The sequence below is a fragment of the Pogoniulus pusillus genome, chromosome 24 (genome assembly GCF_015220805.1).
Source record: "Pogoniulus pusillus isolate bPogPus1 chromosome 24, bPogPus1.pri, whole genome shotgun sequence".
NCBI classification, from domain to species: Eukaryota; Metazoa; Chordata; class Aves; order Piciformes; family Lybiidae; genus Pogoniulus; species Pogoniulus pusillus.
The window spans coordinates 16,854,501-16,976,396 of NC_087287.1; the positions used below are offsets into that span (position 1 = coordinate 16,854,501).

Below are 121,896 nucleotides of genomic sequence, written 5' to 3' on the forward strand. Positions count from 1 at the left end.
CTGCACTTTAGCAGTTAGAGAATTTGGTAGCCTTCCCAAATATTTAAAGCAACAGCAGTCATTAGTATTCTTGTCACTATTAGGTCATTAAATGAAATGTGCTGGAAAATAGGACTCTTTCATTAAATAAGCTAATCACATTCAGTGTGAGCTTTAATAAAATTATGATAAATAGCAACTATTTAACTACCAGCAACTGCTAGGAACAATACCTTGCTCCTAGCTAAAATATTCTACAAATGTAAGTAAAATAATTAGAACACTAAGTTCTTCAAAATGCTATGAAGAATTAAGTCTTACCTGACAACTACTTTCCTCTGTGTCTGATCTATTTTGCAGTATACCATCTTTGTCTTTACAGCTGCAAAAAAGAGCAATGCTATTTTGAGCAATGTTTTCATGATAATGCAAAGGTCTTAGACTGCACAAAACCTGATCAACAATAGATCAATAGAAATAAACACTTAATATTGTTTTGTTGTTGGTTTCAACAGTCTAACAGACAGGAAAGCAAAATGGTGTAACAAGATAGAGGTTGTGCACAAATCCCACTGTTTAATGTCCATCTAGTAAAGTAATATCCTGTACAGCTTTTATGAACTTCTCTCCCCTACAGACACATCCTGCTTTAATGACAGCAAACAAAATCAGATGACAAATGAAACCTACAAACAATCTATTAGTTCTACAACAAACAACATGAAATGTAGTTGCTATCGATGAAAAGAAAGGCCCTGTTCAAAGGACAAGCTAGGTATGTCTTCATAGAATGGCTTAGGTTGGAAGGGACCCCTTAGAGACCATCTACTCCAACCCACCTGCCATGGGCTGGGGCACCTCTCCACTAGACTGGGCTGCTCTAGGCCTCATCCTGGGCAGCCTATTCCAGAGTCTCGTCACCCTTATACTGAAGAACTTCTTCCTAAAATCCAGTCCAAACCTACTCTCCCTCAGCTTCAAACCATTCCTCTTTGTCCTATTAAAAGATGCCCTTATAAAAAGTCCCTCTTCAGCCTTCCTGTAGGATCCCTTCAGGTACAGGAAGACAGCTCTAAGATCCTTCCAGTTTTCTGTTCTCTAGGCTGAACAAATGCAGTTCCTTCAGCTTATATCAGTGGATTGGCTAGGGCTGGGTGATAGGTTGGACTGGATGATCTTGGAGGTCTCTTCCAACCTGGGTCATTCTATGTTTCTAAGTAGGGTACTACAGTTCTTACCATCAATAACAAATGCTTCTACATCATCTACTACAGTTCTTACCATCAATAACAAATGCTTCTACATCATCTACTACAGTTCTTACCATCAATAACAAATGCTTCTACATCATCAGCTCCAATCTGAAGTTCCTGCTGCATCGTGTCAAATGATATTTCTTTATTCTCTACAGCCATTCCCATGAAAGTAAGTAACCTCATTTTTGCCATATTGTGTTCGTGCAACAAGCCTGTGTAAAAGTCATGATAGTTTTACAGATGTTAATAATTCAATAATTGATTTGGTTTTCATGTTATTTTTACTAGATAAATTTTAACCCACTGGAAATCTATTTCACATCAAGGAAATCATTCACCTATCATCAGCATTTTTGAAGTACAACATTAATTTCCACATCATCCTTATGTTTTGCTATATTAGCTAGTTCAGTAGCTCAGTGCTGTCAGTAAAAGGTACTAACTACCTGCAAAACTGAAGCAGAAATCTTTTCAAACAGTGAAAACATCACTGTAACAGAATTTTAGGTGGTGAGAGTGCATGTGAATTTTTCAGTTGCATCATCTTTAGACCAGTAATGCAACTACAAATGGAAAATACACAACTGGTACTTGTACCTTGGTACAACTCACTGCTCATTCTCATGGGTTTGCCTGAAATTAAATCTCTCAGTAGTGGTTTGTCAACAATTTTTGTGCCAGAATAATGTGTTTTGGCACTGAATCAACTGCTTATGCCACAGCAAAAAAGTGTCATTAGTCACATGGATGATTATGGCACCCAGAGTGGCAAAAGAGAAGTGCTCTTTAAGAACAGAGAAAGAGATACTAGAAGTTGGATTTGTTCATGATAGTATGAATGACAGCACAAAGAACTGAGCCAAGGACTTGCTCACCTAAATCAGAGACCATTTTCCTGAACAAAGGTCTAGGTCCAAGTTAAGACATTCAGCTGAACCAAAGCATTTCTTAGTCCAGGTTTTGGGAGGTACCAACTGAGATTTAGTGGATGTTTCTTTAAAACAAATGCCACTCATTTTGGTTTGGAGTGACATTATAAACATTTGCTTGCTCCAGTAAATATTTAAGTTTGGGATTTATAACATCCACACACTAATAGGGAAGCACATTACTGCAGGACATCATGTTGTGTTAATTAGCTGTAATTATGATGCAGGTTCCCTGTTTGGCACCGATTCAACAAAAATGTGATCACCATAATTCATACGAATGAGGAGCACCAGCAACTATACCTAACTGGGTTTAATGGAACTCTACAAGCATCAAAAAATCAATTAGTGCACATTAACCCTAATTAACAAATGCAAATGAGATGCTGATTAACTTTCTGAAAAAGACTGCTGATAATACCAGATTAAATGTGGACATGTTAGGGCGACTCAGTTGACACAGATAATGCTGCTGCTGGCCTAAGTTGTCAGCATTAATAAACCAACAAATTGTAACAAACTGATGCCACCTGTAGGAGCCTTCAGTGCACAGCTTCCATGGACTGCTGTAATTGGTCCTGATCAGGAAAGGGGAGAACTGAAGCTGATGTTGTGCTGACCCTCAAACACTATTATTAGGAACCTTTATTTTAATGCCCACTATCTTAGCAAGTTCTTTGGGTTTTGTTTGTTTAAGTAAAGTATAGTTACAAACATATCTATTTCTGGGACCAGACCATACATATTCTGAAAAACATTTTAATGCTTCTTCTAACAGTTGTCCTGTTTCCTATAGCAACTGCCCTTGTTTTTCAAAGGCATGGCTTGAAATGCTCAGAGCAAGCTCCCAGCATTCCAGTCTGCACTGCCTCAGAATCTCTACCTTGTCCACTGCTCAAAGACATTCCAAATTGTCTGAGTGCAACATAAAGCAGGTGAGAAATTAGCTAAGTAAGGCTCCTTCAAAACAGCTGCAATGATGTTTAAGGATTTTGCTATGATTATGTGAATCCTATAATATATATACTGGGATCCAGCACAGACTGGATATTCAGACAGATACAGGGAGGCAAAGCAAGAGAAATCATGACTGTTGAATATTAAAGAACTAATACTACACATATGTGTGATTCATCTTCCACAGACTTATTCAAATGTTAGTAGATACCACTTTCAGCAAATAATTCTGTGGGCAAATCACTAACAGACAAACCATTTCAATCCACAAACAGAAGTACAATATAGATCTCACTTTCCCCTAACAAAGAAGAGCTAAGATGTTCACGTAACTAATGCTCAAAGAGATGTGACAGAAGCTGTGCTTATCCCACATATACACTTACAAACTATGAAAAACTTGCTGCTAATTTTATTCACATTGATATTTCCATCATTTTCATACCCAAAGTAGCAGCATTTTAAGGCACTGAGGGTAATGATTCTCCAAACTATACCACACTCCATTAAACAAAATAATGCAGGTGTTAAAAGGCTGCACTAAACTCTGGTTTAGCAAACCTCTGGTTTTGTGTTTCCTCAAATGCATCCAGCCAGTGTTCAAGTGTCATTTCAAAATCAAAGTTATAAAAAAAGATAAATCTGACTTTTATGGAAACATTTATTCATTACCAATATGTCAAAACCTTAATGCAGTAATAAAAAAATCTGCATCATTGAACAATTTCTGCATTGTCACTGACCCCTGTCCTAAAAAGCTGGGATATAAAAAACGTAATTTTAATGCATGCAATAGCTTATGAACCACTGCTCCTTTGAAACAGTCAATTACACATCAATGGGGGAGTGTCAAAGTGTTAATTACTACTCCTTTTTTCCACAGTGTGTAAATAAAGAGGGTGCTGACATTAACATTCCATCACACTGCTTCATGTGATGAAACAAATTAACTGGGACAGACTGAGGCTTGCTAGGTCTAATGCATCAGCACAGGCAGGTACACACACAAGGCTATCTGCATGTTTTTTCTTACTGTTTAGAAGTATTTGCTGTTATGAAGTTATTTAACCATAAAAACAGTTGTAGACTTAGACAATAAAGTTGTGTTCTCTGGCCTAGCCTAGAGTATCCATGCATTAAAAAGTCCCTCCTTATGTTTAAGGGAAAGGAAGAGAGCTGTTTTCCCCCATTTCTAAGTCCATAAACCAGGACAGACCACAGCTCAGTGGTCTATTTACAGTCTAGTAGAGGTTAGAGTCTACAATCTCTAGCCCATTCTTAAAATGCCTATTAAATTCCTTTAGCTTCAATATATGCAATCCAATAGAAGCACGTTGCAGCTTCCCTATCTTGAGACACACAGTCAGAAGTGTAATGATCTGAAAACTTACCAAGGGAGTCAATGAAGTCTTTGTTGTTTTGATAAAACTTGACATAGGATGCTAGTTTAGCACTTACAAAAATTGTCAACAGCTGGAAGATGGAAAAGACACATAAGAAATCAAGTTTTAATATTATCTATGTCTCCCTCCCTACATACTGGACAGATATGTGTGTGTATAACTAATGGGACTGAACAGAAAAAGAAACAATTAAGAGCTAAAATTGTTTTCTGCCAATAGCTGAGGACAGTCCATGCTGAGCTTTCTTGTCTTAGACTTGAAAGACAGGTTTGCTGCAGAACTCATGTGATGGCTGCTTTTCTAACTCAGTTTCTGAAGCTTCTAAAGGAAAACATGCTACAGGTAATACTGTAACTTTCTAATATTGTCATTTTTTAATTCTAAAAGCATTTAATTCTAAAAGCATTAAAAGAAATAGCACACTGCAGCCTGAAGTTACTCACCCTTCTCATGAATTTCTAAGGACACTAATGAAACTCTCCAGTAATAAACAATAAAAAGGCATTCTACAGCTATCAACTCATCATGCTAAAAAGAAAGGTACTTACATCATGAATAAGTTCTCCTTCCAAAAATTTGACTGGTTTTAAGGCAAGAAGATGGTCAAAGAGAAAGGTATTTGGATCCTTCAATGCTCGTACAATGCATCTAATCAGAAAAGGAAAAAGCTTGTTTTTACAGCAGTCCAGATGAGTAACTGCTTCTCAGTTTGCTGTTCCTTGCTTTCTAGAAAACACCCAAGAGTTTTCAACTGCTCTTAAAGGCAAGCCATGGCACATTTGAATTTTAATCTGCATTTACCAATGGAAAAAAGCCAAGAACAGAACACATTCATTACTTTTCCCAGAATCACAAACGGTATGTGCCAGGTGGTAAGACTACAGATCATCCTACTATATTCACCTATGCATTTATTTCCAGCCCAACCTTCATTCCTACAGATACTTCTACTGTCCTCCTCAAGTTGCACTGGGTACATTACACTGTGAGGGTGGCAGAGCCCTGAAATAGGCTGCCCAGAGAGGTTGTGAGTGTCCTCCAGAGAATTTCCAAACCTATCTGGATGCATTCCTGCGTGATCTGCTCTAGGTGGCCCTGCTCTGGCAAGGGGTTGCTCTAGGTGATCTTTTGATGACCGTTCCTGCACCTGACATGCTATGATTCTGTGTGCATATGCGTCCCAAACCAGAGAAATCCAAATACCAAGCACTGCAAGGCCTAGGATTCATCAGTTGCAGCTCCAGACTGTAAACGGACCTACAGGGTTTCTAAAACCCTAGATGAACTGGCCCTTGACCAAATTCCCCATGCTGTAGAAAAGAGGCAGGGCAGGGGCACTGCCTGTCAGGCCATGCCGTACCCTTAGCAGCAAGGCCATCAAAGTAATTAGCAATTGACAAGAAGCTATTTTTACCTGTGAGCATCGACTCTAGCCTGGGAAGCATTGTCCTCTGTGTAACTTCCCAGTAGTTCCACCATGACTTTTGCTGCAGTGTCACTACAGAAGGAAAAACAAAGTTACCTCAAGATTGCTGAAAAAAAATAGTTCCAATAGGACGTGCAAATATTTAAATAATTCCATTATGATGTTACAGGTCAAATTAAATTACACTTGAAAAAGATGTAGATGATCCATTTTCACTCTAGTGGAGGGAACAAATTAACTAGATGTATTTTTTCAGTTCTTGTTCTACAAAATGTTTATCTTCACCCTTCATTTCATTCTCTTAAATTGATAAATTACCTGCTGGTTATGGAAAAAGCTTTCTGAGCTAGGAACAGCTTTATATGGTTCACTAGAATGCTCCTCTTCTGCACATCTGGATTTAATCATTGCAGAATAAGTAGCCCTGCAAAGTTTATTTCAGATGTACAATGGCATATCTTAAAGAATATTTATGGTCAGAAAAATGACTATAAAAGCTGCTTTTTCTTCTTTCACTGATTTTCTCTGCATGTATTCAGAGTGAGAGCTGCTGCTTTTACTGAGGAGGTTAAGCAGCCAGCAATTAGATGAGCTTAGGCTGCTGTGAAGCAAACAGCTTCCAACACTGCCTTGAAAGACAGCTTATAAAAAAAACAGTTTAAGAAAAGCAAGTAACCTTACAGCCTGGCCTGCACACATTATGCTGCAAACAGCTCAACTGTGTTACTGTAAACCAGCTCTGAAACCACTACTGTGCCATTTTAACAGAGTTTGATCTATTTTCATCTCATAGTTTTTTACCACTCATGAGGCCAGATACTGCTGATGCATTTCGCAGCATTTTCAGCCCAAGAAGAGGCACGCTGAATGTGTGGTGTGTATACACACAAAGCTGTTTGCTGCTTCTCATGGAATACTTGTTAACTACTACAAGGCTGTGACAGCTCTTGCATACAGAGATGCTGATGCCATCTTACTGCTTCCTGTGAACACGGGAATGGGTGGCTGTAGATGACATCATACTCAGTAGTAAGAACACAACCAAAACTCATCAGTGTGAGTGTGTAGTTTGCAAATGTCTCCTATGCACATACACAGACAGGCTGACTCCTATACCAGAAGGTGCCTTCTCAGTGGACAGGAGGAAGGTTGGATACTACTCTCCAGAGTACAGTGAGTTGTAGTGTAAAGCTAAACTCTTCCCTCAGTGTAGCTCAATTCCAGACACAAATTTCCCTGTGTGGTCTAACAGGCCTACAAAATTTTCCTTAAAGGACAAAACTGTGCAAGAATAAAGTTTTGGTTCACTTTAATTACTTGTTAATGGCATAAACTGCACAGGGAAGTAACAAATCAACACAAGAGTGCCCCCCAGTACATACTGTGCTGTGACACAGGTTTAACCCTTACAGCAGTACAGGTCTGACCAGGTTTTACAGTACAATGACATTATCCTATCTTAAATCTCACAACACCACTATTAGACACCTTCTCTAAAGAGAGAGGTTTTGTGCTCCCCGACTTTGCCAAATCTCAGATGTGCAGTACAGATATCAAGACACCATGGAAAACAAGCAATTGAGTGAAGACACTTTGTGCCCAAGGCAGGGCAGTTTTCTGTAGGTCCCAGCCATTATTGCAGAGCCATGTCCAGAAACATAAATTTGAACGAAACATTTAAGAGTCCAGCATTAAAGAGGTCAGCTTATATTTTGTCCAGCATTAAAGAGGTCAGCTTATGTTTTATCATGGCAACCCATACTGCTGCAGAGAGGAACCAATAGCTCAGTATCAGTGAAACCATATTAGACAGCTTTATGTATAAGAGAACCATTTGCATGTGAATCAGTCTGCACTGGACTGATTTTTGCACAGGTCAAATCAGCACTAGATGTTCTAGTGAGGAAAAGGAACCTGTTTAATACAGAACTGATACTATATAGGCATCCAAAGCTCAGACTCCTTATTTAACAGAAGCTTTCATCAGTTGTTCTTACACATTTCAGAACCATGTTACATACTTATGGAACTTTTCCTCTCCTTCTCTTAGGAGCAAAAATCAAAAGTCATGCATTTAAATGATTTCAAATAGCATTTGCAATCCCCCTCACCTTTTTTTCATAGATTTTATTTTGAAGTAGAGAAGGAGTGGAATTTTTCACTTGTATTTCTAGGAGACAATCAGAGTGCTACAAGACAATTGCTCCCAAACCTTCTGTGCTAAGTTCTTGAGAGCCTCAGCTAATATTGCAGCCCATTTAATCTCACTCAGTGTCAATTTACTATTGTAAATCAGGCTGTAATACAGATCACTATTCTACCAAAGCTCATTACTCAATGTGTATCTCACCTAAGATGCAAGTGTGACCATTTTTTCTAGCAAGGCAGCTTGCACAAGTACTCTTGGCTCCGTTTGCCAGTCTAGATGCATAACTTGACAAAAAAACAGTGAGAATCGAAGAGTGAAGGAAGGAAAAGAAATACAGAGTATTCAGAGACTTATTATGATGGTGGAATCTACAATACATGATATTAAATAGAATTAAAATTAAATGAAACATTTTTTCAGGTGCCTGACCTGCCAAGCTTTTTGCCACAGCTGTTAATGACCAGACTCGGCAGACCTGTTTGAATGTAAACTTGGGCAGGACTAATCCCAGTGTGAATCCTACCAGGTCAGTGGCAGAGACCAGCTGTAAGCTGCATCAGGCTGGAGCCTAGTAGTGCCTCACGGCAGAACTCAACCCTCTGGCTGTGTGCAAGCCGTGGCTGCCTGTAAAAAAACATCTACAACTGCAGAAGAAAGCAGGTTGTGTTACCTTGCAATTTTATACCAAGGCAGCTAGGAAAACACTGAAGAGTAAAGCAGCTGAGACACAAAACGCTACAGAATAACTTTTAGGGCAAGGTGCATATGCAGTAGAGAAAACTTTATCTTAGAAAGCTCAGCTACCAAATGCACAACTCAGAAGCAAGCCACTCCAGCCATCTGTTTTCCAGCTGCCACCACCACCACCGCCACCAATTTTAATTCAGCTGATCATGGGAAAGATAAAAAACCCTCTTTGAAGAAATCAAGATGATTTTGATCATCAGAAAGAAGAAACTTCAACCATCAAGCAACTGGAAAAGATCTGATAAAACAAGCTTATCACTGCAGGAAAAGGAACACCACATAACATATGCATGACTGACTTTTCGTGAGCTACCAAACTGTTCACCACAAACTTATCAGCTGGGGAAAAGTCTGCTAGCTGAGAAAAACCATCTCTTCTTGTGCACTGAGAGAACTCAAACCAAACTGAACCAAAAATTACTAAAACTGATTTTCAACAATGTATTCTTTTCCTTTTAATGAACACAATAACTAAATTATGGTTTAGTAGTTATTTTTCAGTTCCCACTTAATCTTCCCATACTGCTAGATAGAGCAACATTCCTGAGTGCCAAAGCTGGAATGCTGCTGTGAGTTTCCCATAGTACTGCAAATACTGCCCACTGATCCAGGAGAGTGAACCAGGTCAAAGGTGCTAGGGTCACTTGTTGTTGTTTTTTCTGGAGAGAAGTGTAAGTGCTCTGAAATATTGCTCCCTTTTGCTGCAAAGCTTGCTGCAAAAGATGGTAAGGACACCACGTGTGGGCACAATGTACAACAGGGCTTGTGTAATTTTCAGTGTCTCATTTCAGAACATCACCTATTATTGCTAAACAAAAATCATTTGGTAGCAAGGTAACTGGCAGCACTGGAAACAAAAGTTAAGAAGTTCAGTCCAGAGATTTGGTAACAAAACTAGCTAAATGTAGTTAGTTATTAAAAATGGGAACTAAACTCATTAAAACCTTTCAATAAATCAATAGGATGAGAAATGTTGAGAAGAGTAGGAGCATCGCAGGCTATCACTGGCATGTTTCTGAAACAATGCAAGCACTAAACCACAAACAAAGTCTCCAATTACCAGTTCTGAAATTATTCTGAGCACCTGAAATCTGTCATATAGCATTGCCAAGGCAAAAGTATTTGACTGTTACTAACAAGAACAGGAATTCCCAATTACGTTGTAGCTCACAGTAACTACTCCACGAGGATTAATCATCTCTAAATTGAGGTGTTAAAAATGATCCTGCTATGCTGACACAGTATTTCCTGCCTACAATTTCACCAAGCCAGAACAAGCTAACTTCATGTGCCAAAAGAAACTCTCCACCTCTTATGACAGCTCCACATTTACCTTTTTTAAATCCCTGTCAAGGTCACCTCGCCAGTACTCTCCACTGTGCAGCTGCACAAATGCCTGCACCAGCACTAACACAGTTAGAGGCAGCTGGAGAGGATAGGATGGGAATGTAGGTGGGAGACAGGACAGAATTGCTTCCTTCTGCAGCAGTATGCAAATGTAGGAAAGGCAAGTGCAGTTCTGCAAGTCATCAGTATAGAGGTCCTGGTGCTGCCTCACTCTCACTAAGAAAACTAAAAACACAAATTAGAAAACTATCTCAGAAAACAAAGTGAAAGTCAAGGGAGAGTGGAAGCAACACTCTCTCCTCCTACAAAAAGCTACAACAGTGACAGTTAGGTTGAAACTGCCGTGGAATCACATGCAGAGACTACTTTTGGATACCAGCCCACCTCTATAGCTCTGGCCAGCACAGTCAATACACTGCATCACATCCAGAAGATAAATTGATGACAGCTCTCAGTTAAGACTTACATTAATTTACAAGCATGATACACACGGGATTACTTTAAATGCCAGAAGACGCTGGTCTGCCAAGTTTGTTAGATCAAAGATGCTTCCTATGATCCAGGATAATAATTTAAAATGGCCAAGCAGGTATTCTGTGGACATTAATTTCCATGACTAGTAGAAAGCTCTGTCCTAAAGGTAATGTTTACATAAAAAGACGGATCCTGTTAACTGTGATTGATAAGCCTGCTAAGATCATTAAGTCAGAGATAGCACTACCATGCACTAAAATGTCAAAAGTGCAATTAAATATTAAACTTGGCATAATGCTACAGTGCTCAAAGATTAATATTTAGAGAAAGGAACTGCTTTATTTTGGAAGTAACTGCTTTATTTTGGAAGTCTGTGGTTTGCAGTTAATTCACTATTAACTTTAATGCTCTTGGAAACACTGGTTTCATCTAAGACTGCTTAGAAACAGAAGATGAAAAAAACCCTCAAGTGTATTCGAATTACCAGCATAGATTAAGCTCAAAAGTGCTGTGAGAAACTTTCTGTACACACTGGTTACAATACCTCAACTTAAAATACAGTTGTCTACTATCCACTATCTTTCATACCTTTTTTTGCAGTCTACCAGGACATCATACAGCAGTCTCAGAAGCGTGTGCTTCTTCTCTGTGCTGAGATTCCAGTCAGAAATCCACTTTCGGACCTATGTAGAACACAAGTGAGAAAGAAACATCAGGGAAAAGACTAAAATAAACCAGAAACATTTCTGATTTCCCCTCAAGCAGGAAAACATAGAAGCAATCTGGTGCAGTAACGTTTTTGGCTTCCAACGCAGAACCTGGAGGCTTTTGCACGGAAAGCCAAAAGCCTGTGCTCACCACATTACCTCCTAAATAGGGATAAGTGATTCCAATACGTGCTGATCTCTGAGCAAAGGACAAGAACTTGATGCCTCACTTCTGATCCAAGCTTCTCACTTATTACCACAGGAATCAGACACATCTACCTACGGTCAGCATCACGAATGGAAAATAAATGGCGACGTGATTTAGATTCTGTAGGCAGACCTTTAGAAGATAAGAACTCTAGTATTCTGGGCTCATTTCATGAGGCTCTGGCAGTTGCTAACAGACACTCTGTATCAACTCTAATTCTCAGTGAGACACAACATGGTTAACACAAAGGCTGTAACCTGAAGCACCACATTCATTACCTGATCTAGTTCAGTTGGAATGTACTGGATGGCACCACACGACGAGGCCACTTTAAGAAGGCTGCAGTACACTGTGTACCTCACAGGAGTGTTCTTGTCCATGCCATGGAAGAGATTGCTCAGGCTAAAGCACAAACAACAAACAACCAAGTTACAGAGGTTCCAAAACCCATTACTGAAGTGCACATTCATGTTTTCATTTGTGTGCTAGTGCATGCAGTGCACCTTATGTCCCCGATGGACTGAAACAGCTTCTAGCTTTTGAACTGTTTTCACATCAAAGAATCTGAAGACTATGCATTTTAATTTTGTAATACCCAAGCAAACAAAGTCTACTGGCATTCTATTTTACAATACAGAAAAAGAAGGTAGAGTGCTTCCTGCAACAGAGACATATCTTGACATCTTGAAGTGATGGCCAGCTCAGTATGAGTCAGCTCAGGTGGCCGATGACAACGGCATCCCCACTTGCATCAGGAATAGTGTAGCAAGCAGGTCTAGGGATGTCATTGTCCCTCTCTATTCATCACTGGTGAGGCCACGCCTTGAATACTGTGTTCAGGTTTGGGCCCATCACTACAAGAGTGACATCAAGGTGCTGGAGTGTGTCCAAAGAAGAGCAATTAAGCTGGTGAAGGGCCTGGAACACAAGTCTTGTGAGGAGTGGCTGAGGGAACTGGGATTGTTTAGTCTTCAGAAGAGGAGCCTGAAGGGAGACCTCATCACCCTCTACAACTACCTCAAAGTAAGCTGAGAGTGAGGTAGGGGTCAGCCTCTTTTCACACGAAACAAGTGACAGGACAAGAGGGAACGTCCTCAAGTTGTGCCAGGAGAGGTTCAGGTTGGACATGAGGAAAAATTTCTTCACAAAAAAGGGGCACTGGAACAGGCTGCCCAGGGTAGGGGCCATTTGAAATGTATATGGATGCAGTGCTGGGGGACACGGTTTAGTTCTATGATTCTACAATTCCCTATGTCGCACACTTTGATTTAAAGACATACAACATGATCCTTGTTTAGAGCAAGGATTACTTTGTAAGATCCCATTGTCTCACTTCTGTCCACACAACACTTACAGCTGCAGTCTCAGAGATGGGCGCTCTCCTTCCCGAAACTTTACTAACTTCTCACACAGGTTTTCAATCAGACCTTCTTGTTTGTCAGGTTCCAGGATAAGAAGCAAAGAGACGACACTGTTCATCACGCTCTCAACATCTGCACAAAACAAAACATGCAGCTGTTTAAAACTGCAAGCAGTCACCACCAGCAGCTGTTTAGTGCTGGAGAGTTACTTCTGCTGTGAATTATTTTGCATTGGCTAAAACTGTAAAAGACAGAAAATGCCCAGATAACCAATCCAGACATTCATTAGAATGTACCACAATTTTGGCTCATGTGGTCTCCATGTAAAGCAAAAATTAGTTTGTATCACTCTTGTTCCAGATTCCAAGTTCACACATAACAGAAGGCAGAGCAACTTCACATTTTAGTCTTTAAAATCAGTGGCTTCCTCCTGCATGTCCTGAAAACTGCTTATAGTTCTGCAATGAGAATACTAACACCTAGTGCTCAAGGACAGTAAAACACTCCACAAGGAACGTAAGAGATACCCATACCACAGGGAAAATGTCTGCAAGAACAGAGGATATACAAAAGCAAAAGCCTCCCCAATGTCTGTTTTAAACATGTTTTAAACAGGAAAGTCAGGTTTTGTTTCTTTTGATAGTCTGCCCAAGTATCAGTTACACAAAGGATAAAAGCAAAATCCATTATATATGGAAAACATTATTTATTTCCTGAAATGACATCTGAACACCAAGCAGCAGAGCAATATTTCATGCTCATCTGCCTACAGTGAAGGGCAACATGGCAAATCACCTTATCTATTCCATCTTAGATGAATCACAAAGAGAGTGTTCTTCGTAGCTATTTGGCATTGGAATGGGCTGCCCAGGGAGGTGGTGAAGTCACCACTCCTGGAGATGTTCAAGAAAAGACTGGATGAGGCAGTGCCATGGTCTAGTTGATTGGCTAGGGCTGGGTGCTAGGTTGGACTGGATGAGCTTGGAGGTGTCTTCCAACCTGGTTGATTCTGTGGTCATGCATCCTTTCAAACACCACATTAGTAAATGATTTTCTACACATAACAGTTCTGAATGGAGTCTGTATATTGGTACAGAGCACAGCAGGCACAGCAAGACCATCTCAGGCTACTGCAGCACTATCAGTGCCATTAAAACACATCAGTGCATTCCCTAAGGAGCTACAGCCCTAACTCAAAGAGAGTTCCTGACTACCAAAAAATCTTAGTGTTCTCCAAGGATAACGATCAATTAATGTTTAGGCTTTAAAGCTTCTACTTACAAAAGTCCTAATTTTTGTTGTTACTTTATTTCTTTCTCCATCTGCAGCATCACAGCAATTAGCTCACACTTTTTTTTTTGCATTTGAGAGAAAACCCTTATTTTACATACAACTTGCTATGCCTTTGCAACAAGCAGTCTAGCTCTATTTCTTACTTCTTCAAAGGGCACTAGATGTTTGGAGGAGGGATGGGTGGAGTACATGCAAATCCTACATGGCAGTGATGGAAATAAGCACTTCCAGTGGTATCAAGATGCATATGTCAATGTGTAAGCCATATCTCTGAAGCCTGCCAACTGTTACTGCTTGAGAGCACTAATGGCAATATATTTAGCACACCCAACAAGACTTAGAGATGCAAACCTTTGTCATCCTCTTTCAGGCAGACATCACAAGCCTCAATAATCTGTGCCAAGTCCACATGAAGTCCACCCTCAGCGTTTTCTTCAGAGATTTCTGCTCCTTTGGATTTCAGGTAAGCTCGAAGTTCTGCAGCCTTAAAAGAAGAGACAACACACAGAGAACAAAACAGCTGTTTTGTGCACAGCACAAAGTAATTAAATTTCTTACAGATTCTGTTCTGCAACCACTCCTTTGCCCCCACTGCTCACCTGCACTTCCTCTCACCTCTAGCACCCTGCAACTACAACGCTCCCTCTCCTCCACTTTAACACACCAAACAGATACAGACTGAATGTGCTATGGCTGGTTCACCAGTAACTGCACAGATCACAGCACTGGTCAAAGGGCTGGAGCACCTCTGCTATGAGCACAGGCTACAAAAGTGGGGCTCTTCAACACAGAATCATAGAATCAACCAGGTTGGAAGAGACCTCCAAGATCATCCAGTCCAACCTAGCACCCAGCCCTATCCAGTCAACATGGAGAAGAGAAGGCTTCAAGGAGACCTTGGAGTGGCCTTCCAGTATCTGAAGGGGGCCTACAGGAGGGCTAGGCAGGGACTATTTACAAGGTCTTGTAATGACAGGACAAGGAGTAATGAGTTTAAACTGGCAAAGGGGAGATTTAAACTAGATGTTAGGAAGAATTTCTTTACAGTGAAGGTGGTGAGACACTGGCACAGATTGCCCAGGGAGGTTGTGGCTGCTCCCTCCTTGGAGGTGTTCAAGGCCAGGCTGGATGAGGTCTTGAGCAACCTGTTCTAGTGGGAAGTGTCCCTGCCTATGGCAGAGGGTTGGAACTAGATGATCTTTGAAGTCCCTTCCAACCTAAACCATTCTATAACTCTACAATTCTAATATGAATGTGTTACACCTGGTTAGTGGACAGCAGGCCTAGGAAATTTCTGTGACAAAGACTCTTTCTCATGTTTTTCGTATTATCTTTTCCTCACTTTGAACACTGCAGGCAAAAGAATAAAATCATTTAGTAGTTTATTCATCTGAGAACAAAAAGGGTATGAAAAAAAAAAACACACTTTAGGGAAGGCAGAACATACAGGCTTCACACAATATTGTTCCCAATACAATGCTACAACCTGGTTTACCTTGTTAAATGTACACTAAGAAAACACCTTTCCCACAGTAACAGGCCTATGCATGAACCTCACAACCCACCATGTCATCAGCAGAAAGAATCTGTATGAGCCTGTAAAACTTCTGTCAAACTCTGGCCAGGACGCCACTGTGACACCTGGTGTAACTGACCTCAAACTCAGGGTGAAATCCTTGTGCTACCATAAAACACAGATCAAGGCTCCGGGACCCTTCAGTGTATTGAAGATGTTTCAAGCTGACTCCTTGGTGGGGATTCAGCAGGCATTATGGGAGCCGAACGCTGGACTGAGGGCTAACGCTTCTGTACGCACTCTATATATATCCACTACTTACGAGACATCGAGGACAAAAAAGGCTACAATTCAAAATCGAAACAAAGAAGTAGCTCAAAGACAAAAGTCACAGCTCCTATGCCTGCAGTACGGAGAATCCCATACGCAGTAATGCTCCTGGCCGTATCTGAACTAGTCTTCCTCCCCTAAACCAAAGCGTACTGCTGGTGAGAGGTGAAACACAGCACCAGGGAGGTAAGGAATCTGCCCATCCAGAGTTATCTGTCACTTTACAGCCTCGTTGATTCGCCTGTTGCATCTCTCCAGCGAACCCCAGGCTTACGACGACCGACGCGGGACCAGCAGCGTGCCCGACAGCTGCTGTCAGGACAGGCACAGTGCCCCCGCCACGGAGGCAGGCCTGACAGGGATAGACCCAGACCCGGGCCCGGGCTCCGCTCCGCCGGCCCGGCCTCTTCGCCAGGGGTCCATCCCCGCCGTGGGCGCCAGGCCCCCGACCCTCTCGCCCTGCCGACGACACCCGCACAACCATCTCCCTGCCGAGCCCCAGCAGCTGACCTGATCCTCTTCCGTGATGTCGATAAAAGCCGGGACGCTCATGGCGGCAGCGGCTCCCGCGGCTGGGCCGAGCACGCCGCCCGCGCCGGAAAGAGAGAGAGAGGCTTCCGCTGCCGCGCGCCGCCCGCTTCCGCTGCGCCGCCGCCGAGGGCGGGCCGGGGCGCTGAGGGGCCGGGGCGCGGCGCTGACGAGGCGGGGCGCTGAGGGGCGCTGAGGGCGGGCCGGGGCGCTGACGAGGCGGGGCGCTGAGGGGCGCTGAGGGCGGGCCGGGGCGCTGACGAGGCGGGGCGCTGAGGGGCGCTGAGGGCGGGCCGGGGCGCTGACGAGGCGGGGCGCTGAGGGGCGCTGAGGGCGGGCCGGGGCGCTGACGAGGCGGGGCGCTGAGGGGCGCTGAGGGCGGGCCGGGGCGCTGACGAGGCGGGGCGCTGAGGGGCGCTGAGGGCGGGCCGGGGCGCTGACGAGGCGGGGCGCTGAGGGGCGCTGAGGGCGGGCCGGGGCGCGGCGCTGACGAGGCGGGGCGCTGAGGGGCGCTGAGGGCGGGCTGGGGCGCGGCGCGGCGCTGAGGGCCCGGGGCGCTGAGGGCCCGGGGACGCTGAGGGGCCGGGGACGCTGCGGCGTTCGGGCGAGCTGAGCGGCTCCGCCCGGGGGGCTGTCTCGGAGCGGTGTGGGCTCTGCCCGAGCTCTTCTCCTCTGGCCCTGGCCGCTGGAGTCCTGCTGCAGGGCAGGGCAGAGGTTCCCCCTCCGTGGGCGGGCGATGTAGAAGTGCCTGTCCCGGGTTCCGTGTGCGGTGCCTCCCGCGCTCCTCTGTGCGGGCGCTGGTAGCCCTTCTGCCTGCGTGCCGTTGGTGCCTGAAATGCCACAAACCATCCCCTGAGGAAAGAGTTTTGGTTTTTGCCTCTCCCTCCAAAAGAAGTATTTGCTACACAGCCCTCACCCCTTAAAAGTGTAAGTTCTTATCTAGTCACTTCTCCTGCGTGTCAGGAGAGAAAGGACTGACATTCCTAACCGAGTGCTACTAACCTGCAACTAAGTTTATCTTAACACTTTCGCTCGTTTTTCCATTCAAAGCAGCAAACGAAGGCGCTGGTTTGATCCGAGGCTGGATCACCTGCGCTGCCCTGACAGGCTCAGTGCTGGGGTCGTTCAGCCTAGAGAATTGAACGCTCTGGGGACAGCCTTCCAAGTACTCTAACGAGGGCTACTAGGAAAGATAAGGAGGGACTTTTTATCAGAGTGTACTGACAGGGTGGGCATTAATGGCTTTAATCGGAAAAGGGTAGATTTAGATTAGCGGAAGGAAGAAATTCCTGATGATGAGGGTGATGAGACACTGGAAGTTTGCCCAGAGAAGTTGTGGGTGCTCTGGAGGTGTTCTAGGGCAGGTTGGGCTTCAGACAGCCTGATCTAGTGCAAGACATCCCTGCCCGTGGCAAGGGATTTGGAACTGGATGATCTTTACAGTCCCTTTTAATCCAAACCAGTCTATGATCCTACAAAACTTGGTGGTACTAACATATAGCATATTTTGCAGGCAAAGAGCAAGAAATTCCTCATTCAGCAGTCCAACAGGAACACAGCTTGAATTTCTTGATGTTTCAGAGGCTAAAATTAAGTTAAAAAAAAAAAAAAGAGAGAGGAAACCAACAGCACATTTTTATTTCTCTGCAGCTTATGCTAAGTATTCACTGGATATGGAAGTTTAGAAAACACTTAGGTTCATAGCTACTTGAGTTTAATATTTTCTACATCTGTGAGGTCTCTTCCAACCCTGATGATACTGTGATACTGTTTTCAAATAAGGCTCTTTCAAAGATAGCCTCTTGTTCCTACATAACAGTACTGGCTAGAAAGTAATTAAGAGCTTTTTATGCCCTAAAAGTCATTGAGTAATTCAGGATAAATATTTCTGTGGAGAAATGCAACCTGACAACCAGTAATGAGGTTTTCAAGTGCTGGGGAAAGAGCTAACATGATTACTCTGCTGCTGAGATAGTTGAGGATGGTATTACAGAGGTGGGTTTTGTGTTGTTTGCATTGGAATGTGTGAATCACAGGATGTCAGGGGTTGGAAGGCACCAAAGAAGATCATTGAGACTAACTCCCTTACCAGAGCAGGACATACAATCTAGCTCAGGTCACAGACAGGCCTTGAAAGGCTCCAGGGAAGGAGACTCCTCAGCCTCTCTGGGGAACCTGTTCCAGTGCTCTGTGACCCTTGCAGTAAAGAAGTTCTCCCTTGTGATGTGGTGGAACCTCTTGTGCTGCATCTTATATCCATTGCTCCATGTCCTGTCACAGGAAGCAAGTGAACAGAGTCTGTCCCCCACCTCCTGACCCCCAGCCCTCAGATAGTTATAAACATTTATTAAATCCCCTCTCAGTCTTCTCTTCTCCAGACAAAAAAGCTCCAGGTCCCTTAGGCTCTCCTCATCAGGCAGTGCTCCAGTTCCCTAATCATCCTTGTAGCCCTCTGCTGGGCCTTCTCCAACAGATCCCTGTCCCCCTAAAAATGGAGAGCCCAAAACTGAACAGAGTACTTAAGATGAGGTCTCACCAGGGCAGAGTAGAGAGTTAGGAGAACCTCCCTTAATCAAGAATCATCTTGATGGTTCAGTGTTTTGTAAAGTCTTGTCCCTGATGTAAAATAACTAAATGAGATAGACTTCACTGGGACTGGAAGTAGTGTTTGGTGCTTCAAGAGTGTCTTCTTTTTTGTTTAGGCAGTGCACCCAGGTGGAGGCTTCTCACTTATGATTCTAAATATGCAAAATTAAAATAACCAGTGAGCACACTGGGTAGGCAGGACATGGCTCTAAAGAGCTCTGCTGAAATATCCACATATGGTATGTTGCATGATACTTTATTGGTCCCAGAAGAATTAAGATGATAGATGAGAGCTGGGATTTGAACTTGTGCATCAGGAAGTCCACTTGGAATATAAAGGGGATAGCATGTGTTTTGTGAAACTACCAGTGTAAAGAGGCTGCAGTGGAAGAATGAGTTTCAGTTTTATTGGAATAAGGGCATTTCTGTGGAAGCCAGGCAGTTGTTTATAGTCCTGTCTGCAGATTGTGCAGCCAGTTCAGAAATGAGATGTGGATGGAGTTAAAGTGCTGAAGGAGCCAAAGGTCCCGTTGGAAGTTGCCAGGACTGGTGCACCAGGACTGAGGTGGTTCAGCCATCTGGAGCTCTGGAGCTGGCAGGTCTGCTGGGAGCAGCACCCCAGGGATGGGCCAGAGCAGGGACCTAGAAGAGGGCATTACAACTGGCTAAAGTGTGTAATGTCTGTATATGTGTGTATATATATGTACAAACGTGAAGAAAGAAATATCCAAGTCTTGGCTGCTGAGGGGGGAAAATGAATTTTGGCTGGCACCCACTACAAACTGTTTTGGTTTGTACCTACAGGCAAACCTGAGAGAAAGAGATGGAATCTAAAGAAGTGTTACTCTGCATGCTTTGGACATTGTGACTGAAGAAAACGCAGCTCTTCAGGTGAAGTGTCTTAAAAGGTAGTCGTTATGGGAGTGATAGTTTCTTTGAATTAACAGCAAATTTGGAAAATGAAGAGGTTAGGGCTGACTACAGAAACTGATCCTCTTGTTAAAACAGATCTTCCCCAGTACAGAAGTACAAACTTTGTCTGGCTTAATTTTTTCCTCTTCAGAATTTCTTCCCCCCTCCCTCTCCCCTTCCCCAGTTCCATCTCTGCGGTGATTCCATCTCAGCCGAAAGCTGAGTTTTCTCTCTGGAAAACTGGGTAAGGATCACTGCCTCCTGTGAAAGCTGACCATGGATTGCTCCTAGCCCCGTGTCGTTCCTGCAAGGCGGTACGTTTTGTGCTGAGTGCCCTCTTGAGGTCTTCGGCACACAGTGACCTGGACGAGTCCCGGGTAGTGTGACTGTACCTGAGTCCTTCCTTTAAGGATTTGCCTCCTCTTATTTTTCCCCTTTGGGAGAAGTTTTAACCAACCTAGAGCGGGGCAACGCGATTAGGTCAGTTGTTATTCTAAGTCAGGATTAGGGACAGTGGGTTATTCCAAAAAGGATAAAACATAATTCAGAACTTCATCCCAAATCCCAAACAGCCAAATTAAATCTGTTTCAAATTTGTGAGCTTTGATAGTTTTATCAGTGTATGGAGATGTACTTCCTAGTTATATTTCTGGCTATTCCCTGGTTCTGACTCAAACTGAAGAGAAACTGCTAAAATACCCTTTGAGCCTCTTGTAAGAGATACCAGAGATCTCAGGGGAAGCCTGCTGCCCTTGTTCTTCCAGCCAAGTTCTGTAGTCAGACAAACTCTAGGTAACTGCAGTTAGCAGGTTTTGTGTGCTTATCTGGTTGTCTTATAAACTCTGCCTGCTCCACGTTTACCTGCTTATAGCTGTGTTGATGTAAAAATACCTGCAGTCATCCTGCCCAGCATGCTGTCTTCAGTCAAAGTGTTTATTAGCTGTTGTGAGTTTAAGAAGCAAAACTCCTTGCTGCATTGCTATTAATGAAATTGAGTTTTGAAGTGGTACATTTTGCCTTTGGAAAGCCTTTAGAAGTATATTTTGTTTGGAATCTAGGTACACTTATTTTGCTGCTAATGTAGCAGGTGTTTCTCTTAACCATTTTTTTTAAGGAGAAAACCTAAGTTTAGAGGAAATGAGCACTCGATTATTTAAATTTCCTGAGATTAGAGGAAGAACACTTTGCCAAACAATGCCTCTTCACTTCAAAACCTCTCCCCATAAATTATGTGAGGAGATCTTATTAAAAGTCTGTAAAAATTTCCTATTAAAAATGGTTGATTGCAGCCCAGACCATCACAGCTTTTGTGCTTTCAGTGAAATACCACAGCTGTCGCAAAGAAATATATTGTGAGACAAAAGGTTTTGTTTCCTTAGTCATAAATTATTTTTGTGATATCTGAAGTAAGATAAAACTTTCACTTATGTTTGAGTGAAGGAAGATTCCTGTGATAACTTGTTCAAAAATCTATAAAAAGAATATAAGAATGTAGATCTAGATAGCAAATTAGAATCAGACTTCCTTTTTGCTTAAGGAAAGCAATTATTTCTGAAGTCAGTGAAGATCATGAGCAGGGATAATAGCATAACTTTGCAAAGCACAGTGCCTTTATCTCAGTAGAACCTGAAGTTTAAGCTCTCCAGCCTGACCTTCAAGAATATGCAATAGTGTTGGCTAGTTTTTAAACCAGCATTAAACAATGGTAAGTAGTCTGTTTACTAATTACACTTGCAAACAAAACCAGATCTTTTTTTTAAAGTTTAAGGAAGTATTAAACAAATTAACTCTGACCTTATTTGTTTTTGTATTGGCAACTGAGTTTTCTTCTTGAGTTATGCAGGGACAGCAACCTTTAGAGGAAGAAGGGCTTTATGTACACTGAATAGACTGTCAGGACTGGATTCTAACCATGTTCACCCAATCAAAGAGTAGAAATATATCCCACAGATGACCTGTGTATGTAATGAAAACACAGAAGTACAGCTTATATACTGAAGATTCTTTTCCTAGATCAGTTGCCAAATAGTTCTGAATGAAAGATAAATTGGGATAGTCACCATTTGCTCATACATCATCGCTTTATGTATAAAGGTCAAATTTCTCAGCCTCCTCCCCTGCTCGTTATAGAGATTACTGAATAAAGAAAGATAGTGCAGATGCTAGAACTGAGTCTGAGAGACTTTGGGGTTGTGTACTGTAAAATCAAAATGCTTTTCTAACTACTAGTAGTAGAATTTATAACTATGCCAGTTCTCTTTGCCTGGTACCTAAGCTCCCAAGAGTTTGCTGGAATTTGTTTATATGGGTATTTAAATCAGGAGTGTACATAACAAAAGCACAAGATGGTCTTCTCTTCTACTGTGTAATTTAGCACAAAAGGTTATGCAGCCTTGATCCTTAAATAATATTTATTACTATGGCCTCCTATTTTGTTTTCTTTCTGGGTGATTTTTCTTATAAAGCAGAATCCATCTCCATAGTGCTCTTTTTGTGGCCATGTGAGCTATTTGTTCTTCAGGTCAAACTCACTCAACCTGAAAACTGTGAAAAAAAATCTTTAGCATAAAGTCTAAAGCAAAATAATCAACCTTTGGGAATTATTTCCTTTGTGAGGTTGAAGGCATATATTTCATGTCCCATATACCTGGGGCAGGGGCAAGGTGAGTCTCATATTTGTCTTGGTGAGATCCAAAAGTTGGTGTGTAGGTGAGGTGCCTTGAGCATGCAAGTAGGTGCTGCTCCAGCCACTGTTCAAGGGCATGTGGGGTGCTTACAGGGCCAGGGAGGGCTACATAAAACCTCTGCACTCCTCTGTACCCTGTTAGGACCTAGCTCTGTGTTCTCACTCATGCTGAGTGGTCTTCTACAAGTAATCCCACTGATGTCATTGAGACTTTTCTGTAATAAAATGCTGTCTGACAAGAATATGGATATCAGAATCTGGCCCTGCTTGTCCTAATTCCATTTTAATGAACACTTAAATGGAGTTGTTATTAAAAAAGTCTATTTCCTAATATTCAATAAATCAAAACTATAAAATCAGTTTACCACTTGTTGCCACACTAGTCAAAGCCAGTTTCTCTTGTATTGAAAAGAATAGCACATAGTGGCCCCATTCAGGAGGGATTAATTGTAATACTTTTATCTGCTTCGTAAGATTTATTTCTAATAATGAAGAGTAGAGAAAAGTAAGGGAGCTTTAAACATTTATTACTTTTATTACAGCACCATATATTCATGAGATGTTTCACAAAGACAGAATTTGCTTAACCTAAGCAGCTTGTTTTGTGAATGAACAACTCTAAAAGAGAATCAAAAAAGCATTCTTCATTTCCCCGATCATGTCCATTTAACGTTGTAAGTCTTTGGGCACTGTGTGGTAATGCAGAGATACATGTGAGAGCCTGCTAAGATTTTTTAGGCCAGTTGTCCAAGGAAGCATTAGAGCAGTAGTGTGGTGTGCTGCTGAGCAAACTACCTGTTAAGAGTCCCCTCTGTTGCAAAACAAAGATGGATTCTGTGTCTGGAAAATGTTTTGAATTTCTCCCTATGCATGGAATAGGATTCATGTGCTTAACTTCCATGGAGTAGGAAGTATGCTTATGATGCTATTTGACTTGATTGCACACTACAAAAAATATAAATAAAAAGCAGTGAAGAAAGAGCAAAAAAAGAAATTGGATTAATGTAAGTCAGAGATAAAACTGCCACCTTATTGAAAACCAGGCAGAATTTTTTTAGTGGAGTGTTATTTCCCTGGAATTTGCTACCTCTTTCAAGTCCAAGTCTTTCACAAAGGTGAGGAGTGCTCAGTTCCCTCAAGATATTCTTCTAGACAGACAAGTTTTCTGATTGCATCCCTTCACATATGCCTGGCTTCCAGAGTCCCCAGCTTTGGTGTAGTCCACTAGACTCCCTGTTGTGGGGCCAAGGATGCCAACTCCTCCATTTCTCTTCAGCAACCTACCAGGCTGGTTTTATAAACTATTTTCTCCAACCATAAATACTGCTCCTAAAAGGGATACTGAGATGAAGATAATATGACTTTTCAGTAATAGGTCTTCCAATGTCAGCCATTCTGTTTAAACTGTTCCATTTTCAACAGAATGAAAGACCTAGACAGTATATTCTACCTCCTGCAGACTGCAGTTGTTAAAAGGAAATAAATCACTTAAACAGGGTCATGAGCAACAAAGGCCAGTGTGGGTTCAGAGTTTACAGATCTCTGCATTTATCAGGTAGAAATATGCTACATTTCACTATTTCATAAAATATCCTTTTATGAAAAAGCCATCAATCTTGGTATGGCCTACTAAAACTGATTTCTCCAATGAAAGCCATGAATGATGACACCAGATCGAGAAATCCTTTACGAGTTGATGTTTTTGCGAGACCACCGTGACTTTCACATACGTTTCCAATTTTGGTAAGGATGTGATTATCATGTGGATATGTTTTACTCCCACCATCTGTACTAAGGGATCTGTCAGAACTGTGTACCCTTTCTTGAGCAGTTCAGGATTTGTTCAGATTCTTTCATTAATCTATAGTGGGTTTCGTCCGGTGATAGTTATCATTTCTGTGCGTTGTCTACAGATTTTCTAGGTTAGATTTGTATCTATATATATAAATTCACATATATCATGCAAGTTCACATTTAAATTAAAACTGCATCTAAGTGGCTTAGTTACATCTCACAGGTTTTTAACATTCCTGTGGAATGATTTCTCTCATGCACTCCACAAAACATCACCTTACTTGGAGGTATTTTGTTTTTCTTCTGGTCTTTCCTTACCATTGCCACACTTCCTCCAGGAATCACCAAGCTCCTTGACCAAATGGACAATTTGGATATTTCAGTAATGCCTCTTCAGACTTCAGGTATTGTAGAATCATAGAATAGAATCATAGAATCAACCAGGTTGGAAGAGACCTCCAAGATCATCCAGTCCAACCTAGTACCCAGCCCTAGCCAGTCAACTAGACCATGGCACCAAGTGCCTCATCCAGGCTTTTCTTGAACACCTCCAGGGATGGTGACTCCACCACCTCCCTGGGCAGCCCATTCCAATGCCAATCACTCTCTCTGAAGAAGTACAATACAGTGCTTTGAGGCAGGAATAATATAGGAAATTACTTTATTTCTCATCTAGTAATGGCAACTAATACAGCAACCAACTTGCTGCTCTGTAATAAGGAAAAGACATTTCTCTTCTGGTAAATGGCATAGTCTCCTTTTGTGTCTACACAAAGCAAATGAGCTTGGCCTTTCTAGGACTCCAGTGAAAACAAATACAAATTAATGTGCTTTATTAAGGATCAGTATCAGAGGAAGAGGAATGTATGGGGAAGATAATCTGAACTGAGGAAGAGCTTGATGCTCAGGGTATTAACAGGAGCATTTTGCTTCTTTTGCTATGGAGCTCATTCTTGCACTGTTTTTAGGAGAAAAAAAAACCACACTTTTCCCCAGTTTATTTGGGAATTCTCTTTTTTAATTCTCACAATTCTGTGATGCAAATAAAAGTTAAAAGATGTCCTGTGCTTCCTTTTTAACTGAGATGTTAAACTTTTAGTCAGAGAACTTGTTCTCTCTAAACATGTATGTATTCCTATCAACATTCTCTTTCCCCTCCTACAGAAGAAACAAAAAGGAGAAAAAAAGAAAGAAGAAAGCATGAAAAGAATGGAGTTTAGTTGTAATATTGGGGAAGCTAAGTCACAGACGGACTAAGTGTTTAATGTGTAGTTAGCATTATCAGAACAAGATGCACTGTGGCTGATGTTGCTTTCTTGCAGCTTTATGGTAGTTACAGGGTCTTGCATAGTAATTTGAAAAGCCTACTCTTGTATGAGCATGCTATGAAATACTTCTTGTGACACAACCAAAGACTCTGGAAAACCTTACATACAGAGGAAACATAAATGTCTTTCAATGGGCACTTTATATTGCAAACTGAAGGTCTTCCCAAAACAAAATCTATCTTCTCTGAGTAGTCTAAAAAGCAAACAAAACTTTCTATTCATCTGGTGATGACCTTAGAGGAAATGTTGCTGTTAGAGCAGGCAAGTTAGGAAGTTCTGGGTTTTAGGGGGTTTAAAATGAATCTCAGATCAGTGGTACTTACATGAAATCTGAGGGCTTTTGTTCCATGTGCTCCCCAAAGCATCCTGAAAAAAAATTCACAGAATTCTGTAACAGCTCTCTCAGGTGCCAGAATAATGCCCCCCAAATCCATAAACTGAGTCATGAGAGTTCAGTGTGCCTGGAAGAGTCGGAGGCCATGTCCATGAAGTGCAAAGAGTACATAACCCGGTTTGAAAAGTAGTTCATCACTTAATGTGATTCTCTGCCTGAAGGAAAGCAGATCAAGAACCCAGCAGCTTTAGGTGTCAAGAAGGCAGTTTCCATTCTAAGCGGAATGGAAGTAGTATCTTTAAAGTATCTTAGAAGGACTTTCCCTCCCTTTGACCCATATAAAATCTGTGCAAATCTTGTTAAATGTCCAAGATATGGCAGTATTTTTCAAATGGCTAAGGCAGTTAAATTCCATTCTGGTGACCATCTACACTGTAAACAGTGTGTGTAAGCTTAAATTTGGAGGGGAAGTCTCTGAAGGAAACTTTATTAATGTGTTCTGTAAATGCATGCAGTTTTGCAAGTGGATTAGACTGCTCACATAGGAGTGTGTCATAATGTGTCATGTAGTTTGGTATGCTGCATCTGATCGTGGCTCTTGGGGGATGATTGGGAGGGTGATGGATAGAACTCCAGACTGTTACAACAAGTTGTCCAGAGAAAGCAGAGCAAAAGAAGTGGAAAGACTCTTCCTTGACTCTACTCAGCCACTGTTTGACATGCCATGAAATGTATGCATAATTTCCTTCTCTAATGAAACATTGAATGCTTTTATAATCTGTCATTTAATACCAGATTGTAATGGCAAGAGATCTGTAACTGTTCATGGAATCATACTGGTTTTCTCGTGTTTTCAACTATAGAGTGAAAAGTACTGAGAAATCTCTAGTCCAAAGCAAGTAGGAAGCTTGTTTTTACAAGGTGTTAAATTTCTCTTCAACCCTAGTAAAGCCAGGGGTTTTCAGCAGTTAATTATGTGCTGGTACACCTTAGTTTCGTTAGAGGTCAGTTACAATACAGACTAAATACAGAGAAGTATCTTTCATTATTTAATATGCATTTGCTGAATACTCTCTTGCTCAAGAATTCTCCTAACTCTTTGTGATTGTCCTCAAAAGAAATCTTTTCAACTTTCTAATCAGTTGTCTGTGGCTCTGACCCTTCTTGTGAGAAATGGTCCCATAAGTTGTTCTGAAGGAAAGCTTTTGAAGGATATATCCCTCTCTAAGGTACTAGAAGTGCAGCATGCTGCTATTGTGTAGAACTGCCTCATCAGGGCAGAGGTATCTGTAGAACAAGGCAGCCTGCTGTTTCGGAGGGATCCCTCTCACTAGGAGTTTCACTGACGTTGTTAGTCTCACTTGCCATTTAATTCTAAGAGCACAGTGATATGTGATATGCATTTGTCTTGCTCCGTCCTCAAGGACATACTAATGTGCTGCTGGGTTAGAAATACTTTCTTTAAAAGTACTCAAATGCTGGAAAGCTTTTTTTTTTTTTTAGGGTAGCTGCAACCTGAGAACATCTTTTCTTAGGGAAGAGAACAGTTTAGAAACTTCTTAACCATTTAAATGCACTGCTAGCTTTTGTAATGTAACTTTTGTTTTGAAGTTACAGTGTATAATGATATAAAAACTTGCTGTTTCAAATAGATTTCTTTTCTGTAGAGTCAGCTTTTATGAGAGATCTCTTTTCTAAGAGGCATAGGTAGTGCACTTCATTTTATTCTTTTGTTAGTTTTAAGTTTCCTATACCCTGTTGTCCTTCTTGGCTGAGAAATATCTTCAGGGAACTGTGTGAACGTGACACTGTCAAAAAATTTGTGCCTTCACATTTCCAGCTGAGTGCAAGCTTCTGCCTACTGCCACGTTATCACAGTTGTCATGTTGCTGAAAAAGCAAGAGGTTTAGGTAACTATTTGAACGTGGTAACTCTAATCAGAGGGTAGTTTATGGTGTTAATTCTTTTTAACTTCTCCATAATCCCTCTTCAGTCCCCCTTTCTGATGCAGATTTGCAAGAGCAGGCACTGATCAGAACTTGCAGCCTTGTAGTTTTTTGTTTACTGGATTTTACAGTGTTTCATTTCTTGAATCACTTGTGAAGAGTTCAAAATGACAAAGCTCAGCCTCAAAATAGAGAATCTGACTTTACTTTTCTAAAACATATTTAAAAAGCACATCCTACAATTAATGTAATTACGGACTGCAGTAGACTTGTGGCTAAGCTTTAATAAGGCTGTGCCAGGAATCTCTATGAATAGAAGTAGAGGCTTGGATCCAAGAGAAAGAAATACTTTATGTTCATATACTAAGGACAAAGTTCATGTTGTCTTGTGTAGATATCTGCATGTGTGGTAGTTGTTGAAACATCACTGATGAAGAGAAATGAATGCTAGAGTCAACTCATTTGACTTGTATTAATTGTCCACCTAAGCATGTGTGCCTAGCCTGCAGCTCAGTGAAGGGGCAGGTTTCCTAACATGTAGTGAGGAGCAGGCAGGTTAGTTATTACTGCTGAAAATATAACACTGATGCTCTAAAATCATGTCTGATGCTATTTGTGGCTTTTTGGTTACTCTGATTTAAACAGATGTGCTTGCTGATTGCTGTAGGCAGTACTGAAAATTAACATACTATAAAACCACTTTTAAACTGAAAAGTTACGATGGGACAGAACAGTGCAGAAACTGCTCTTGGGAAGAAGCAGCATTGGCACTTTTGTAAGTGTGTTGCTAAACACCCGGCTCAGATCTGGCATTTGTTGGAGCTCTGTATTTAACAAAGAGCCCAAGCAGGCATTTATAAAGATCTGACACCTTTAATGAGCATAAATAGTATAGAAGCCTCTTCAGTCAGTTGTCCAATGTACAGCAAATGCAAAGTGAGTAAACAGGAATTTCTCACTCCACTGAGGAGTAAGCAATAACTCTGCATAGCCTTGGACTGTTCATCCTCAAGGAGAACTTTGCTTACTCACTTTTGCTGCTAAACCTGCTATTGTTGGTAGTAAGGCTAGATACTGAGGAGTGCTATTGGACAGTCTGGGAATTCAAATTGATGTTTTCCTTTCAAATCTCATATTTATTATATTAACCTAGCATTCTGGAAAGTGACCATTTTTCACTGGAACACCACTGGTCAGAGGTCATTTGCATTGATAGAAGCTTTGAATGTAAACACGTCCTTACCAACTAAGGGTTCTGCACTCAAAGAGAGCTTTAATGGAAATAGCTAGTTTTAGTGTTTTAATTCTGTTAGCATTTGCCTGGACTTTGTGTCAGTTACCTAATGTGTACTGGAAGAGTTTGATATGTGGTCTCCTGCTTTTCCAAGTTATCAAGAAGACTATCTGCTTAAAAAGCAACTACATGGCTGTACATATTTAATCATTGGATGGCTTTGAACACGAGTAGTCAAGTACCTTGCAGCATGTGTTAGTTTTGTAGGTGTAACGTGAAGGCTGACAGAGATCACATTTCTGTGTTTTGCTGTTTGGTCCAGACCATAGCCTCTAGAGGTAATGGATCTCTGCAGAACTTCACTGGAGCTGATCACCAATCAGTGCAGGATTTCAAGAGCTAATGCACTTTTATTGCTACAGTATTCTTGTCATGAAGGTGATGGGGTTTGTATTGTGGTTTTGTATATCAGTGTGGTTTTGTGTCTACAAACTCAGCCCTGTTGTTAAGCTGGATGCCTTTTTTTTTTGTAAGAAGAGGCTTTTCTTTAGTTCTTGGAGGTGATTTTTTTTCTGATAGGTTTTTGGTGTCTAGATCCATATATGCTGTAATGAAAAGACTGACTGTATATGCAAACTACTACAGTCCAACTCTGACTGCTGGAGAAGGAAGCTCTGCTGTTACTGAGGACTCCAGAGCTGAGCAACTACTGTGGGAAACATCGTGAGATTTATCAGAGCTTTGCTCACTACTAAATTAGAGGGATTTGTCCAAGAAAGTGACACCTTCAGCCTTTGGCTGACAGCAGATAGGTCTTACTGCTGGCAGTGATGTTTTGGTGTTAGGGTAGGTTCCAAGCACCATGTTTGCTATTACATCTCTACTCTTGGAACTGCCAGGCAAGCTGCAAGTGCTTGCTAGATGGGCTGTGCCTCAGAACACTGCAGCCCAAATACAGCCTTATAAAAAAGAGAATAATCCAGCCAACTGGATCAAATCACCTGGGATGTCTGTTTATTGCTCTAATATATTACATAGTTCTATTTCCCCATTTTCTTTAAAGGAACATCATGGAATGCTGGGATTTTATATTCAGCCTGCATTGAAGCAGATGTTTACAGGCACCTTCTAAAGGCCTGAGATGTGATTTTTATTAGATAGGCATATGCTACAGTAATTTATGTATGCATTTGTATGGTCACTCTTTAGTGAAGCAGAGGACATCTCCAGCCCTCCTGGGGGTCAGTTCCATAATCACCAGTGATGATCCAGGTTTCCTCACATCAGCTTTCTGCCACCTGTGGGATTTACATTTGCGTCAATGTCCTGGCATGACTTGAGAGTGACCACGGGTCACAGAATGGCACTGCACTAAGTAATCACAGTCTCCCATGGCCAGGGAGGAGCTAGGTATTTTGGAATTCCAACATTGCCCTGAAAGTCACTGTGCTGGAAAGTCAAGCCACAAGTGCAAGATTTTGAATGTCACAGAGCAGGCAAAGGGAGTCAGACAACATGAGAGAGGCATCTGTTGAGGCTATTGCTTTCCAGTCCCCTGGTCCGAGCTTTGTTGCCATTACCAGTAGTCCTGGATATGTGTTCAGGAGAAATGTATCTGACCACCTGATTGGCAGCATCTTGCCTTTTAAGCAGGAGCATCTTGTGGGCTCTGTGATATTCCAGCCAGGAGAATAAACCTTGAATTAAATTAGACATCTCAACAATGACTTCTGATTTTGAAGGCTTCCTCTTTGATGTCTGTAGCATGGATTTCCAGATGCACTAGGCAGTCATGCCTCCACATTATCCTGACAGGTGGTGCCCTTTTCATTGTCATGTCTGTTCTTTATTTATTGGAAAGTGGAGGAGTAGAGCCTTTGAGGGTGGCATTCTGGATGTATCAGTTCTGGGCCCCCCAGTTTAGGAGGGACATTGAGATGCTTGAGCGTGTCCAGAGAAGGGTGACGAGGCTGGGGAGAGGCCTTGAGCACAGCCCTACGAGGAGAGGCTGAGGGAGCTGGGATTGGTTAGCCTGGAGAAGAGGAGGCTCAGGGGAGACCTCATTGCTGTCTACAACTACCTGAGGGGTGGTTGTGGCCAGGAGGAGGTTGCTCTCTTCTCTCAGGTGGCCAGCACCAGAACAAGAGGACACAGCCTCAGGCTGTGCCACGGGAAATTTAGGCTTGAGGTGAGGAGAAAGTTCTTCCCTGAGAGAGTCATTGGACACTGGAATGGGCTGCCCGGGGAGGTGGTGGAGTCACCATCCCTGGAGCTGTTCAAGGCAGGATTGGACGTGGCACTTGGTGCCATGGTCCAGCCTTGAGCTCTGTGGTAAAGGGTTGGACTTGATGATCTATGAGGTCTCTTCCAACCTTGGTGATACTGTGATACTGTGTGATCAGTCTCCAGGCTCTTCAGCAGGAAGGTGGGAAGGATGCATGGTCCATTCACAGCATGTAGGCATGATAAAACTTGAAGGGACAGAAGACTTGGAAATACTTGAAGATTAATTTCACTTTCAGATTTAGTTTTAATAATTGTTGGTGATTTTCTTTTTTTTATCTGTGCCATATAGTAAAGTGAGGCCTATAAAACTTGCCCCCCTATTTTCTGTGTTAAATGCATATGCGCCTGTTAAAGGTTTTTAGTGGCACTGAGCCTATTTTGTATTGTACTCTTCAGAAAATAAGACCTGAGGACTCTTAAGAGCTGTTGTTTCTCTTGACTTCACCTTCATTAATCTTATCTAGATACTGTAAGGGGCTTTTTTTTGTGAGCTTCACCGATGGGTAATGTTTTCTTTTCCAAAGTTCATGATTCTTCTATTCAAATCACTAATTTTCACTGTTACACTCCAGTGGTTTAGTGCTTCCCAGGCCTCAAGGAATGAGTTTAATTAGCAATGCTGAATAAATTCTGAGACATGATTCATCTTTCTTGTCACTTGGATCTAAGTAACAAAAATGCAATTTTAAGATGTACTTAAAAGCCTCGTGAGAATTGCTGCTTGCAGAAGACTGGGAAAAGACTCAGATGCAAATCTGAGGGGGAAAAAAGGATTTTACCTGTCTGTCTGTTTTCAATTTAGCCAAAAAGGTACAGGATTCAGTCATATGTCCTTGAATTCACTGGTATGTTTTCAAAATACTGAGCTATGGACATTACTTGGCCCATACATTCCAGATTAAAACAGTCTGTTGGAGCTCTTTTTAGATTAAGTAATTGACTTGGAAATTTTCAAAACTATCCCAGATTTAATGTGATTCAATTTCTTTCTTTCTGTCTTTTGATATTTTGAACAGAGCATACAGAAATCCACTGAAGGGAAATTATAATTCTCCACTGATCCTAATTGATGAAGCACAGGGGTCCAAATTTTTGGTGTGTCCTTTCCTCTGAACCAAGAGAAGGTGATTTTCTAAGACATAGTATGATGAGGAGAAAATAGGGAATGCAGAAAGGGAAGAAAGGAAGGAATTCAGGGAAGTGGAGTTTAAATTTAAAACTTGTTTTTAGCATGCCCTGGTAGGCTCTGCTAGTGGTAAGGACAACAATAGCGTTTTGCCATGGTGAAGGTTCCATGCAAAAGGTTCAGAGCATTTCACACCACCAGCTGATGACAACTCTGCTTCAAGAGCTGCAGGAATAACTAAATGTAGATTTTCCAGAATGTACAGAAGGGATCAAAATGGTTAGTAACTTGCCCAATGAGAGCCGTAAGCTAAACAAAGCTGAACTGCCTGGCTGAGAATCCTGAGTTCAGTTCTGAAATCACTTCCTCTGCTCCAGCACTGTGAGTAAAAAATATGGATTGTTTAGCACCATTTTTGTCATCTAGACACAGAGAAATTAAGGACAAATTGTAGCTGTAGTCAGTTCTCTGGATTGTATCATATTCAGAGAGATTCCAAATGTTAGTTTAATGTAACCTTAAGTGAAATCCCTTGCTATTAATTTTGTATCTATTACAGTTACATTGACCCTAATGAATTTTTTGAATGATTTTGACAGATGTCACAAATATTTTCAATGCAGTTTAACATCATTAAGTATAACCTTACCTGGAAAAAAAAAAGTTTAAAAGTGTTCTATGAAGTGAATGTAGAATAGGTGCAAATATTAGATTTGGAAAGCCAGGGATGTTGCATGTTAAGCAGCACATAATATAGATGTGAGGGAATAATGTTTATAGAGCAACAGTGAAAGGTTCTTCCTCCCATTCTCATCAATCCATCTCATCTAGGACAAACTTCTTTAGAAGGTAATCTGTTTATTAATTCAGCTTTTAGTTGTTATGTGGAGTTACCTCTGCCTTCAGAACCAAATCCAGTGACCTTAGGAACTTTCTCTGCAGATTAATTTTTTATTCCTGTGCTCTCATGTGATAACCAAGAGGGCTAATTGAAGCTTCTGAAAAGGAAGGGTTATTCCACTTGGTGATCTCGGTTTATGTTAAGATTGCAGAGGTTTGTGCACCCAGTGGCCTTAGTTCTGCTTGGAAGAAGGGCAAAGAATGTATCATAGTTCTTTACGGTGCATGTGAACTTGTGAAGCAGTGCAAATAAATAGCTATAATGCAGGCCATCAGAAATATAAACTGATTTGAAGGATGGATTCTACTGAATTCCAATACTTTATAAACTTTAGAGCACTGGTAGGGTCCCCACCAGGAATATAAATAAAGCAAACTCTTTCAAAGGTTTATGGGATTATACTTGGTTCTCTCTTACTGCCTTAATTTATGGTTGTTGCAAATTCACAAGCTGTGAAATGTGTTGGTCATGGAGCTGATGGTAATAACTTCAGAATATGAATGAGAGCATCTGGGTTGCTATTTACCTTTGTTTCATGAAGTCAGCTTTTTATCTTTGCATCATTTAACCTCAGAAATACGGCTGGGTTAGACAGGCATATGGAGCCTTCTATGGAACAGAACATTAGCTCTCTTTAACTTCATGGGTTTCTTCCATGAAGAAACGACACCATTTGCTTTCCCACCACTGTGCCATTCCTCTACAAAAATACAAATCAAATTAATGTAAATAAAAATGACCAGCTTTCCTCTGTAAAAGCAATAAAGGTGCTTGGACTCAGAAATTCTTTATTTTGTGTTAACTCTACAGTGACTGGGGTAAAATGAAGACCCAGGCAGCAAGGCTTCATAGCACTCAAATCTCATTTAAACCCTATTTTGCAGACTTTCATTAATGCATGTGATATTGTTTGCTTTTAGAATCATAGAATCAACCAGGTTGGAAGAGACCTCCAAGATCATCCAGTCCAACCTAGCACCCAGCCCTAGCCAGTCAACCAGACCATAGCACTAAGTGCCTCATCCAGGCTTTTCTTGAACAACTCCAGGAATGGCGACTTCACCACCTCATTGGGCAGCCCATTCCAATGCCAATCACTCTCTCTGGGAAGAACTTCCTCCTAACATCCAGCCTAGACCTACCCCGGCACAACTTGAGACTGTGTCCCCTTGTTCTATTTCTGGTTGTCTGGGAGAAGAGACCAACCCCTGCCTGGCTACAACCTCCCTTCAGGTAGTTGTAGACAGCAATGAGGTCATCCCTGAACCTCCTCTTCTCCAGGCTAAACAACCCCAGCTCCCTCAGCCTCTCCTCATAGGGTTTAGTTACAGTTGTGTTTCTTTGTGCCTGGCTTTGATGCCTTTGAGTTTCATTTTCTGTATCTCTAAAATGGTAGAGAGATGATAAAGCTTTCTCCAGCATTTCTCAATTGCCATAGGTTTTCTCCGGGCTAAAAACGGTGGTGTCGAGTCATGCTGTTGTTCACCAAAAATGGGAATCTATTCTAGACCATGACCACATGCTAAAACTTTTTTTTGTGCTTGATGTCCAGAATATCTGATACCTACTCAAGGACAGTGTGGTATGATTAATGGTCTGTGTCATGTGGGAGTGCAGATTAGGTAATGGCAATGGCTGCTTCATATCTATGCCACAGTAGAGACTTTATATCAGGGAAAAAAAAAAAAGGACTTTAACTTGTATGGTGTTTGGTAGCTCTTAATGAAGGCACTTGCAAATGAAGATCAGGGGCTTGGACTCAATGATCTCTTTGGGTCTCTTCCAACCCCTAACATCCTATGATCCTATGATGATAATCTGCATTTGTTTGAGAAACCTCTTGAGACTCTCTGAACTGAGGGGTTGATGTAAGCAAAACTTAGGGACTGTTGTCCCCATATCTCATTTTGTGTTTTCACTTGGCTCGTGTCAGCTCTGCTGAGTTTATAGTAAATGTTATTTGTGGTGAATCCCCTTGCTTGGCTTTTAGTTTATTTATGGAGACAATTTAGCTACTTGAGTACTACTTTTACTGCCTAATGGTACAACATGTACACATTAAACATCACGTTAAAGGGATGGATTGAGGCCGAAAAATATAGAAAGAAGATTTTCTTGAAAGAGAAATGGAGGTTCACATCCTGTGAGAAATTAAACTCTTTCATTCCACTTCCAGAAGGCTCCTGTTTCTTAGGAGCAGCACTGGCAGTTGAAAGAGCTTCCTTCCTCCTGTCTGACTGGCAAGAGTTTTACAGCCATGGCACTAGTTATTAGGCAGGGGCTGAAATCTTTAGATCAAAAGGAGGTTAGTAGGAAGCCCAGCTCACCTGTAGCTCTTAAACTAGGTTTAGATTCAGACTGTTAGTCAAGTTGAAGGGAGGTCTCAGGGATAGTTAAGAGAGAGGAGAGCTAAACTTACCTTTAGCACTTGAACAGTTAAAAACAAGGCTAAACATTGCCTATTCCTTTGAAGAACTGCCTCTAAGCACAAGCACAGAGGTGTTGTATTGTGCTGCAGGCTGCCATGCTGCTGAGGCTGTTCAGATACTGTCCATAGGGGTGGCTCATTGCAGGTGACCATTGTGAATCACATCTTTGCAGATAACATTTTCTGAAACGCAGAGGAAAGAGAAGGCTGGAGCAGCCTGGAGCTTCTCATTCTGTCCCTTCAAGCACTTATGTTTGTTAGTTGTTCTGTATTGATCTCAGACCAAACAGAAAAGAATTGTTTCAGCAGTACTTGTTTACGTGTCTCTAATGCTTTCTGAAGCGCTTATTTATGGAGGTGTCAGCTCAATGTTGCTAATTCATCCTACACAGGATTTGGTTAAAATGCCCAGGAATTCAGTTAGAAAACTAGTCTTCCTCTTATGCATACCTTCCCTGGGGTCTGGTCATGGTTTGTTTATTTTGCACTGTTCTTCTGAGTTTTCAGGTCAAGCCACGGGTTGAGGCTACCTTCCTGGAGTTTAGATGTTGAAAAGCCATTTGATAAATGATGTGAGATGAGCTCTACAAGTATTTTCATGTATCTTGAGTGGCAGATGCTTCTGAGAACAATCTAACATTAAAGATGATAGGTAGGGCTGAGCCTGGAGTTTGTTCTCCCCAGGCAGAGTGTGCATGGGATAGACAGGGTCCTCAATTCATTGTTTTATCATGCTTGATGTGGTGTGGAGATAGTTGAAATACCTCTGTAACACAGTACTGACAAGGCTGTGTGCAATGCATATCTCTGCAGTTATTTATATCTTAACCTGTCTGAAAATATCAATTGGCAGTTTTCTGGAGGGTTTTCTTTCCCAGGCTGTAAATGCTTGTAGTTCTAGCTTCTCTTCCTGGCTGAGAAAATTCTGTTCTGTTTTTCTTAGCTGTCACACAACATCATACTTGGGTGGCCTCTAATAAATATCTGTTATTTATATGTATCATTAAACTTGCTGAATTCCTCTTCTTTCGGGTGTTAGGAATCTCACTCAGCTTTAGGCAGGCTTCGCAGTTTGTATTCACGGTCAGAGCCTACCTGAGTACATTTGTTCTTCTGTGTTTCTATTTTAAAGAAATATTTTACTCAGCTGGTGGGTGGGTGATTCTAACTTAGTGTTTCATTAGTGTGTTATGTTTTTATTTCCTCTGCTGAAGGCTAGAACTGCAGTTGCAGAGGAGTTCATCCAATATTCTCTGTCTTTTGCTGAACGATTAAGCTCCTAATAAACTTAGGTAATGTATTTCTAATTTGGAACCATGTTCATTTTTTTTTTACCATTGAAAGGAAGAATTCACAAGAGAGGCTCAGGTTCATGTCAGTTTCCTCAGCCAAGGGGTCCCTGACCAGCACATATGGCTCAAGACTCTTTCCAAGCCTAGTGATCTCGGGTAATTCCAGAAAATTCCATCCCGAAGCTTGGAATCTCACTGGGACTCCTTTGGTCCTCCATGATACCACATTGAGCCCCACTTTTTTTTCCCTGGTGCAATTTCTGTCAAAACAGATGTCATCTAAACAAAGATTAGATTAATCCTGATCCTGTTGCCAGCTTAATGCCAGCTTATTTGCCTGTGCCTGCTTGCAAGAGCGCAGAAGGCTGGCTAGTAGCCTTGGCAAATCCTGTGTTCTGGAAACTTATGTTTCCTCCTTTTTTTCTGATTGTAAGCTACATATGAGCAAGCAAAGGTGACAGAATATCCACAACTGTATTGCAAACCTTTCCCACAAGGAAATGCTGTTGTTGCTGCTTGTGTAGTCAGTTTCCATTTGAAAGAGATACAATACTTACTAATTAAATTAACGATGCCACTAGCTTAGCAGTGTTAAAGTTATGATCAGAGCTTTAAGGTTTTTCCCAGACGAATCCAAGAGGCAGCTGTGGGTTTCTCACGGTGAGAACGGAACAAACAGAAAGGCCCTAGTGAAAACAACAGCGTGGTGTGATGCAGTGTATCTTACTGTTTTGCCGAGGAGCTTTTGTAAATACCTACAGATTTTGTCTACAGTTTATAAATATCTTTGTACAACAACAGCTGCAGTGGAGCGGCTCAGATTATGCAATCGCTTTCAAAGTCTGCACTAAACTAGCCCAGTTGTAATCAGGTTGAAAATTTGTTACCTGGGAGTTGAGAAATGAGCCTGGAAGAGGCAGGAAATTGCTTCATAGGGGTAACTGAGATCCAAATAGTCAGGAAGAGAGTTGCAGTGGCCGGGAGCCCTGCCCGAGAGAGAACTGAGGTATTGAACATTACATTGGCAGTGATGCGAGCTAAACTCAGCAGCAGCAGGGTCTGCAGTTCATCAGTTCTGACATCCAGTAGGTGTCATTGCAGCCAACTGGGATTATCAGTCACAGAAGGCAAAGATGATTTGTCAGGGTGCAGGGTGGGAGAGAGGGAGACCCAAGGCAAAGTACATGATTTCCAAGCTGTAAATCCATGAGCACTTTCAGGAAAGGATGCCTCTCCTCATAGTTAGATTTCTCCAAATACAAACCCCTGTGATTTCTCATCAGAAGCCTCATGCTTTTGGAGACATCTGTGTTTAGTTTGCTGCAGATTTAAAACAAACAAGAAAAAAAACAAAAGGAGAAGTAATTTTTTTATACCTCCCTATGAATTTGGTTGGCTTTAAAATAGTCACAAAAAATATAGTCCACCCAAGATAGAGCTTTGATGAGTTATTATCAGAAAGGTTATTTTAATCTGTAGTGGTTGATCTTGCCTTGGAGAAAGTAATTTATCACGGGCCATAAAGCTAGAATGGTAGTACTATATTCAGTCATGGCTTTATCTTAAAGGGACTTATGATTTGGCTTAACAGCAAAGCCAAGAGGACTACTCACAGATGTAAGAAGAATTCATTTAGGTTAGAAATTGCAAGTCTAAGCCTCTATCTTCATAGTTAGTGCTGTGGACAATGGCATAAAACAATATCTAAAAAGAAGTGTGTGAGATTTAAAGTTGCATAGTTATACATTACACAGGGTTGTTGGTTTTGGGTTTTTTTCCCTGATGTTTGGGGTCTTTTTTTTCCCTTTTGTGACACTTCCTGAGTTCACAAGAGGATGTCTGCGTGTTTCTGAATTGATCACGGTAGCCCTTACTGCACTGTGTAAGGCTTTGTCCTGTTCCTTCAGAAAGTTTATGAAACATCTTGAGAAGTTGTCTTTTAGTTGAAGGCCAGGGAGCAATTCAGACATACGACTTCAACACCTCTTAAAATCCAAATTATTCTTAGACAGACAATCTTTATCAGTCCAGGACTTGCCTGGGTTAGCTTCAAAGGATCAACTTCTCTATGTGTTACTCAAAGAACTGCATGATTAAGGCTCAGATTGGGTGTTTGTGAATGCAATGTATTGCACACACCCCCTGATGTATTTGGGCTAAGGACAGAGGCTGTAGACTCTCTTAAAGCACGCTTGGAAATGTTTTCATCAGCACTTGCACAGCCCCAGACTACAAACTGTTTAGACGGCCTTTCGGAGCTTATTTACGAAGGGTAGAGAGCACAGCAGAAGCAGCCATACGTGATCCCTGCCAATGAGTTTCATGTTCATGTTTACTAAACAGTACTACCTAAAACACAGAGATTATGAGCTTAATTTAGAAAGAATCTTGGCCCACGGCACACTGCGTCCAGCACCCCCAGCAGACACACAGCAGCAACATGGCGCAGCAGATAACGGCTGCCTTTAGTCTGCTGGAGTATGCCAGGACAACACGAGCAATTAGCCTGCTACTTCTGTGGAAACAAAAGATGTACCCTGCAGAAAATTCCTGTGAAAGAAAAATAACCAAAAATAACCTCAAATATACTCAGAAAGTGTTGGGCCAGTTCCACCGAGACATAAGTCAACATGACTTTAAAAACAAGTGGAGCTGTTTATCAGGGGAGAGCTTTTCAAAACTGGCCTAAACGTGGCCAGCCCTTGTGGTGATACAAAATCCTTTCTGAGTTCAGGAGGTGGTCAGACTTATTTGAAAACAGATCTTTTTACCTAAGTACCCTATTACATTTTCTTAGAATTGGCAGTTCTGGTTGCTTTCAGTCTATTAATTGCAGACAGATACTTTTTATTCTCAGAATGACTTTAACTTTAGAAGATACTAACAAGGCAAGAACCCGTATAGTTCACACAAGAGTTGTGCTTGTGATCTTCTCTGAGTTCTAGGACACTAGAATATTGTATTGGTTCTAGTTTAAGCTTCCCAGAACACTAAAACAAAAGCCTAAGAGAGCAATACATTAACAGGATGCTTTCCCCTCTCCCCCTTTTGGAAAGGAATTAGATGTAGAGAGGAAAAAGGGGTTAAACACCCTAGGAATAGTCTTGCTTCCATTTGGAAGTTAAAAGAAAAACTTTAACAATAAATAAAAGGTATTTAAGGTAGGGGGAGTTATGAAAGGTATAGAGAGGGGAAGCAAGGTACAGAATATACATGCAACCAGATTGATGACAATGGATGGAGGTAGATTCTGGAAGGAGTTGTCCCACCATGTGGTGGGGTGGCCACATGGCAAAACAGGAGCAGCAGGAGCCAGGGTGCTGCTGACAGGCAGGCAGGCAGGCAGGTCAAAGAGAAACAGGAATTTCCTCTGTTTTTAGAGGGGGTCTAGAGAGGAAGTGGGAGTGGGCTAACCACTACACCTGGGGCCAGGTTCAGACCACCCTCAGGAGGCTTGGCCCTTTACAAATATTCTTTCTACCAAGGTGGAAATTGTGGATGTAGGGTGAAAAAGAAATGCAGCTGCCCCAGGTCACTGACATCTACCAAACACAGAGTGAGTTTTGTGTAACTGATCGATTTTGTTCAGGCCAGGAGGTAGTAGTGCAGTTTTGCTGAAGGTACTTGTTGGAGAGACAGAAAACCTCTGATTCCACCAAGGAGGTGACAGCCCACTCCCTAGAGCTTTTGAGACTTCCAAGCAGCAGCTACTAACTAACCTAAGTACATTTATGGGCTTACATCTTCTGAGCTGTACAGCAGAGGTAGTGGGCTAAAGTGCTGCTTCACAGTGGGTTACAATGCTGCTTCAAATTGCTTCTCTGTTCCCTTGTTTGCTTGCAAGCCTGCTGTGCTCCTTTCCTGATCTCCACACATCCTTCCAAGGACAGCTGTAAGAAAGTACAAGATAGGTGATTCTCTTGGTGGGAAATTGACATCGTTTTTGGAGAGCTGTATGGACCTTCTTTCTGAATGCTTACTGCTCTTGATTTATCACAGGTTTTGTGCTGGCAGGGTATTGGTGACAGGCCAGGGGAATCACACTTCCTCCTTGCATTTTGAGCACCTAAAATTGATTAGCATCCTGCTGGTGCACTTGTGAGTGGGTTGATATCAGCAGACAATGGCATCAAGGGTGCACAGTTCTCACACTGTTTCTTATTGCGTACAAACAGTTATGCTAAGCTTTAAGGGTAAACTCATTTAACAGTCAAAACAAATAGGTAAGTATAGAACAAATAAACCAGCAAACAGATGTAGCATCAGAAGTACTGAATCCATAGAAAAGGGATATACACATACAGAAATGATTTATCTCATACAGATTACTTTGACTTGGATCCAAGTGAAAACACTGTTCCTGTCTGAATCTTTCTATTTAGTTTTGTTTCAAGTTCCCTTTTCCAAGCCTTGGGGGTTGAGGGCTGGCCAGGAGTGGGGGGACAGACTCTTCTCACTTGCTCCCTGTGATAGGACAAGGAGCAATGGGTGTAAGTTGCAGGAAAAGAGGTTCTGGCTCAACACAAGGGGGAACTTCTTTATTGTAAGGGTCACAGAGGACTGGCACGGGCTCCCCAGAGATGCTGTGGGGTCTCCTTCTCTGGAGCCTTTCAAGGCCTGTCTGGATGTGTTCCTCTGTGATCTGTGTTAGATAGTATTGTCCTGCTCTGGCAGGAAGGTTGGACTCGATCTCCTTGGGTCCCTTCCAATCCCTAACATTCTGTGATCCTGTTGTTGTTTTTGTTTGGTTTTGGATTGTTGTTTTTTTTTTTTAATAGTGCTGTTTGTTAATATTTTATGATGGTAGCTAAAGTAAATTCTGTTCTCTTCCTGTGATGGGAAGGGAAAATTGCACACACTTCTTAACAAATCAACTGTTTGCATGTAGCTTTTCTGTAAGTTCTGTTCAGTGGACAATGTGATTAAATACTCAAAAGAACCTCCTCACTGAAGTAGCACCTTGGTTTATTGTGATAGTTTGGGTTCAGCTGTGCCTGCTTCAAACTAGCACAGTTTATTGTTGATTGGACTAAACATCTTTCATCTGATGCTTACTCAGATCATCTTTCTCTCTGTTGATCAATAAGTCTGTTTCTTAAGATAGAAATGCTGGCCTGATAACTGTAATCCTACCTTTTAACTTTGATAATTTTTTTAAGCTCAAGAGATAAAGATGCTGGAGAATCTCTTGTACACTGCAAAGATTATTTGCAAGATTAAGTTGACCCTGCACACCTGGGCTTAAAAAAGTTTTATATTCCCCTGTAGAAATGTTGAGGAGTTAGTAAAGGAGTTGTTCTTACATATGTTGTTGAATAATGGATGTTAGGAGATGGAATTACAGCCAACAAGAAACAGTTTGCAAAAAGATACTGACTTTGTAGTACTTTTAATATTTTTTAGCCAATGAGGATGTATTTAAGAGATTTTTAAGTAGCAGGTTGAAGTAAGAAGCTGTTCAAATCTACAGCTTTGAAAACATAAGCAAATTAGAAATCCTTTCTGATCTACCTACATCTGGGGGTTTTATGTGGTTTGTTTTGTTTTCATTTTTCACCTTCTATACTACCAATGTGCTTCCAGTACTTCCAGAAGGAAAATCTGACAGAGATCACTAATAGAAATGAAAGCTTTGCCTGCTTAGTGCTTTCAAAAAGTTGTAGATGCAAAGAAATCAGAACAAAAGGGGGGAGGGGGGAGGAAGAGAACATAATTCTGTAGTTCCAGCATTTCTAGATATGCTGAGATTGGTAACAAACAAAGAAACAAAGCCCCCCAACAAATAGAAGCAAAAAGCAAATCCCCACCTCTCCTGAGAGGCCATAACTGCTTTAAACTTGTGTCAGCCTGACTTTAAGAGGATGGTCAGTCCTAGCTATCCAGCTCTGGATCAACCTGTTTGGGTGGGAAGGTGAACCAGATGACTTGCAGGTGTCCTTTCCAACCTCAACCAGCCTGTGATCCTGTGAAGACCAGAATATTACTGAGATCTAAATTGAAAGTTCTGTGTAGAAATAGTCACTCAGGAGACAACTCCTCTGATTTATTTGTTCATTTTTTACTATTGTGGTGTTCACCTGCCCAGTAAACTTGCACTATTGTTTTATATTCCAGCATGTAGGGGAAACTTACCCAAAACAAGGCCATTAGTTCAGTCCTCTGAAATAGACAAGTAAAGCATGCAGAAATCACTGGCCCAGGGTATTCTCTAATTGTCACAAGATGCTGTGTCTTTGCCTCTCCAGCACTGAGCTGTAGACCAAACACTTGTGTGCTGAGCTCCCCGAGCTTTTAGCAAATACAAAGGAAGAAAGTAGCAAAAAAATACTTAGCTATTTACTTTCAGGAAATTGTCTGACCTTGGTTGTGCTAATTCCGAAGGGAAAACGTTTCATTCTTTGATTCTAGTCCTTCACCTGGGGGATTGTTATTGTTTGCACACATCGGTTTTTGTTTGTTCATTGTTGTATGCATATAATTTTTTCTTCTTTTGTGCTTTTTAATCCACATTGTCTAACAGGTTACCCTCAATAATCACTGCTTTGTGATCATTAACTTTCCACATTCACATGAAAAGTCTTGCCTGGGTTTTGTTGTGGAAATTCCAATTCAGGCAGGGATTTATTATGGTTTTGGAGTGTAAAATTTAACAAGCACAGCATAATTCAGTTAACTATCCTAAAAGAGATTCGAGTTTTTTTAATTTCAAGTGCTTAAGTTCCTGACTTCCTGATATCACTGCTGATACCAGGTGAAGTTACTTAAGCCTCTGAATTCAGAAACTGGGTAAGAGACCAGAATGCCACCTTTTCAGAGAGGAAGGAAGAGTTTAAAGCATGCCTAGACTGGGAGAGCAACATGAACAGTGTAATAAACAGAAGCTTTAAATCTGGTGGTGGAAGACTCAGCCATGGCTGCAAATTTGAACACTTCTCTGCGTTAACTGGAACAGGGGAGGAATCCAATCGGTCATGAACCTGTCTCTGTTTCTCCTTGCCGCCTCAGAGGCTCTTAGACTAAGTACTCTGTGACAAGCTCTCCCTTTGTCTGGGTTTTCGTTTGTTGGGATAATAAAGGTAAAATTCTATTTAACTCTGAGTCTCAGGTGGGTATGAGATTCCTTTCCTTTTCCTTGTTTGAGGGTGATCTTTGTATTTGAGGAAGGCTCTTTGTTTCTCTCCTAAAATTCTGAAGTGTTCAGGGATGAAGATGAAAAAATAATTGTCCGTACTACACTGAAGGGTTTTTTCCCCTCGAGTATCTCAAAGAAGGGAGACAAAATACAGCAATTCATACTGGAAAAACAAATGCTGCCTCTCAGCAGAGCATGAACTAGACTTCATCAATCAGGAGCCTGCAAGCAACAGCATGAGGCTTACACAAACAGTCACACACACTTGCACACAGACTCTGTGCTTGTGTCTCCTCACCAAAAATTTGCTGCAACCTTTTGTGTTATTAATTACCTGCTTGCTTTTTTAGAGAAGGTTTCTGTACAGCCTGTAGGACTTCTGTACCAGATTCAGTTTTGTGAACTGTGAGTGCCTAACTTCATGCAATATTAGACAAGAAAAGGGGGGGTTTAAAGCCGTGTAGCTGCACTTTGGTATTGCTCAACAAAGTGAAATGAGGACTTAGCCTCTGTAGTGATGTATGGCATTTACTTCAGTTTCATGTGTAGGTGTGGCCATCAGGAAAACAAAAAAGGGAATTGCTGCAATATCTTTTTCCTTTTCCAAAGTGCAGTTAAGAGTGGTGTTATTTATAACTATTTTATGCTGAGTTTTTTTCCAAACTGCTCGGCATTACCTTTATATTTACCCTGCAGCAGCTTTTTTCTTCCCCTGAGAAATAGAGCTGAATCTCAGATAGTGCTATGGCAGTATAAAGTGATTAGAAAATCCCTGCAGCTGGCAGAGAAGGGAGTGGACACTCCCTAAAATCTCCCTTCTGTGGTTTTATTAATGGTCATGCTCAATAAATGACCTCATCACATAGTGCATATTTGAAGTGAGGGGGTTTACTGGGAGCTAGAGGTGTTCCTAGTGGCCTATAGACAGTTTGGGAAGATTTAAGCCCTTTGGATTCCTAAGAGTGCACCAAGAACTGCTCTGTGTGACAAAACAGCCCACAACCCAGGAACAGAACCTGGTATTCATGAGGGCAAGTGAGTACTGCGTTCATAAGAAGCGTTAGAAGAGTGGAGTTGTGAAAAATCTTGAGCCTGCTTGTCCATGCAGAGTGCCTCTCAGCCATGGCTGTCACCCTAGGCAGCAGCCAGGCTTCTCTCGGCTCCTCTGGTAGTGTCTGTGGTATCCGAGTGGGAACTGCAGGGCGAGATCCGGTTGTAGATAAAACAATACTATTGTTTGTGGTTTTAATGAACCGTCTTGTGATACCTCGTGGTCAACATGATAAAGAAAGAAACAGCAACAAAGAGCAACTAGAGCCAGTTCCCTGGACTTTTGTGTTGCAAAACACTTGTATCCTTTCTTTGGCAAAAAATGGGGGAGTGGTAGTGGCATCGAACGAGAGGGAGAACTTAGCCTGAAGTATAGCTGCCTTTTGCCAAGAGCAAAGAAATTATAAAAACAAATTCTTGGCTGCAAACTTAAAAGGATAGGTTTGGAATGTTATCTTAAGGGACGTTACAATCTTGGAGCTTCCAGTCATACCCCAGATAAAGCGCTTGGTGTTTATACGTTACCCATTTCACTTACAACGGCTTCTAAAGCAGATGAGCTATAAGCATTTATCCTGGGCTTGGGTGGCATGTAATTTCATTAGAGGTTTGCTTTGGGTGGTATTTTTACCCCTCTCTATATAATCTGCTGTTTTTCTACATCACACACACCATCGATGTTTTTGCAGCAATGATGAATTCAACTATTAAGACAGATTTCATATTATCCAGCTAGGATTTGTTTCCTTTCAGATATCAGTGCTGAGGAAGCCAAGAGAAGCAGTAGAAATGTACAGTATTTACCTGAGTGTGGCCTGGAGCAAAGTCCAGAAGAGAATTTTTAGTAACACCTTTTACCTTCTGCTTTAGAGTTTGATTGCAGATTTTATCTTGTGTTTTGTTTTAAAGAAAATGAGACTTCCAGGGTTGTCAGGCTTAAATTAGTATCAGCATTGCTGTAGTGATAAAATATCTAAAGTGTGACACTTCCAGAAACCTGCACACCTTCATGACAAGCAGATCACAGTTTGAATGGTGCTCAGCATAACCAGTAGTTGGTTGCAAATCTCACCACCTTACAGCAAGAGCTGAACATTTCCCTCTATTACTGAACACAGATCCCAAAGGGCAGAATTTTAGGACTGTGAGCTTAGGCCATAAAAAAGGGGTACAGCTGTGGCTTCCACGGAGGTTGATAGCAAAACTCCTCTTGACTACACAAGCAGCAGGGTCTCACTTTGCACAGCAGAGTGTGGGAGAGTGGCAGAAGAATCTGAATGTTTTTGAAACTCGGCTCTAACTTTGCTTCTCCTCAGTGCTAAAGCAACACTTCCATTTCTCCCTTGGATGTGTGGCGTGATGTTTTCATTCTTTTTAATTCTCCTTGGCAATCTGCTTTACTTGTGCCTAACAAGAACTACAGAAGAGATGTAGCCTTCTTAAATAAATATTTTTGTGGGATCTGCTTGGTGCTTCTCACTTTTGCTGTAGCAGTAAAAGTGACTTGTGCTGACAGCTGGAGCAATTGCTGCGCTTGTTTTCTCACTCCAGTTCTAAAATTTAAGTGGATTCTTGCAGATCTAAGCTGAAATACATAGATAAATTTTTGCTGTAAGCAATAAAGATAGTTTATATGTTTTTCTGATGCTAAAATGTGCAGAAAACACACAGAACTATTATTGAAAGGTAAAAAAGGAGAATGGGGCATATTTGAAGGCAATACATTTGATTTTTATAGCCTATTCTTTCTCATCGTTTACTATTTCTTTTAAGCTCTTCTAGTGCTTTTACCAACTCCCCTTGAAATTACTGAGACCGTCGTTCCAAAAGACTTTCCTAGACATTCTAAGAGCTGGACCACTTTTTCCATCCAGAGGTCTCAGAACTCTGACTTTAAGATGCCTCCTGCTAAAGGGAGGCAGGAGCCATCTGCTGGTGCAGCAGGTAGGTACTTGCTCTGAGCGGAGGCAGAGCGCTAAGCCAATATCCCTAAGTGGCAGTCCTGTCACAGTGTGTCAGCAAATTTCTGCCCCTTTCCACATTGAACGTTGTTAGAAAACATCGCAAAGACATGGAGCTGGCCAGGTTTGTCCCGAGTGCCGATGGAGACAGGCAATAGGTTGGGCATTTTCATGATGTTCAACCTTTTGAAATCAGCAAACCACGTTTGGAAGGTCAGGAAGAGGAAGGGATGTGACAGCACATTGTCTTGTGAATCGCCTTATCCATGGGTGGCTTTTGTCCTGTCACTATGAGGCAGTTACCCAGAAAGGTGCTGCTTTGTGGCTGTGGCTTCTTTTTCTGCAATGCTATCTCGGAAAGTAACAGAAAGAGCTGTTTTTGTTGCAGCATATTTGAGGAAGATAGAGATGCTATTAAGGCTTCATGATGTTTGGCAGTAAGAATTCGTTTTAAGAACCATTTCCACTAGTTTAGTTATTAGCTACAGGATTAGTTACATGTCTAACAACACAATGGGTAGCAGCTCAGGGGGAACTTTTCTCCGAAGTTTCCTGGCATCTTTTTGTTCACATCAGCACAAGGGGGTTCAGCCAAAGTTAGGAGCACTGGAAAAGCCAACTCGTTGTGACTCTGGAGTGACAGGAAAACATACAGTGACCTAAGGAGTCTTTCTGATTATTATTAATCGCGTTCTTTTGTTATGGAGAACACAACTGCATGTGGTAATTTCTCTCTGCTGACAAAATTATCACATCTGGCTGTGGTAGGAGCTGAAGAGAGCCTAAGATCATAGCACATGATGGCTAGGCCCAATGCATTCAGGCTTGAACAGCCAGGAAAACAAAGAACTGTGTTCCTAACAGTGGCCTGGTTAATTTTTCTGCCCTCTGATGCTGGCTGCCAGTAGAAGAGTTTTAAAGAATCTTTATTTCATTTTCATTCTTTCATTCCAAGTGGTGGTGTTTTGTGAGCAGTGTCTAGCTAAGCCATACAAGTGGAGAGGGAATGCATTGCCCAGCAAGTAGCAAAGCTTATGATCAGCGATAGTGGAAAAACTCAACATTCTTGCTGCCTGCTGGAATGCACAGCTGCGTTCTGGGAAGAGCCAGCCATTCCAAAAGCTCTCTCCTGTCTTTTCTTCTCTTGTTTGACTTTGAATTAGGTAACTGTATTTTGTTTGTTTGTTATTTCACTTAAAAGATTACAAATCTGTAGGTGTTGATTTTTTTGGTCGGAGGGAATGGTGCCTTTCTGGTGCTTACTGAGAAATGGCTGACTGCTGTTTCCTCTGTATATCATATCCCTCAACAGAAACAGGCAGCTCACTGCTAAATGAAATGTGTTGTCTACCATCTGCACAGTACATGCAAGTTGTATTCTGTGTAGTCTGATATAAACGTTGTTTTCTTGGACCAGCACAATTGTTTTGATTCAAGATTAAATCCTCAGCCTGTTTGTCAAGTTTAGAGCTCCCAGAACAATCTGGCTCTGAAAGGAGTGAGTAGCTGGGGTAGGGTAGCTGGTGTTCCCTGACTGATGTTAGTATGGAGGTTCACTTGTAGCAGCAAGGTAGAGCAGACCAAAGAGACAAAGAAAATTAGCGTTTGTAAAAGAGGATTTAGAGTGTGACTGAATGCCACACGGTGCCTAAAAGCTACATCCAGATGATGGTATCTGGAACAGAATAGGAACTCAAAATCTTGGGGCTCTTGCTACTTTAGAATTTCACCCAGCGACTTTTCCAGCTCATGTCCAGGAGACTGGTTGCTAATGTGTGCACACCAGGGCTGTCAGTGGAGCTGTAGAATTTTGTTCTGTGTCTTCTCTCAGTACTTACTTCAAAATTATTCATAAAACTTGAGTATGTGAAAATAGTTTATTGTAGTTGCCATAATTTCCCCTCTAAGCAGATAAAATTGTCATTCTTTCCAAATTAAAAGAACATCAAAGAAATCTATACTCCAGTGCACTGCACTGTCAGCCACAGAATTTAGTTTGCAGTAACATTGCTCAAGTTGCAGAAAAACACTAATTTATCTGCAGTAATGTAATTTTATAGATCTATAAACCCTGCATTTTCTCTCATGTTCCTCTCTCCCTGATTTCAGACATCCAGAGAAGACCTAAAACTGTAAAATAAATCTTCAAATGCTGCAGAAGGCTGAGCACAGCTTTTCCTACATACCTTTGCAATTAGAGCTAATTTACTGTCCAGTGAGATGGGGGGAAGGTACTTCTTGGATAAATACACCTCTCTAAGAAAAGCATAGCTGCTCTGTGAAAGTTATCTGCTTGCGTTCAGCAAGTATCTGGGTCATTCTTACAGCTACATACCGCAGAGCATTAATTAATGGGGCTGCAGCTGGTGGTACCACTTTGGCTGCTTCAGCCCAGCCTCTTCTTCTATATTTCTCAGGTTCATATGAGCAGTCTTGGACCACATCCCATAATTTTTCCCCCCAAAGTACAAAAAGTACTTAAGTCTCTACTGGAAAAGGGCCAGGCTTTCATAAAAAGAGAGCAGAGCTGTTGTTTCTTTGCTATTTTTATCTTCTCTGCCAAAAAAAAAGGCACCGTGTTGCACTGGCAGTTGTATATTTTAAACTGCCTCCTATGCTGTGTTTCTTGGGTCAAACCCCAGGCCTTCTACAAACAGTGGATTCCCAACATGTTGCTGACTGTAGCTCCACTGGAAGCCTGAGGGGACTGGATTACACTGTGAGCAATGATTCCTGAGCACAGCTCGACTGTGATTCTCAGATTCCTAAATGTCAGGCAGCACACAAGTCTGAAACAGAGCTGTTGGGGCAGGTGCATGGAAAAGAGCACATGAGCCTGTGGTAAAAAAAACCTGTCTCCAGTCATGGAGAACCTTACTGGATCCAGAAATGTTGTGTTCCAAGTGCCTGGGGCAAGTACAGAGTTATTCTGTTTCCCTGTAGTTGGTGAGAGCATCGTGCCATGAAAATCAAGTCAGTTGATGCTCACTGTGTAGGGTTTTGTTCCTCAGGAGTTCTTGAAACTGAAAGAGAAAGTGGTAAACCTGTCTTCATTACTTTAAGTCCCTTCTGCATAAGCACTCAATTTCATGGGATTTTAAAAATGAAGGAGTTAACTGCCAGAAGCATCTAAAAATAAAGTCAAAAGCCAATTACAAACCCCCCAAACACTTTGCCAATGCTTTTCATTCTGGTGAATTCTCATTTAAGATAATTCAGACTGTGAGGAGTAAGATTTCCCTGCCAAAATACAGCCCATCCCTGTAAGGGCTCAATCTTACGTCTAAATTTGAGTGAACGATGTGACAGCCTCTTCTACAATTGCTACAACCTAATCTGGGATTGTAAAATGCTTGCAAGATTAAGACTTTCTATAGGTTATTACTGATGCAGCAACAGTCTGTAGCTCCAAACTGCCTTGGAAATGTTTGTGTTGAGCTACACAGCATCTCAATGTTGTTGTTTTGTGGTTTGTTTGTTTACAAAGAAAACTGCATTATTTCCATCCAAAACAATAAAGCAGAATAAAAGTAGTGTGGCCAGGCATTTTCTAGGAGTCTAATCTTCATATGACAATGATTTCACAGATCATTTAGATCCCTCAGAGCAATTCATTAGAACCGTGTCATTGAGCCCTTGTTTTAAGGATCAATACCACAGATGTGGGTTCTTGATTTGAAACACTCGACTTTGGCTCTGCCAGACAACCTAACACACAAGTGGAGCAGTGGCCTTAGCTGCAGTGAGTTCTCAGACAGTTCCCAGGACTTTGGATGGAGGAGTGCCAGAAACAGAGGCTTCAGTTGAGCTTTTGATAAGGAGGTGCAAGGCTGGCAGATTAGGAAGTGCACTAGTGAACAATGAACTTCTGCCCTGGCATGTGTTTTTACTGTTATTGAATAATTCTGTTGATTAGTGCCACTTAACTCTTTGCTTGTTTGCTGAATCATTTATTTACACAAACACATAAATGTTGGAAAAACAATACTAACAGTCAGTGGAATATAAAGATAGATGGTGGAAGATGTCCTACCACAGGAAACAGTTTGCTGTAAAGTCCTGAGTGGTGAAAAAATGTGATCACACCTTTTCTTTGCTGCTTTAAATGTTCCTTCTTCCCCTCCTCCATGCATCCTCTTGGCTCCTCAAAATCCTTATAACAACAGGCTTTTAAGGGCACATTTATCATTTAGTTCCTATTGAAAACAGCTTTGTAGGTGAACATAGGCTTTATTTACAGAGTTAGAAATTGATGAACTTTCATGCTTAAAAAAGGGCTCCATCATATTTGGTACCTATGCCAAATAGAATACAGCTAGTGACTCCTTTGCTTCTGAGTGGGGAATTAATGTGCTGGGCATCTCCTGTAAGAGTCAGTAAACAGCATGTGATTTAGGCAGTTGTTATGAAGTGTAGTAACTCAGAGGTGGCTTGCAAAAGGATTAACAAGAAGGTTATCATTAACTCCTTACACGCTGCTTTAAATCTTACTGGGATCACAAGATAAGGAAGCAGATCTTTCAGCTCTTACCCCACACACCAAGCATGCTCTGGTATTACTTCTATTTGGGTGTTCCATGTCAGCTTCTATCAGTGCAAAATTTGGTACTCAGAGTTAAGAGCTCTTTGGTCTTCCTCCATGTAAAACAGCTAACCCAAACTCCTGGGCAACCTGCCTTTCCCAGACACAAGTGCTGAGAGAAGTAGTACTTGAAGGAGCTTGAAGGCTTGGTTCTTGAGCAATGATTTATGGTTTTTGACTGAGGTCATTGCTTGGCATATAGTGATGGTCACTGATGAATTTAGAGCTCAGGCAACTCAAGGGCCCTTAACATTTGTAACCAATCATAATCTGGCTGGCAATGACCACAACAAAATCTCTATATATTCTTGTGTGGATCTATTTTAAACTAGTTTGGCTTTGTTTTCTTCTTGTACACCTACAGCTGCCATTAGATACTCTTTGATTTGGTTCCAAGGATGGGTCAGAGTCATGTTTTGCTTTGATAAACCTCATTTGGTTCCCTTATTGATGTACATGCTGAAAGCTGCGTGTTCCTTTTTGGTCTGCTATTACATTACCACATCAAGGAGGGCTTGAGGGTCTGGTTCTGGTGAACAGGAAAGAGGGGATTTCAGTGTCAGGGAGATCACAGACTGTATCTGCTGAAGCAGCAGGTCTCGATTAACAGAGCCTTAAGTTCATATACACCTGCATGGTGTGTGTAAGGCAGAGTGCTTCAGAACTGCCATTAGAAAGATTTTTGTCTCTATTGCAGGAGCTACAAGGGAGAATGATGAGCTCTTACTTTTTCCTAGCTGTGAGAGGTACATTGTCAGCCCTGTGGCTGAGCAGTTGGTAGCTCAGGCTTGTGAAATGTGGAGGGGCAGCTCCATAAACACTCCTTTGGGACAGCTGTGCTCAGTTTCAGCCATCTGTGTCTCTCAGAGATGCCATGAATCTCTTCTTCTCAGTGATGTGTCTTTATTGCATCTCATTGTTTTATTTGGATTATACAATACCTTGTAATATTTGTACTGCAGTGTGAATGCAGAACATTCCCCAGGCAGTGGAGGGAGAGGAGCTCTGAATGTGGGAAATGGTACAAATCCATGTTGTTCACATAGTTTAAGAGTGAGAAGAGTTCAGGAATAAAATCATCCTATCCACTGCAGTGCTATGTGAGCCTGATATCAATGTCACTGACAGTGCAATTCTGTGTGGATTTGGTTCTGAACCTCTTCCTGTAAAGTTCTGCTTTGCAAGAAGTTTTTTCTGTGTCCAAAGTGCCTCACCATACTGCATGACTGAGGAGGAGATAACTCCCTGATGTGTAGTGTAGACACCTCAAACAGCAGTAAGAATTAATAATAGTCAATTCTTATATGGCACTTTTCCTATGGTATTTCACAACCCTGGGACTTTATTTAGAGACTATTGGTATGTCTTGTGGGCTTCAATTTGCTCTGTTACATTTTAAGTGATTAAAATACAGGTGGGAAATAAATATCCCTAGAGAATTACTGTTTCTATTATCGTTTTATTCTGTGTCAGTGCCTTGGAGTCACACTGCTGTCTTCCTCCCCAGTGACAGAGGCTGTATAAATGTAGAAAAAGGTGCACTTTGCTTCAGAGAAGGAGCAAGTGTTTCTGTGGTGTGGGAAATATGCCAGTGGCAGAGGAAAATAGATACCAGGAAGGGTGTTCTTTGTACTTTTGTCCTGTGTATCTTCTTCAGAGTGACTTGCACGATGAACATGTTCTTTCTCGGGAAGATCATCAAGCTCAGACCTGTGTATGCAGTGCTTCTGAGTTAAAATCCAGGCTGGGAGTATCAGTGTGTGCCTTAAGCACTTTTGGGCTAAAACACATCTGTTTCGTAGAACTAAGAACTCTCCTCCCAGACTGCCCCAGATCTCAATGTTCATCCCAGAAAGTGCACCTCCTCCTTTTTTACAGATGGAGCTAGGAACCAAGCTGTCTTTGAGTGTGGTCATATGATATGTCACTGAAAGAGCTCAGCTAAGACCTACTGCCTGGTAACCTAAGTCACCTCTGCCTTAGGCGCAAAAGGGTGGGGATGAAATGAGTTTTCTTCAGATCGCCAAAAATGTCAGCAGACCCCAGAGATCTCCAAACCTAAACTGTCTCCAATGCTTTCTCATGAGTCCATGGCCTCACCTCTTCCCTTCTGTGCAGCTGCCAAACCCTCTAACTTCCTTTCACTGACAGCTTCACCAGTGCAGCTGTGTATTTTCAATGAGTACCACTAGGAAAATTTGGGGGTGGAATATAATTAAATTTTTAAAACCCACAGGAAAGTTTCTGGTTTGAACATATTAGTCACTCAAGTTCAATTCAAGCTTAATTTCTAAAGAAGTTACCTGATCCTACCACAGATGATCCAGAGAGCTGCAGGATGCTCTATGCTGTGCTGTACGCTAGCCCCAGCACCATCATTCACATCCTAATCTGAGTCAGTAGGAAAACTAAGGTACTGAAGGCCAGTAGCAGACCCACGGAAGGCTTTGTGTCAGATTCAAGGTTAGGTTTTGGGAACTTGTAGTTACATTTGCTATGCAGAGAGCTGTGGCAATGTTCCTTTTTTGAAGCACAGCAAAAAGTTAGCCTCTCTTTTTCATCTGCTGAAGAGAGCGTGAACATTAAATGCACCTCAGTTCTGAGTTATGGTTCACACAAGCCTTGTTCAGTGAAAATAAGATTATGTTTCAAACAAGTGCACTTGCTTTGAAGTCCCTCCTTTCCTTTTATACAGCCCTAGGTGCTGCTGAGTAGAAGTAGGTGTGCTGCTGAAGCATGTGCCTACATAGAATCATAGAATCAACCAGGTTGGAAGAGACCTCCAAGATCATCCAGTCCAACCTATCACCCAGCCCTAACCAATCAACCAGACCATGGCACTAAGTGCCTCATCCAGGCTTTTCTTGAAGACCCCCAGGGACGGTGCCTCCACCACCTCCCTTGGCAGCCCATTCCAATGGGAAATCACTCTCTCTGTGAAGAACTTCTTCCTAATATCCAGCCTATACCTACCCTGGCACAACTTGAGACTGTGTCCCCTTGTTCTGTTGCTGGTTGCCTGGGAGAAGAGGCCACCCCCCAGCTGGCTACAATGTCCCTTCAGGTAGTTGTAGACAGTAATAAGATCATCCCTGAGACTCCTCTTCTCCAGGCTAAACAGGCCCAGCTCCCTCAACCTCTCCTCATAGGATTTGTGCTCCAGGCCCCTCACCAGCTTTGTTGCTCTTCTCTGGACATGTTCCAGCACCTCAACATCTTTCTTGAATTGAGGGGCCCAGAACTGGACACAGCACTCAGGGTGTGGTCTGACCAGTGCTGAGTACAGGGGAAGAATAACCTCCCTTGTCCTACATAATGCTGCTTGATTTCTAAGCAAGGGATTCTCTAGCTTATGAAGGGCATTCTTGTAGCTGGGGTCTCTTCTTGGATCTCTTCTGAAAGTATGGGAAGTCAGTGGTGCATTATATGAGACAGTGATATATGAGATGCTGATATGCTCTGGATTTATCTGCCGGCTGTGGAGTTGTTTAGCCCTGTCAGAGCCCTTGTCTGGACAACAGGAAATGTAAGAATGAAAGGCCAGCAATAGGAAATAATTGCATCCAGCTCTGACTACCAAAAAAGCAGCTGTGGATTCCACGGGCTGAAAGCTCACTCCTCTCCACCATGTCCACCTTATTTTTAACCTTTTTTTCTTTACACAAACTGTTAGGTGGCACCTAGAGAACATTCAGCATTGGAACTCACTCCTTTGATGGTAATTCTGCTTCTGCCTTTGTCAAGCACCCTGTTCATGGCTGGCTCTTTGTTCTACCTAAAGCAAAACTGAAGCTGATGTTGGATGTCCCTGCATGTTTAATGACATTTAGAGACTGAGCTGGTGTCAGAGGATTTGTCATATGGGAAAAACTGGAAACAGGTTAAAAAGGCTGAAACTTTTCTTGTAAGTTTATGTATTCTTGAGTGACCTGGGCACTTTTATATCATCTAGTCAGTTTCTGAAAGAGCAGGGAATTGATATGTATAGATCAATACATCTTTCTGGGGTGGATTTTATCAGCTGGGCTGCTGCTTCTTTTTTTTCCTGGCCTCCTTTTGTGTATGTCACAGGACAACTTTTTATGGGGTCCTTTATAGGAAATTAAAGAGAATCGTTTTACATCTTACTTAGAAAAAAAACTTACATCAAACAACTTCTTCAAAGTTCAACACATTTCCCTAAGGCCTAAATGGTTAAATCAGTCCCAACTAATTCAACGTTTAGTAAACTCTGTCCTTACTCACACATTCTACTATTCCCAAACAGAATAAAATGTTGGTTTATAGAGGACAGTGGTGCAGATGAAAAGAAGCAGAAAATATCCTGCTTTGGAAGGACACAGCTCTTCTCTGGAGTATTTAAAACAATTCAATGGGGTTTTTCGTGCTTCTAAATCAATGTCATTATGCATCTTTTCTGTCCCACGTCAGTGTAAATGTTCACTTCGTCTTGCTGAGTATAGATCAGATCTTCTCCTTGCACAAGCCACCATGGCTGGAAGAAGGATCTAAAACTTCAGCAAATACAGGTTCCGAAAGTCCAACATCAGCAGAGCTGTGCAAATTACTTTTGTTACTAGTTTCTTGGCTGAAGTAGTAAACTGAGAAACAAGTTCTTCTGTGACAGTGGAACTAATTAATGCTGGCTGCTTGCATTTGAATCTTTGCCTCGGAGCTCTTTGCTCATCCCTCAACCTCTGCTCCCTACGTGTCCCACATGATTCCCTCCCCTCCCATTACCTTCACTTCTCTTATTTCTCCCCAGATAACAGCTGGGCAGTGGTAGCACATATTGTAGTTAGCTCTGATGAGTAACTGGCCAGGAGGGAGCCAAACTGCAAATAACTGACCTCACACAGCAGTGCTGCCTTAGTGGGGGCACAAGTTTAGATCCCTTTGTTTCTACAGAGTTGCCAATTTCTTGAAGTTTGTGCACACTTAGCATTACTGGGAATGTCATGTCTCTACAGAATTTGGCTGAGACAGGTCTGAGGTTGAGAAGCTATCTGAGAGACAGATGGACTGGCAGTGCAATCACAGAAGCCTTGTTTCCTAAGGGAACCTGCCTTCAAATGCTTTGCTTGAACCAAGATAAAATGGTTTTGCTTTGTTTTCCAAGGCTTGTTAAAGTACATATGTGTATGAAATGCTACTTACAGCAAGCTAGTACTTTTCTATCAGTTTATGCATATTTTGTTGTTAAAAAGTAGCAGTGCATTTATTTTTCATGTGTTTTACAAGCATAGCATGGCACAGTTAGTCCTGCCTAGTTTATGTTGGCTTCACAGAGTTTTTGCTATCAGGATGCTATTCCTTGGATATCTCTCTTCTTTCCCTCTGCATTTGATGCATCACTCAAATATTTATGTCTTTGTGGGAGAAATCCAGAGTATCTTAAGATATTGTTGACTTCTTAGAAGGTTATAATATTAGTCCAAAAGTGGTTTTCCTCTCAGTTCTGCATGGTTTCAGGTGCTCAAGCATTCAGTAGTTTGATTATCCATATTAAGTAAATGGCTAAGTACACCTTAAGTATTAACAAACCATTCCCTTTTGAAATGGCAAGCCCTAGCCTGCCCTTTCTTTGAACAGACACATACTTCTGTTTGGGCTTTTTTCTTGACAGAAATGAAGATGGGGTCTTCTGGCATGTACTGCTATGCCATGGTTAACAATAAGCATTTTCCTCTTTGTGTTTGGTTTTTCTCCTTTGATCATAGCAAGCTACACAGATTAATTGTCCATCCTTATGAGAAGAAAAGTGGGGAAATATCTTAAATATCTCATTCACTAGGCTCGGTTTGTCTTGTATTCATCCTAACTCTACAATTCTGACCAGCATTTTGTAATGCACTACAAGTCGTTGTGTGATGTTGGTGTGTACAGAGACGTGATTAAAGTTTCTTTCCTGACTAAGAAGCTTATTTCTATCACCATACTGCTGTATACAAAGAAGAATCATAAAGAGGTAAGTATAGGAGACCATCAGTGCTATCATCTGTCTAACTTCAGAGTTGTATGACCTATAAAATGATGTGACTGGTGAAAGCATCAGTAAATCTGAGAAGAATTGTGTGGAAACCCAAGCTTTGGCTTGTTAGTACCAGATGCTAAGCTATCAGGATGCTATTCCTTGGATATCTCTCTTCTTTCCCTCTGCATTTGATAGCAGCAGTTTTCATTTGCTGCTATTCTTTATTTGTACCACTGAAGCACCCAGAAGCTCCAGTGACAGACAAATGCCATAATGCTCTAAGCACTGGATAAACACAGAGCAGAAAGGATAATCCTGTGTTTAAAGACTGTGAATTCTCATAAAAAACTAAATCAGTGTTTTGGATAACATATAATGACATTATCAACTATACATCTATTCAGTAAATTATGTCTTTTCATCTGTCTTCATTTCCAGATCTCATTCAGAAACATTTTCAGCCTGCATGTGCTTAATAGTTTTTGTCCTGTATTTCATTTAATGCATTGTGTAAAGTGTGCTAACAGAAGTTGGAGTTTCAGGGAACTGTGTGATCACTCTGTGCTGCAGGTGAGCTCTAGTGCATTAGTCTTTGCAAAGTGAGAGAAAAGAGGTGATTGTTAAGACAGAAAAGAGAGTTGCCCACTAAATCTAAGAGAAAATATAAATGCCTCAAAACATGGGTGAGAGGAGGAAAGAGATAGATTGGTAAATTATAGTGTCTTTCATTACTGTATCCAAATCCAGTCTTGGTGGTGCCGAACGCATCACAGCATTAAATGCATCATTACTGCGCTGCTAGCTGCTTGCTGTCTGGTAAATGGCGTTTGCAGGGTAATTCCTGTTCACAGGAACAGCCAAACTTGATGCTAATTGCCAGCTTTGTTGCCATGGTTTTGAAGAACAAACATCCCCCTAGCCCCCTGGGCAGGAATCAAGCATAACACAAAGGTAGCTAATTTACTGCTCTGAATAGAAATAGGTTGAATAGCGATCTTTGGTTAGCAAGGATGCTAATCCAGTTCCAGTCATTAAGCATCCCCCTGTAGAGAAGTGATGCTATGGCTTCCAGGCTATTAAAGCAGGTGCACAGATCGTCGGTATTTGCTCTGTTGTAAATACCAAGTTCACTTCAGCTTTCTGTTCAGAAGTTTGGCAAAAGAGAGACAAGATTGGTTGGCCATGGCAAATGAGAGGAATCATTTCTACACATTCATTGTCTGCCTTTGTCAGTGTATAGAGGGTGTCTGGTTTGGGGAAATGTGTTGTGCTTTTATCCACCTGTTAACTCAGCTAATACTCCCAGTGGTGATGAACTTCCATAGTGAAAATGTAGGAGAGCTTTAGTGTGGCATGGTCTAGCCCAGCTAAGAAATGGCTGAGTACTTGTGTCTGCTTGATAACACTGTTGATAATAACAAATGGAGCTCATGGTACAAGTTTGAGGAGTGTGCTATGGAGGTGGGAGAGATGGGCTGCTTTTGCTAATAGGAGGAAAATAGGAGGGGGAAAAAGACTAGGGCACATGGAAAATCAGAGTAACTGGCTGGTGAGCTACCTAGTGAGCTAGGTGGAAAGAGCAGAGTCTCTTAGAGAGGTTATCCTCTTCTCCCAACTGTAACTGCACTTCAGTGGAAGAACTGAAAACACAGGAACTGCAGTGAAACAGATACCCAGAAGCTGTGGCTCCAGTTCCCAAGTGCAAAACCAACTCTATCAGCTAGTGGCAGCATACCTTCTGCCAGCAAACTACACAAAAGGATCTTCTTAATGAACTTCTTAGATGTAGAGCCCATTTAAATGACATATGACTTTCAAAACATGATATTCTGTGGGACCTATATATCTCTCCCCACTCCTATGTTTGCTTTTCCTGCTTTGGCATCTGACATCAATGTCTGTCATTGAACATCTCAACCTTTGTATCTTTCTCGTGGGAGACACAGATCAGAGTGGTTAAGCTTTGTAATTTGGCGTTGCTGGCATTTTTTATTCACCACAGACGTTTCCAATGAGACTAATGACATTTAGCAAGTTTTGGAGGAAAAAACAGAAAGAGCAGAATTGAAAATAAAAAAAATCCCCTTGGTGGTCTGAATTGCTCTCTAACAAACTCTGGTAAGTTTCAGTTCAGACACAAGGTCCAAGCTTTCTGTTTGCAGTAGAAGTGTGGCTATTTGCAGTTATTGTTTGAGAGGAAAAAGAACTGTCAAAAACTTCAGACAAAAAGTTTCGGGTTTGCTCAGCAAAGCTATAGCTATTGATCAAAAATACATTCTGTGTGTTTCCAGTTTATTGAGGCATACTCATTTCCAAGACCAAAACTGCTGTCCTTTTATTTTTACAGTCTTTGTTTGAACTGAGATCCACATTCATTGTTACTGAGCTTTAATAATCTAAGGGTCACTTGAAGGGCTTTTGTTCAAGAGACCTTTCAAGCCAAGCCAAGGCAGCAGTTTAGAGAACGTTTCTTGTTTGTAGACAAAAATATATTAAAACAACCAAGGGAGCTATTAGTCTTCCACATAATTATTTTTAATGTCTCACTGGACATGTATGAAATGCCTCTCAGTTCCTGTGGGAGAATTGCTTTTTTGTTTTGTTTTTACATTTTGCAGCCTGGCTGTTGTTAAATTTCTGTGCTGCTTTTCCATTGTGCAACATTTACCCCAAAAGACTTTACAAACACGAGCACTGTCTCTAGGAATATGCTTCCAACATAATCCACAGAAGTAGTCAGAGATTTGTCGTCAATCATAGGGCATGATACCTTGCATACCTTGTACCACCTATTTTTTCTGGCCATAATCAAGAAAGAACTTGACCCCCAGTTCACAGTGGGAAAAGTCAGAGAGCAGCTGAGAGTCCAAGACTATATGAGGTGAGAGGGAGCCATATGCTGTAGCAAGGAGTCCTCATCGCAAGGGAAAGGGGAGGAGGGCCAAGACTCCCTTCTTTCCCTTTTCTCTGGTAAATGCACGTCAGGTAATTGGAGCAACTTTGTGTGTTTGGCATGAAAATTATCCATAAATCTTGTATGCTGTGTAGCTCCTCCTAAGAAAGACTGAAATGGAGTGCATTCGTCTCTAGGATAACAAGAACAAATCAGAGAGGGAAGTAAAAGCCCAGAAAATGGAGGTAGATGCCATTGAAAAACAAAATCCATCCTGAAAGAACATAGGTATAGTATAAATATTTATACTTGGCTTGGGATGTGCACATTATGTGGCACTTTTAGCTCCATGGAAGTGCAGTCTTAGCAGGTAGGTGCAGGTGGATCACCGAGAGGTCTCCTTCCTGTTGTATATTCAGTCTTTTAATCTGCCCATTGACCTTTCCATTTTGAAAGATAGCCAGATGTTTCTTGCTCAGGCACTGAGAACTCCTGCAGGTCACATAGTAGTTGTCAGTTCTGCAGCCATCACCCTTCTCCCAGGCACGGTGAACATTTCAGTGACTAAAAATGAACTGTGTTGTTAGAGCAGTCCTAGCATATGCTTTAGACAAGAGCCCAGAGAGCACCACAGCTTGCTCTAAACTGGAAAATGGATTGAAAAAGAAGTTACTGCTTCTCCATGTGTCCACACAGCCTGCTTAATGTGCTGCATTGCATGTCACTGGACCAGTACTTATCTCCTGCCTCTTCCCTTGGGAATGATGTGTGCTCTGAAGTTCCAGTGACTTCACCTGTCTCTTTTGCTATGAAAAGAAAACCAGGCTCTCTGCTTAGGGAATGATAATGTGGCACTATGTCCGTTTTGGCACTTTACTTAAACATACACCTTAATCAGTGTCTGGTCATAAAGCTGATAAAGCTTAGCAAAAATGGGTGTCTAGAGAGAATTTTCTTTCCTAACTGGATCCAAAACTAGTTTCAAATATATGGTGCTCCCAGGTCTTGAGGAGATAAATTACCATGTTTGCCATCCTTCAGATGACTAAACTTGAAATCTTTCAACCTGAGCTTATAAAGTTGTAAATTGTGTTGATGAGGTATAATTTGCTCTGGTTTCTGGAATGGCCTTGCCTTATTCATGGGCAAGAGCCACATGTGTCTAGCATTGAGAGACTGTGGAAGCTGTTTCTTTGAAGTAGGAGGATGATAGAAACAAACTGTTGTAGCTGTGTAAGGCAGTGATGTTCCATTATTTTAAGCATGAATTGCTCAACAGTAAGTGATTTCATTTGGTTAAAAAGTTGCCTTTACATGAACTGCAGTACCTCAGAAAAAATAATGAAGGTTATGAGATCATAAGGATAATCTGCACTTACCAGTATCTTTCTTATGTCTCAGTGGCAGCATGCTTATCAAAGATTTTGTACTTAAAAAATCACTACAAATATGCACTTAATGACACATTCCTTGAGACAAGGAGCATAATGCAGACCAGGGAGTTTTTTGCAGATACCGTTACTTGAGGGCTCCCTGCAAAGTTGATCTTGCAGTGTCATCCAAAGTTCCCTACCCTGATTTGACAATTTTATGGCTTTGAACTCTCAGTTGTTCAAGGTGATTTAGTCATTGGTTTGTGCATTCTTGCATTTACGGACTGCCAAATGTAATTGTTTGCAGAATGCTTAGTTCAACTCTAGGTGCTTCTATTCTGGAGAGATGCTGTTGGAGGGAGCTCAGAAGGGGACAACAGGGAAAAAATGAAAAAGCCTAAATAAGGGGTAGGAAAAGCAGAGATGAAAGGGCATAATGATCTATATGTAACTGAACCATGTAAGCATGAGAGAGAGAAGAATTATGTCAAGTTTGGCAGGAGGATGTAATGAGTAATAGATGTAATGATGAAGGGGAAGTAAAATCGGCTGGATAAAGAAAAGCTTCCTGACCGCGAGATCTTGTTTGATTACTGAAGTTTCTCAGGGGAGTTCTGTGATTTGGGAAAAGTTGTACAAGGCTGTTGAGCCTCACACTGCTCCACAAAGCATAGCTCTGTAGTCACCTAATAACTTGGCATCCAGGAGTGGATGGTGCTGCCCATATTTTAACTCCGGTTGGGTTCTTTAGATTCCTTGATTTTGCTGAGCAGCCAAGAGCATGCTTTGTGTACTGGTCAGCCTGTGGCTTTTCTTTTGGTTAGGATTACTAAATAATAGTAAAGAAAGAAAAACTTACCTCCTCAGGGACATGCCAGTGTGTCTGCTGTGGTTATGAGACTGCTTCTTTGATGATAAGTGCAGGTAACTGCAAGGTTGGATTCAGGTATCCTAAACGTGACAATTGCATATGCCTTTGTGAATCATAGAATCAAGCAGGTTGGAAGAGACCTCCAAGATCATCCAGTCCAACCTAGCACCCAGCCCTAGCCAATCAACCAGACCATGGCACTAAGTGCCTCATCCAGGCTTTTCTTGAACTCCTCCAGGGATGGTGACTCTACCACCAACCTGGGCAGCCCATTCCAATGCCAATCACTCTCTCTGGGAAGAACTTCCTCCTAACATCCAGCCTAGACTTCCCCTGGCACAACTTGAGACTGTGTCCCCTTGTTCTATTTTGCTGGTTGTCTGGGAGAAGAGACCACCCCCTCCCACCCCCCACCCCTACCCCCAGTTGTAGACAGCAATGAGGTCCCCCCTTAGCCTCTTCTTTTCCAGGTTAAACAATCCCAGCTCCCTCAACCTCTCCTCATAGGGTTTGTGTTCCAGGCCCCTCACCAGCTTTGTTGCCCTTCTCTGGACACCTTGCAGCACCTCAACATCTCTCTCAAATTGAGTAGCCCAGAACTGGACACAGTACTGAAGGTGTGGCCTGACCAGTGCTGTGTACAGGGGCAGAATAACCTCCCTTGTCCTACTGGCCACACTATTCCTGATGCAGGCCAGGATGCCATTGGCAATTTTGGCCACCTGGGCACACTGCTGGCTCATCTTCAGCCTACTATCTACCAGTACCCCCAGGTCCCTTTCTTCCTGGCTGCTCTCCAGCCACTCTGTCCCCAGCCTGTAGTGCTGCTTGGGGTTGTTGTGGCCAAAGTGTAGAACCCTTCACTTGGCCTTGTTCAGTCTCATCCCATTGGCCTCTGCCCACCCATCCATCCTGTCTAGGTCCCTCTGCAGGGCTCTTCTACCTTCCAACAGATCAACACCTGCTCCTAGCTTGGTACCATCTCCTCATAAATCTTGGTCCAGACCTTCACAGTATCTGGATGGAATTGGTATGGTGTTGGAATGGAACATCTTGCAAGTGTGAAATTATCTGAAATCCTTATTTGGCCAGAGAGGTTTTATATGACTGGAGACAAACTAGTAAAATAAAGAAAAATATTAAAGAACTTCATCAATATGTTCAAGAACTTTCAGTCTATAACAAAGCATATGTAGACATTACAAAGCCTTCATCTTACCCATAATAGAATTATTTTGTTACAGATCTGGTGTCTGACTAAAGCTGACATCAGTAGTTCCTCTGAGAGAAGTTTATCTGATGAAAAATTAAGTGTGTTTTCAGCTGATGTCCAACCAATTTGCTGAACTTATTTTGACTTCTGCCTGGAAGTTCTCAGTGTAAAGTGGTAATTGAGAATCCATTTGGGTTTGAACAACTATGAGAGAAGCTTGTAAAGGTCCAAAAATGCAGAGGTGGTGAAGACCAGGCCAGAGATGTGGTAACCAGGGTGGGACTGGAAAGGTCAGACTTAGATGATCTTTGAGGTCTCTTCCAACCTGGGATTCTGTGATTCTGTGACCACATGGCTTCTACAAATTGGGAAGGTGAGATCATGGAGTCAGGAAAAGGGACTGACAGACTGTTTTCCTGGTGGCTCTCTTCTGCTTGGCCTTTCAGTATATTCCTTGTTTTTTAGGAGCTGCTCAAAGCAGTAGAACTCATTTTCTCAAAAGCACTTAGAAAAGGTCACTGCTGCTCAGAGTAGAGCAATGAGATAAATATTGCTAAGAACTCAGGTTTGAAAGTGCACACAGTCCAATGTCTGCTCTCAAGAGCTAACTGATTGGAACTGTGGAAACCTTGAAGTTTGTAACAAGTCACCCAGAAATGTGAGCTTTTTTTTGTGTAGGTTGATCCACTAATAAATAACATTTAAAAAAATCTTCCTTTAAGGTCTCTGAGTTATCTTCTTATTTGAATTTAGTCTTTATTATCTCATGGGGGCATGATTAACTCTGTATCACTAGGTACATAGCTGGTACATTCTGAGATGTAGCTGACATCTGCCAAAGAAAAAAATATAAATCATTTAGATCTGGAACAGTGATCACAATGGAAGTTTCATTTGCAAAGGATTTATGGAGACCTGAAGTCAGTATTATGTTTTGAATAAATGCACCATTGGCCAGTATCAGATTTCCATAGGCTTTATCTTGTTTTTTCTAAGCAACTGCTCATAAACTTTTTTTAATATCTTGATTAGCATGATGGTGCTACTTACAAATCTGTTCATGGAGCTATTAATCTATGACAGCACAAACTAGAGAGAGGACTCACACTTAGTGAGTTGTTCCCTTCATTGTTCCGTTTACAAAACCATAAATAACAAGTGGCTGAGTTTCTTTGTGCTTCTTTCTTTTCATCATGTTCAGTATTTCAAGAAAGGTTTGTCAAGACACCAGAAAAGTCAGTCTTAGGTTTTATCTGAACTTTGTTGAACCCTGCTTTCATGTCACAGAAAGGAAAAACAAGTGGTCGATGTGATCAGTTTGAGTTCATGGCTATAGCAGATTCTCAGTGCTTTTTAATTTCTGCACCATAGCAGTACTCAGATAAATTTAGCATAATCAAGCATGCATAAAATCTGAAGGACAATGAATCTCCTGTGTCTCATGAAGAAGAAATCTGACTTCTAAGACAAGTTCAAAATATGGGCTCCCCCTCCCTCCTTTTTTCCCCCATCTCTCCCCACAAGCTTCACCTCAACCTGTCCACTCTCAGCATGAGCTTGTGAGATAGATCTGTTGGTGACAATAGAGCAGGAAAGACTGCTGCTGAAGAGTGACAGTCATAAATATGACAGCAGCAGAGCCCTACAGTACATGCTGGTGAGAACCGTGCGGCCATGCGCAAAGCCCAGTTAGGTTGTGCTCAATTCGGTGGAAGACATCAGGACTTCTGTCCCTGCCTGCAGCTGAGGTCTTTTGGGCTGAGGCCCTGAAGCCATGGAGTTCTTAAATGACCATTTGTCCTTGTGGCCAGAGCAGATATTGCGTGCAGCAACGTGTGATACATACACAGTGGAGACACTGGCTGTAAGGCATTAGTTTTGAAGAAAGTATACCTAGTGGGAAACCTCAGAATGAAGAACTGGGAAAGCTCTTGTTTTGGTTGGAGCTGTGGTCTTGCTGCCTGTTGATTCCAGCCAACTAGATGAGAAAAATGAACTTGTTTGCCTTTTGTGTATTGCTGCAATCCACATGTATCAGTACATATGGTCCAGAGAGACACAGACCTTGATGTAGCTGCACTTAAATGAAAGACTGTGTATGCTCAGTTACTAATGAAGCCAAAGGGCTGTGCTAGGGACTGAGGGTGGTGGAATCTCTCCACGGACTGTGGAGGAGCCATTGGTGTACGCTGTTAAGAGGGGGCTGGCAGCGGAGACTGGCCGTGTTGCAATAGCACTCCAGCCCTGCTGCCCCCTCACAGGTCACATCGCTGGCAGATCGCACAGAGCAGTGCTGCATAATGCAACAACCATCTGCATTTCTTTGCTTATCCAAGGTCTCTAAGCACTCTACAAATACTGCTGGAGTCCTGCAGTGTTCTGGCAAAACTATTATCACCTCTTTCATTTCTCTGGAGCGTGCAGAAGGTGTTGAACAGAGCCCAGGAGCTTTTCTTCTTCACCTGCTTTATGCACTAGACACATTGTCTTCATCTCTTGTCTTCTGCAATCTCTGAACACCCACAGGCAGAGGATATGCTTGGCTTTTCCCCACTGTGTGATGTAAGTTGTGAGTTAGACCCTTAAGGTCTGGTTTCAATGGCCCACTCTTGCGCTAAAGCACCCTTAGTTAGGTGTTTACATATATGAATCCTTCTGAAGTGGGTGAGAACAAAACCTGTGGAAAAAGTTTTGTCTTTCCTAGTTGGTGTAAGACAGACAAGTCTCACTGTAGCCTCACTAGTTTCCCACTGAGGTTAAGAGGGTCTTTGCACAGGTGTGCAAAAACTCTTTGCAAGGACAAAATGAGATTTGGACTTTGCTTGTGTTGTTAAAGTGTGTCTGTTCAAGAACGAAGTTGAAAGACAAAAGCATGGATGGTTAGCATATAGGAAAATGTGTTCATGGCCAGTATGCTGAAGGAACATGTAAATGATAATTCATCTTCTGTCCTGACCTGTAATACCCAACAGCTCGTGAGATCTGAGGCTGCTGGGCAGCTAGAAACTGCCTCTCCTTACACATGAGGTACCGACAGTCCCACAGCATGTGCTGCAGCTAGAGCTTTCCTGAGGCTTTTGAATGCTTCAGTGCTGATATTCAAAGATGTTCCAAAGAATTCTTCAGGTCCGTGTGCATGACAGATACTGCTGCTGATTTGTTTCTGTATAATACATTTAGAGCCATTTATGCCATTGTAGTGGAATCTGCGTTCTATAAGAAGGGAGGAATTAATTCCTTAGATCTCAGTTACCATACATCCGTTTGTAATGCACTATGTTGTATGATTTATTGCTTTCAAACCTGTTAGAGGTAACACCAGGAACTGAACATTTTATGGAAAAGCTTTTTCTCCTCCCAGTTTCTCTAGTATGTAAGCACCACCTATCTCTAAAAACTCTCACAGTTTCAGCTGCTTCCACAGTGCATCTCATTGTATATCTAAGAGTTTTAAAGTACCACCTATGCCAGATCTCACAGATGTCACCAATGCCCAGCTTTTTATGAACTCCACCGAGACGCGGGAGCGGGCGGGGTACGTACGGATGCTTTACAGCACTAATACGCCGCAGTGATTTATGCTGCGCCTCACCTTAGGAGTACGCTGGTATATTCAACAGAGCTCCGCCTGAGCCCCACTTCTCACCGCTCCGGCTCTGAGGCGGGCACCGCACCAGAATTTGGTGGGGTGCGATCGACTCGGGAGGGCGCGGCGGGGCCGCAGGTGCTGGGGGAGGAGTGAGCACGGCCGCCCCCGGGCTGCCCGCCAGATTGAACGTGGGGTCAGAGCCGCCCGGCCCCGGGCCGGACGGGCCGAACTCATCAATTTCCCCGTGCTCGGTGCCTGCGTCCCGGCGCGGCACTAATGCGGAACAAATTGAGACATATCCTCTCCTTAATTAGTTCCAGCGTTTCAGAGATTTACGGTACAATAATGGCCTTAGCCCCACCGGCCGAGCCCGACGTTCAGCGCGCCGCTGCCGCACGGCAGCCGAGGCGCTGGTGGCGGGGGCCCGGGGCCACGAGCTTGCCCGCCTCTGCCGCCGCTCCTTTCCCCGATTCTGGGGCGGAGAGGCCTGCAGAGACGCGGGAGTGAGGAGTGTTCAGCCGGCAGAGCCCCGGGTGGCGCTGTCGCGAGTGGCGGGGGCAGGAGCAGGAGACAGGGAGAAGGGAAATGCGCCGGCCCCTTGGCGCCCAGGAGTTGTCCGCCGCGCAGCGCAGCCCCGCCGCAGCTGCTTTTAGAACCGCGCCGCTGGCCTCGGCAGGAACTTAGCGCCAGCGGCGCCTGTGTTCTGCTCTGCTCCGCGGAGAGCCAGTGAGCGGACACGCACTCTTGTTTCCGTGTCCCATTAGGAAAGAAAAAAAAAAAATAGGGTGGGTTTTTTTTTCGCCTCAAAGGATAAGCAAAATGTCCTCTCCTTAGCTACAAAGTGTGCCAGTGCCCCCGTCAGACCAGGCAGGGAAGGCCAGCCACTCCTTAGCGGGGGCTCCCGCGGTGCCCGCAGTGGCCGGCGGGGAGGCAGGGAGGAATGCCATGATGAGTTCCTGCCCCTCTGCGCCCTGCACTCCTGTGGATGCCTCGCAGCTTTGTCTCTGCTGCTCTTAGCACTTAATAACAAAACTCTGGTCAGCTCCCCAAGTGAAAGGAGAGAGAACCCCCTGCGAGCTATAAGCAGGATTGCTTATAGACAGAGTCCCCTGCGAGCAGGATTGGAAGGGCTGAGGATTTATCTGTTTAAGTCAGTTTCTCCCACCTCCGAGCCGCAGACAGATCATTTATAAGTTTAGGGAAACACAGAAAGAATTATCGGTTAGGATGGCAGCGGAGGGAGAGGAACGGGAAAATGCCAACTGGGAGGTGCTTCAGCGTTCCTCAGGTTGGAGCAGGTTCGCGAGTCAGGGATCGAATGGGAATCCCAGCAGAATAACCCTTGTTATCTATTGTTTACTCTTGTAGAGCATGCCTTTGGGCACGATCGAAAATTGAGTGTCACCAGGAACTGGAATAGCTTTGGAACAGTGGGCAAAGCAATTACACCTGGTTGCTGCTTGATCGGGCTGCGTTTGGAAGGGAGAGGGAATAAAGTTCCGGACCTTCTGGGTCTGGACCCTAGCAAAGGAGATGCTGTCCCTGAAGTGCGAACTTTCTGGCTGTTGTTTTCAGTTAGGCACGGAGGCCCGGGCGCAGGCGGCCGGTTTGCGGGGCACGGGGTGATTAGCGCTGGAGCGCGTCTGGAATCGGGGTCGGAATCTTCGCGCAGCAGAAGATTATATGTCCCCTGCAAGGAAGGAGCAGCTTCTCTCGGCATGCCGAGGCGCTCCCGAGGGGACCTGCTGCCTTCGCTCTCGGCCTCGGATAGACAGGTGCGGGACGGAGATTTTCCTCTGTCCCTGGTGTTGTCTGTAGGGAACGGCTGCGGAAAGTGGTTGTGGCTGTTTCTCCAAAGTCCCTAGTTAGTCTCAGAATAGAAGAGTCCGAACTTGCCTCTTTCTCACACTGTGCATCGCCGAATGTTTCACCTGGGACACTCCCTGGACGCGCCGGCCCCCCTCGGCCGAGGTACCTCGAGAGTGCACAGGTGCAAGTGCACGGCGCTACATAGGGCTGAGCCCCTCTGTGTGAGCACTGTCCACAGGGAGGGAGGATGTGCTGACGGCCAAAGGTTCCATCGCTGGAAAGTACGAGAGAGGTGAAGGCTTGGAAGGACTGCAGCAGTACTTCCTCCCAGGTGGAATAACGCATACCTAAGCGGCTGAGAAAACATCTTTCCCTTATAAGATTTATCAAGTTAGGTTATTTCAAAGTAAAAAAGACAGCCACACTTGTTTGAAAACTAGTCCTCTGTGGGAAAAGGGTCTTTTTTTCTGTTTGCACAAAGAGAGGTCTAGTTTTCACGGGAAAGTAAATATTCCGTTTGGGATGGCCAAAGACTCCTATGTCTGTACGGATACCGTGGATTTTAGAGCCGGGGCTGACGGGAACCAGCCTCAGGTGTTAGTCCGTTCATACAAATGAGCAAATCCAGCAGCAGCCTCGATCTCGGCTCTGCAGCTCTCCACAAGAGCCCCGCAAGGCTCCCGCGGGTGCAGGGTGCCTTCGGTGTGCGGAGATCTCCGGTGCGGGAGCGAGCGGCCGGACCGGCAGGGGCAAGAGCAGCGCACTCCCCGCTCCCAGCGCCGACTGCCCTCCCAGAGTCATTTGGCTTCGTGTGTGCTCATGAAAAGCGACAGATCCTGTGAACTTCGACGATCTTTAATATTGACAAAGATAATCAACAATTTTTTGCTCTCACACATAGATTTCCGTAATTAAGAGATTTACACATCGTAACACGTTTTTCAGGTCATTCTGAGAAGATGGTTTGTGAAAATTAAAATAATTTCACTAATGACAAAATCTGACTGTTTTGGTTGAAAAGCTTGAAGAGAAAATGAAATTATACTTGGCTACTCTGGTAACGACCCGTTTTAATTTATTTTGTTGCAGCGTTTCCCCTCTGGGTTTTAAAATACCGTTTCGAGGTTGGCGATGCTTTTGGTAACATTTACTACTGCAAGAGGAAGTACCTAAATCTAAGTTGTCGCCGTGAGGACAACGGGCTCAGTGATTATAGCGTCAGGTAAATGTTCGTGGCGTGTCCGTTATTATTTCAGCTGGGGAGGGAGAATGAGGAGGCCGAAGGATGCAGCTATGCGCTGCCACGTGTTGCCATGACCCCGGCAGCGGCTTGTGTGCCGCGGTGGGAGCAGCGGCCGGTGGAGCCGCGCAGGGGACACGGCAGGCGGGTCGTGGTGCTCCCCCATATAATCTGCCTTCGCAGCTCCCTGGAGCTCGTAGAATCACACCACCCCCCTATTCCCCTGTTCTCGTATTCGGTGAGCAGTCTTCCTGTCTCAGGTCCTGGGCAGGCGTCCGGCCACAGCGCATACTGCCATGTCCCTTGGGCGCTGCCCCCCGCCCTGGAGGCTTCTCGCCGGTCCCTCACTGCCGGACCACGGCATCCCTCGCTGCCAGGGCCGAACCAAAACCCGCCGTGTCGCCTGGTAGGATTGACACGTGAGATGCCATCGAGGGCGCTCCATCCGCCTCCTCCGGGATGCCCGCTGAAAAAGAAGCTGCTGGCTGGGGAGGAAAAAGAGAGTCCAAGGCTCCTTAGGAAGAGTGCCAAGTCAGTTTCCCAAAAGCAGGTTAGTTACGGCTCTGCAACCCTCCCCCACCTGCCCAATAACTTCCTTCCCTCTCACACGGGTAGGTCAGAGAGACGAGGCTGAGACCTGTCAAATGCCAGCCTCGGTCCCCTTGCGAAAGGGACTCACCCCTGTCCTCCCCGTCGGGGTTCCCGACACCTTGGCACGGCCACCTCTGAGCAACGTGTCGCAGCCCGGTACCCGGGGACTAGAAGCATCCACTGCGGGGAGGCGGGGGGCTCGGGCAGCCCTCAGAAAATTAAGGAGACGCGGATTCTTCCCATAGCGGCAAAGGCACCTGGAAAGGCACTTTCCCTTCGCAGATCTGCCCGCCCCGGGCTGTGTCACTTCCCCTGGCTCCTGCAAGGGCGGAGGCTTTTCGATGCGGTCCTCAGGGCCTGCGACCCCGCCGCCCTCGAGAGTCCCCACGGACACACGGGGGACTGGTGGGGGAAGTCATCCAGCACGTACTTACTGGCCACCTGGATCTCTCTAACAGACTCGCCAAGTCTTTCCTAAAGCGAAGGGACGGTATGGTGAGATTTAGTGACGCTTGCACCAGAAGAGAGGTGGGAGTGATGTGTGGGGGAGATATACTCTCCCACAGTAACCTCTCCCCCTCCATACCCGGCTCTCCTCGTCCACCTCTTCCCCCACCCCCTCCCGCCTGTCTGGTCCGGCTGGGTTCAGCAGAGTGGGCTGTGGGCAGCCCCTCGGCGAAGGCTGTGTGAATGGAGGATCGGCGTGGCTGGCTCCTCCTCCCCTGCAAGCGCCTCTATTTGAGCTTTGCAAACTCGAGGGTGAGCAGGCATCCGAGGTGAGGCGTGCGAGGCGGTTGTGCCCCCTGAGTACGGACAGACGGACACAAGCACACCGCGCCCTGCCCTGTCCTGCTCTGCTCTGCTCTGCGAGAAGGTTCAAACCCGGAGGCGATCCTGGAGAACAACCTTTCCCTGTCGTTATTGCCAGCTCCCGCAGGGCTGGACCCGGGGAGCTGCGTCGCGGAGCAAACTTCTCCCAAAGGGCTGAGCTCGCCAGCCTGGTGCCTGCAGCCGGAGCCGGCCTCCGGCTTGGCGGGCAGGGGCCAGGTATCCTGGAACAAGTGCGGCCCGGGAGGAGACTGGCTGCCCGGAGGCAGGCAGAAGGTCTGCGAACAAATGGGCTCTGATGTTCGAGACCTCAACGCGCTGCTGCCCTCCGTGCCCTCTCTGCCGGGCAACAGCAACTGCACCATGCCGGTGAGCAGCGCAGCGCAGTGGGCTCCCGTCCTGGACTTCCCCCCAGGGGCCTCCTACGGCTCCCTGGGGCCGCACTCCTTCATCAAGCAGGAGCCCAGTTGGAACGGGTCGGATCCACACGAGGAGCAGTACCTGAGCGCCTTCACCGTCCACTTCTCCGGCCAGTTCACCGGTACTGCAGGGGCTTGCCGCTATGGACCCTTCGGCGCTCCGCCGCCCAGCCAGCCGCCCTCCGGCCAGGCTAGGATGTTCCCTAACGGGCCCTACCTGCCCAACTGCTTGGAGAGCCAGCAAGCGATCCGCAACCAGGGTAAGACCAGCGCTGACAGGAGACCCGGGCTCGGGGATACGGCCCCCGGGGGCGTCCGTTTAAGCCTCGCCGGGCCGCGCTCGATGTAAACACCGAGCGCAGCCTTTCTCCGCGGCAGCCGGCCAGGGTTAGGAGATCCAGCCCTTCCGTGCCTCTTTATTCTTTTCTCAAGTCAGCCACGTAGCTCCGGGGAGTTTTAGGAGCCACCGGTTGCTCGCCCCCACCATTCCTGCGGGGCAGCGGGCTGCGGCGGGCCACTCTGCCAGTCGGGCTAGATCCCCCGTGGCCCCTTTCCGGCTCTCAGGAGCCTCTCGCCTCGCAAAGGTTTGTTCGGGCTGGGGACGGCGCAATCCTGGAACAGAGATAGGGGTGGTGCCCCGACACATTTCTCTCTGCAAATCTCAGGGAAGAGGGAGAATGAGGATATATGTCGGTGTTACCCCCAAACCTCCTCCTAAATCCGAAAACCGCTGTCCGCATGTCAGTATTTTCCAAGCCCCCTGTATTACCTTCGGGAGTGCTGAATGCTCCCAGGTTGGAAAACACAAACAGGGCCGCCACATAGCGTATTTTCAACATCTCCGAGACCAGGAGAGGCTGCGGTTTGCACAGCCCTGAGAAATTCGCGTGGGCTACACGGCAGAGCGATGGATCATCCCCTGCGTGTGGCACCGGGATCATCGTCTAATCGGTTTTCTTCCAGTGGCTGCAGTATAAACATCTGCTGGCGCAAACATGAGGAGGGAGAGGGGACGAGCTTGTGAAGAACTTGCCCGAGCCTCTTTGGGTCTTATTCCTCCTCCTCCTTCAGCCTGCCTCGTGTTGTCGAGCTCCTGCCCCACACTCCATGGTCCCGAGCGAGGTGCTGGGTGGTTCTGGTCGAGACGAGGCGGGCTGTCAGGGGCTACGCGGCCCAGCAGGAACGGGACGATTCGCCGGGGTCTCGCCGCTTAGGTCGCAGGGTTCTCCGCACCCAGCCAGCAGCTCGGGCTTGTTATGCACTGCACCCATGGGCAACCATGCACCCACAGAGAGGGGCTAGGGGCAACTGGAGGACTCGGACGTTTCCGGATGGCAAAAGGTGTCAGGGCAGAGGTCAGAGCATAGCTGGACGGGCTCGCTCTGTTCCAGTCACCGACGGGTGGCCCGAGGCCGATAAGGGAGCTCGAAGCGACATTTATAGCGAGGACAGGCGATGGCGGTGCAGGGGAAGTGGTTTTTCAGCAGCAGGGCCGCGCATAGACCTCCCCGGGCACCGCCGAGTCGCGGTCCCTATGCTCTGCTGCCTTCGTCTCCCAGCCCTGACTCCTCTGTCCTCCCAGCTCCGGGCTCTAATTTCGGAAACCGCAGATCCAAGGGCCTGAATCAGGTCGCCGATCCCGGCAGGGAAAGGTGGACAGCATTTCTGGAGGTTCAGGCGAGGCCAGGGAGCTCTGCCGAGGAATTTTTTTAGACATTTGCAGTAATTCTAGACACTAGAAAGGATTTGTGATCGCTGGGCCCAAAGAGTAGCGAGAAGGCAGAGAGGAAGGTGAGGAAAATAAATCCAGTACTAGGTGAGTGAGAAGGAAAATAGCTGCGACCCAGCGTCACCCTGTAGTCTGAGCTTAACTTCACCGGAAAGAAACAGAGCCTTTACTGTGCCAAAACACAGAGTCCGCGCTGGGCTTTGCTCGCTTTGAGGACGGCACCGCCAGCCCAGCACACACCTGTGCCTGCTCGAGGGGCCGCAGCTCTACACCGGCCCGGCCCTGGGAGCATCGAGGCCCTTCATGGGCCTTCAGGAGGGAGAAAGACGTTCAAGGGGAGCTAGGACACGGCTCATGCGGTCCGCCCGACCAACCAGCCTTTCCACTGGCGGAGGTGGGGGCGAGGTTTGTTCCCTCAGCTAGGGGCTGCATCCCCGCAAGGGTGGCACTGGGACTTAGCCAAAAGTGGTTTTGCAGCACGCAACGAGCTCCTTTGGCAGGGAAGATTGCAGCGAGCTCCTTTGGCAGGGAAGATTTTGGCAGAGTGTTTGCTTCTATTTGTTGTTGATGGATAAAGTGTTCTGGCTTTGGCTTTCCTCAAGGTTGAACTACTAGTTTTTCCCCTTTCCTTTCCTTTCCTTTCCTTTCCTTTCCTTTCCTTTCCTTTCCTTTCCTTTCCTTTCCTTTCCTTTCCTTTCCTTTCCTTTCCTTTCCTTTCCTTTCCTTTCCTTTCCTTTCCTTTCCTTTCCTTTCCTTTCCTTTCCTTTCCTTTCCTTTCCTTTCCTTTCCTTTCCTTTCCTTTCCTTTCCTTTCCTTTCCTTTCCTTTCCTTTCCTTTCCTTTCCTTTCCTTTCCTTTCCCTTCCTTTCCCTTCCTTTCCTTTTTTAATTTGATTTCTCTGACCGTGGGAAAGACGCTACCTTGACATTTCTGCCAAGTCTGGGATAGGGTGGGGGGATTAGGGAACTCAGGCTTTGAAACCTCTGCCCAATTTTCGTCTTCTCAATCGCCTGTCTGCTTAGGCAGCTGGGAGCCTCCAGCAACTGGATGCCTCCAGCGGGCCTCGTTCTCCAGCAGATGTACAACTTTCAATTATTTTCAGCACATTTTAATCAGACCTGGCTCTGATAACGCCCTAATTAAAGAGACCCCGCTATCAGCATCTCGGTTCAGAACTCGACTTTCTTATCACATTCCTGAAGCTTTGGGTCAGGCAACACCGGAAAATGCGGCCAAAACCGCGTTCTGCTCCGAGCTGAGTTTTGAAGGTCACTGAAAGTCTACGCCTGGCCAAAAGTAACGTAGAAACTGTCAGTGTTTTCTGAAAATTAAAGAGCAGGCAGAGAGAAATGGGGGAAAAGGGAGCTGAAGGCTGAATCTCTACCTTGAGGGACAAGGGAGGAGATAAGGAACGAGGAACAGCTGTGGGATGGGAGCCCCTAAGGTACCAGCTTGTCATCGCTGCTCGTATCGCCGCGAAGAAGCTCTGCTTCTAAGGCAAGGAGAATGTGAGAGAAATTTGGCCTAGGGCAAACCAGCACCACTTCTATCCCAGGGCAGTCTCAGGGACGATTTAAAATCATCGCGAAGGTGAAAGTTTCAAAGTCTTCTGGTTTTCGCCCTCTCCTTTTCTAGTGCTCCCTTCATTTCTCCCGCGGAATCCTGTATATTCATGAAGTCCTCTAATGTCATTGGATTCAGACCGTGCGCCTAGAAAATAAACCGGAGAAACAACTATCGAATTGCTTTGTTGCTCTGTCCCGGTTTATTTTGTCTGACCTCCGCCGTGATTATCTACTGGCAGTGGTGAGCAGAGACCTGCACATCACCGGGCACCCGGCACCAACAGGAACACAGAGCCTGGAAACAAACTCGAGTGCTCCCTGTCCACTAGCAAACTCGCCCGCATGCCACATCCGGAGAGGGCTGTGGAGGACAGCTGGAATAAGCGGGTTAATAGAGGGGTGTGAGGGAAGGAAGGAGCGCTCGTCGGTGCTTTGGTTTCTTTTCCCAGTCCTCGTCGGACTTTCTGTTTTGGTTTGGTGTTTTGTTTTGGTTTTTTTTTTAAGAGTGACTCTCGGAGAGCAGGGTTCTCGGGGTAAATGCTGATGAGCCGAGAAGCCTCTGAGATAATATTACTTTGTAATTACTTTTTTAGCTGAAGTTGTTTAGCCAGCTCCAAGTCATTAATGAAAGTTGGTGTCCAAGCACCTGATTTACGATTTGGTGTCGGCCCAGGGTCAGCAGAGGTGCTCTCTTTCCATCTGAGTCTGCTCGCTGTAGGAAACAAAATAGGCTGTTTATTATTTTGGAGAGCAATTTTCGCTGAAAGGAGGAGTTCTATTTTTTTATGTAGCATTCCACCTTTTTATTGCAGACTCTTCAGAAAGCTTCTCTTAAAGGAAAAAAAAAAAAAAAGAAAGATAAGTTATAAACTGGAAACGACAGAGGAGTACACTGAGCAGATGGGAATCTTCCTCTTTAATATGAACAACAATTAATGAAAACATCCCTTTTTTTATTACTGAAGCCGATCTGTTGTCTTTAAGCACAAACGAGACTTCCGACTTTCCGCCATCGGAGCGGGCTGCCCGGCTCGCTTCTCACTGGGCCGGGGTGAGTCCCACCCGCCCCCGCAGCCTTACGAAGGGCATGTCCTAGGCAAGGGGGTGCGGCGGGACATTGAATGGTGGGACACAGCCTCTGCATGACGTTTTCACCACCGTGGGCAGCAGCACAGTGGGACATCAGCACGGTGTAATGAGCGCTCAACGTTCCTACAGCCCGCGGCATGCCGACGGGCGGTGGGAGCCTGCAGCACTCCGCCGGTTGTGGGCTGCTCTCGCTCGACGCCTGGACGGAGATCGCGGGGAGCTAGCGGCCGATAGGGCTCAAGGTTCCTCCTAACCTTTCTGTGATCTCTTCGGCAGGTTACAGCACCGTGGCGTTTGACGGGACTCCGAGCTATGGCCACACGCCGTCTCACCACGCTGCTCAGTTTACAAACCACTCCTTCAAACACGAGGACCCCATCAGCCAGCAGTCCTCGCTAGGTAATTGCAGCCTTTGCGGGGTGCAGACTTCATTCCCGCCCCAGGGGCCTGTCTCAAAGAGAGTGACACCGGAGTCGTGCCTGTTCACCACTCCCCAGACCTATCATGGAGATAGAGCTTCACAAACGCTGGAGGACAAGGCCCTGGAGCCCCCTCTACAGCGCAGGGTGAGGGGAAAGGGTGGGCCGCCGCAGGGGTTAAATTTTTGCCGCTTTCTCCACAGGTGACCAGCAGTACTCGGTGCCTCCTCCGGTGTACGGCTGTCACACACCCACCGACAGCTGCACGGGCAGCCAGGCCCTGCTCCTCCGGACTCCCTACAACAGGTACCTCCGCCGGCAGCGAGCTTCGCCTTGCCTTCTTTGCGCGGGTCTTTGCCTTGACGTAGGCTCTCCACCATGCCGTTCAGATAGCTTTGTCCTTTCAGCTAGGAAACAGATTTAGTTTTCCTTTCGCAGGAAAAAAAAAAAAGAGTTCACACTTAAAACGAAACAAAACAAAACCAACAAAATAACCAAAAAACACACAAAAAACCCCACAAGAAACAAACGAAACCGAAAACACACACACCTCTCCAACAAACAAAAAAACCCCTAACCAACCAAAAAACCCAAACCCAGAAACAGACAAAGAAAGTCCCCTATTCCCCCAACAAACACAAAAGACCCTGCGCCCTCCACGCCGGGCCTCGCAGTGTCTCAGAGCTGTTTCCCGCGTAGCCTCATCCTTCCGAGCCCTTGCGGTGGCCGGCGCTGGCCGAGCACCTCCCGCAGGGCTCAGGCGCGTTGCTGGGAGCCGCTCTCCGGCAGCGCTGATTACCGGCTGCCGCTGGAGAGCGGGAGCCCGCCTGTCCCGTAGACTACGTGTGCTAAGGATTTGGGGTTTGGCTGCGGGGCTCCGCCACAGAGCCTGGACCAAACCGTGCTCCAGAGCATCCCGGTCCCTTCTGCCGCATCTCAGCCTGCAAGTTGCCTGCTCCAGTGACAAGATCCGATGTGCAAGAAGCGCACCCGCCCTTCCCGAAGGCCTGGAAGGTGTGGGAGGGATCGCTGGTGAGCAGCAGCGATGGACAGAGCGTGGTACATGCAATTAAATGTCGACTCTGTCCAGGGGCTTCATCTTGCAAGACCAGAGCCCCCCAATGGCTCCTAGGGGTGACGGCGACTGGCCTGCAGGAAGGTTATTTATTTAAGACGGAGCAATGAACCGATAGGATTTCCCTGTTGAGAGAAAGGTGCGTCTGAAGATCTGCTGCGAGCACGAACTCTGCCAACAGCCGAGGCCGTTGCAAGCGCGGCTTCGCTTTTTCATCGGTCTGGCTTGGGGGCTGGGCGTGTCTCTTGCAGTTTTACAATGTGTTTAGTGAGCAAAGAAGTTCCCCAAAATTTATTCTTCAACTTTTTGTGAACTTGGAGCCTGTCCCATATCTTGAAGTTGCTAAGTAACTCCTGCACGCAAAAACAATATGCTCCGCAAAGGAAGCCGTGCGGCTCCTTTTGTAGGCAGGTTATATCACCCCCGATTAATCAGCACTGGACATGGGACAACAAAATTCTGTCACTTCCAGAAGCCACTTCGCTAACGAACGTGAGTTGACGTCAAGGGAAGGAGGGAATGAGGTAATGAAGGAAGGAAAGAAGCCTATCCAGAGAGATTAGCTTGCAGAATAATTGGCGGGGTGAAGTGCTTCGCTGAAGTGTCAGAGATTGCTCGCCTTGCATGGAAATCTATAAATATGATTTGTAGGGAGGCTTGGGGAGGGCAGCTCCGAGCCGCCACGGTCAGCTACCGATCTCCCCAGCCTCACCGCCCTCTGGAGCTTGCTTCTTCCCCGCTCCCGTGTCGGGGTTACCTGCACAGCGGGCGCTCCCGCCTGCAGAGCTTGTACCTGTTTGTCCGTTTTGTGGCGCGACTTCGGTCCTGGGTGGTATGATTCCCATAGGAAACCCCTGCTTGTGCAGAGAGCTTTCTGCTCCACATGCCCTTGCCGGGAAACAGTGGGAAGGGTTGAGCACAGCCTGGTAGCTCCCGAACGCAGCCACTCTCTGCTCTGCTCCTTGGGAGTTTTAGTGCTTACTTCGGTAGGATAAGGATTTAAGCCCTTAAACCTCACGCAAGCCAATACTGATGCGTGGGAGTCTGAGTCAGGGCAGATCTTGTTCCATGCCGAGGGCAGTTCCAGTTACACGAGGCTTGCTCCAACACCTGAGCCTCAACAAGTGGGTGAGCTCGGCCCGGTCTCCCCATGTCCTCTCCTGCACATGTTCAAAAGCATCTGGGTAAAAACGATGTTACTCCTACACAAGTGTTCTTTCTAAGAAGTGTTGTCATGAAAGTGGGTGACTAGTTACGGTGCAAAAACGTGACGCATAAGGCACATTTCGAAGGGCCTGAAATCCGCCCGCATTGTCCCGGCCAGTTTTCACACCCAGATAATCGGGCGAAATCTGTATTGCTGGTTTTGTTAAACCAACATTAATCCCGTACCTTCTTTTTGAAGATTTATTTCGTTTTTCGCGGTTCGGCGCAAGTTTGGCAGCTCAGCGTTGACATGTATGGCCGCACCTGAGCTGCGGGGTGACAGGGACGTGGCACTCAAGCTCTCCGCGGCCATGTCCGCTACTTGCTCCGTGCACATCTCATCGCCACCGCTGCGTGGGGTGCTCAGGGGATGGTCTCATCCCCCTTGTGACAGGGTCTCTCTCACTGGCTGAGGAAAGCAGGCGCTCCCGTTCGCCTGTAGTGGAGGAGAGGGGTTAGTGTGGCAGGAGGAATCGAGCTTGGGAATGGGACGTTCCCATGAAATGGAACGGGTCGGTGCTCACCCGGTACCGCCTTTCCTTCACGCCTCCCTAAGACACTCGAGTAGCACACAGGCGTCGTATTCCCTCGCCCACGAGAGTGGGCGAGGCTTTGGGTCCTCCCAGCCTACACCCGCAAGAAAGTATCTCCGAAGAGATTCAGGAGGGAACCACCTCCACCTGATGCTCTCTTGCCTCTCTCCTCCGTCTCATCAACTGGGTACAAGAGCCCGAAAGAAGCCGCTCTCGTCTTTCCTGCTCCCCGCGGTCCTTCGGCCCAGCCCGATCGCTGTCAGCCCTGCGGCCGTGCGGGGAGTGCTACGCAGGCCTGGGGCTGAGGAGCGTTTCCTTCCCTCCCGTACCAAGGCAAAGCAGCCGGGAAGGCGATAGCTTGAACGAAACGGTCGAAAGATCGTAATTCTTATACTGGAAGCAAAAGTATCGCTGAAATCTCTCGCCTCGGCAAGTTCTTGCTCTGTGTTTACAGCGCAGCTCGCTCCTCTGCCAAGGAATACTGCGCCTGTTGCTGATAGCTGGACATGGATGACAAAGCCTCACAGATTGCAAGTGTGCTTTGGATGGCTAGCATTTGTGGGTCTATTAAACTGGTGATGTGAACTTTTCTACCTCGCGCTGTTTAATGTAGTAAACATGCTCTTTGTTGAAAATTTACTGTGAGTCACACTTACAAGGACTTTAAAAGTGGAGGAGTCTCGGTTCAGATTATAGCTTTTTCTGTGCAGAGGTCAAGAACTCGGTAATACTGTAATGCAGGCCAAAACAAACTCTATATGATCTACTACTGGCTTCCTTTTAAGTTCTCTTTTTGCTCAGCGTTGACTTCCTTTTATTCCACTCCAACTTACATTAATTCCCGCTGTAGAAATGTCCCGTCCCCCCCCTTCCTCTCGTTCCTCTTTAAAAGCATCTCTGTAATGAAAATAAGTTATTTTTAGTGTCGTCTTTGTGGCCCTTTGGAGGCCCAAGGATTCTGATTGGAATCAATGCAGGCACATCTCCGGAGACCCCACTTTCCTTCTCATTATTCAAACCTCGTCCAAAGGCGAGGTTTGGAGAGGAGCCGTTAATTCCATGAGATCACCTCGTGGTACTGTCGATAACAAACCATGGCGAGGCGTAAATGGAATTGCAGATGTCCTATTCTCTGTCACACGTCAAATGCGAGATGTTCAGTCCTACGTCGATGCCCAGTGCGCCCCCGGGCGAACGGCGGACGGCGCGGCCGTTCCTGCCTCCGGGATTATTGGGGGTGATCACCTGCCTCTCGGCCCTGGGCCGCTTTCACAGGGCTTGGCCAAAGCTTGGGCAGTCCGGGTTTTTTCTAGATGTAAACCCCGCAGGGTCGTGGGCTCAGCACCTCCGCGGGAAAGAAAATTTTCCTCTTGGCCTCTGCTGGCAGCAGAGATTACAAAGACGCCTCTGCATCCGGTGTGGTGATGCCCTTCCATGTGCACCCAGTGCCGGGATATAGACCACTCGGGGCGTGCAGAGAGATCGCAGCGTAGTGGGGCTGGCGTGGGGTCCGATCTGGGCAGAAAAATTGGGGTTTGTCTCTGCCTCTTTTCCGAGGGCTACGCGGGCGGGCCACGGCCAGCTCCCTTCACAGGCTGAAGCCACCTCGAGCTCCGCCGTTAAACTCTTGTTTGAGCTGCAAACCCAGGAGTGAGGCGCGGCCGTAAAGTCGGGGAGGGCAGGAGGGAACTTCAGACTGGGACGTTGCGTTGGTTTCAAAGAGGTTTGTTTTGGACACTGTCACCCAAAGGCGGCACGCAATACAGTGGCTGCGAGCTAGTGACAAGATGAATAAGTGTATTGCTTTATGAAAAAGCAAAGGAGGGGAAAAAGTGGATATCGTGGGGGAGGCTCTTATAAATGAACTGTCAAGCGAAAGAAAGTTAAAGGGAAATCTCCTGCTGTAAATGCATCGGGCGGGCACTTCTAATAAAAATCAGGGTCCTGGAGGAATTAATTACAGCAGCATTACAGGAAGAATTCGTGGAATTGCAAAACGTAGTTGGCACAGACCAGCACGGACTGCTATTGCAAATGGGGAAACTGCAGGAGAGTTTAACAATTCCTGAGCTGATATGCAGGACATTGTAGTAGCATAATAGCAGTTCAGACATACTAATGAATAATAGTGTCCAGTGATACTGACAAATGGTATTACGCATACTTCGGGATTGAAGTCACTTAATTTGTTTTTATATGCAAAAGCTTCCCACTGGAATCTAACTTTTTTAGGTCGCCTCTACCTGTCGCGAAGGAAAAAAGTAAGAACAAAAAATACTCTCTTCTAATAACAGACTGATATCAATTCACCGCGTCGAGTGACGTCCAGCGAGTTTAGGTGTAATTAATCATGGGGAGACCCTCGTCCATTGTAAGCGGCTGTTACGCCGGCATCAATCACGGACCCGGCCAAGGGGCCCGGGAGCTCCCGCCTCGCTGCCCCCGCGCCCGGCCGGGGAGCTGCGCGCTGGGAAGAGCCCGGAGCGGAGGAGTCTCCACAGTCAGCTCCAGGGTGGGGAGGAGGAGGTGGCATGCCACGGGCGGCGGCACCTCTTTGGGCTTTGGTATATAGCGACGGAGACCCTGCCGGGCTAGCGTCTCCGCAATGGCAGCGGCCGCGGGACCACCCCTGCCCCCTGCATCTCGCAGTCGTTCACCGCGACGGCGCTGCCCGGGTTTGCCGCTTCAAAGTGGAAAGCGGTGTTCGGGAAGCCACGGTCTGCCGCATCCCCCCGAGCTGGCTTCGATGTGTATCGGCGGGGAAAGAGCGTGTTCCAGCGGTGAGCTTCTCTTATCTCTCAGCCACTCCATTTTTCTGCCGCTTGTCAAGCCCCTCTATGTAGCCACATCCATCACTGGCCACGATAGATGCTGCACTCCATTCACTGCGTGGTCTCTCGCTCTCCTGATTAGAACAGTTAACAGATTTGCCTTTTTAAAGCAAATAACCTGCTTCTTTACCCCCCCGGCCGCCCGTATTCATTTTCTCGATCTCAACGTGTCAATATTGGGTATTGCTTTTCTGTACGGAATATGTTTTATATCCACACTTCCAGCTATTTACAAATGGTCAGGCACTCATAATGAAAGGGACTTTTCAATCCATACCCTTTGTTTTCTTATACTTAATTTTCTTTAAAAAAACCCCAAACCCAACAAACAAAACAAAACAAAACAAAACAAAACAAAACAAAACAAAACAAAACAAAACAAAATGTCGATACAATGAATTATATAAAATTAAATTTCTACTGTTATATACCTAAGCATCGTAACAGGGAACGCTGTCTTGGTGTATTGGTTTTAATTTGGTCGCTATGATTTTAGTTCTAATGCTACCTGTTTTCACAACAGTGACAATTTGTACCAAATGACCTCACAGCTTGAGTGCATGACGTGGAATCAAATGAACTTGGGATCTACGCTGAAAGGGTAAGGCGCTTTTCTGTTTTAAACTTCTGGTGTAGTGTAGTTCTACTACTGAGCTAACTTTATCTTGCATTTTACGAGGTGAATCTGGTCACTACCAGGAACAGATGCTGGCCAGTTCGGACAGCGGCTCCTCTTCTGGCTGTAGTTTACGGGGTATGTTAACAACACGTGTAGTATATTGAGCTAAGTGCTCGGGCGCTGCCCAGCTCAGGCTCTTCGGGTGAAGCAGCAATAGTGAAAGGCGCAGCTCCCAGGGCAGTCTGCAGCTCCTGATCTGCCCCGCGGAGCTACAGCTCAGCCGAGGATCCCTGGGCAGGGCAGGACTGGGAATGGGCCTGAGGCCAGTGCCGAGGGGGTTGCGGTAGCCCCTCCACGCTCTCCTCCTCGAGCTGTCGCCCTTTCCTACCATCCCTCTTCCCTTTCCCTCCCTTCTCCGGGCCCTGCGTCCTGTGTCCCGGCCACGCCGCCTCCCGGCTTCCTTCCTCCTGATCATTGTCGCCTTCCCACCTGCCGGGAAGAGGCTCCGGCCCGCCTCCCACGCGGGGCTTCCTGCCGCGGGGAGGGCAGGAAAGCCTCCAGGCGCCGCGGGGCCCCGCCGGGGTGGCGTCCTCCCTGGGGGGGACACGGGGCTCCAGCCCGGCCGGGCAGCCCAAGCCCACACCCGACCTCCAGCGCCCTCGGCCCTGAGTCTGAGCGCAGCACGCCGAGGAAGGCAGGAGGGAACGCGCGGTGCCAGCACCAGGCCGCACGACAGCCGGTGCCTGTAGTAGCCCTGCTCGGAGTTGGTTGGCCTTTGGCGTACCCAGTGAGTGTCAGGTGCAGACCCAACAAGTTGGTACAATACTGTATCTTCACCTTGTTTGACCTACGGTCACTAACACGAATGAAAGAGACACCTTTAGATCTTGGCCAAGATAAAGCTGAAGATTGCCTGTTCTCCCCTGGGTAGATAATTGGCTATGAAAGCTTCCCCGTCAAAGATAGGTACTGCCAGCTTGCTTTGGGGTGTTCTCAGTGTGCAGTCTCAAGTGCAGAACAGAAGTCCCTACATAGATCTATGCTTTCATGTAGTCTTCCATGAATGTGAGAATCTCGTTCAAGATGGACTCTGTGTACAGTGCTGTGGCATGATTATGTATCTGCTTCTAGCTCATTCACAAATGGTGTTTGAAGGTTAGAGGAAGAAGATAGTAACATAGTAAACTATCTGTACTGAAATGAAGTAGAGAACTGAGCCTGAAGAGAGGTCTGTCATGGAGCAATCTTGTGGCTAGAGAAGATTCCCAGATCCTACAGTTGTGTACTGTTGCTGCTGGTTCTCTCCTTTTCAAGGTTATTTCCTATTTTTTTTAAATAAGTGTTTTTTATTTCCTCTTTAATCTGTACCCTTTAAAAATAATTCATTGCAATATTAGACACTGTTTTGTCTCTTCTGAAGAAAATATCCTGCGACATGGAGAAACACATCAACCTTGACTGAGGTCCAAGTTATTAAAGCAAGGAAGAGGTTATTCTTTGGGGAACTCAAAGAGAGAGAAAAAAAAGGACACAATAGAAATATTAAAGGAGCACTGAACAAAATAAATGGCTTCTTACTTGTCCAGAAGTCAGACTGTTAGCAGCCTAAAGTATGTGACCTAAGATGCATGAAAGGAGGGGGGTGGGAAATGAAGAAATCAAGATGAATGATCTATGGTAAAACAAAGCTGGAAGTTTTGGTATAGGCCAAGATTGTAGAATCTGTGGAAAATCAGTGCTAGACATAGCCTCATCACTGGTAATATGAGCCAAAATAGTTATCTGTCTTTTCTGGCTGAGAGTTACAATACACAGTACCTCCAATCTTGGTTGCCATGAACATAAGGTATTCTTCCCAAGATTTACATCTTTAAAATAGATGAACTGTTCATAAGTGATTCCCAGGCGTTTCGTATTTCAGATGCTTTTCTCAATCTTGTAATTTAAGAAATTTGGAATCAATCTTTCTGTTGAAATATGGAGCTTCTAGGTTCTGTCTGATGATGACAGTCCTTGTTTAGCTTCTTGCCTTGAGTTCTCCCCAGTGCTTCTTCCTGGCTTCAGTGAGCCTTTTTTGCACATTGTAAGCAAGAAGAAAACATTAACTTCTGCAAATTGTTAGAGATTATGCATAAATTATATAAAACTTATGGGCCATACCCTTTGTGCTTGACAGCAAACCACTTCAGTAGCTTGCTTTCTAGGTTCACATTCAGCATAAGTTTAACATCCTGAAATGAAGCTGTTGCCATCCATTTCAGGTAGAGTTAGTTAACAACTTCTGTGCTTAATTTATCTAGCTGTTTATCGGACAAGTTTCTGGTTTTAGCTGTTTAGTGCCTTGCCAATATTTGGCTGGTCAGCTCCAGAATCTCCTTGCTCCAGATTAAAAGTTGGACATTTGACAGGGAATGCTGTCAGGTGGCCAAAGCTGTGTCCTTTTCTGTCACTGAAAAGATCATTCCTGTTGAAGTGCAGCCTTATGAGCAGTCCTGCTTGTGTGTGATCAGAAGAGCCTGGCTTCTAAACTACGAAGTGACTTTTATCTGCTCCAATCCTGCTTCTACCTATGGCTTTAAGGCCTTAGAAGAGTTTTTTCCTGAATGGTTTTTCTTCCCTGGGTATTTAAATGTCAGATATTGGAACTGTGGATAAGATTGTCTGTCTTGGTGGGTTTTATTCTTTGAGTGCTTTCAGTAGATATGAATGTTAGGCATGACCTGAGTGATAAGCAGAGGTGTGGATTTAAAGGTATGGAATGGAGTACCTGCTGAACAGTCGACATGAAGTCAGCAGAGATGTTGTCTTCTGGCAGCGTGCAGCAACATGATGGACTGGCAGGGCAAGAGGAAAGAGGTGTAAATGGGGAAGCAGATGGAAGAGGCTACAGCATGAATTCTAGATATTTCTATTTGCTGGCAAACCAAAAGGGCTGAAGCCCAAATGAGCTTTTCTCTGCAAGGTGTTGTCCCTGTAGAAGATGGCAGCCCACTACTGCTACCATATAGTCCAAGTGAGTCGATTATGTGTTGTAGAGTTTTGCTTAGTTTCTGAACAGCAAAAGTTGAGTTCAAGCTGTGCTTACAAACTGTATGAGGGAAGAACAGTGACTTGTGAGCTAGTGCCTTCATTATGAGTTGTCCAGGGTCTTCTCTGTCACCTTCTGAATTTTTGGTAGGCAAGAAGGAGGGCTGGCTTGTGGTCTGTGAGAGCTGTCACACAAACCGGCAGTTGGAAGGATCTGTAAGGACAGCTTCATGATTAAGGCATTGTACATCACTGTGGGACTGGAGTTTATCTCTTCAGACTGTTTGGTGATGGTTTGTTCCTTGTCTTGTGGTAGTTTGGAGCAGTTGAGATTTAGTTTATACTGCTGCAGGAAAGTCAGAGGCTCATTTGTTTATTACCCTGAGAACTCAGCTCCTGAACGTCTCAGAATGGATGTCCCTTCATTTTCTGTCCTTGATATTTTTTGTGTTGTTTTCTTGTCTGTCTAATGTGGAGAATATTACTTCCCTTCACAGTGTTGTCTCATGACTGAAAACTTCTACATGATATTTTGAGGAGCTCTATATAAACGTGACATGGAAATAACTTATACGAAACAGGACATAACATGGCAGGGCACGCAAGAAATGTAGCCACATAGCCAACAGCATGGCTGAACAGAAATGTTGCACAGTTATCTCTTCAGCTGCTCCTAAAAGTTGTGATCCATGTTTCCAACAGTCACCTGCGATCAAGTATATAGCCAGAGAAACTCTTTTGGTTTTACTTGAGTGTTAAATAGTCAGCGTGTTCCGCAGAAAATGAGTATTTATTGTTGTTTGCACAGGCTCACTGGAAGGAAAATTTGGTGTGATTTCCATGGAACACTATTAAAGCCACTTCTAAAACAAGAGAGCGAGCAATTATTTTGTCTAGCAGTGAATCACAGTATCACAGTACCAACCCTGATGATACTGTGGTACTGTGATACTGTGATACTGTGAATTGTGAAGCTATTTCTGTTTGGCTTTACTGGTATAGGTAGTAAAAATTTAGAGGTGCAAAGCTTCTTCCCCGAGCTTAGTTCTGCAATCAAGATAACTTAGAAATAGAGAAAGCCCTATTGTCTCTAGTACTGAATTTCCCTTTCCCCATTGATAGCCAAGTGTCTCATTTTGAAGAGAAATGTTGGGTGAAATCTTGATTCCACTCTTGTCCATGGTAAAAAAGTCACAAGCCGACCAAAACCAAGTCAGAGAAACTAGGGTCCCCTGAAAACCCAGTGCCCTCCTCTCATCAGTCGGCTGCTTTTCTCATTGAAGGTGGCAGAAAGGCTGTGAAATCACACTTTTTAATATCCCTTTGCCTTGGAAAGTGCAGATAAAAATGCAGCTTTATACTCTGCCCTCTGTAATAGTATCAGACAAAAAACAGGCTGAAACATGATCTTCTATATAACTAACCAGAATCTTTTTGCTCTCTCCATACATAGTTTTCCCAGGGTGCTGGATGGTAAATATTTTAGCAGAGGGAATTAACTCCACTTTTCTTCCTTTATGTTCTGTTATCAATGGGACAAGCCCACACCCTCACTTTGCCTCATTTTTGGCTCTGTTTCTAAACCCTAAAATTCCTGTTCCTGCATTGAAACACAATTAAATTGATGCTTAATGTGGTGCCTGTTTTATGTAATCTTGCTTTCTGGCTTTTTTTTTTGGTTCATTCTTCCAAGTCTGAATCTCATGAATCAATGTGTATTCACATTTCAGCTGAAATTTTCTAGCTCTCCTCAGTATGCCCTAAAGCTTCCTTTTTTTTTTGTTTTGTTTGTGAAATAATAATAAAAAGCTTAACTCTTCAGATTAAGTTGTAACTGCTTTATACATTAGACAGACAGTTTCAGTTTAACAAAGTAAAAATGGTGTGAGAGAGAAATTGCAGCTTGATTATATCTTCAGATATTCAGATTAGAATGTCATCTTTTATGATTTTTTTTTATAACCACTTAGATTGATACAACTCTCTAAAGCTGCTCTGTTTTTCATCACACATTCTCATCTGTAAAACCTTCATTTTTATTAATCTTTGTACAATCTGTACAACTCTGAGATGAATCATTTTAAAAGAGCTACTCTGAGAGTGTCGAGGATTTGCTGGGCTAATGGTAAAAGCAAGCTCTTCTAAATGCTCCACTACACAGAGCGCTTGCTTGGCGCTTTGTGTTGCCTAAGTATCAGTCTTTGTTTCACAGTTATCTAGAATTACATTTTATGGCTGTGTTTCCAGGTCTGTTTCTGGCTGCCTAGAACCAGAGAACAAAATATACTGAGTCCTTTTTTTCATGAACTAACTCGAATGCTAAATATTTATAGTGCAGTTCTGCCTTTGTGCAGTTCCAATTGAAGTTTGAGGGAGTCATACGTTTAGGAGTAAATATATGACAAGTAAAAAGTAGACTGGGAAGCCAAATCCTTCTGTCCTTGCTCGAAAAATTCTGTTGGATCCTGGCAGGACAATTTGGCTTCATCTGGACTTGCTTACTTTTTGACTCCTTGTAGGATTTGTGGAGTCTTCAGTCTAGTGTCTCTCCTAAAAAGAGCTCTGGGCCTTATAGGTGACTTTTTTTTTGGTCTTTTTTTCTGCCTTTGTTAATTCAGCTGTTCACTCCCTGATTACTCCTTGGCTTTAACTGAATTTCTCCTGGGGACTACTGACCCCCTGAAGCTGGGGAAGACACAGAGTAGGAGCTTTGGCCATGTTCTCAGCTGTGTTCTGAATGCACTTGCAGCAGGGCAGTGAGCGGCTCTCTTGGCAGTCCTCCAAGCTGTTGTGGTGTTGCCTGAGAAGCCCATCCTGCTGGGAGGGAATGTGTGGGTCCTGTTCCCAGAAGCCTGTCTCTTCCAAAGTATCAACGTTTACCTACCCTGGATTATCACTGTCCATCTGAACAGCACAGTGTCATCTCTAATGTGTCTTTTTAATTTATAGTGCATGTATTGCTAGTGGATCTGGGGTGTGCAGAGTACACTTTGTTGGAAATCCAGGTTGTTATCCAGTCCTGAGAGTCTATCAGGACAGTTTTTCATTATTATACTTACAGACTTGGTGGCCTAAGTGTATCAGGCATTGTCTCTCTGTGTATCAGGTGTTGTCTCTTTGCCTAGTCGAACAGAGAGTGCCTGGCTAGAAAAGATGAAAGTTAAGCAAACTCATGCCCTGCTAAGATTTCCATTTAGTTAGAGCATGGCAGGTATGGATTCATCAGTTACTTACACTGCTCATGTATGGGGGCATTGCATCTGACCAGTATCTCTCATATGCAGTGAAGCAGGCACCTGAGTTCCAGTAATGTATTGGGAGATTTATATTGGTTCTTCTACCAGTGCTTTTAGTTTAGCATGTAAGTTGCAGCAACATGAAACAAGCCAGCTGTGCAAACTGTGATGTAGGTTTAGTCATATGCATTATGGATGCACTGAGTAGAAAGGCTGGATTTAAAAAGAAAATTGCATTTCACAATGAGGTTGCTGTTGGTGCAGAGCAAGGTAGAAGTTCAAAAGGGCAGTGACTGGAAAGAACATTTACCTGTGAATTTCTGTCTCCCTGAAGGCCAGATTATTCTATAGTGTTTAATGGTGAACAAATAATATTTGAACAAAGAAATCTCAGGTGATCCATTTTGCTGTCACCATCCATATGACTATGCTGAGTACCAGCCCATGTTGATGGAAGTGTGCCCAATGTAAAATGAGAACTTGATTATTAAAGTATCTCTCCTAAGGTGCTGGTTAAGTGGATGACTATTCATTACTTAGTATATTATGGTCCAAGAGGCTCAGAAAGCAGGTTTTAATCTTTAAGGTTTTGCAGCTGTATGTACAGTTTTGGTGAAGTATAACCAGAAATAATGGGAGGAAATAAGAAAAAGGCAGAATGTTGAGGAAGGCTTCCCAACTGTGCAATAAAAAATGAGATGGAGATCATCTGGAGGACACCTCCCATTCATAGAGCCATTCCTTAGGGCACAGACAAGATCTTTGTTCTGCTGCTTATTCCTGGGAGGAATTATTTCAGAACTGACTGGGCTTTACAAAAATAGTTATCACAGGAAGGTGGAAACCATGTGAATTTGTAAGGAAAGTTAGGCTGTGTTTTATGGTATAAGCTTTTACTGTTCTTCCTTACGAAGTGTCTCTCCTGGGAATTCTTCTTATCTAACTTTGTGCCTCTTGTTTATTGTAATGTGTGAGGTTGCTAGCACAGGCATGAATGAGAGGTTACACGGATACTCAGGGTGACTAATACTGAAGTTCATGTTTACCCTTGACTTGCTACTACATTACAGATCACCAATAGCTTCTACTGCAGGACTTCCTCCTATAAATGGTAGCTCTCATTTAATTTTGGTTTCTAAGTGCACTGTTAAATTTGTGACCAGCACAGGTGTCACCAGGGGTTCAACCTTTTCTCTGGACTTGTGCCTTTAAACAAAGAGGAACATTCAATGATGATAGGGAATCTGAACTGAGCAAGTGGTGAAAGCAAATGGTAGGTTGTTACTCATATTAGGGAACAAAAGGCCATTTCTGGGCCCTGAGCAAGAGGAGACCCTGTTTAGCTGGACATGGTGTGTATTTAGAGAAGAGTTTAATCCATTTAAATCAGATAACAGTATCTTACTCAATCTTTTACTACAGATTTACCTACAAGATCAGAGATACTTCCTTGTGGTCACTCTATAACTTAGTTCATTATCATCACCTGTTTGCCACTTAAAATTGAAATAAGCAGAGTATAGCTGCTTCAAAGGTGTGGCCTTTGATTTGGATAGCCAGATGGGGCCAGGATTTGAAGCTAGCATTTCAAACAACAAAAGGATCGATCTGAAGGAACGCATCTGCCAGGTGGCAAGGTCCTAAAGCTGCTCTGGGGATGAATAATGTGGAATGCTGCAGTAAGAGCTGTTCCCAAATTCTGCTGCCCTCTCATTTAGTGAGGTTCACAAACTCTTTAGTCTTCTCCAGCATTCTAGTTCCACTGACTGTTCTGCAAATAACTTAAGAGGTTTAAAACCTCCTTGTAATTCTACTCTGCACATGAACTTTGAGTGAAGAGAAAGGAAGGACCAGTGAAATGAGAGTCTGGGCCTCGGGGACCCCTTCAGATTGCTATTGCAAGCATTTGGCAAGGACTGGGATAACATCCTCTGTATCCATCTTTGTCCCTAGCTGTGTGCCCTTGGGCTTTGTTCTGGGCTTTCTAATTTCTAGCAAAGTATAGCTCATGAACATTTACCATTGCCAATGCACATTAATTTATGTGGCAATGTGTGTATTAATGTAAAATATATGTTAACCCCCCCCTAAAATTTAGTTACATAATGTTGACATTAGGAAGGTTACAAACAAGAAGCATAGCAATGTTCCAAACATTCTGGACAGGAGGATGTAGGATTTTAAAGAACATAAATAGTTAAAACATGTGGTTGTGACACCCTCAAAACACAACTAATGTTATAAAGTTTTGAAACTGTTGTGGTGGTGCTGCATGAGGAGTGCTGAACACTTACACTTAGTAAGGATAAGCTATTTTTTTGTTATTGTTATGCTGTTATTTTTAGAAAGGGTTAATTTGTAGTGCATCTTGCAAGCTGATCCCTGGGATAAATAGTTTGGACACTGATTTGTAATCGCTGTTTATGAGTACATGACTGCTATTCTTATAAATGTCATCACTTTCTTGGTAGTATCTGGTAATATCTGAGTCATGAGGTGCTGACAAAAATCCACTGCACTTAATGTGAAACTTGAGGCATTTTGCTCATTCCAAAAGATATTAGCAATAGGCAGCCCCACATTTAACTGATAAATAATGTGTACATGTGCACATGACACAGTTATGCTGCTATGTGAATTTTTTCCCCTTACCTAAAATCTTTGTGGAAATACATCACAGTTCAAGTCATGACATTTCTGGTTTTTACTGAACTGTCTTAATGGATACTGGTAGATGGAGTCAGTGCATTGTGCCAGTGAGAGCAGATCCATAAAAGGTAGAACAGGCTTCCTTTAATTCATTTAATTTGAACTTGGTTATCCTGTCTATAAAAGCAAACTCTGCATGTGTTATCACCGACTTTAGAAATTAAACCTTTCACATGGAGCTGAATATTGAAAAATATTTCATCTTTCCATTATTCCTCTCTTTATTTACAGCCATACAGCAGGATATGAAAATGAGAACCACAGTGCTCCCATGTTATACAGCTGTGGGGCCCAATACAGAATACACACCCATGGAGTTTTTAGAGGCATACAAGTAAGTATAGCAGGGAGGTAAACCAGTTGCCTATTTACGATGTTCATTTACTACTTCACCAATATTATTAAACCCACCTTTGTTTTGCTGTTTCCCTGTGGTATCAAGAAATACTTTACTTAAATATCCTGACTTCAGTGAAGTATAAACTAAGAGTTCTTTCTGACACTTAAAATTGTTTGTTTTCCAGTCTAAAGTATATCTACAGAACAGTGCTCCTTACCAGCTTCTCAGGATGACCAACAATTGGGCTCTTTTCCAACCAAAACAATTCTATGACTCTATGAAAATATAATGAACCAGTTTGCAACTTCTATCTCAGATCATTTTGGCTGTGTGAAGCTTCTGTGGTTACAATGGACTGCATCTCATAACTGTATATAAGGAAGTGTGAGATGACATTTTGCTTTTATGGATTTCTGAAGCTTTACTAATTCAACCATATTTCCTTAAAAGAAAATATAGTAGGTGATGGCTTCCTAATGTCTAAGCAATTAGTGAATATTTGGAAGGAATTCATGGGAGTCAATTTCCTCCCTTTCTGAAGCAGTCATATCATCAATAAACACCACTGTAAAATATATACTTTCTGAAAACTGATGGCAAAGTCATTACACAGTATCTGTCTCTTCTGTGTTGTCAACATACATCAGTTGTTTTCAGATAGCATCTTTTCTCTTTTTTCCTTTCCTCTCTAGTTTAACAAGTCATTATTTAGTGGCAAGCTCTCAGAAACAGGCTGGTGAGCCAGCTTGTGTTGAGTGAATAAAAGTTAGCAGTTGACATTGTTTAAGGAAGTTAATTATCTCAGAAGGAGAAGATCATCCTTGATGGAACATTGTGACAGTGGCCAAAAAGCATTAAGGCTGAACTATTCACCAGCTCCACCTATTTTTTGTATGATTTCTTTTTGTTCTTGTTGGTGGTTTCTGTTGTTTGGTTGTAGTTTTGTTTTGAGTGGGTTTTTTTGTTTGTTTGGTTGGTTTGTTTCCCCCCCCCCTTTGGAGTTATTTTGTCTGTCTGCTCTGTTTTGATATTTTTGTGTGTGTGTGTGTTTTTTGTACCAGTTAATATTAACTCAATACATTAATTTCCCTGTCCTTTAACTTCTTATGGGTATTTAAAATAAGGAGAGGCTCACTCTCTCATCTCTTACACTGGTATAAACCAAAAACTGTTTCATATGCCAGTGACTGTTCTTCCAGCATTGTGTGGTTATACACGAGGTCAGGATATGGTCCATTTAATCTTGCATGCAAATATAGGTGAGAGAATTTGATAAATAGAATTCAAGGTATTTCACCTTCAGGTAACTTTAACACTCTGCAAAGAAGAGATTAAGGCACACTAAGGCTGCACTCTCTTAACGTAAAACAAAAGAGCCAATTTGCAGCGTAACATATTTAAGTATTTATTTCTCCTGGAGAAGTGTCCCTGAATGTTTGAATATGTTAAGTAAAAGCTTGAGAAGATATCTGTTGCATTACCAAGTCTGTCGTTGCAGGATGTCCGACGGGTGCCAGGAGTAGCTCCCACTATTGTCCGCTCAGCAAGCGAGACAAACGAGAAACGCCCCTTCATGTGCGCGTACCCTGGCTGCAACAAGAGATACTTTAAGCTGTCCCATTTACAGATGCACAGCAGAAAGCACACTGGTAAGTGTCAGCCTGGGTTGGCATAAATCACCTCACAGCGCTGCACAGCAAAGTGGGCAGGGCAATTTTAAAATAGCAAAAGGTGCAAGAAATGATCTGCCAGGTCAGGGGCAGCAAGAATCTGTCAGATGAGTATGTATGTGCTCTGTCATCTGGGCAATCCCTCTTGGGTGCAGAAGGCTCTGAGTCTGGTGAGGAAAAGCGCAGAGCAGCGCTGACAGCTAGTATATCACCTCCCTCCCTCTCTTGTAAGACATCATTCAGGGCTGTGAATCGTAGCCTTTTTTGAAATGCATTGTTGTGACACATCTTTAGCTATGCTCCTTGTGCATTTGGCTTTGATTGCCTGTTAGTGTTTTTATTTAGGCAGTTCTTTTTGTGCTAACCTAGAAATCTGTGGGTGAAATCTGCAAATAGGGATACCACACTCGGCTCACCTTTGGAAGGTCAAAAGGATGAAACAGGCAGTAGGAAGGAAGCTTATACTGCTGAGACCTAGCAGATGGCCTAATGTTTCATTAAAAATAGTTGCAGACTTTTCATTTTGGAGACCACATGGTGACATCTGTAAATATTTTTTCACAATTAACTAGTGAGGAGTGAACGTTGCGAAGGGTTTTGAATTTCTGAACAGGCCAGCCACAAAAATATTCAGGTAGACATCTTCAGTGTTGCTCAGATTACACAATCAAAATAATTTAGACTGTAAATGGAATTTGGTCCTTAGAGCTGCAAGTCTACAGAAATACTATTCTGTTTTCTGCTAATAAATTTAAAACAGAAGAAAATTTGGAGACCTTTTGGGATCCATTAATTGTGGTATTTTTCTTGAGTATGCCTAAACAGTTCTGGATTTTTCTTAGAGTAACTATTTCTTTCATTCTGAAAGTGGTTACTTTGTATTTTAACAGTCATGATTTGTTTGTCCTAGTCCTGTATTTTATTCCATTTAGTTGCTTGGCTGTCATGATGTTATTTCTGGATGCATCACAAGAACTTCAACTTACTTTTTCTTTTCTTTAACTAGAGAAGATTTCCAGCATTATACCACATATAATCTAGGCATGTAGAGCCACAAAAGCCTCAGAAGACTTAGAGGATAGAACTGTGGCTGTCTAGCAGCCCTAGAGATACTCTTTGAAGTCCTGAATGCCCTTTTCTTCTCCTTTGGTTTCTACAATAATGGAACATCCTACCCCCACTCCCCTCTTCTGTACAGGTGGGCCTAGGTTTTCTGCTACTATACTTTGATAAATGTACAACAAACCTTCTTTATTTCACAAACAACCTTTGCAAGCTACTTCCATAAAAGGCCAACTTGATTCCCAAAGCTTGTTTTTCTGGTACCAGTACTGCCATTGAGTAGACATTGTAAGCTTTTGAGATTGGTTGCAGCCAAAGAGAGCAAGCAAGCAAGCGTCAGTGCAGTGCTGGCAGGAGTTGTGTGGGTAACTTGCATTCACTTTTAGTCTCAATGGAAACTCTCCACTTCATCAGGCTTGCAGGGTTTTATCTTCTCCTTTAGTGTAGTCCTGAACTCACGGGTTTGAAGCTCTTCTGTCTTTCTTACCATAGTGGTAGGTCAATGTTTTAAATGATGAACATATGATCTGAAAACAAGCTGTTACCTATATCCAATATTAAACCAGCAGAGAGTATTATTGCAGAATAATGTTTGCTCTTGATTATTTTTCTTCCTACAGTAGATACTTACAGAGGATTGCCTCACCAGATCTTCAGTTCTTCACTGGTTGCACTATTGTATAATGAAGCAGGACCCTGAAACATAACTCTGGATTCTGTAATCAGTTTTTGCCAATGTTTCAACACAGCCTTGGTTGAAAATATGTTAACATTTTGTACCCTCCAAGACAGCTTATCCATTATGAACAATGCCTTTATTGAAACATGTGCAGCCAAAAAAGCTTTTTTCTTATCTTGGTGTCTTTTGCTGCAGAAGACAGACCTCTGAAAGGAAATGCAAAATTTCATATAACTTTCCAACAGCACAACAATTAATGTGAGATGTCATCCTGTGGCAGATTTCAGAGACCTCTTTGCAGAAACAAATTGGTGTCTAGATCTCTATAAATTTAATTTATGGTAGAAACATCAACATTCTTGCCAGAGACCCTCTGGATTCACTGCCATGCATTGGAGAAACTGGATTCTTCCTAACAGAAAACTGAGAATCTTTGCAGAGAAAATACCCTCTGCCTGTTTGCCAGGGATATTCTTCAGCCTGAATACACTCAGCTGAAGGTATGAGTTTGTACACTGAAGTTTGAGAGGCTAAATTGGGAAGGTTGTCCTGTATGTGGTGAAGGAGTTGGCTCCCTGTGGTGGATTTCTGAGGCTATAGGGGGTTTAAGTAATGCAGCCTAATAATGATTTTTTTAATGCAAACCATCTAATAATGATTTCTTTGCTTTGACAAAAGCAAATTGTCTTTTACTGTGTGCTGCTAAATACCTTCCAGTTCTTAGTGCAGTTAATTATTACAACAGTTTGAGAGACAGAGGTATGTCCTCTATATACAGAGATGATAAACTGGTAAATGGGTGTAGATGTGCCTGCAGAGATTCTCCCCTTAGGAGTCCAGGATGGCAACTTCCAGGATAGCACTCTCTCACTAATGCTGCTTTGAAATATTGACCTTCATACTTCAGCTGTGGAACACCACTCTGCAAAATGCTGTGGAATCTGAAAGCTTAGATGGGTTCAGGAAAAAAACAAACTGGACAAGTTAATGGAAAGCAGCAATATTGGTGAGCTCCATTAGCTACACAGCCACTCTTGGATCAGAAAGTCACTAACTGGTGGACTGCTGGATGCTAGGAGATTGTACAGAGGAAGTAATGTTGCATCTTTGCAATCTTCTGCTCTTGCAGGCATTTCTGGTGGGCCATGGTGGGAGACTCCTGGGCTGGATGGACCCTCAGCCTCACCCCACCATTGAATGCTTTTAGGCTTCTACTTCTGTGGCATAAAATAAGGATACTTATATGTTTAAAGCAGAGATTATTTTCAAAACAGGCATGACATCTCACAGCTGAACTTTGGTGTGAACGTGACAGGAGCTCCTAGGCTCCTTCCTAAATGAACAGATATTTTTATTTAGGTTTGCTAAAGCAAATTATATTGACTAGAAAAATGTTCTAAGGTAAAGTTGTGGTTATGGGGTGGTACTCATTGGATTAAGTGTCAATACAAGGAAAAGGGTTTAAACTGATGGAGGGGGCATAGGCAAGCTTTCGTGTTCTCTGCTTTCAAGATCATGTTTTCTTGTTAGCAGTGGACTTTTTGCTCTTGCAGCACTCTATTTGTGCAGCTGCTACAGCAGTAGGAATTCCCATTTTCCCATGCACTTGGGCAAATGGATTTGCTCCACAGAAAATGTGCATGCTTGCTCTAGTTTATTTTTGAGAAAATGAGACTATTTTACTAAAAGCATTTATTGCAATACATGCAAAAGCTGATTCCTACTTTTTCTGGGGTTGCTGAGCCTTAGTTTTTCTAAATGTTTCCCCCAGATGCTACAAAATTGCTCTTCCCTCAATCCTCTCTCATCTTGACTATTTCCTAGGTTTCTTTTGTGTGCCCTGTCAGTAACAAAATGTAAGCAATCATGGAAGCCTCTGACTCACAGGTGGAAGGACTGGTGAAGCTTCATCCTCACCTCCTATTTTGATTTGAAATTGTATGGGGTCATAGAGAAAGATGACAGCATTATAGGTTATTTTTCATACATTAAGATGCTTTAGCCTTTTACTAGAGGGGCTTTAATAGGCTTGGGGAAACTAGACACTGCTCTAAGCCTTCTTGGTATCATGATTTAATGAGGTACTAACAGACCTTTTCTAATCTGAGATGTTTCTGATGTCCTGTTCTGATGAAATTGATGGGATTTAACAGGTAGGTGATAGCTGGCTTTGGTGGGCATTTGGCTTGGCACTAGCTGATGTGGAAGATGTAGAAGAGAAAGAAAATGAGGACTTCTGTCCAGATATTGTGCCTTTCTTTGCTTGCTTTTCTTATTTTCTACACAGTGTCATCCTCTCTATCCAATCTCAGATTGATTCCTTTCATACATGCCTTGGTTGAATGAATCCTTAGTTTAAACTCAATTACATTTCAAGATATTTAGAGAAATCCTTTCAGGTGTATGCTATCAGACCCACCATACTGTTCTATTCCAATATCTCCTCAGCCATCTTCTCTGTTTATATCACAATTAGCAGACAATCATCCTGTCACTGCATTCTGCTCTGCTGACATTCCCCCTCTTAAATCTGCCAAAGGGCTGAATTCCTTGGAACTAAGTGGTTTCTGAAAAGCAGGCACCCCCCAGGGAGTCCTTGCGGTCAAAGTGTACGGAACTATTTCAAACACCTGTGGCAACTTTAATCCCTTATGCTAATAAATTAAGCACAGCAGACATGGAAATTGTCCACACCTAGGTCCATGAATGAGTAAGTCCTTTGGGTGACTGTCACAGGAAGTTAGCTTGTTCTTGCAGAGTGGGTTGCTTTCATGAAATTTTCATCTTGGCTCCGTTTGTGTGAGTTTGGAATGCTCTTCTTGATACGCTGCTTAGAGGGTGTTGCCTGGATCAGAGTGCTTCTGCTTTCAACCAAACCAGTTTGCAGTGGTATCTCAGAATACCAGTGTGACCAGAACACCCTTCCCCATTGCAGTAAAATCAGAAATGCAGACGTTTGTGTTTGTGATTTATGAAAGTGGTGCATGTTTAAAAACAGACTCAAAGAAATCAAACCCTCTGCCCGCTTCAGCTGATGTTTTGCTTTAGATCCTTCCTACCGGACTGTTGTTTTACATCTCAGCTTTCCACCGTAGACAAAGCAGGTCCCAGCTGGTGTTGTGTGTACCTTCCAGATAAAAAACTCCCAGCTTGGCATGAGAGATGTTTCATTACTTCTTGTGCTTGGGGCTCTGTGCAGGCCTGTGGCATTGTAGCCAGCAGACATGTAATAATGTCTGAGATTTTTGCAGGATTTTGGTCTTGTGCAAAAGAGTCTTGGTCTACATGTGAATCAGACCTGAAAGATCATACAGCTCTTCCTGGAACAGCACAAGGATTTAAAACCATTTCTTTTGTTGGCTAAACTTCACCAACTGTTGTGTGCTGTGTATCAGTAGTATTTACCTCCTTCCTCAAGCTCAATTGCTGCATTTCTTTTCTGTGTTTCTGTGGTTGAGGAAGTCTTTTGCACCAAACCCCACGTTCATCTGAGACAGGAGATTGAAGTGATTTAATTTTTCAGAACACTTAGAATCTAACTTTTTATCCCAAAAGAAAACCACCAATCCTGAGGATCTCTGCTGACCTGTGCAGGAGGTGGAGGCAGAGTTTATATTTACTCGGGGCTTTGCAATAATTCGCTGCTTGCCTGTGGCAGGTGGCAGCCACATGAGGAGTTCTGTTTAATAGTGCTTTATGAAGGGAACCTTATTTACATTTTGGGGAATAATATGTATTTTTCTGTGGTTGAAATTGGTTCATTTTCTTTTAAAGTCACTTAATGTGCTTAAAACTGCCACCTGCATGGATGTAATCTGTTTTGTTCTTGCTTAAAACACAACTTAGAGCAAACTATCTGTCCTTGTACAAATTAAGTGCTACTGAAACAGGTGAAAAAGTCTTGATATGGTTTTCAGTGGAATATAAAACAGGAGATCTGTTCATTTCCAGCAGAAAACAACAAAAATAAGTCATGTAACCTGATTGATTTTTTTTTTTTTAACTTGGCAAATTGAATATCAGTGTCAATGCAGTAGAGTTATGCCAGCCTTTCCCTGCTGATTCCAACACACTTGGAGGGTTTAATAGCAAATGAGTCCTGGTGCTTCAGACTGCTTCAGACAGGAGAAAGGTCCAAGTCTGTTAGTGTAATTCATTTCACCTTCTGGTTCTAGATGACACATTCTCTAAACCCAGTTAATTCTGTGATTCTGTGATTTTAGTCACATTTTCTGATAAACCTTTTGTCCCTTATAGGTGAAAAACCTTACCAGTGTGATTTTAAGGACTGTGAACGAAGATTTTCTCGTTCAGACCAACTCAAGCGGCACCAAAGACGACACACAGGTCTGTTGACAGCACGTTTCCACTCATTACATTCTACTCATTATATACATTATATTCAATCACTCATTATATGCAAATGCATTATATATGAATTTGAATCAAAAACTCCATTTCTAACCTGCTTTCCTGATGTTGTGTCTGCTTATACTCAATACTCATTATGCCAAGTTCTTGAAGTTAGCTTTAGCTGGGTTTATTGGCATTTCAGCACTACTTTGTTTATATAGGTGACTCTTTCATCCTGCTGCCATCTCTTTGAAACTACTTTCTTAATGAAACTGTTTGTTCTGCACTGGATCTCCAGTACAGGGATTACATGATCTTTAAAAACAAAAGTTGCCAATGAGTAACCCAAAAACCCACTCCTGTTGGTATCCCAGTGTTTGTGCGGCAGTGCTAACAGGTGGATGCTGCACATGCATAACCTGGAAGGCTGATGGAGTTACTGTGCACTGACTGGATGTTAGGAGGAAGTTCATCACAGAGAGAGTCATTTGCCATTGGGATGGGCTGCTCAGGGAGATGGTAGAGTTGCTGTCCCTGGAGGTGTTAAAAAAAAGACTGGATGAAGGACTTGGTGCCATGGTCTGGTTGACTGTCTAGGGCTGGGTGCTAGGTTGGACTGGATGATCTTGGAGGTCTGTTCCAACCTGGGTGATTCTATGATTCTGCGTGTGGAAAGCAGACATGGAGAAGAAAAAGCCACACCAATTATTACCCTTGAGACTGTAATTCAGCAAACCACTTAAGATTAGATTTGAGCCTTTTCTGAATTCTGCCAACTAAAGAAGGATTCACCCTCCTGAAAGGAGTTGGGATAGAAGAATGAATTTGTTTTGTCTTTTCAGGTGTGAAGCCCTTCCAGTGTAAAACCTGTCAGAGAAAGTTCTCCAGATCTGATCACCTGAAGACTCATACCAGGACTCATACAGGTAAAACAAGTGCGTAAACTTTTCTTCACATTTATATTTCATTATTTGTTTTGAACTTTAAATGAATGTTGTTGTAAACTACATGAATAGAAAGTATCTTTTGACTGGGAGTTCAATACTCAAAATGACAGAAGGAATTTCAGAGTGCATTCCCCCAAGGATCTCAGTCACTTCTCACAAAGGGATTTAGGTAACTTTGAGAACTGCACTTTGCTTCTTCAGCTTTAAAGAAATTTCAGCTTGGCAAAATGCATTTTGTCAGCTACTGTGAAATGAACGTCGTGGTCTCAGCCCGCAAATGTCAAGTTGATCAACTGCTTTCACTGAAAAAAACTCCTACAAGAGAGAAATTTTAGTTCTAGCTTGAGCTGAAGGTCTGTAATCTAAAGTACTCATGCCTACTCGTGCTTCTCCTAAGTGTCAGTTGAGCCTAATGCAGGATAGCACGGCAAAGCTCTTGCTGGTGCTGCTCATGCTGTAATCTCTCCAGAAGATAAAAGGAGTGCCTTTTGCAAACTTGCACTGACAGACACTAAAGTAAAAGCTTACTCAGATATTCAAGGATCTTTTTTGTAGAAACCATAATACTTCATATAAATACAAGGGGGGAAAAAAATAGGAGGCCATTTTAGTCTACTCTGCCCTCACGTAAATGTAAACATCATTAAAGGAGCAACTGCATCGACCTCTCAGTTTTAGTCTAAAGTTCTAGAGTAATTCCTATGAAGTGTCATTTTCTGTTCCACTATGTATGCAGTATTTTAACCAAGCAATTGTTCACTGAGCACTTGGACACGTTATTATGTCACAGTGTTTTCTGTGCTGGTGTTAATGTTTTAGGTTCAGTGTCAGTACAGATGGACAAGAAGCCTGAAACGCTTTTTTTCTCCCTGCTAAGGATTCTTTTTTTTTTCCTTACAATAAACCCACATATTTAAGACTTAAAAAAAAAAGAGATGAGAAATTTTAATGAAGGAAATTATTCACCTGAAAACAATGGCATTTTCTCTGTCACTGTCCAAATAAGTGCCTTAAGTAGGGGTCACATCTGCATGTGAAATCTACAAACTGTAAAGGGCATAGCTGTGTTTTTGGGTTCTCCCCATAGTCTTGTGGTGAGGCCTGGATCTGTGTGCATTTGCACGAAGAAAGGTATTTTATTGATCTGCTGGGGGTAACATTCTGATAGAGACAAAGTAGCAACCAGTTGTCACATACTAGCAAGCCTGAACAAACTACTTTCCTCATCGAATTTCATTGGAAACTGATCTGCCAGTTCAAGACTTTCATGACTTCAGTAATTTTTCACTCCCTATTAGATAAACCAGTGGAGAACTTGCTGCCCTCTTTCCAGTGGAACTCATCTCCCTGTTCTAACTCTTCCTTGCTCCACATCATCCAAGCCCATATGCACTCATGGCTGAAAACAGCCTCTCATGAACACTAATAGCTCATAGCACAGAGCTTTGTGTGGGCTTGCTGCCTGCCACTGGCTCTGGTTCTCTGCAAGTTGCAGCCCACATGCATGCTGTGGTAATGCTCCTGTCAACAGTTTTGGGTGTGTCATGCTCCCTGGATGGTAAAATATCCTGAAGGGAATGAGCATGAGCAGTGGGTGGTGTTTACATCTCCATCTTGCCCTGTACCTTCATTCCTCTTTCTTGTGTCCCCTAAATTTTTCAAGAAAACACCTAGCTCAAGTTAACTTGCTCCATGTTAAATCTTGCTGAAGCAAAGCACAGGTGACTTACACCTTTATGCCAATCCCAGATCCTCTTCTTCCTGAATGTGAATGTTTGTGAAGTGCGCAAAGTGGGAAGAGGAGAAGATTTCTAGGTGAGCTTGTACCACCCTAGCGTGTCTCGAGTTGGAGGCTACAAGATCTGTAGACAGTACTGAAGAGCTCAGCCCCAGAGCTGAACCTACTTTAAAATATTGCCATTTATTTTGGGAGAGAGAGAGAAAAAAAAAGGCAATCTGCAATTCCAAAAGAAACATGAGTCACCAGGCACTGCGCTGAGCTAATAAAAGCATTCCATCAGCATTCCTGCGGCATCAGAAACACGGCCTGAAATTCCACTTAAACGCTGTGGAAAACCAAGAGACCAGATGAAACTGTTAAAAGGTGATGGCATTCCTTGTTAAAATTGAATGTGCTTTGCTTTGAGGTCGTTTTTAGGGAATGTTGTGCTCGTGGGAATGTTAGAAAAATGCTGAATACTTTGAGCCTTAAGCATCTCCCATAGATGTGAATCTGCTTTAGACAGGAGTGGGAAACTTTTAGTCTGGCTCAGCAGACTTCGTGCTAAACTCTGTAGCTTCCACCATATTCACTCACACTCACTAGTTTGAAAGAACTTCAGTCAAAACTCATTGGACTATCTGGAAAAACTCTCCTTGACTTGAGGTCAGACTCTAAATAGTCACTGACAGTTTTCCCAGTGACTGACAGTATGTCTGCACCACAGTCCGAGCTGTGGCTGGAGCTTGTTTGATGCCAGATTGACTTCTGAACTAGTTTGTTCAAGAGCTGCAAGTAGCATGAACATGGCAACGCAGTGTTCTGTAAGGGCCTGTCTTCAGGAGTGAAGTGCTGCAAAGCGTTCTGTGGCTGTTAAACGTCAGCTGAGGGAGATGTGGGACAGCACTGAGTGCTGATGTGAGCAGGAACTGAGGGCACTCCCACCTCTGCTCGGGACAGCCGGAGATGCCTTTTCTCCTGACAGGGGCTATGCCTAGCTCCTCATAACCCCGCAGAAAGAAAACAAACAGCAGTGTCTCAGGCGAGCTGTGTACCCGGTTAATAACAGGGTGTTTTGTTAACAGGTGAAAAGCCTTTCAGTTGCCGGTGGCCCAGCTGTCAAAAAAAATTTGCCAGGTCTGATGAATTAGTTCGTCATCACAACATGCACCAGAGGAACATGACTAAACTGCAGTTGGCCCTTTAGACAGTTCAAACAAGTGAATAAACCAGATGGGACATTATGAGTTACTGCAAACTTTATCAGCCATCTTCGGTCACCTCTGTCAGAAAGCTGCAGCTATCTTCTCATCCCATTTGAAACAAGTTAACTAAACCGTAGGATTCTGCTCTGCCTTTGTCTTCCATTCCAATAGTCAAGTTCCTTGTTTGATAAGTCCAAGAGATTCTTATTTGTATTTGAGTTAAAAAAGTCAGCCTGTCTTTAACCCAGTAAGCTTGCTGGGTTTATTTTCACTTGAACTTTTGTAGGTACAAATTGTTGTACAGCTTTGTGTCCTGCAATGGATAGGGAGATTCCTCCCTGCTGAATGAAACTTCTTTGTGTATTTCATCTGTGCACATGCTGAGGTTTCCAAATGCTGGCACAGCTAAACTCACAAAATGAGATGAAACAATCACCTGAGATACTTTTGTTAAACTTTGCATTTTGACTGCCAGAGGGCAAGCTTTTAAACTGGGAAGCTCTCATTTTGAATATCACAAACCAAACCTTTTTAAAAGGACTTCTTTCTACAGCAGCTGGGTGAACCAGAGCCTCCCTGTACAGAAAGTAAGAATCTTACCATTAAGTTAACTTGTTTTGTAATAACCACATAGTTGCCCCCCAAAAGTGTTTTGTTTGTCAATTAATTCCCTTTCTCTCTCTCTTTTTAATGTATTGTTTTAACTTTATTCTATCATGTGATGCATAGATCTCCTTTACACAAGATTAATTCCAATCATTGTAGACATTTGGGATTTGTTTACAATGTAAAGCCACACTGGTTATGTGGCTAGCAAGCTGTATAAACTTAAAACTGAACTTTTAATGGGGCTGGTCCAGGATCTCCATTAACAGATTACTCTTAAGATAAGTAACTTAAAAAGACTCTTTGTCAAGTATATGTGGAGGGGGGAGAAAAAAAAAAGACAAAAAAAGACATTATTAGTGTAAGGAAATATATTGTTTCAGGGTTTTGGGAGGAGGGGTTTATTATTTACTTTTAATTGCTTGAAATTGTGTGTATATATATATCTGATAATGTATTGCTCTTAGACATCTGAAATTAGAACATGTATAAATACTAGATGCATCACTGTTCTGATGTTGTTGCTGTTACAAACTATTGATAACACTAAGAATGTAACCTGCATTTTTCACTGAGCTTTCAATTAAAGCCCATTCAAAGAGAAACACACGAGAGTCCAACAGATGTCTTGTTTCATGTCTGGTATTAAATTTCAAATGCCCTGTCCAATAGTATCTTTTTTCTTCCCCCCCCCTTCTTTCTTTTCTGTATATAAAGGTACCACCAGCACTGATGACCACTAGTTAACCTGTCCAGGTCTTGACCACAATTTATCCATCTCACTTGGGAATCATACTGGCAGCAGCCAACAGTGTCAAGTTTCATATTGCGCTCTAAAGCGGTTGTTTCGATCGTTCATCTTCTTACCAAGCTATTCCTTCTCTTTCAGCCCATAAGACTCATAGAGGGACATTGCAGAATAGCAAACCCCAGTTTATAAAGAGCAGTGCTGGCCCTCTGTGGAACTGCACTGTAACCATAAGCACAGATAACTTCTTAGATTAGGATGTCACAGGCTGACTTTTAAGTAAAAGTTAACTCAGAGCTGGAGGGGCTTAAATCAGTTCAGCAGGTTGAAAAAGACAGTCTTTCTTAGATGATGAAGTGTGAAAAGGAAGATAAAAAAATATTACTGTTTCTTTGTCATACTGCCCACTTTTTCTTTGGAAGTAAGTACAGCCTGCCTCAACACCCTTTGACCTTGCAAAATATTTGTATCTCTTTAGCAAAAAACCTTTAATGTATCTTGCCAAGCTTTTTTTCTCTAATGTACACAATGGAGTTCTCTGACGGGTTGAGCTTTCTCTCTTCAAGTGCAGCTGCATCGTCAAGAAAACTCAGCAGTTAATTCTTCAAGTCGTCTTTTTCGCATGGGTATTGCCTCACTGTTAATTACTGTTGGGGTACTGTGACTCATTTGTATCAGTCAGCTTTATCTTTCGCTGCCAGAAGACAGCATCTCTCTGGAGAAACTCATAACAAGTGTGGCAAACATCAAGTATTTAGAGCGAGCGGCGCGCGTAAAACTGCGGAGCGAGAACAGAAAGCGACTGCTGCTTTCTGGAGACAAAAGTTCAGCTGCAGTAACAACATCCTCTGAGTTACCCCTCGCTCTTTTCCAACTCCAAAGCAATCTGTTTTTCAGTCTGCACCCAAAATAGAGAGCTGCCACGAGTGTTTATGCTGAGAGCCAAAAAAAGAAAAATTGGCCTCCAGTTGTGCCTGCGTTAGTTGAACGTAAATAAAAGTAACTTCTGTGAAATACAACCAAAACTCCAGTGCAGCACAGGCCAGGCTGCCAGTGACCTGTGAATAACTGCAGCCAGGGGCTTGCTGAGTAGTGACTCTCCTGCCACATAATAATGGCAGATGGCTACAAAAAGGGAAGCGTGGGTCGATGAGTGACAGAGTGTGTCCTTTTGGTTTTGCTGTTGCCACGTTTCCAATGAAAGTACTTATTGCTACTCTGCTGTTTGATGACCATTGCATCTTCAACCCACTGTGTGTAGTGAGGACAGTGGAGAATGCTTACAAGATTAATGTTCTATTTTTTTTTTTATCCCTAGTTATTTTACAGTCTTTGTCATGAGAGGCATTTTATGTCTCTGATTTTCATTTCCCTCCTTTCAGGATTCCATCAGCAAGGTAAGCCACCTTCACTGAAGTGCTTTACTACAGGAATTTCTCAGAAGCAGCCCCCAGATGCTGGTTCTTGCAGCATGCAATTCCTCATTTTGCAGCAAGCAGAAACTGCTCAGCAGGCTGAGTTTCTGTGAGCTTGACCTCCATATGAAGGATGAGGGGGCTGCACTCTATTATATCTTACAAGTATCCTTAGCTCTCTGGAAAATTTTCAATCCTGCGATTAATTGAGCAAATCTTTTGTGCCTCTGCCCTCTGTTCTTAAACTGAAAATAGTGACAGATGTTATTTTGGCTGATGGTTAATGTCTTAGTCTGGCTGGCACACTATTCCTGTCCTGTAGCTTCCATAGTCCTCCAGAATGGAGAATGTTAATTGTTTAGATAACATTTCTATGTTTTCTTGTCACTTCACAATGTACAGATCTTTGAGTAGTAAAGGAAATGTCATCTTTTCTCTTTCTGGTGGTGTCAGCTGGGATTCAAGGGTCCACTTACACCAAGTGTTTTCAAGGTAGGTGAATCTAGCCAAGTGCCCCTTGGTTTTAGGAAAACGTGAGGGGTTATGTGCCTGAGTTGTAACCACATAATCCTCTGCTGGTGCATGTCATATTCCCAAGGGTACAGACTGTACTGGCCCAATAGGAGACACAAAGATCAAATTAGGCAGCCAACCTGAAGGCTGTTTGTCCTTCAGACATGTGTGGCTCCTGTAAGGGAGAGAGGGCATTTGCAAGGAAGTAACTTGGTGCCGTGGTCTAGCCTTGAGCTCTGTGGTAAAGGGTTGGACTTGATGATCTATGAGGTCTCTTCCAACCTTGGTGATACTGTGATACTGTGAACTTTCCTGCTCTTCCCATGGTGGGTTAGGTGAGCTGTTTGTTTTAGAAACCACTACAGCCAGGCCTATCTGTTTCAGGATGTCAGTAGGATCGTTTCACTGCTCCACAAACTAACCTTACAGCAGCTGGGAACTGTTCCTGGATATCCAGGTGAGTGCCTTAAACCAATATTTCTCCCTCTATCCCTTTCCCCAGACAGACACTGAGAAAACCTTGTCACGTGCAGTCTTTCTCCACCATCAGGGTGACCTGACAGCCGATCTGATATGGTAAGCAAGCTGCTGCCAGCACTTTGTCCAAAAGCACAACAAGGCTCTGGAGTGGATTGAGGAGGTGCCTGCAGAGCCACGCCTCAGGGCTACCTGGACTTAGCAGGAGGTGGGTAAATGGAGGCAACCAGTAGCAGAGTTATGCTGTCAGAGGATATGAAAAAGTCCTGCTTGAGCCCTGTTTGTGCCTTTTCCTTGGGGCGAGTACATGCAGGGAGAAGCACTCAGCTTTTAGTTGGGGAAAATCCTCCTTACCAGTCATTCCTCTCCAATTAACAGAAAGGTAATTGAAGGCAGTGTATGCAATTCAGAATGGCACTTATGAACAGGAAAGCCCAGCTGCAAGATTTGGAAAGATTCAGTAAAATATTCATTAGGATTCTTTTTAGTTGTAGGAAGTCCCAATGATGAAACAGAAGACCTGGTCACAACAGTGACAAGTTAAAAAAAGCCCAACCCCAAATCCCAACTCTACTGACACCATCCTAAAAATTAGACAATTAAGAGTAAAACCAGGAATGTAGCCAGAACTATTCCACCTCAAATAATAAACACAAGGATAAGTTGCCAAGTGAGGTCAAAGAAGCAAATGGTAAAGTGAGTTTAAGAGACAGCTAGACACTTTTATGGGGAGAGAGGGGATTGAAGGATACAGTGACAAAACTGGGGGTAGAGCTGAGATAAACCTGGAGGACAGGCGTGGTGGCCAACAGCCTCAGGGAGTGCTCTGAGCCCCAGTTGCTCAGCAGAGGAGCAGGGCAGCTCTTGGTGTTTGGGGGAGACTTACCAGGACTGTCGACAGCGTCCTGTGAGCTGCGAAGGGAAACTGCAGAACAGCTCAGAAGGGAGAGGAGCCTGGCAACAGGAATGGGTGTGCTCTCAGTGCAGTGATCCCAAGTGCTGACCTCGGTTTCACCAGAGGGAAGCCCTGACAGACTTGCTTAAAACCAGGTTTTTGAAGAAGTTCTACCTGATCAGCATGTTCTGCTGCAAGTTATCAACACAGGACATAGGAAGAGACACCTTTTTTCATGGAAGACTATAGGAAAGAGCAGGATTGGTTAGAATATGATTCAAACAATGCAAAGCATAAAAAGATTTTCTTCTCTCCTTGTATGAAGTTTTGCTTACTTTCATCTTGTCAACACAGCCTGTGTTGATTTCCATAAACAAAGCTGACAGAGCTTCTGTAGCTTGAAATAGCAGCACTGTGATGCCTATTTTGAAGTGCTCAGTTTGACCATGTCTGCATTGATGTGAAGGTGTGGTTCTTGTTAAATGATGGTGGTGAGGTAACCAAGGCTAGTTCAGTTTTCTAGATTGCCATCCAGGCACAAATGCCAGCTTCTGCTGCTAAACAAATTTACTTTTGATGCATTAAAGGGCTCTGAGCAATGAGGATGGCCTTGAAAGTAGGTGTTGTCCTAGAATGCACATGTAACATGGACAGATCTTGTGCTAGGTGCTGTAGGAATGCTGAGTACCAGGAAGACTCTGCCCTGAAGAGGTTGTAAGTCATAGACAAGGCTTTAAAAGAGGCTTTTTTCAGAGGCACTGAGAATCTTGAGTGAGAATGTGTAGTCCCAGGCAGGGTTTTCAATTCCTGATAACTAAATGCCTTTGCCATAGGTATCAATATAATTTAAGAGCATCACTGTCTTTTATGAGAACCAGGCTAGTTAGTTTCTGATGAACTCTGACAGTTTAGGAAGGACACTGAGATGCTTGAGCGTGTCCAGAGAAGGGCTACGAGGCTGGGGAGAGGCCTTGAGCACAGCCCTACGAGGAGAGGCTGAGGGAGCTGGGATTGGTTAGCCTGGAGAAGAGGAGGCTCAGGGGGGACCTTATTGCTGTCTACAACTACCTGGGCGGTGTTTGTGGCCAGGAGGAGGTTGCTCTCTTCTCTCAGGTGGCCAGCACCAGAATGAGAGGACATAGCCTCAGGCTGCACCAGAGGAAATTTAGGCTGGAGGTGAGGAGAAAGTTCTTCACTGAGAGAGTCATTGGACACTGGAATGGGCTGCCCGGGGAGGTGGTGGAGTCGCCGTCCCTGGGGCAGTTCAAGGCAAGGTTGGACGTGGCACTTGGTGCCATGGTCTGGCCTTGAGCTCTGTGGTAAAGGGTTGGACTTGATGATCTGTGAGGTCTCTTCCAACCTTGGTGATACTGTGATACTGTGATACTGTGAATCAAGATCTTAATCTGCAAAAATAGGCTCAGCAATACTGGAAAGACCTGGTTGATTGTCCTGGCTTGAATCACTAGATAAATCTAACATAAAACTAGTCACTCTTCTTCAGCATCAAAAAACCTTTTAGGTGCAAGAGCATTCTAAAAACCCACGGGGCACTGAGACACCTTAGTTTGGAGGAGAGAAATACAACCGTGTTTATTCTCAGGCTGTTTCTTTTTATGGCTCGTTCTCATCTGAGTCATGCCTCAGAACTCCCATTCATTTGGATGAACTGTTGAAACACATAACTAAAGTGAAAAAAAAAGTAACCTCACTGCCTGGAAAAAGTCTTGCCTCAAAGTTTCTCGGGAAGTGCTGTGTCCCTCTGCGTCCGCTCTGCTCATGCGATACTCGCATCTGCCTCATGTTTCCTCCTGGGAAGGTCTCTTGACATTTTCAGACGTATCACTGAGGTTTCTGCACTGAGCTGTTGGTCAAGCTGCACAGCAAAAGTACATTGTAAAGGCAAGTACAGAGGTTTTTATCCCCCAGCGTTGGGCAAACGCTGCAGCCCAACAAAGAGCTGTGTCTAGAGCGGGAGAGCGAGCGCACTCTGAGCTGCTGGACGGCTCAGGAGGGGTTTGCTTGCTTTCAGGACAGCTGACTTCTGGGAATCCAATGTAGCCAAACCACTGCAGCTGGAGGAATTTCCTAACTTGCAACAGAAAGTTACAAGACTCAGAAAGCTTCAGTCAGCTGAAGGCTATAGTGTAAACCAGCTCATAATGTTGTTCAGTAGCCTGGTATTGTGCTGTTATTGTAGTCACAGCGTTTATCCAAGTGGATCTGGGTAGCTGCTGAGCTTTGGAGAGTTCTAAAAACCTGCTTGCCTGGGTTTCTTCAATGGCCAAGCTCCTTGAGGCTGCCCAGGATGGGGCTTCCTCCTTTGCAAAGAGGTGTCCTGTGAATTACTGCTCACTACCTCAGAAGGGGCAAGATAGGATCATAGAATCATAGAATGGTTTAGGTTGGAAGTGACCTCAAAGCGCATCCAGTTCCAAACCCCTGCCATAGGCAGGGACATCTCCCACTAGAACAGGTCACTCAAGGCCTCATCCAATCTGGCCTTGAACACCTTCAGGGAGGGAGCAGCCACAACCTCCCTGGGCAACCTGTGCCAGTGTCTCACCACCCTCACTGGAAAGAACCCTTTCCTAACATCTAGTTTAAATCTCCCCTGTGCCGGTTTAAACTCGTTGCCTCTTGTCCTGTCGTTACAAGGCCTTGTCAATAGTCCCTTCCCAGCCTTCCTGTAGGCTCCCTTCAGATGCTGGAAGGCCACTATAAGGTCTTCTTGAAGCCTTCTCTTCTCCAGGTGGAAGAGCCTCAACTCTTGTAGCCTGTCCTCATGGCAGAGGTGCTCCAGACCTCTGATCACCTTTATGGCCCTCCTCTGGACTCAGTCTAACAGTTCCATGTCCTTCTTGTGTTGGGGGCTCCAGAACTGTACACAGTACTCCAGGTAGGGTCTGTCGAGAGCAGAGTAAAGGGGGAGGAGATGCATATTTCTGTTATTGGGAGGAAGAATTAACAGAGAATCAAAGAAAGGAGAGGTCACATGGCAGCAGGATTTGGATTGCCCTGCTGAATGTCCACTGAACCATCCCAGTCATAGATATCAACTTAGTTCCTGGTAGCATTGTGGACCAAATGAAACCATCTAGCGGCTGAGCTGCTTCTTCACCCTGCTCCTAGCTGCAGAACTCCAATGTGTTTTGCTGCAGGTTTCCACTTCATGAAGTTGGTCTGGGGAGGATGAGCTGCAGTTTGCAATACTGAAGGTCACCACACAGGACAAGCAAGCTGCCACCCTCTAATATTTTTAAGCTGTATAAATTCTTAGCTTCTGCTGCAGGCAGAGCCCAAACGCTTGTGTCAATTCTGTACCATGCCCCAGACTGCCAAAAACATTACTATAAGCATATTTATCTGGGCTGCAGTGTGTTACAAGAATTCATTAGGACAATATGTGATATGGTGCTGAAACAGAAGGCTGGGTTTCTCTGGCCAGAGATGAGGAAGTCTAGTCCCTGTTGAACTTTTACTACTGATAAAGACAATGTCTGCTGGCAGCATTCATTTTTTACTAGGCCATCTGCATCTAGTCAAGGATAACTTGACTTTCTGAAAAAGCCATTCATCAGAATCAACCCTGTACAACTTTCTCTTGATGAATAAAGCAACACAAAGAAAGACCAAGATGGTTAATAAACTTCTCGGGGAGCAATAGGTCAATGCTGGTGTAAACAAAGCAGTGTCATAGTACTATACAGAAGCATTGAAGTTTCCTGTGTGTTTATATGGCTGATGCCCCATTTCATTTTTATCAGTGTTTGTTATCATTTATTTTGCTCTGCTTTAGCTGATCTATAAATCTTTATAGCAGCATTCTTTATTTTCTTAATTTTGTCATCTCTCTTATCAGCTTTTATCACCTGTTTGCATCCAGTCTGCTTGCTACTCTCTGACGCTTCGTGGCTGCCCACAAAAAGAATTTAACCCTTTAGTGCTCATCTGTTACACACAGGTCTAATGCTTAAGTCTTTCAGAAGCTCTCTTTTTTCCCCACTAATCAAACACTGAAGACATTTTCATTGTCTCCTTAACAAATCATTAACTAGTAAAGGCAAAAAATGAATGAATGCACTGATGGGGAAATATTCCTGCCCCACCTGCCAAAGTCTTGCTGTTAGCTACACAGGGCAGTAGCTGTGTGTTTTTCACTTCAGACCTTTGCCACTGTACTTCAGATCCATACTGGAGGGTCCCAGACTTGCACCCTGTGGGGAGGCCACAGGTTGCTCTTCCTGCCCTCCCACTCTTTGGCTTCTGTGCTTTGTGAGTGCACAGGTGGAGAATACAGCCACCAGAAGCTGAAGTTTCCAGGCTCCCTTCACATCAATCATTGACCATCCAGCCAAATACTTTGTTCTGAGCTTGGCCTGAATAAGAGACAGTCAACTAAGAGGAGAATGTTCTAGATCCTTAATGATATATTTTTGTATGGGCCAGATATCCAAAATCATATAAAAAATTGGGCTGACCCAAACCCATTTTGGAGGGAGGAGTTCAGCACAAGGTATACTGTGCTTTTTAAGGGCTTACACCTTGAAATGTTTTGTTTAATGGAGTCTTAGGCAATGTAATTTCTAATGGCACCAGAGTATTTTGGACCTGGGTACCACAGAGAACCACGGAATCAGAGAATTGCCTCGTTGGGAAAGACCTTAAGATAACTGAGTGCAGCCATTACCTAACATCTGCCTGTACACAGCTGTAAAACCATGTCCCTGAGCAGCTCATCCAAACACCTTCAGTGATGGTGACCCCACCACTTCCTTGTGCAGCCTCTTCTAGTTTCCAGTGGCCTTTTGGGTGAAGAATTTTTTCCTGATAGCCAGTCTAAACCTCTCCTGCTACAACTTGAGCCCATTTTCTCTGGTTCTATCACTTGTTATGTGGACGAAGAGGCTAGCCCACACCTTGCTACAGCCTCCTTTCAAGTAGTTATAGAGAGTGATCAGGTCTCCCCTCAGCCTCCTTTTCACTAGGCTGAGCAGCCCCAGCTGCCTCAATCACCCACCACAGGCCTTGTGTTCCAGATCTCTCACCAACCTGTGCCAGTTAAGATATTGGAACATAGCAGAGAAGGGCAATGAAGCAAGTGAGGGACCTGGAGCACAGTCCTGTGAGGAGAAGCTGAGGGAGCTGGGGGTGTTTAGCCTGGAGAAAAGGAGGCTCAGGGGTGACCTCATTGCTGTCTACAACTACCTGAAGGGAGGCTGTAGCCAGGTGGGGGTTGGTCTCTTCCCCCAGACAACCAGCAACAGAACAAGGGGACACAGTCTCAAGTTGTGCTAGGGGAAGGATAGGCTGGATGTCAGGAGGAAGTTGTTGACGAAGAGAGTGATTGGCATTGGAATGGGCTGCCCAGGGAGGTGGTGGAGTCACCATCCCTGGAGATGTTCAAGAAAAGCCTGGATGAGGCACTTAGTGCCATGATCTAGTTGGCTGGCTAGGGCTGGGTGCTACGTTGGACTGGCTGATCTTGGAGGTCTCTTCCAACCTGGTTGATTCTATGATGTTTAGATTCTATTTGTATGCTGTGTGATTGATCTGGATTCCAGTACCTCTGACAGGTGGTTCTCCATGTAACATGGTAAGATTCATATGATACTTAAGTAGAACAAAATCTCACGTGACAGAGGAGTGTAAGTCAGGTCATTTGTTTGTCATTGTGCTGTTTGTTTTGTTTTAAATGTCCTTTCTCTGCTTGAAATGAGTGTTTAATGTTAGAAGATATGGGAGAGCTAATCTTGACAGTTGAAATGTTGACTCAAAACATGAACTCACTTTGGGTGCAATATAGTGGGTAGTCACAAAATGTATAACCTTGGTTCTAGTCAGGGGAATTTTGTCATCATATGTTGTTTAATTTGGCCATTCACTGGAGGTAGCTTAATGCTTTTTATTTTTTTTGCAGACATCCATCTTTAAAGGTGCTGGTTTAGATTTTAAATGTTTTTATCCAGACGTGTACTAAACTCAGGAAAAAAAACCCCAACAACCCAAAACTTAAGTATCCCAGATGGGTTTTTCAGTTGTGCTTTTAAATCAAAGGTGGCTAGGCTTGAGTTTTTTTACATTCTCAGTGCATGTAGAATTCTGACCTTTACTGAAAACATCAGTAACTGGGGAAGACAATTTTGCATCCTAGTGGAAGCTCTGGATTTCTGTACGCTGTGCAGATTGCTTGAGCTGACTGGCATGAAAATTAATTTGCATTAATCAGCCACAGGCAAGGGCAAAATGAAATGACTGTGACCCACAAGAGTAGGATTTTAGAGTATGTGCAAAATGATGCTTCTTAGCAGCATGGAAAAGCAATGGGGAATGCAGGGCACATGCTGTCTGATGCCAAAGTGCATCACCTACTCCAGCCTGGTTGCCAGAAGAATCTGGGCTGCGCTCCTTGAGCGAGGGGCCCTTCAGCTGTGATTTGATGAAGAACATAGAGTGTGATATTGAGGAAGAATTTGCCATAGTGTGTATGGATTTAAACAGCCCAGCTTCAGCAGGTGTGTGTGTCTGAGCCCCAAGCACCCACCTAACCAACCACTAGTGCTAATGCTGCAGTGAGCAGAGCCCAGATCAGGAGCACTTGGCCACCTCTGTGCAATGTTGCCCATGACAGTTGTTGCCTTTGACAGAACAGTGACTCCAGCTTCCCCTTTTGTGTGCTGTATTTTGTTGCTGGGAGTGAATTAGGCACTTCAGGGATCCTGCAAAAAGACATCAGGCAAAGAAATGTCATTTTTATCTCCAGATGCAGGAATGCTGCTTTTATTTTAGTTACACTGGATAAATCAGAAAAGCTGATACTGGAGGCACTGGAAGAGCTTGGTCAGTGATCACCTACTATAGATCTGGCAGGTGCTGAATCTGTACTGTGCACACTCATGGTAAATTATGCCTTAAATCACATAGTTTAATTTACTAGTTGAGGTCTCAGCCAGAAGAAAGATGAACAAAAATTGCTGCTGTGAGCAATTTGCCTGAAATGAGGCTTTTAGTCTCTGCTGAGCTCTTCCCAGCTGGTTTTCTAAACAATGAAAGGTCCAAGACTGAAGAACTATAGCAGCAGCCAAACTTTCAGTCCACCTTTAGCCTGGAGAAGAGGAGGCTCAGAGGTGACCTCATTGCTGACTACAGCTACCTGAAGGGAGGTTGTAGCCAGGTGGGGTTGGTCTCTTCTGCCAGGCAACCAGAAACAGAACAAGGGGACACAGTCTTCAGTTGTACCAGGGGAGATAGAGGCTGGATGTTAGGAGGAAGTTGTTGGCAGAGAGAGTGATTGGCATTGGAATGGGCTGCCCAGGGAGGTGGTGGAGTTGCCGTCCCTGGAGGTGTTCAGGCAAAGCCTGGATGAGGCACTTGTGCCGTGGTGTAGTTGATTGGCTAGGGCTGGGTGCTAGGTTGGACTGGTTGATTCTATGATTCTTTACCTGGAGTTAAGAAACTATCTCAATGTTCAAAACGTGAAAGGTATAAGATTTACAGCCAGGAAACAGGAATATTTCACATTTTAGAGATCTATTGTTTCCTGTAATGAACTAACAACACTGGGCACTGGTAGATCATGGGTACGTGAGACGAGGAAAAATCTCTGCTGAAGAATAGGGGTCACTAACTTGAGGGAAGTGCTTATCTCCTTTATTTGTTTCCATTATGGAACAAAGCAATGCAAAATAGACTCCAATATCCCATTGTGCCTGAAGTTTTTCCAAGACAAGGCCCCAGAGATGTGTGCATGTGCCAGTTCTCGTCAGGAAGCGTTGTTTTTCTTGCGCAGGAAATATGTTGCTTAATGTATATGAACATTTTCCTATGAGCATAACTAAGTGATGGTCTGAAAGGCTGCTTCTCTTCACAGATTAAACAAAAAAAAAGGCAGAGAAGCAAACAATTTTTTTAAGGACATCTCTCACTGCACTCCAGTAATTTATAAAGGCTCACAGTCATCGTTATTTCAAGAGATTAACTCTGTTTAAATAGTCAATTGAGCAGAACAAGACGTTAGTGGGGTAGTTAGCTGTGTGTCACAATATACTAGATAAAGGATTATGCCCCACTTAAGAATTAATAACATTTTAAACCTTCACATAAACTATTTTTTTTTTATCAATAAACATGTCTCTGACAGAGGGCCAGATGCTCTCACAGGTCTTAATTGTTCAAGCCAGTGACTAATCCCCACTTGATCAAGTTTTTACTGACTTAGCAGCTGTCTGGAGAGTGACAAATTTATGATTGGATTGCAATTTCATCTTCAACTTGAAACTGCATGATCATTTGTGGGAATTAGCTACCTGATAAGATAAAGAGGGTGGAAGGAGTGCACATAATTCTGTGCAGCAGAATCAGAGTGTTGCAGAACTCTTTAGGATGCATCAGAAAGACACAAATGGCCATTAAGGGATTAGTGCATCACTGATTGAGTGGCTGCACAGAGTTGAGGTTTACTAAATCACTGGAGTGGTAGGTCATTATCCTTGGATACAGGAGACAGTTGAGTCTGTGTCCAAATGCATGAGCAGTAAATTGGAGCAAACAGTGTGTGCCAAAAAATGGAAAGAAACTCAACCCTTGTTCTTCAAGTGTTCAAATTTCCAGGTCATACCCCAAGTTTTTTTTTCTTTCTTGGCATAAAAAATAGTTTTTCACTGCCTTTAGTATCAGCATATTCTTGTCTCTGTAATCTCTTCTGAGTCTATTGCTTCCCCTCAATGCTATCAAATTTGTGCTTAGTTAACAAATGCTGAAACTTAGATAACATTTGAGAAGCTGATTAGGAAAGCAAGGTTAGGAGTTTCCCTCTCCAGTTTTGATGGTTTGTGCACAGCTACTATGAAATATTTCATTAAAATAAATGAGTTTGCCTCGTTTGGGTTTCGTAATGACAGCATTTAGTTAAGTTGCTCAGTCGTTTGATGCCTTATTGAGGTGAATCAGTAGTGTGCTCTAACAGTGCTGCTTGCTTTGCAGAGTTATAAGTAATATCTCTGCTAAAAAGAAAGATTTTTTTTCTTTTGTTTTGTTTTTTCCCCCCATTTTTTCTGAAGAGAGAAATCATGAAATGCTGCAGGAGTAACATAACAACCCTGCCTTCCCTGAGCACGTGTTGGTACAGCCGAGTGTGTGTGTTGGTGAGTAAAATTAACCACTGAGCAATTCCACTTCAGGGCTCTGTAACAATATGTCTAAAGACTATTTGGCAATTCAAATGAATAGCTTAAATATGTCAAATTCTGGGGTTTTTTTTTGCTGTGCTGGCTATGGCCTTTGGCTAGCCTGAGTAAGCCCAAGATCCCTTGAGGCTCTTTCTCTGTGAGTTGAACTCAATGATCTCTTGTCCCAGGGTACAGATGCATCTAATGTGCTTCAATTTATCTCAGTCTAGAGGGGCACATAACTTTAGAGGGACTCGTTTCCTGAAGCATAGAGCCTTTCACTAGAAATCTGTGAGCTGGCAGATTGGAAAATTCACCTTCAGACAAATATGGTGAACTTTTGTCATGCAAAGAGCAATTTTCACTTAACAAAAGAATAAAATATGCAGTATGAGCCAGAGACGGAGCTGAAGGCTGCAGCTGAATATTGTGCTCAGAGGTAAGTAAATGTTTTTAATATAATTATACTTTACAGAGGTTAACAGAGAAGGAAGGTGAATGTCTTCAGCAATAAACATCTTAGTTCAGGTAAGCTTACACAACCCCAAACAAATGTTCTGTTTTGCTCAGTGCTCCTCAGGTGGTACCAGGAATGTTGTGTTATTTCCCCATTCTTTTGTCTTCTACCATTCCCAGTCTGAATGTTGAAAACCCACTGAAGTACCTGGGTCTTTGGGAACATGCTAATACCTAAACCAGAAAGAACTGGGCTAGTCTAGCTCTGACTTTAGTGGAAATGGGAACAAGATAAGGCAAAGGCTAGCAAAAATTTGGGGAAAAGAAAATAAAAGGAAAAATCAATAAGAATAAAACCCCAGCAGCCTAATCACAGAAGACATGGCTGCTTTCTAGACTTGGATGTATGGGCTGCCCAGGGAGGTGGTGGAGGCACCGTCCCTGGGGGTCTTCAAGAAAAGACTGGATGAGGCACTTAGTGCCATGGTCTGGTTGATTGGACAGGGCAGGGTGATAGGTTGGACTGGATGATCTTGGAGGTCTCTTCCAACCTGGTTGATTCTATGATTCTAATGGCAACTGTGAAGCTTTAAAGTAGCTGAAAAGTTTATTCACATTTTAAATGTTAAAAATACTTGGCTGGCTCTACTGTCTGAGATTCAACTGATGTTCAGAAGATTTGGGCAAATAGATGGTGAATAGAACAAAGTAAAAGGGAAGTAAAGCGCAAGAAGAATATCAATCTGCCAAATTAGACAGTGCAAAGGAACAGGAAGAAAAACAGGAAATAACCTAATAAAATATAGTGGAAAATAAATAACTTTCAGTGCCCCAACAATTTCCTCTCACAAAAGAGTATTGGCAGCATAAAGCAAATTACAGGCACGTTTCTGTCCAGCTGTGGAAAGTAAGCTATCTGCGGGTGACAGAAAAGGACCTGGTTGGTCTCTCTTCCCAGGCAACCAGCAACAGAACAAGAGGACACATTCTCAAGTTGTGCAAGGGGAGATCTAGGCTGATTGATTAGGAGGAAGTTCTTCACAGAAAGTGATTGGCATTGGAAGGTGTCTTCACAGAGAGTGATTGGCTCAGGGAGGTGGTGGAGTCACCGTCTCTGGAGGTGTTGAAGAAAAGCCTGAATAAGGCCCTTAGTGCCATAGTCCAGTTGATTGGACAGGGCTGGGTGATAGGTTGGACTGGATGAGCTTAGAGGTCTCTTCCAATCTGGTTAATTCTGTGATTCTATGGCATATGGCATTTTCCCCCCACAAAATGGAGATTACTGTATGAGGCACGAGTCTGAAAGTCCCACAGGTGACAGTAAGAGCAGAAATAGACCCCAGACGATGCAAGCTGAAGAAAGAACTGGGTGGTTAATGAAGGTGGACTTGCTGAGGTGCAGTCAGGGAAATCTCTACTCGTTTTTATTAGTTCTGCCCCATGGACTGGCATCACAGAGAATAGAGAAAACCTGAAGGAATGTGGGTAACATTATGTTCTGGCATCCTACACTTCTGGAGGTTCCCTGGGCAGCCAGACACAGTGGTTCTTTGGGACTACAGCAGCAAAAGAGGACACGTAAGGTAGTTAATTTTCTGAACTCACTAGGTACTGATTGCCACTGACTAGGTAGCAAAGAGGCCAAAGAGACTTTTATTCTCTACCCCAGTGGGTGGGCTCTCAAAGATGGCATTTATTTAAGAATGATGCCACTGCACCAGCTGCTGAGTGCCACCAATAGTTTCCTCAGCACTCGCACATAAAGATACCTCATGGAGAACAGCAAATCCTCCCCCATTTGCAGGAAGTTTGGCAGCAAGTAGTGAATCTGTTTTCATTTGGAAGCCTCATTCTGCAGTGCTTACAGTTTTTGCACTCTACAGAGTGTGATTTTAAAGAGGCTCAGAGCTTACTTCAGCTTATTAAAGTAAATATTGTAGTGTTAGTTACTAGCCAAAAACAACAGACACATAATTAACTGGAGTAACCCCGTACCGAGCAACCACATCCATGATTTACTTATTCCACTGTGTCCAAAGCAGTCTTCCACGGAAGCAGAAGGCACAGTGGAAGCTCAGCTCCGCTGTGTGGAAATTAAAGCGTGTTCTTTAAAACCAGCCAGTAATTATCATGAAGGATTCCATAGGTGAATGAAAACACAGTGTTAATGGTGTGATTTATTTGTGGGTTTCAGCCTATGTGTGCAGAACAAAACAAATTAATCACAGCTAAAGGGAATCCAGGCTACAGAATGCATGCCGTAGAATCAGGAGCTTTACAAACACATCATGCTTTCTCAGCTTCCAATTTATCATTTGTTGAAGTGGAATGAAATTGCTGTCTGAAAAAAAAAAACACCCAACAATCTGCTTTTTTGTTTACATCATTTTTAGCTTTAGAATGACAAAATGAACCAGGGTGTACCATGCTACGATTTCACCCGTTGACACAAACGAGAAGGATAGAACAGACATAATACATCTGGTTTACGACTTTTAATTGCCTTTGTGACCCAGCTCATAGCAAATCCTCTCAAGGCAAAGTCTCTTTTTTGTATGCATCACGGGGCTAAATCTCTATCTGAAATATGTTGCTTAAAAAAACATCGCCATGTTAAA

General features: G+C 43.6%; 2 protein-coding genes across 3 annotated transcripts in view; one reads left to right on the top strand and one right to left on the bottom strand.

Annotated features, from left to right (window-relative positions):
* Positions 1–16,704, bottom strand: part of EIF3M (eukaryotic translation initiation factor 3 subunit M) — a 17,111-nt gene extending 407 nt beyond the window's left edge. Inside the window, exons 1-10 of the mRNA XM_064163823.1 lie at positions 16,593–16,704; positions 14,588–14,720; positions 12,937–13,075; positions 11,861–11,984; positions 11,256–11,350; positions 5,939–6,022; positions 5,073–5,172; positions 4,513–4,594; positions 1,304–1,447; positions 301–361 (exon numbers count right to left, since the gene is read on the bottom strand). Of these exons, the coding sequence (XP_064019893.1) occupies positions 301–361; positions 1,304–1,447; positions 4,513–4,594; positions 5,073–5,172; positions 5,939–6,022; positions 11,256–11,350; positions 11,861–11,984; positions 12,937–13,075; positions 14,588–14,720; positions 16,593–16,634 (1,004 nt within the window). The 5' untranslated portion in view covers positions 16,635–16,704. The remainder of the gene's footprint in view (positions 1–300; positions 362–1,303; positions 1,448–4,512; positions 4,595–5,072; positions 5,173–5,938; positions 6,023–11,255; positions 11,351–11,860; positions 11,985–12,936; positions 13,076–14,587; positions 14,721–16,592) is intronic.
* A 55,859-nt stretch (positions 16,705–72,563) lies between these two features.
* On the top strand, positions 72,564–106,214 carry WT1 (WT1 transcription factor). Of its 2 annotated transcripts, none has more exons than XM_064163824.1 (9): positions 72,564–73,248; positions 77,647–77,769; positions 77,993–78,095; positions 83,958–84,035; positions 93,257–93,359; positions 94,864–95,014; positions 101,034–101,123; positions 101,972–102,064; positions 104,882–106,214. In XM_064163824.1, the coding sequence occupies exons 1-9, from the start codon at positions 72,858–72,860 to the stop codon at positions 105,001–105,003; spliced, it is 1,254 nt and encodes a 417-aa protein (XP_064019894.1). In that variant the 5' UTR covers positions 72,564–72,857; the 3' UTR covers positions 105,004–106,214. The 2 variants fall into 2 exon arrangements, with proteins under 2 accessions (XP_064019894.1, XP_064019895.1); XM_064163825.1 differs by having other exon boundaries at positions 101,972–102,055.
* Positions 106,215–121,896: the final 15,682 nt, after the last annotated feature.

Excerpts from the sequence above, each read along its gene's own strand:
- WT1 (XM_064163824.1), top strand. The coding sequence starts at position 72,858 with ATGGGCTCTGATGTTCGAGACCTCAACGCGCTGCTGCCCTCCGTGCCC. Across the intron at positions 77,770-77,992 it reads CAGCCAGCAGTCCTCGCTAG|GTGACCAGCAGTACTCGGTG; the intron begins GTAATTGCAGCC and ends CTTTCTCCACAG. Across the intron at positions 84,036-93,256 it reads TTGGGATCTACGCTGAAAGG|CCATACAGCAGGATATGAAA; the intron begins GTAAGGCGCTTT and ends CTTTATTTACAG.